At 39.6% G+C, this 144,179-nt stretch overlaps 1 protein-coding gene across 1 annotated transcript; it reads right to left on the bottom strand.

Annotated features, from left to right (window-relative positions):
* Positions 1-58,883: 58,883 nt before the first annotated feature.
* LOC126108703 (E3 ubiquitin-protein ligase SIAH1-like) lies at positions 58,884-134,279 on the bottom strand. The gene is made up of 3 exons (XM_049914020.1): positions 132,630-134,279; positions 121,496-121,816; positions 58,884-60,941 (listed from the first exon to the last, which is right to left on the bottom strand). Exons 1-3 carry the CDS (start codon positions 132,891-132,893, stop codon positions 60,681-60,683), a joined length of 846 nt encoding a protein of 281 aa, XP_049769977.1. The 5' UTR covers positions 132,894-134,279; the 3' UTR covers positions 58,884-60,680.
* Positions 134,280-144,179: the final 9,900 nt, after the last annotated feature.

Genomic DNA, 144,179 nt, shown 5'->3' with positions numbered 1-144,179 from the left:
ACTCTATGAAACTTATTAAAATTTTTCGTTTGTTTCACTAACACCAAGATCATATTCAAAAGTACAACTTGAAAAGTCAATATAAATGCAACGAAGACCCTCACAGCTACAATTGTAAATGCGTATATTGAGAACGCAGAAATCCCAACAACTTTTACACAGAACAGACAGGAAGTCTCAATATCACCTCAATGAGTGTGCTCAAAGACTTCTTGAGTAATAGAACCCAGTGCACTGTCCTCTACGGTGAGTGTTCATCAGAGAATCACGAGTTAGGGCTGCTACTGTTGTCTACGTACACAATGAACTGGCGGCCAGGTTGGGCAGCAGTCTGCAGTTGTTCCTGATGAAGCTGTGGTGTACGGTAATGTGTCGAAGTTGAAAGACTGTAGGAAGATACAAGACGACTTCGACAAAATTTCTAGCTGGTGTGATGAATAACGGCTAGCTCTAAAGGTAGAAAAATTCAAATGAATGTGGACGAGTAGGGAGCGCACAACTGTAATGGTCGGATACAGTGTTACTAGTGTCCTGCTTGACATAAACAAGTCGTTTAAATATCTAGTTGCAACATTGCAAAGCGATACGAACTGGAACAAATATGTGAGAACTGTGGTAGGGAAAGTGAATGGTCGACTTCGGTTTAGTGGGAGAATTTTAGAAAAGATATAGAACACTGGTGTGACCTATTCCTGAGCACTGCTAGAGTGTTTGGGATTCGTACCTGGTCGGATTGAAGGAAGACATTTAACCAATTCAGAGGTGAGCTGGTAAATTTGTTACCGGTATGTCTGAACAACACATCTGTGTTACGGAGTCCCTTTGGGAACTCAAATGGGAATGCCTAGGGAGAAGGCAACATTCTTTTCGAGAAACATTATTGAGAAAATTTAGAGAACCGGCATTTGAAGCTGACTATCAAATGATTCTACTGCCGCAAACATACACTGCATGTAAGGACCATGAAGATAACATTCAAGAAATTGGGGCCCGTAAGGAGGTGTATAGACAGTTCTTTTTCCCTCGCTCTATCTGCGAGTGGAACAGCAAAGGAAATGAATAGTAGTGGCACAGGGTATCCTCCGCCATGCACCCTACGGTGGCTTGTGGAGTATCTATGTAGATGCAGAGGTAGATTGGGTAAACAATTTGCACACATTCAATTAAATCTAATTAAAATTAACTCTGCCAAATATCACACTACAGTTATTTTTCCTTTTATTTTTCATAACTTGCTTCTCTCTTTGAGCCCAAGTCACAGATCATATTCAGAGCGTAACCTGTAGCAGTAAAATGTAAAACAAATTATATACAGTTGGGCACATTTAATGTTGAACATCAGGAAATTTTCAGCGCGACAAACTGGAAATAATAACAATAAAATAAATGAGGTGACCCTGATGAAACTAATTTCCATAAAACTGCACTATCCACTATTCATCTACAGGTGAGTACAAAAACTGAAATTCACAATACTGATGTTCCACAATAATATATATTTTAGAGTTCATTGCAAACCGCTTTTTGGCTTTCTAGGCCATTCTCAAACCGTGTAAGATCGAACAGACAATCCACACAACAACAACAAGATTTTGTTGCTATAAAAACAATTTTTTTTTTAGATATGTGACCTTTTATGACTATATATCTATACAACAGATCCAAGCATAATTACGTGAGCAAATAAACCTCAAGACAAAAGTATAATATAGAGACCAAAACAGTACATACATGACTACTGATACAGATTATTACGTTATATGGGCAAAATAACTGGTATGATGAACTGGCAAATGAAGAGAAAAAGGGGGGGGGGGGCAGCAGATGGGTGGCAGGAGTTAATGGAATGTGGGTGAAGAGCAGATATGCACACTGCCCATGAAAAGAAAGAGGTGTCGAAAAGACATTGTTGGATGTCAACATAACTTCATACAAATACACCATTCATGGGTATGTAAACTTTTTTTTGTCATTGTTTTCTCATTGGTTTGCCACAGCCTGCCGCTTCAGAGTCGGCCTTTTCATCTCAGAGTAGCATTTGCAACCTACATCCTCAATTATTTGCTGGGTGTTAATCTTTGTCTTTTTCTACAGTTTTTACCCTCCCTGATGTCTTAACAGATGTCCTACCATCCCATCCATTCTACTTGTCAGTGTTTTCCATTTATTTCTTTCCTTGCCGATTTTGCAGAGAACTACCTCATTCCTTATCTATCAGTCCACCTAATTTTAATTGTGCCCGACCGCACCTTAACGTGTCTTCCTAATGGTAAGTAGCAATCTATCTTTTCCCACATTGTTGATATCCCTACCTGGAGTTTCCGTTGTTTGATTTCACCTGATTTTCAACATTCCAAATGATTTGATTCTCTTGCGTTCCGATTTTCCAGCAGTCCGTGTTTTTCTAGCACACACTACTGTGCTCCAAATGTACAGTCACAAAAATTTCTTCCTCAAATTAAAGTCTACGTTTGATACTAGTACAATTCCCTTGGGCAGGAATGCCCTCCAACACAAATGGCTGCATTTGGAGTGGTGTCATGACTGGGAAACATAGACTGTTGATGAATGGAGTCACATTGTGTTAGTTAATTATATGTTCCATGGATCATCTGGAGGATTCTTTTACCAAGTTTTTTTACTAGCTACCAGTTTTTAAGTAGAAATTCATCAATAGAGTGGAGCAAGTTGTCCAGGAGAAATGATTTTAATTCAGATTTAAAACTTGCTTTGCTACCTGACATTTTATGTTACTGAGCAAATGATCAAAATTTTTTTTCTTTTTACATATTGAGCTGCTTCCTTAGCCACTGACAGCTAATGGACAATGACGTTCATTTTTCCCTCTAGTGTTTTAGGTATGGACATCACTGTTGTTCTCAACCTATAATAGATTATTTATCACGAATTTTGTTAGCAAATATATGTATTGTGACAGCAAAGTTAAAATGCCAGCTCCTTAAAAGAGGTACCTACACGGCATTCATGGCTGAATACCATGTAATATTCTTACTGCCCAATTTTTTTTTCAGTCTTCATCTATTCTGTCCAAAATACAGTGATGTGCATGGCAGAAGGTATGTCCCATTGTATCAGTTATTAGGATTTCTTCCTGTTCCGCTCATGTACACAGCGCAGAGAGAATGATTGTTTGAATGCCTCTGTGGGTGCAGTAATTATTCTAATCTTATCCGCACAATCCCTATGTGAGCAACATGTAGGGGGTTGCAGTATATCCCCAGAGTAATCATTTAAAGCCGGTTCTTGAAACTTTCTTAACAGACTTTCTCGGGATAGTTTATATCTGTCTTCAAGTCTGCCAGTCAGTTCAGTTCCTTCATATCTCTGTGACACACTACCACGGATTACACAAACCTGTGACCATTCATACTGCCCATTTCTGTATACATTCAGTATCCCCTGTTAGTCCTATCTTGTATGGGTCCCATACACTTGAGCAATACTCTAGAACCAGTCACATGCGTAATTTGTAAGCAATCTCCTTTGCAGACTGACTGCACTTCCCCTGTACTCTGCCAGTAAACCAAAGTCTACCACATGATTTACCCATGACTGAGCCTTTGTGATCATTCCATTTCATATCCCTACAAAGTGTTACACCCAGGTATTTGTATGAGTTGGCCGATTCCCATTCGATTCCAACTGAGACTCATTGATATTAAAGTCGTAGATTGCTTTATTTTTTTGTTTTGTGAATACACAATTTTACATTTCTGAACATTTAGAGCAAGTTACCTATCTCTGCACCACATTGAAATCTGATGAAGAGCTGATCGAATATTTATACAGCTTCTCTTAGATAGTATTTCGTTATAGAGAACTGCATGATCTGCAAAAAGCCTGATTTTACTATAAATATTGTGTGCAAGATCATTAATATACAACATGATGCACTTCCTTCGGGCACACCCTAACTTACTGCTACATCTGATGACTCTCCTTCCAAGGTAATATGCAGTGTCCTTCCTACCAAAATGTCCTCAACCCAGTCACAGATTTCACTTGATACCCCATGTGATTGTACTTTTGACAGTAAGGGCAGGTGCGGTACTAAGTCAAATCCTTTTGGGAAATCCAGAAACATTGCATCTCCATGGTTGCCTTGCTCCAAAGATTTCAATACGTGATGTGAGGAAAGTGAGAGTTGGGTTTCCCATGATCGATGTTTTCGAAATCCAAGCCGGTTGGCATTGAGGTGGTCATTCTGTTTAAGATACCTCATTATGTTTGAGTTCTGAATATGTTCTAAGATCCTCCAACAAGTTGATGTCAAGGATATTGGTTGGTAGTTTTGTGGATCATTTCTATTACCTTTCTTGTAGGTGCGTGTGACCTGTGCCTTTTTCCAAGAACTGGGCACAGTTTTTTTATTCGAGTGATCTAAGATAGGTTATGCTTAGATGAGGGGCTAACTCAGCTGCAAATTCAGTACAGAATGTGACAAGTATTCCATTGGGCCTGGAGTTATCACAGTAAATTATTCCGTAAGACACTGGGTGAAAATATGTGAAGAGGCCGATATTTTTGTTTCCAAGATCAGTGATTACACGATGAGCAACAGTAGTGGAACTTCACTGTTTGAGCAGCTCAGTAATATGCTTCTAATTCAGGTTTTCTTCAATATGTACACCCAAAAATTTGTAGCATTTTGCTGTATTCAGGAAGAATCACTATTCTGCATTACCACAGATGACCACCTTCAGTGCGTATGGCAGCAAACTGGGGAGCGGATTGCAACATTTTGAGGAGGAGGAATAATTTTTACATCTACTCTGAAACATTGTTCATAGTCTGTCCCACAGTTTTCGTTACTTGTTCTGGTTCTGCATTCAATCTCATTTCAACAGCTTACTCCTTAGTTTCACTGAGACAACCTGTTTGTTAAGTCTAATTATTTTTATTTTATTTTTTTCTAAAGTCTGTCACTGCAACAGTTAACACAATTAATTACTTTAGAGCATCATGAAGGAGGAAACTGTGGCTCTATCATAATATGAAGGACAGTCACAGCCAAGTGATAGAATTTCACCATGGAATATACCGGAATGTGCTGACGAGTGGATGTTTGGGATGTACTGTCTAGTGAGGACAGAATACTGATTGAGAGAAAATGGAAGAAATTAGGACTAATGGAGGAGCAGCGGAAACAATTTTAGCAATTAACTTAACATCAAAATTGGGGGACCACGAAGCAGAGCAAGTGAAGGAGTCGTGCTACCTCGGATGCAAAATAACGCATGCTAGTAGAAGTAATAATGATATAAGAAACTGATGAACACAGGTAGAGAGGGCATTCTTCATTAAAAAGAAGTCTAATATAATAAAATACTGACCTTAATTTGAAGAAAAAATTTCTATGAATATACACTGCAACACAACATTGTGTGGAAGTGAATTATGGACTGTGAAGGCAAACCAGAAAAAAAAGAAAGAGTTTAAGAAGAGGTGTTCTAGAAGAACACTGAAAATTGGTGGACCGATAATACAAGACCAGTAAACCACTGATTCTCCAAAGCATTGAACTCTCATGTTTAAAACAAACAGTTTCAAACTTCTACTTTCAGATGAGTTAACATTTCAAATACTTAATGTTAGGAATGTATGTGAGAAACAGTTAAGAAAAGGTTTGAAAATATGTTTCAAGATTGTTGGAAGTTGCTAAGTGCTCTCATAATCCAACACTGGGTAATTTGTGCTCCGTTTAGAGCAACTAGTTTTTCACACATGTCAATTTTTTTTTCTAAGCTATGTGTCATACTACAATTTTGCAGGAATGTGGATGCTGTCGGTAAAATGTGTTGCAAACAGAGTTAGCAGTAAGAAGTAATACGAAGGTCATTCAATAATTAAACAGACAAATTGGTTTGGAGAAAAAAAGCATTTATTTTCACAAAACAATACTTTTTCTACTTTTCAACATAATCCCCTTGAACATTTATGCACTTGTTCCAATGGGTTACAAGCCTTTTTTATTCCAAATGCAAAGAACTCTTTATCTTAATGTTTGAACCAATTTCCCACAAACTTTTCCACATCATCGTCATCCTGGAACCTCTTCCCAAGTAATGCCTCCTTCGGTGCACCAAACAAATGGAAATCACTATGTGCTAAATCAGGACTGTAAGGAGGATGGGGCAGTACTGCCCAACCCATTTTGTTCATGGCTTCGTGGGTTAGTTGAGCAATATGAGGATGTGTGTTGTCTGCTGGAGAATCACACCTCTCTTCTGACATAAATGATATCTATCACTCACAGCTGGCTCCACCTTGTTTAAAAGCGAATCCAAGTAGTATTGACTGTTCATAGTACATTGCTCTTTGAGATAATCACAAAAAACTGGACTTTCAGCATCCCAAAACACCGTCAACATGACTTTTCTTGACAGGTCAGTTGGTGTGCTTCCACTCAATGCTGAGTCTTTTTGATTTTCTGGCTCATAATAGTGAACCTAAGTTTCATCACAAGTTAAAATTTTGTTGAGGAAGTGTTCACATTTTCTTTCACAATGTTCCTTTAGCTCTGTGCACACACATCCTTGTTTTCTTGAGCAAATGTGTCAACTCCTTTGGGATCCATCTTGCACATGCTTTACAGTACTGCAGCTTGGTACAGATAATGTTATGAACTGTACCAGTACTAACTTGAACCTTATCAACAATCATTTCCACAGTCACACGGTGGCCAGCTGAATAATGTCATCAATTTGACTTTCAATTGAGGGAGTTAAAACTGCAACTATTCGGCCAGAATGGTGTTCTTCAGTCACTGAGTCACAACCATTATTGAACTGCTCAACCCACTTGTAAAAATTTGCACAATTCATACAACCTTCACCATAAACTTTAGACATTCTACAGTATATATTCACAGTTTTCTCGCCTTCAGAAAGTAAAAAACAAATAACAGAACGTTGTTCAACTAATGTGGACGTCTGAAGCGGACTCGCCATCTTTTGAGGTTATAAACAAAACAACGTTGATACATCAGTTGATCAGGGCTCATTCCAGTGATGTCAGCTTAAAGCTCCACAAGTACCAAACTTGTCCTACTAACAGTTTTTTCTTCGAGACCAATTTGCTTCTTTAATTATTGAATGACCCTCATATATTATAATTTCATGTCTGATGCAGTAGTTTTACTGCACAAACAGTGAAAATGTTGGAAACAATGAACTTAGTTCCTTTCACTACTCTCTCTCTGTGTGTATGTGTGTGTGTGTGTGTGTGTGTGTGTGTGTGTGTGTGTGGAGGGGGGGGGGGGGAGTGGATGGGATCAGCAAGGAAAAGGCTTCATAAAGCTTTGAAATTATGTGTAATAAACTTTGTTGGGAGTTGCTAAGTGCTCTCATTCTGAAATACTGGATGGATATAGCTTGGGTTATTTGTGCATCATGAGTCACGCTGCGTCTATCTTTAACACTTGCCTTACTGTGTTACACCTTTAGCATGAGGTTAACCCTCCTAATGATTAGATGATGGCAGCATTTAAAATTTTCAAATTTGGTCAATAACAATAAGAAATAACAATTTTTGTTGAGCATGGAATCTGCTGGACGGCCTACTCACATCTAGGAGTGTGGACCACAAACAATGAGCAGTGAAACAAGTTAGTCATTTAGTAATACAGATGAGATGGTTCACCGCAGAATCAATGATGAAAGTTATATGTAGGACAAAAAGAAGAACATATCCTGAAACATCAGAAGAATATCTTCCATGGTACTAGAAGAAGCTACAGGCAGTAAAAAGTGTAAGGGAAGACGAAGAGTGGAATATACTCAAATGACACTGGGTGTAAGAGCTACTCTTATGATGAAGAAAGTGGCACATGATAGGACATTGTGGTGGGCTGCATCAAACCAGTCAGAAGATGGAAACAAAATAGAAAAATAAATTAAAATAAAAAAAATTAAACCAAAGACAGATTAAAAGCTCTCATGAAAGTACCACATACAGAATATTGTGCAAAATTGAGTGCTAATATTTTTTCCATAATAATAATCTCTACTGACGCTAAAACACAAAAGTTGTTTACTTTGCATGCTTTCACTCTGTTATTTGGTATGGCATTACACACCAAAGGTAATGGATAACATTCTCTCATGAACTTCCTGACTGAACGCTACCAAACTGATACTCAAATATTTACATGCCTGTAGGATTGAGCAAGCAGTAAAGGAAACAAAAGAAAAGTTCAGAGTAGGCATTAAAATCCAGGGAGAAGAAATAAAAACTTTGAGGATCGCCGATGACTTTGTAATTCTGTCAGAGACAGCAAAGGACTTGGAAGAGCAGTTGAACGGAATGGACAGTGTCTTGAAAGGAGGGTATAAGATGAACATCAACAAAAACAAAACGAGGATAATGGAATGTAGTCGAATTAAGTCTGGTGATGCTGAGGGTATTAGATTAGGAAATGAGACACTTAATGTAGTAAAGGAGTTTTGCTATTTGGGGAGCAAAATAACTGATGATGGCCGAAGTAGAGAGGATATACAATGTAGACTGGCAATGGTAAGGAAAGCGTTTCTGAAGAAGAGAAATTTGTTAACATCGAGTATAGATTTAAGTGTCAGGAAGTCTTTTCTGAAAGTATTTGTATGGAGTGTAGCCATGTATGGAAGTGAAACGTGGACAATGAATAGTTTGGACAAGAAGAGAATAGAAGCTTTCGAAATGTGGTGCTACAGAAGAATGCTGAAGATTAGATGGGTAGATCATGTAACTAATGAGGAGGTATTGAATAGAATTGGGGAGAAGAGGAGTTTGTGGCACAACTTGACTAGAAGGGATCAGTTGGTAGGACATGTTCTGAGGCACCAAGGGATGACAAATTTAGCATTGGAGGGCAGCATGGAGGGTAAAAATCATAGAGGGAGACCAAGAGATGAATACACTATACAGATTCAGAAGGATGTAGGTTGCAGTAGGTACTGGGAGATGAAGAAGCTTGCACAGGATAGAGTAGTATGGAGAGCTGCATCAAACCAGTCTCAGGACTGAAGGCCACAACAACAACAACAACAACAACAGGATACGTTGATTACAGTTTCATCCTTATGAATGACTATTTTCACCACAGAAGAATATGCATTCCTATAGATGAAGGTCAGTGTGATTAAATTGGGTACTGGATGTCGGAACATAGCATTCCGAGAAGATGTGCACAAGAAGCAGCTTATTGCTATGTTTCAGACTTCGCGAATTGTTTGCCTAAGAGGCACAGGAGCATCATACCAAGAGACTGCAGAGACTACTGGCATAGTGCAATGATGGCAGAATGACTGGTGATGAGATGGACAACAGTATGATAAGAAGAGTAGGGATATGTCCTTCCAGAAGAACCACACCAGGAAGATCGCAGGCTTGCTCCACTGGCTCTGACGAATAAATGGATGACAACAGACGTTACAGGCAGAATGTCACGACCAACTGTCAGAAACAGATTACTGGAATATAGGCGGAGATATAGAGTCGCCACGTGTCACTTACTGCTGACGTTGTACCACACACAGCTGAGACTTGCACGGTGTACACCCACAGTCAACTGGGACACTGAGTGACATTCTGCGGTGCTCAGGCTGGTACCCACTGCCCCTCCCAGACACACACTGTGCAGACATTTAGAAAACATTGTCCCACTTGAAAAAGAGAGAAACTAGAAGCAGACAGATGGGGTGCTCAGAGTCCTTCCTGGTATTGTCAGGAATGGCATCAGGCTACCAAATGCCACAAACACTGCCAAAACCAATATTTTTCAATGCCAAACCTATATTTAAAAAAAAAAAAAAAAAAAGCTTCATTGATATTTCAGATGAATGACTTCTCACCTCTATATTTTGCTTACTACAGCTAGGTAGCTATCTTCGTCAGAATTCTACAACAGGGGATCACGATGGTTGTTTTCGACTGAGTGTACTGTTAACAAAGGCAAAATTATGTGTCTCATGCCTATTCAGCGACAATTCATTTTATCAGTTTGACTACCATGTTTTAACTCTACGGGCCCACAATCTGACAGATGATATAAATGCAATAAATTGGCATGCACTGACACACCTCAGATGTGGTGGTTATACAGCATGTGCATAGTATAAACATAACACACAGTACTAATCTCCAATTGTAAAAATTGTTAGAAGATGGCTGTCTGATCATCAGCCCTAAAATAACAGCAAGAAGCAGCATGTGCGTTGGCACAAGGATCGGTACTGCGCCATCTATTTTTCTTAACTACACAAATAATCTTCCCATGACGACAGAGTGGTTCAGAAACTGTTATGGTTGCTGATTACACAAGCATACTAATCAAGGGCTTAGACTCAGCCTTACCAGATACAGCTCAGATGATAGCTGAAGACACCTAAAGGCCTCACAGCTAACAGTTTAACCCTTACTCTAACAAAGACTCATACTATGTAATGTCAGAAAAACAGTAGTGACATATTGGCACCAAAAATAGATGTTAATGGTCACAAATTACATGAAACATACTGTGTGAAACTTCTTTGGCATCCAGTTGGATAAGTTAAAATGGGCTCAACACATGGATCATCTGATCAAGGAGCTCAGTTCAATATTAAGCCCTTAGAAGCATCTACCATTAGACATAAAGACAAGAGTGCTGGGTTATTTTGCATATTTTCACTCCCTGTTGCCTTACGGAATTATCTTCTGCAGCAGTGCACCAAACATAAATAGTGTGTTTTTTCAGTAGAAGCAAACAGAAAGAATATTGTGTAAGGTAGATAACTGTAAACCATTTTAAAAACCGTAGAAAGCTGCATGACTAGTACTAATAGTACTAACGTACTATAAATAGGAGTCAGTATTTACATTAGTGAAAAAATCAATTTTTGAAAATATAATGTAACTGGATAGATAAAAAATCTACTCATATAATGGTGGCAGGACGACACACACATAAGGTTATTTAAATTTACAAGCTTTTGGAGCAAGTGGTTCCGCCTCCTGTCAGAAGGATTCAATGGGAAGGAAGAGGGACGAAGGAAAAAGACTGTTGAGGGTTTGAAATGGGGAGATTTTGGAAAAGTCACTGAAAACCCTGGGGCAGAGGAGACATAATGGGATGAGAAAGAAAGACTGATTACTAGGGACTGTACCAGACGAGATTTGAAAACCCTAGAGATTACAGGTGGAAAGTAGGGCAATACTCTAGGCAGGATTACTGCCAAAACATCATGTATGAGCTAATAAGAGTGGAAAGCTATGTGCATAGCATGTGGCAGAGGCAGGGAAGGGAGGGGGCAAAGGAGTGATAGACAGGTCGAGACATAAAAGATGTAGAAAATTACAAGGGAATGAAGAAAGGAATCATTATAGTGAATAAATGCTCACACAGAAGAAATTAACGTAAATTAAGGTCAGTTGGGTGCCGAGAAATTTGGATGTATTGTAGAATTAGTTACAGCGTCTGTACCCAGTGTTCATATAGCAGCTAGTATATGATGTGCCATTTCACAAGTGGCTCTCCCTTTGAATATGTTTCCCCAGTCACACAGCCTGGCAAAACATATGCTATTCAGTAATGACCTATACTTTCACATTCATAAGACAGAATGCAAGAGGAAGAAGCGAGTAGAAGAGGAAGAGGAGGAGGAGGAATGTGATGCATTTACCCGAGATGGTGAATAAAACCCAGGAAAGTCATTGCAGATGTGGGTTACCTGGATGTGAGGGTTTTACATTTGTGTGGTCAAGGCAAAATGTACCTCTGTTTCACAGGAGAGATTTTTTTTTTAATTCCACAAAAATGGCAGAATCATGAAAACTAGTATTTTAGTTGTACTTTGTTCCAAAACAATGATTTGACCACTAGTATAACTTTCCATTCTCAAAATCTGCACTCAGTACTGAGGCGGTTAATGTCATTTCACAAGGATCTCTTTCATTGCAGGGAAGATAATAGTAAGGAAACAGCAAAGTTAACATTAAGCATGACTACACAGAAGTTATTACACTAACTTCTCACTACTCCGGCTCTCTGCAGTCCAGTCTCTCAGCAATCTGGCCACATCCTGTCTGCAGCCACTCAAGCAGAAATGAAGTATACAATAACTAATTATCATGTGCAACAATGTTGTTAGTTAATTGCAATGCTAAACAATGCTATACCCATTACAGTCCGGTATCACAGCTTCTAAAAGGAAACAGGTCGGGCTAAACTTCAAGCAGAAACTTAAAATTAGAGGTAAGTTGAACTAGCGTTCTTTGCAGAAAGTCATTGCTGCTGAGTTGGATGAGCAATTATTTATGACTGAACTTTAACAGATGAAGAGATAATTGGAAGCATACAGGAAAATTATGATGAAAGTAATGAAGAAGAGCACACAGGAAGAGACAAAATGAAGATATTTCACACTGCTAATGCCGAAGCTGCACACATCTTCCTGGAGTACATTATGCAACAATCAGGCATGCAATACCAATGTAAGGCTTGTAAATCCATTGTGTTTTAAAGCATACTGCCGTCACATTTCATCACTGCAACAACTAAAAATTTGGGACATGTTTCATAGTGAGGGATACTACTTTATGAGACAATGTTCAAAAAGTAACAGCAATTTGTTTTTCTTACAGAATCTTTATTTATTCATCAATATCAACTTTTTCCCTTCAAAGCAATCCTCCCCAAATGTAATCCACGTGTGCCAGCACTAGACTTCATTCAGCAATTCATGAGCAACATCTATGCAATGCCGCTTTGTCAAAATTCAACAATTCCAGAACAAACTTTGTTGCTGCAAGTTTCATGTCCAAAACATCCTAAAATAGTGCTCGATATGAGCCAAATGAAACGTCAACATCATCAGCAACCTCTCTAGTGGTGATTCAGCGATTTTTACCACAACCATTTTCTCTACTTCTTCCACATTTTCATCAATAATTGATGTTCTGGGGCATCCAGGAGAGTCATCATCTTCAATATCTTCTCGACTCTCTTTGTAATGTTTGCACCACTCGTAAACTGTTGTATTACTCATAGTAGATTTGCTAAAAGCCAGTCAACATTTTGAATGCAGTATTACACTTTATTCCATTTTCAAGCAAAATTTAATGCAAATACTTTAATTTATCTTTTTTGAAAGTAAAAATTTGCCGATCACTCAAAAACTTGTATAACCTTTTCAAGTGTCAACAACAAACTATATATTCAAAACAGCTGTAAACGCAGACATGTATCGGAATGTTTGTACCAAAACAATGAAAAAAAATTTGAAAACTGGACGTATAAAGCCTCTGAAATTAAAAAAATTCCAGTTACTTGTTGATCACACCGTGTATATTTGCTACGAAAATTAATGTATCTTTGGATTTAATAAAGTATAATCTCTATGTATTTACACTAAATTTACCACACACAATAATTGAGTTGGTCAGCACACTTCACTCCTTTACCAAACAGACAATTTCTAATTGCTTGGGATATTTCTAATCAACCGATTCCCAATTTTAGTCAGTTTTTACCATAATTTTCTTTTTTCCATATTTGATTCAGTGCTTCGTTAGTTAATCTAGCTTTCTACTCTTCACTTCACCTCCCTTACCCTTAAAACTATATTCCAAATACCTCCTTTGATTCCTACACAGCCTGGGGAAGGTACAGACTGAATAACGTTGGGAATAGGCTGCAACACACACTCACTCTCAACTCATATTTTTGTGTCCTTCACCTCTTAACTCTGCGGTATAGTTATACTACTCGTTTTAGAAAGTCCTTTATCCCCGTACCTTCACAATACGAGAAGTGCATTCCAGTCATCACTATCAACTAGTCTTTCAAAACTTCTGAATGCTACAATTGTGAATTTCCTTTTTCTTTAACTTTAACAGATTTCTCTCCCTCAGCAATGCGATTCTTGCTATTGCCACTTTGCATTTTATATTCACATCTGCATCTACATACATAGTCCGCAAGACACTGCATGGTGTGCAGTGCAGGTACTTTGACTACTACAGTCAAGTTGGAGTAAGAAGGTCCCTGGCAGTTGCAATGGGGTGGGTGTGGCAGCTGTGCACACCTAACTCACGCAGTTGTGTGATCCAAGTTTGTAAAAAAACCTACAGCAACACATCAGTGTTGTCACAGGTCTATAGACAGCTATTGCTTTCATCTGCAGGAGTTTGCCGCCTACAATTGAATGCTGGCAATAGTGCTGCCAGTCGTCAGGGATCTTCTTATGCCCACTCAATTATTTCCATTTTCCTTTCCAATTATTTTTGTAGTCCTTATGCAAAATGTACATTGGCGGCAGCAGAATTGTTCTGGAGGTAGCTTCAAATGCTGGTTCTCTAAATGTTCTCAACAATGCTCCTCTACACTTTAGCCATCCTCAATTTTTTGCCATGTAAATAACAAAACATTGCCTAACTTAATATGACTAATTTCATTACCATGTTTAATATTTGTTTATGCTCATCTTATAACCTCGTTTTAGGGCACTTTTTGTATCAACTGCTCTTCCATGTCATTTTACCTGACAGACTTACAATGTCATCAGCAAACTGCAAAGTTTTTATGAGAACCATTAATAAGTAATGCAACACATTTTTTCTGAAAGATTCGTTTTATTCAGGATTGCAATACAACATGTTATTCCCCACTCTTATGGCTACAAAGTCCTATTTTTAATAACCTTCGTTCAGTATTTTGCCCATCCTCAGCAACTGTAGTCATATATAAAGTAGTAATAAGCAACCAGTTGCATAAAAGAAATTTAATTTCTTTACCAGTTTCGGGAAATTAATGCTCTTCTTCAGAAGGTAATACACTATGTGATCAAAAGTATCCGGACACCTGGCTGAAAATGACTTATAAGTTCATGGCACCCTCCATCAGTAATGCTGGAATTCAGTATAGTGATGGCCCACCCTTAGCCTTGATGACAGCTTCCAATCTCACAGGCATACGTTCAATCAGGTGTTGGAAGGTTTCTTCCGGAATGGCAGCCCATTCTCCACGGAGTCCTGCACTGAGGAGAGGTATCAATGTCGGTAGGTGAGGCCTGGCACCAAGTCGGCATTCCAAAACATCCCAAAGGTATTCTATAGGATTCAGGTCAGGGCTCTGTGCAGGCCAGTCCATTACAGGGATGTTATTGCGTTTAACCACTCCGCCACAAGCCGTGCATTATGAACAGGTGCTCGATCATCTTAAAAGATACAATCGCCGTCCCGAATTGCTCTTCAATAGTGGGAAGCAAGAAGGTGCTTGAAACATCAATGTAGGCCTCTGCTGTGATAGTGCCACACAAAACACGACCACACTATAACACAACCGCCTCCGAATTTTACTGTTGGGACTACACACACTGGCAGATGACGTTCCCAGAGCATTTGCCGTACCCACACCCAGCTATCAGATCACCACGTTGTGTCCGTGATTTGTCACTCCACACAATGTTTTTCCACTGTTCAATCGTCCAATGTTTACGCTCTTTACACCGTGCGAGGCATCGTTTGGAATTTACGGGCATGATGTGTGGCTTACAAGTGGCTGTTCGATCATGAAATCCACGTTTTCTCACCTCCCGCCTAACTGTCATAGTACTTGCAGTGGGTCTTGATGCAGTTTGGAATTCCTGTGTGATGGTCTGGATAGACGTCTGGCTATTACACATTACGACCCTCTTCAAATGTCGGCGTTCTGTCAGTCAACAGATGAGGTCAGCCTGTATGCTGTGCTGTGTGTGTCCCTTCACAGTTCCACTTCACCATCACATTGGAAACAGTGGAAGTGGGAATGGTTACGAGTGTGGAAATCTCGTGTACAGATGTATGACAAGTGACATCCAATCACCTGACCACGTTCAAAGTCCTTGAGTTCCACGGAGCACCTCATTCTGCTCTCTCACGATGTCTAAAGACTACTGAGGTTGCTGATATGGAGTACCTGGCAGTAGGTGGCACCACAATCCACCTAATATGAAAAATGTACTTTTTTGGGGGTGGCCAGATACTTCTGATCACATAGTGTTCCTATTGCACTATTTGCAAGTGTCAACAATAATATACATACACCAAAATGCCATGGTCATGTGGTTCAAGGTGTCTGTACAAAATTAGTATAAAGAAGCGAAACATCAAGTGCAGGCATCATAACATAACAGGAGCTAACAGCAGAATAGCTCCTGTTCTGTCATGTCAACTGCACTTTATGTTTCACCTCTTTATACTAATTTTGTACAGACCATATGACCATGGCATTTTGCTTTATGCATCTTATTATTGGCACTCACAAATAATGTGATAGGTATGACCTTTTGAGGAAGGGCACTAAGTGCCCGAAACCAATAAATAAATTAAATTTCTCATATCCAACTGGTTCATTATTATTTCGTTATAATCTTCATTCAGTGCGATGGGCTTACATCATCTTACTGCGAGGGCACGATATGCCTGCATAGCACCACTCTACTAGTCGAAGTCAGATCCAATGTCTCTCTGCAGCAGCAATTTCCTCATCATCCACAGACTGCTTCCGGTGGAGTACATTCTTCATTAAGCCTCACAGATGGAAGTCACAAAGTGCAAAATCCGTGCTGTAGGAGGGATGACAAAGAAGAGTCCAATGAAGTTCTCAGAGATCCTTTCGGGTGTGCAGACTTGTATAGGGCCTTGTGTTGTCATGGACAAGGAGAAGTTAGTTTGTAACAATTTTATGAAAAGGAAAGTTGCTATTCACAATATAGTGGAGATGCTGAGTCGCAGATCGGCACAACAAAAAGGCTGTCACCAATAAAGCTTTTGTCCTCCTGTAACAATAGACAACGCACACACACGCGCGCCCATACACCAACACAAACACGACTGCAGTCTCAGGTAACTGAAGGAATGTGGCTTCAGTTGCCTGAGACTGTAGTCCTGTGTGTACGAGTTGCGTTTGCGTGTGCATGTGTATTTTTCAAAAACTGCTAAAAATGGGTATTTTTAGTCAAATTTTTCAAAAAGTGTTTTCTCCAAACTCTTCTAAACTATGGTCATTAGAAAGAGCATATTCTAAACTATCTAGAAAAGTGGATTTGGTTTTGCAATGCAAGCATATAAGGCCCTAAAAAGTATCATCATCAAAGAGGCGCACTGGAGGTTTGAACACATTTTTCTGGCACTCAAATTATACCTGAAACCTTTTATTATGCCTAATAAATGTTTATTAGTGCCTTGAATAATTGAAATAAAAAGATCTGGTAAATAGGCAATGAGACTGTCAGAAAAACTTGAAAACTATGAGAAGTAGCCCTTCTGCTTTTATCGTAAGTGTACATCTGCATAAAACTATTCTCATTTTTTTAAATGAGAATAGAAGGGGAGAGAGAGAGAGAGAGAGAGAGAGAGAGAGAGAGAGAGATCATAAAGAAATCAATGAATAATAGCTTCATATTTTTTGTACTTCTCAAAATTGTAAATATTTGTGGAAAATGAAGACCTAATTTTTGGATTCAACTGTATAAAACATTTTTAAAAAAGAATCGGTTTGCTTGAATCATGCATCAAGTGATGTAAATTTTCCAATCAATATTGCAGGGATTTTAATACCTAGGTGTTGTATGTAACCTGTGAATTTTTGTCTTAAAGTTATTAGGAAAACATGTGAAATTGGTTGGTTAAACATCTAAGAGTTTTAATTTTGTATTTAATCACACTTAAATGTAGCCTACTACCTTGGTAAATACGTAATCACTAGTTTCACAGAGAAAATTCACAAGATTCACTGTTTATGGAAAATATAATGGCAACAATTACTTTAACAATCAGATTGTTTCATTATTGTGAGCCTTGTTTGAACAATCAGTATTTCAGTGGTGTGTTTGCAGCATAGTGAGTGGGTTCTCTTGACTGAGTGTGGCTTGTTAAGTGATTCGTGAGAACATCTTAGTCTGTAATCTAATTTAAAAAAAAATGTTTTGATTGTGTCTTTTATAGCATATATCTCTTATTAGATTTTTTCATTGGTATTATACATTGTGTATAATTTCATTCAGTAGCAATTTGTCTGAAATTTAAGCAGATTACTATTTGCACTTAGAGGCCAAATACATTATTTAGTTACTGATTAGAGATGGATGCAGAAGGGAACAGCATACCTTCCTGCTCAATTGGGCAAGGAGATAGTGGAACAAAGTGTCGTGTCACTTTCTTTGCCAAAAAAGCTGCTTTAAAATGGTTTGCGGATTTTAGTGATGAGGAAAAAAGAGTTGTTAGTCCGACGTTCTGAAGCAAATCTGGACAATACCTCTCAAGTTTGCCTACACCATGAAGCCCTGTTATTGACACACTATGAGAGGTTACAAAAAAAAAAAATGCTTCAATCCCTTTTGGAAGGTGAATCATAATGTTAAGGCAGGAAGTCGCACTCTTGATACTAAAACAGCTAATAAGGCTTCTGATATGTTGAAGAAGCTGCTTGTTAATAACATAAAGCCAGGTCAGAAAATTTTGTCCGGCTTGCAGGACTACCTTAAATAAACACAGGGACGAAGCTTTATCAGCCTCATCATCACATTCTGAAGAAGAATTAAATAGTAGCTTATTGTCCATCGGTATTTCACCCCTGAAGAGAACAGTAAGCTACAGAGATAAGCCCCAATATGTGAAGAAGAAAATTCAAAAGGCTGAAAATGTGATTAAAGAACAGAATTGTAAATGCAATGGGAGTGAACCGACAAATTTAAGATGCTAGTGAAATTAAGGAATGTGGAAACTGTGCTGACTATGCACATTTGCTGACTGAACTGAAAGCCAAGATGCAGAATGCAATTCATAAAGAAGAGAGGCAAATTTTAACCTTGGCACCTGTAAGTTGGACAGTCAGACAAACAGCAGCTCAGTTCGGTGTGTCCGAAAGAATGGTGAAGAATGCTCGGAAGCTTAAGGTAGAGAAGGGCATTCTGGCAATTCCCGAAAATAGGCAAAGCAGGAAATTACCAGCAGAAGTTGCTAGTAGAGTGCGAATTTTTTTTGAAGATGATGAGTATAGTAGGGTGTGCCCTGGAAAAAAAAAGGATAGTATTTCAGTTAGACTTTTAGATAGAAAGACATTCATGCAGAAAAGATTGTTACTTTGCAATTTACGGGAAATGTATGTTATCTATAAGAATATAAATGGTCCAGAAATAGGGTTCTCAAAGTTTTGTGAACTTAGACCCAAATGGTATTTAACAGTAGGATCAGCTGGAATGCATGCAGTTTGCGTCTGTGCAATTCACCAAAATGTTAAGCTTATGCTTAGCAGAGCTGGTATATGTGAAAATTATAAGGAGATTCTCAGCAAGGCAGTTTGCAGTTTGAACTCTAAACAGTGCATGCTACATCGCTGTGAAAGGTGTTCTGGGCCCGAAGCTATAGCATCTGAAATTGCCAGCTTTTTCCTAGATCATGAGCCACAGGAAGTTATTGTGTTTAAGTAACGGATACATATCGAAGGGGGCCACACTGGACACGAAGCAAATGGTAGTGGATGAATTTATTGAAGATGTAAAAAATAAAATATGGAGTCTGTCATGCCATCATTACATTGTCAAGCATCAAAGCTTGCATCTTAAAGGCCTTAAATGTCATCTGAAAAGACGAAGAGTTTGTTGTTCTAATGGATTTTGCAGAAAATTATTCTTTTATCATTCAGGATGCTGTGCAAGACTTCCACTGGGACAACAGTCAAGCAAGAATTCATCCATTTGTTATCTATTTTCGTCAAAATGAGAAAGTAGAATCTTTGAGTTTTTGCATTATCAGTGATTGTTTGCACCATGACACTATGACAGTTCACGTTTTTATCAAGGAGCTCATCAAATATACAGGGTCATTACAAATGATTGAAGCGATTTCACAGCTCTACAATAACTTTATTATTTGAGATATTTTCACAATGCTTTGCACACACATACAAAAACTCAAAAAGTTTTTTTAGGCATTCACAAATGTTCGATATGTGCTCCTTTAGTGATTCGGCAGACATCAAGCCGATAATCAAGTTCCTCCCACACTCGGCGCAGCATGTCCCCATCAATAAGTTCGAAAGCATCGTTGATGCGAGCTCGCAGTTCTGGCACGTTTCTCGGTAGAGTAGGTTTAAACGCTGAATCTTTCACATAACCCCACAGAAAGAAATCGCATGGGGTTAAGTCGTGAGAGCGTGGAGGCCCTGACATGAATTGCTGATCATGATCTCCACCACGACCGATCCATCGGTTTTCCAATCTCCTGTTTAAGAAATGCCGAACATCATGATGGAAGTGCAGTGGAGCACCATCCTGTTGAAAGATGAAGTCGGCGCTGTCGGTCTCCAGTTGTGGCATGAGCCAATTTTCCGTGGGCTACGCGTAAAACTTGCCCGCACGCGTTTAACCGTATCTTCGCTCACTGCAGGCCGGCCCGTTGATTTCCCCTTACAGAGGCATCCAGAAGCTTTAAACTGCGCATACCATCGCCGAATGGAGTTAGCAGTTGGTGGATCTTTGTTGAACTTCGTCCTGAAGTTGTCGTTGCACAGTTATGACTGACTGATGTGAGTGCATTTCAAGCACGACATACGCTTTCTCGGCTCCTGTCGCCATTTTGTCTCACTGCGCTCTCGAGTGCTCTGTCGGCAGAAACCTAAGTGCGGCTTCAGCCGAACAAAACTTTATGAGTTTTTCTACGTATCTGTAGTGTGTCGTGACCGTATGTCAATGAATGGAGCTACAGTGAATTTATGAAATCGCTTCAATCATTTGTAATAGCCCTGTATAAAAGCACGGTTTGCACAGATATCCCACATTCATTATTTCAGTGATGGCTCCAGTGCTCAATATAAAAATTTCAAGAATTTCCTATATTTGTGCTATCATAAGAGTGATTTTGGAATGACAGCCGAATGGAATTTTTTTGTTGCTAGTCACGGGAAATCACCTTGTGATGGGATTGGAGGTACAACAAAGCGGTTAGCAGCAAGAGCAAGCTTGCAACGGCCACTTAATGGACATATTCTTACACCCCTAGATCTGTTTCACTTCTGCTCTGAAAACATTAATGGAATTAAATTTGTTTTCGTCAGTAAAGATGAAATTGAAAAAAATATTGTGTCACAAGAAGAGAGGTTTAAACTTGGGCAAACTGTAGCAGGCACTAGAGAAAATCACTTTTTACCTATTGGTGAAACAACAATTCAGGCCAGCAGAGTTTCAAATGATTGTTCATCTTTTCTAGCTAAAATGGGTCACAGTAATGAAGAAGGCATATTAATGTCTGCTCTCCAACCAGGACAATATGTTGCATGCATCTATGAAAACGTGTGGTGGATTGGGAATATCTGTGAGACCTCCACAGAGCAAAGGGATGCATTAATAAACTTTATGCACCCACATGGTCCAGCAAATTCATTTTATTGGCCACCAAGAAGTGACAAGTGCTGGGTTCCGGAACACCACATTATTGCAATTATTCCAGCTCCATCACTAAATTCGTCTGGCCGGCAATACACTATTCCTCTTGATATTCATCAGAAAATTAATATAGCACATCAAAAATTGAAATAGGTTAGAGGAAACAATCTAAGGAACCCAAGAGTGCCTTCTAATTTTACACAGGGCACTTAAATAATTTTACTATCAGGCTTGGGAACCTGTGTAAAGAAACACATATCAGGCTTGGGATCCTGTGGTAAAGAAACCCACCCTTGGCTGTTGTGACTAAGCTATCGGGCGTGGCCCCTATGGCAATGGGAATGCTGGTTTTCTCAGGTGAAATGAAACTAGCAGTGGTTAAGCCACCATGGACCATAGCAACTCATTTATACACTTCTTTTCCATCAGTAAGCTAGTGTTGTTCATCAAACAGGCAACTAATAGTTAGATGATTGTGCAAATAAATTTTAGGATTTACATTCATTCTTAATAATAATTGTGATTTTGTGTGTGTGTGTGTGTGTGTGTGTGTGTGTGTGTGTGTGTGTGTGTGAGAGAGAGAGAGAGAGAGAGAGAGAGAGAGAGAGAGAGAGAGAGAGAGAGGGGGGGGGGGGGGAGGCGACAATTAAGAAATAACATTGTTTCTATTTTTATTCTTTTGCTATTCGGACTTAAGCTAGGTCCTATTCATCAGGACTTCTTATTTCACTTATCCCAGACATTAATAAACATGTATAAGGCAAAATAAAAGATTTCAGGTATAACTTGAGTGCCAGAAAAATGTGTTCAAACTTCCAGTGCGCCTCTTTGATGATGCTACTTTTTAGGGCCTTATATGCTTGCATTGCAAAACCAAATCCACTTTTCTAGATAGTTTAGAGTATGCTCTTTCTAATGGCCATAGTTTAGAAGAATTTGGAGAAAACACTTTTTGAAAAATTTGACTAAAAATACCCATTCTTGGCACTTTTTGAAAAATTGTCAACTTCACCCTAGATTTGTGAAATAATGGAAAGCAATAGGAAAATGAAATTTTATATTCTAAGACCTTGCGTTGGTGTGTTATGGTGTGCAAAGTTTCATGTACATCCCACAATTACTTTTGGAGATATAAAAAACTAAAGTTCGCATTTTTTTTTTTAAACAGCTATTTTTTCGCCCAACTTTGCTTCAAATTATCTATATGAAAATTGCTCAGAAATCCTTTTCTTAATATTTTACTTTAAAGAGCTCTAAAAGTTGTATAAGATGGCCAAGTTTTGTTTCTTTCATGCAAATAGTTACAGAGAGATCTCATCTAAAAGTTGCTGAAAATTCAAGGACGCACTATAGAAAGCTGTGCTATGGTCTTAAACAAGTGACTGTATCTCCGAAAGTATTGAATTTCTGAAACTGAAACTTTACCAGTGTTCATTGAGAACATGTGTGAATGTTCATACAAAATTTCATCAAAATCCATGAGGGTCATGTGGGAGCCTCTAGACCACTTGGCATGGAATGACCCTGGAACGTTCAGGTAACAATGACGGAGGTGGACAGCGATCACGCAACCTTCTCTCTGAGGTACACCACAAAGACTCAATAGCGAGATCGTACGACCGTGGTGGGCACGGGAGAGGCGATAATTCATCTTTGCACTCACAGACCCAATACTGGACAATGAGAGCTGTGTCAAAAGGGGCCGTGACGTCTTGGAACACACCTCCACAATTGGAGAACAAGACTTTTGCAGCTGTCATCTTATTTTTTGTCACATTCCTCTTTAGTGACTGTGTCACGATCGCTTAAGCACGTGTTGTGATGTAGCGGATGATGTTTTTCTCCTTTCCCGCTATGCAGTATAAATCTTCAAAACTGTGTCTCTCGAAACACTAAATACTTCGGCCCCTTGGTTCTGGAAGCACCCATCATACGAGCACCGACAACTGATCCATGTTTGAATTCACTTAGCTCCAGCCTAATGCACTCACAACTACACAGAACTCTGTTCTCACCATGACACCTGCAACGTAATGAAGACACTGCACACGTGCTGTCGATAGTCAAATACAATTGCGCAACTGGCTCGATTCGCTTCAAGCGTACATTCCTCACAGTGTTTCCATATTTCTGCCCAATGCCTGTATCTTATTAAGATGAGTCATGGAGTCAGTATCGTCCCTCGTCTTCCTATGTTTCTCCAGAACTCAAACCGATGTCCCCCGAGGTCAATTTCAGTTTTTGCATTCTTCTGTAAATAATTCAGGTCAGTACTTGGTGGACTTATTAAACTGATGATTCTGTAATGTTCACAAGTGTCTACAACTGCCTTCTTTGGAATTTGAAGTACAGCAGATTTCCGTTAATGGGGCATCCAACTGTCTGGAATGTAAGCTGACAAACATTACAGAAAACAAAACCGAACAGTTAGAAAGCGAACTGCTCTGCACTGCTGCTCACAGTCTGGCTTCAGCTATCAGAGACTCTAGTCATCTCTCTCTCTCTCTCTCTCTCTCTCTCTCTCTCTCTCTCTCTCTGTGTGTGTGTGTGTGTGTGTGTGTGTGTGTGTGTGTTTCAACAAAGGTCTTGTTGGCCAAAGGCTCACTTTCCAACAGTCTTTTTATTGTGCCTACTGCAACTCAGCATCTTTGACATATGGTGAGTAGTAACTACATTCCATCCCGGATTTTCCATTGTTAAATACAATGGAAAGATTGAAGAAATAATCACAGATAATAAACTAGCGGATCAGATTTACAATGCCAATAAAACAGGCCTACAGTGGTACTGCTTATCAACATCTATTCCAGCTATAGGAGGTGAAAAGGCAGCTGAACAAATACTGACAGTTATGCTATGTGCAAATGTTTCTGGAAGCTTCCAAGTAACTCTTCTTGTTAACAAGATGCTATCCATCTATGCTGTCATACTGTCTTGGGCTCAAGTACAAAAAGGTATTTTACAACAGTGTGGGGGAGATCTTTGGACAACTGCAGATCTTACATTTGATTCATCACGGGGGTGGGGGGGTGGGGACAAAATACTGAATCAGTACCTGAAGTTTTGGATGCTGTAAGAAGTGTAACCAACAGCAACCCTTTGGAGAAGGTGCCCGAAGGGGAACTTGTGGAGTAGATTCAATTGGATGCAATGAACCTATTGAACTGGAGCTAACCAATGGGGACATTATCCGAAGTGTAATAAACCTCAATACACTCAGACGTGGAAATCAAAGAAAGGTGAATACTGGCTGGCCAGAAGCTGCAGAGTACCTACATAAATTCAACACTTGTGCTTTGTGTAATGCTAGTTACAATGCCCCTGAACTTATTTATATATCATTAGAAGTAACTTTTTACATTAGCGACAACGGTCTTGAGTGGGGGAATATTTGAGATTATTTTAAATCAAAGTAAAATACTGTATTAAACATGTATATAAACTAAATGTGTTGAATAAATATTTGGTACTGAATTAATTTTGAGCTTAAGTTATTAACCTAATGATTCTGCTAATCAACATTTTACTGCAAAACACCACGTTACAGTTGTGTTTGCTGTATGGCTTAGCCTATACCAGTAGTGAGGGGTACTGCCAATAGTCCAGTATTTTCAGTAATTTGGCAGTGGATCAGTCCCAAGCACGCTGGACTTTTACAGTATTATATTATTTTTGAAGTCTTGGAATATTACACTTGTGTTATACCTAACATATCAAGTAGAAATACATCCGTATATTGTAAAAACTACTATTCAGTCAAAGAATTTTAAACAGATTTATATGGGTAACCACTCACAAAATTTAACTGACCAAGTACGACACTTAATAACAGAACACTTACAATATTTATATTGAATTTAGTTGTTATCAGCTTTCTAGACTGTGCTAAAAGTTATGTTACTGCTGAAAATAATATTTGATGAATTAATCTGATATACCTCAGAGGATACTTTTAAAACAATAAAGCTTGCTTATATTTTAAAATAATTCATATGTATATTACAACAAGGAATAAAACATGCATGTCACCACCCATGCTCATGCAAATCTTGTCACAGTTAAATAGAATTGGGAAAGTACACTGATTCACAAAATGAAAATCAAATGGTTAAATATACTAAACTTTTCCTCAGATATACGTGACTGCATGACTACTAAGAGAAAGGAGGAAAAAAAACTGGAAGGCACCAGCCACTCAAACATTAAAGTCTGCTCCCCAATTAAGGGCAAACTGCTATTCCTCATACAATTTTAATGTCTTTGCTACACTCATCCAACTGTCTCTTAAAATGGAAATCAGGTCTCGTGCCACACTGTTCAGTGCCCTTTGTCAGCCTATAAACAATAATCAGTTCAAATGTGGCACACTTTTAAGCCAATTTGTAATGGAACGAATACGAGCAAACAAGTATCAACAAATGATAATTCTCTCTGGTATAAACAATAGGTGAATGGAGGCAAACTGCATTCAGCCATATTCAGTTAGTAAGCACTAGTGTTCGCTCGTGGCTCTCAATCTTTTAGTGAAGCATCAAACAAAGTTTGCATCCTCTCTGCTTTGGCACTGACATTACAGAAAGCTTTAGTCTGCTATTTTGAATACTACTGCTATTGACATTAGTTAGTGAGCGATGGAGTGCTGTGAAGAGAATATAGTGTTGCTAACGGAAGTACACTAACATCATTCTGGGATCCAAGAGACACCCAGCAAAAATGCTGAAGTAAAAGAAATATGAAACATAATTTACCTGTTACAGTAATTAAAATTAAAAATATACAAATGACCCAGTTGTTCTCATTGCTTACTTTTGTGGTAACTGTAAATTACATGGCTGATGTTATCATGATGTGTTCTCCTTCCACTGGCGCTACATACCAGGACGGGCGGCCTCCTCAATAATTTTCTATCATTCCCCTCTGGACTTCGCTGTCATGTTACATCCCTGTCATGTTACAGAGTTTTAATGACGAATGGTTCACCCGGGATCATGCTATCTGCCCTTTAACAAACTACCTAATACTAAGGAAAGCTGGAGCTGCAATTGAGTGCTAAAGTGAACTACCTGCATGCATTCATTGATTTCACATTCACTCACAAATTCAGATGCCTAAGTTGTTCTTTCCCTACATTTATTTGCTCTCTCCATCAAAACCAGTGGACTCACCATGCAATATAATGCTCTCTATACATTAGTTTTGCATCCTGGCTCTAGGTGACAAAAGTCATGCGATAGCAATATGCACGTATACAGATCGCAGAGAGATTGTGTACACAAGGTGCAAAAGAACAGTTCAGGGGCGGAGCTGTCATTTGTACTCAGGCGATTGATGTGAATAGGTTTCCAATACGATTATGGCTGCACGATGGGAACTAATATACTTTTGTTGCGGCCACATGTAGTAAGCGTTGCTTCACGCAGTGGAGAATGGCAAAACAGAGGCACGCCGGCGACCGAGGCGTTGCGAAGTAGGCGAGCACAGATAGCATGCTGACAGCAGCAGTCTACCAACCGGCAGACGCAAAGACGCGCACAGACCGAGTGCCGAGTGAAGCCTGGAGAGTGCCGAGTAAAGGAAAGTGAGGCCAGCACGCTAAGTTACGCTGCAATATACTGCGGGAGTAATAACAAAAAGCTACCACCGAGGGTAAAAAACATCCTCCTGCCGGATATAAATAGTGGAGCGCGGGCAGCAACAGACAGAAGCCATTAGGAAGCAGTTCAGATCTGAGGACGGACGTGGTCCGCGTCCGAATGCTCAATCTCCGTAGGTGACGATTCCGGAAGTCTGGTCCAGCTCGCAGGAGTCATCCGTTCGCGGCCAGATGTCTAATTCAGCTCTGGAGGTCGGCCCGAGTGCGGTCGGCACCACGGCTGACTGACTACAGCGAGAACGTTCGGCAGGACCGGCCGCAGTGCAGCCTCGGTGACAGGCGCCACCGGGGACTGACATACGGACTTCACGGCAACCCGGCCCCACGGCGTGTGGTCCGTCCGTGACAGGACCCCGCGGAAATCGCGACTGACGCTTCCCAGCCACCGGTGCAGCAGGTGTCGGCAGCTGACCTCGCGGCGACGAGTTCATCTCAACCACAGGGCATCATGGCTTCGGCGGAGCACTGGTGGCCTGAGGCTCCCGAGTGCAATCAGCGGTGCACATTGTCGGAGAATCTACACAGTGGCAGCCAGGCAGAAGCATCCGCAGGGCTGGGCAGCGACGACGAGGGAGAAATTGTAAAGAAAGTTCAATAAATAATTGTAAAACTCCACGCCATCTCGGTCTTTGGCGCATCCACTGTGTCTGCTAACAAGTGGTGCAGAAGCCATAACGAGTGGTGTCAGGCGCACCCACGCCACGACTACGACTAGCACCGTGCGGAGCAACCGAGAAACACCGAATAGGGTGAGTCCAGCAACTGCCTTCTCTCTATATTTTCTGTGTAGCTAGACACAAGGAATGTGAGAGTGTCATTTGAAAGGCCTAGCAGCCCTGTAGACTTATCGCAGTTTCGTGGGAATGATAGTCACGTTAACTTAGTACCATCTAAATGTGTAGTGTGTGGATTAACAGGTCACGTCACTCCTTGCGATAAATTTGTACCGAGCACTTGTGATGTGTGTGGCTTCTATGGTCATGTAACAGAGCAATATGGTAAGTCTAGATGGCTTGCCATTAGACGTGCTAAGAATTAACTTGCTTCTGGGTATTACAATTTAATTTTTGTGATGTGAGATATACCACACGGAAAATGCCAGACACACATGCAACTGGGACAAGTGACGCCGTAGTCGCATTGACAGAGCAAGTTAAGAAACTGATTGAAGAAAATAAGTTGCAAAAGCAGCACATGCAGAGGATGGAGCAACAATTGTTGCAAAATACTCAATCAGGCTTGGGAAGCGATAGTGTAGAAAGCAAGGGTACTGTCTTTTCCGGTGTGGCAGATTGTTCAGCAGCTAATTTGATACCTTCCTTATCGGGTAAAACACCGGAGGATGTGAATGTTTTCATTGGTGATGTATGTAGTATGGCTAGACTGTGTGGCTGGTTGGATGAAATGTGTTTGCAAATGGCGAGGTTACGGTTAGTAGGTGATGCAAAGACTTATGTGGCATACCACGAAGGGTTAAAGGATGCTACTACGTTCACAGAGTTGGCTGAGGGATTATTGCAAAGGTTTAGGAAGCAAAACAGTGTCAAATTTTTTAGAGAAAAATCGGGGAGGATGACACACACACACACACACACACACACACACACACACACACAAAAAAAAAAAAAAAAAAAAGGGGGGGGGGGGGCGGGTGAAACGGTAGAAGAATTTTCAGACAGAATTAGGAGAACAAATGCGCACACGTATGAGTTAACGCAAGATGCGAGTGCCAATGAAGTTATATTGAAAGAAGCAGAGAATAGAGCGTTAGATGCATTTTTGCGAGGGGTCTCGCTGGATTTTTCATGCCAGGTACGGATGGAAAATCCAAGTGACTTAGCAGCAACATTGCGCGTAGCTACACATTTTCAGGAAGTGGATAGCGCCACTAAAAGTCGCAATGACAAGAAAATTTTTTCGTCTTCCAAAGAGGGTTACAGTTGTGGGAAGCATGGTCATTTTAAGGGACAATGTCGGGAACCACAGTGTTTCAATTGTCAGAAAATAGGGCACAAGGCACAGCAGTGTAAAGCCAAGAAAAGGGTTAATGATACAGCAGTAAAAAACTGTTAAACGAAAAAGAGAGTGTTCCTGCCATCGGGAGGCATTCCCAGTAAAAAGAGGTACTCAGAGAGTGCACGAAGAGGCGGATTGTAGTTTGATGATTTGGATGAAAGATAAGTGGTGAAGAGTTTTAGTGGATACTGGAGTGCATGTATCAGTTGTCAGTATGGACCTCATGGGCAAGAAAGGATTGGAAGCTTCGAGATACAGATTGCGCACAGTAAGTGATAAAAAATTAGATGCACTAGGGACAGCACAGCTCAAGTTTAAGATAGGGAACGTGTGGTTCCGGGAGCAAATGGAGGTGTTGTCAACTGGGGGACTGGGATTTTCAGCGATACTTGGGTTGGACTTTCTGATTAAACATCACGCCAAAAGTGACCTTTCACAATGTACGCTGGAACTCTATGAGAACTTGTTCTCAATGGGTACAGCAGTTGCAAATGTTTCAGAGTCGCAAGGTGCACCGATAGCTAAGGTGATACCAACTGGAGTGCGTACAAGTGCATTGAAGGTGATTTCGTGTGACAAAAGTACGAACAGGTACAGGGAAGTTGATCTGGGTACCAGTGGATGTCGATGTGTCACAGCAGGGGTTATTCTTGGTAAAGCCACTACCGAGTAATTAGGTTTTAGACGAAAAGCATTGCTTTATTCGTAGGAGAGTCTCAGGGGTAACAGAAATAAACGGGCAGTTTATGGATCCGGTGAGTTTAGATAACTTCGGGCGGGATGATGTCAAGCTGCCAAAGGGATTAGTAATAGCCACAGTAGAGTCAATGACGAAGAGGACATCGATAGTTCGAGGCTAGACTATGATGTAAAGCAAATTGTCAGCACATCTGCACTTCGTGACAAGGTAAATCATTTGAGAGGAAATGATTGTTCGGGTATGGAAGTGTTATTACTAAAGTATAAAGCATTGTTTGAAGTACAGGGTACATTACCTGCTACACCGATAACACAGCATCGTATTCTAGTAGAGCAATTAATAGAGCAACAACTGGAAGATGGGATAATCCAGCACAGTAATAGTCCTTGGTCTAGTAGCGTGGTCCTAGTTCCAAAGAATACATCGGACGGGTCGAAAAAATTACGCTTTTGTTGCGATTACAGACATTTGAATGAACGGACAGTGGCGGACATATATCCGATTCCGAATATCACAAAAACGTTAGACAACCTAGGGCAGTGTAAATTTTTCTCCACTATGGATTTGCGAAGTGGTTATCACCAGATTGAAGTATGTCCGGAGGATAGGCCAAAAACAGCATTTACGATGCATTGTGGTCACTTCGAGTATAAAAGAACGCCGTTTGGACTAAAAAACGCTCCAGCAACATTTTAGAGGTTGTTGGATCAAGTCCTTCGCAGGTTGAAACCGAAAAATGCATGGTGTATCTGGATGACATTATAGATTTTTCAGGAGATATAGAGCAACATGTGGAACGGTTAGAGGAGGTGTTTAAAAGATTAGAGGCAGCACGGCTAACATTAAGTTTGGACAAATGCCATTCTGCGCAAGCACAGGTAAATTATCTTGGGCATGTTATCAGTCAGGACGGGGTCCGGACAGATCCTCTTCTCACTTCTGCAGTATGAGATTTTCCGGTTCCGCAAACGGTTAAACAACTGCAATCGTATATTGGTCTTGCGAGCTATTATCAAAAATTTGTACAGGGGTTTGCAGAAAAAGTGAGGCCACTTACCAAGTTGTTAAGAAAAGGCGTTACCTTCCAGTGGACGTCAGAGTGCGAGAAAGCATTTCAAGAGTTGAAACAGATACTGACATCAGATCCAGTTTTGAAGCTTCCAGACTTTTTGAAGGAGTTTATACTACAATGTGGCGCGTCTAATCACGCTCTTGGGGTTGTACTTGGGCAAGAAATTGATGGCAAATAACATCCAATTGCGTTCGCGTCTCATCAACTTAACAAGGCGGAACAAAATTACTCCACGACAGAGAAGGAATTGTTAGCGATAATATATGGGATTTCATACTTTCAATGTTATCTGTACGGTAGAAGGTTTAAGGTAGTGACGGATCATTCAGCTCTGAAATGGTTATTAAGTCTGAAAGACCCAGCTAGTAGGCTAGTGAGATTGGCGCTGAAACTCAGTGAGTTCGATTATGAGGTAATACACAAGCCAGGTGTGGAACATGCCAATACTGACACATTGAGCAGGAAAGTGGCAATATTACCAGTAACAGGTGTGATTGAAGATGAGTGGAAAAGAGCACGAGCCGTGGATAGTGATTGCCAATTGTTCAGAAAGCAACCGCAGTTCGTAGTACAGGACTGGTTACTTTGCAGGTCGATGAAATGCGGCCCACACGTTATCGTACCGGCAGACCTGAAGTTTTGCAATAAGCGCATGACCATTTTCTTTCAGGACATGGCGAGAGAAGAGTTACGGATAGGCGGATAGCGGAGAAGTTTTGGTGGAGGACACGGCGTCAAGATGTGGACGAGTACATCAGGAATTGTGTGCCATGCACACAGCGTGTGGACTTGAGCCATCAAAAGATTCAGCTTCAAAGATTCCCAGAGGCAGACAGACCTATCCAACAAATCAAAATTGATGTAATAGGCCCATGTAATAGGAGTGCAGCAGGGAATAAGTATGTGTAACAGTGATTGACCACTTTTCAAGCTATTTAGTCATGGTCGCATTACCAGATCAGAAAGCAAGTACGGTGGCACAAGCTTTAGTTAATAATTGGTTACTCAGGTATGGGATACTTCAGTCCTTAATCTCAGATCAAGGTACTAATTTCACGTCTGATCTGATGAAGCAACTGTGTACGTTACTGAAGGTAAAGAAATTACGGACTAGTCCATTCCATCCGCAAGCAAACTGACGAACGGAGAGAGTGCATCGCACGATCGCTAAGATGTTGAGTCACTATGTAAATAGTCAACACACCGACTAGGATGTATACTTGCAATTCGTAACCAGTGCATATAATAGTAAGGTACATACGTCAACAGGATTGTCGCAGTACGAAGTGGTGTATGGGCGGAAGATGCCATCACCTTTTGACATGCTTCGTCCAAGGCTGGGAGCGGAGGGCGAGCATGTAAGACAATTTGCAAAAACAATTAAGGAAGTATGGCAGAGAGTTAAACGAGCTAACACGAAAGCGTTGGAATGACAGGAGTGGATGGGAGGTACAATGAGGAAGTTGCCACAGTACAGAGTGGGCCAATGGGTGCTACTAGCTAATCCGTATGTTCCAAAAGAGGGAACCAAGAAATTCATAAACAAGTTCCAGGGACCGTACCAGGTAGTGGAAATGACATCACCTGTCAATTTAAAATTACAATTGGCTACCAAGACAATGGTGGTTCACGTTAGTAGAGTTAAGCCATTCCAGGGGTAGTAGATCCGTGCATATATACTTCTCCTTCTGGCAGAAAGCGAAAAGAAGTGCCAGAAGCAGACAGTACACCGGGTATTAAGTATAAGCTGCGTTCGAGGGATGTTTAGTTAGAAGTAATTATCATGTGTGTATTATTTTTGTGCACGGACTAGGGTTATTTTATTGGTATTAAGGGGTAGTGATGGGAGTTTTTTCCTTCTCTCTCTCCATTATGATGTGACACAGGATGGGGTACAAGTGGATAGTATGGGGCGTAGTCCTCTGGCAGCTGACACAAACTGACCAGGTACAGGATATGCTGTTGCGAAGTGGGATGTTGTTCGGGAAATAACAGGATGTGGTCCCCACGAGTCATGAGTGGACGCTTCAGCTGGCACTCGACATCCTGCAGGTCAGGAACGAGATGCGGCACCTACAGGAGGTGGTATCGAGTGTGGAAACGGTCGCATCTAAGAACGGAATATTACGGGACGTGCAAGAAGAGTACGAGGCTTTGGATAGGTCACGTAAGGAAATAAGGGAACAACTGCGCCAAGTCGTGAGCACGATTCCAGGGAGGAGAAAGAGAGTAAAGAGGGGTTGGTTGAATGCAGGTGTGAAGTTGCTGAAAACAATTTTTGGGACAGCGGATAGAGACGATATTGAGTGGTTGAATAAATCTTTAACAGTTATTTGCGACAGGGAGGAAAGCATAGAGAAGTTATTGGATATACACACAACAGAGATACGGGGATTAGGTACAGAGTTGTTGAATGTGACACGCATGGTGCACGGGATGGCTACAGGGTTACGAGCATATATATAACAAACACAGAAATTATTAAATACGGATCTTGAACAGGTACAAATGCGATTGGATATAGTGGAAAGCTAGCTGGAAGTGGTAAATTGCTGTGGAAACTGTTTAACAGCATTGATGATGCACGAGTGAGGAGGGATGAATTGCAAGAGGCAGTACATCACGCACTGCACGGGCAGGCGAGTGTGATGTGATGTCACCAGAAAAATTCTGACGGAATCTGAAATGGGTGGAGGGAGAGTTTCCAGAAGGGGTAGAGCACGTAGTGCTGATAATTGAAACGAGTATGTAACTTTTTTATCATATGTCCAGGATTAAGATAACAACAGATCTAGGTAAGATGTATATAGAGATTAGATTTCCAGTAACTAGTGTGGGGAGACAGTATCACTGTTACACAGTGCATCCTTATCCGGTCAGATGGGAGTGCATGGGGAAGGGCGTACAGTTCAGGACACAGGAGGTTTTATTCATTTCTAAGGAGGGCCATACTCATGCTACTATGTCGAGTTTAGAGTTGAGTAGATGTCTAATGGAGTCAGTTTCCATTTGTCCATCACGGGTTGTTTCCACGGGCAAGAGGTCATGTGAGATCCAGTTATTTAGGACAGAAGCAGAAGCTTCGGAGTGTCTGAGAATAATAGTGAAGCCTACGCCACATTTCCAGCAAGTTGGGAGGCATCGGTTGTATTCAGTATTCGCTACGGAGAGGATAGCAGCCGAGTGTTATGACAATGGGAATTGGACAGCAACCACGGAGATGGAATTATGGGACAGTAGTTTGCTAATCAACGGGACAAATTGTGAAATAGTAGGGGATCGTTTCAGCTTACCAGCAACAGTCACGGGAGTCGCCAAGGTTACAGATACTCATCTGACGTTGCACTGGCCAGAGGCGTCATTCAGCATCGCTCCGGGAGAAAATTTGACGTATATTAACAACACCTTGGATGCTACACTATTGCAAACGATAAACTAGTAGATTCAGAGAAAGATCAAATTTCAATGCAGAAATTATTAAGGCCTGTGGAGGAATACGATACCAAGCGGAAACGTAGCATAGTGACCATTGGTATTTCAACCAGTACTGTTACCGTGTTGATTGTATTTATCGGTGTGGTATATGTCTTATTAAAAGGGAGGATTCAGCATGTTAATGGAAGACCACTCCATGAGATTCCTGTAGAATGGATTACCAGTAGAGCACGAGTCGGGGCAACCTGGATGTATATAGGGAGAATATAGGATAGTACTAGAGTTAACATATAGGGTAAATTCGAGGACGAATTTAATTTTTAGGAGGAGGAAGTGTTGCGGCCACATGTAGTAAGCGTTGCTTCACACAGTGGAGAATGGCAAAACAGAGGCACGCCGGTGAACGAGGCGTTGCGAAGTAGGCAAGCACAGATAGCTCACTCACAGCAGCAGTCTACCAACCGGCTGATGCAAGGATGCACACAGACCGAGAGCTGTGGGAAGTGATGCCAGCACGCTAAGTTACGCTGCAATATACTGCGGGAGTAATAACAAAAAGCTACCACCGATGCTAAAAAAATGTCCTCCTTCCAGATATATATAGTGGAGCGAAGGCAGCAACATACAGAAGCCATTAGGAATCAGTTCAGATCTGAGGACGGACGTGGTCCGTTTCCGAATGTTCAATCTTTGTAGGTAACGATTCCTGAAGTCTGTTCTAGCTCGCAGGAGTCATCCGTTCGCGGCCAGATGTCAACTTCAGCTCTGGAGGTCAGTCCGAGTTCGGTCGGCACCACGGCTGACAAACTACGGCGAGAACTTCCAGCAGGAGCGGCCGCAGCGCGGTCTGGGTCACAGGCACTTCCGGGGACTGACGTCCGGACTTCACGGCAACCCGGCGCATCATCCGTCCGTGATAGGACCTTGTGGACAACAGGACTGACGGCTTCCAAGCATCGGTGCAGCAGGCGTCAGCAGCTGACCTCACGGCAACGAGTTCATCTCAACCACAGAGCATCCTGGCTTCAGCGGAGCACTGGTGGCCTGAGGCTCCCGAGTACGATCAGTGGCACGTTGGGTGCATTGGCGGAGAATCTACACAGCAGCAGCCGGGCGGAGGGATTCGCAGGGCTGTGCAGCAATGACAAGGGAGAAATTGTAACGAACGTTCAATAAATAATTGTAAAACTCCACACCGTCTCAGTCTTTGGCGCAGCCACTGTGTCTGCTGCTAACAAGTGGTGCAGAAGCCTTAACACTCTGAATGCAGAATGGTACATTGAGCTATATGCATGGGACATTCCACTTCAGAAATTGTTAGGGAATTCAATAATTCAAGATCTGCAGTGTCAAGAATACCAAATTTTTGGCATTACCTCTCACCACAGGTAACACAGTGGTTGACAGCCATCACTTAACCAACAGAAGAGTTAATTGCACGGAGTTCTCAGTAATAAAAGACAAGCAACACTGTATGAAATAACTGCAAAAATCAACACGGGACGTACGACGAACATATATGTTAGGACAGTATGGCGAAATTGTGTGTTAATGGACTAAGGCAGCAGACCAGTAATGGAAATCTGATCTGGGCTAGTAACAATATTGGTTGGACCCTATAAGACTAGAAAACCATGGTCCGGTGAGAGGAGTTCAGATTTCAGTTGGTAAGAGCTGGTGGTAGTGTGAGTGTGGTGCAGACCCCACAGTCGTGGACCTAAATTGTCAACAGGACTGTGCAAGCTGGTGGTGGCTGCATAATTTTGTGTCCTGTATTTACATGGAATGGACTGAGTCCTCTGGTCCAACTGAACTGATCACTGACTGGAAATGGTTATGTTCGGCTACTTGGAGATCATTTTCTGCCATTCATGGACTTCATGTTCCCAAACAACAATGGAATTTTTAGGGATGATAATGCGCCATGTCACCAGACCACAGTTGGTTTGCAGGACATTCTAGGTAATTCGAGTGAATTATTGACCACCCAGATTGTCCAACATAAATCGACTTTCATAACATCAGTGTATATGGTATTGTGTCCTCTGTGCCAATTATTTGTGCAAAAAAAAATTGCAATGTTCTCATGCTACACTTATTCCACTGTATTTTCTACCAACCCCTTCTGTGTTTATACTTGTTCACAGACACGAGTTAACGGTAGTTGACGCTGGCAAATTGTCTGCACATGCTCATTCACTTGTATTCACTCCCATTCACTCCACTGTAAACAAGAGTTTACAACAATCCGTTATGCGTAACATTCTAGAGGATTTTCATGACATGGGAGGAAGCTAAAAGTTAGAGATCAAATTAAATAGATGATGTTTGGTACAAGATAGCTGGTCTGCTTAACGTTGTGAAATTTATTTTCATGTTTGTGTGTTGTTCTCTCTTGAAAGTAATACATACTATCACCTAATTACGAGTTAACATATCCTCCAAGAAATAGTCAGAGCCTATCTGCAGTGCCTGCGGCTGTTGCACTGCACAAAGATATTGGTAATGACGTGAGCGATGAATGACAGGAACTGAGTACGACCAATTTTGAGTCAGTTGACAGTAACCAATTAGAAGCTCATTCATAATTTCCTATGGTTTGCAAATTAAGTTACCTGGTAATTTTGTTGTATTAGGTCAGAATTTGACCAGACTGTGGGAATTTTTTGGTAAAATTGAAATATAAGACATACAAACGAATGACAAACATATATTCTGGGCTATACTGCACACCTACCTATTATTGTAAGATTTGTTACTGGTAGATCTGAACAACATGCAAGTGTTATGAAGATGCTTCAGGTACTCCAATGGGAATCCCTGGAGGAAAGATGATGATGTTTTTGAGCAATAGGCTGCTATTGAGAAACTTTAGAGAACTGGCATTGAGAAGCTGACTGCCAAATGGTTCTACTGCCGCCAACATATATTTAGCATAAGGACCACTAAGGTAATATACGAGATGTTAGGGCTCATATGTAAGCATGTGGACTGACTGAGTGGAACAGGAAACAAAATGACATAGTGGTACACGGTACCCACCACCACACACCACACTATGGCTTGTCGAATATGCATGTAGGCGTAGATTATGACAGTTGTGTTTTCATGTTGAGACTAGATGGCTTCGCCTGCTCACAAGCAATTTGTCACATTCCAAACTAACAGAGGCCTCTGGCTACACTACAGGTGAGTTTTTCAGTACATCTAGCTTCCTTCCACTCATATGATGGTTCGTTGGTTTAGTGGTTCAGTGCCAGACTACAAAGGTCACGGGTTCAATCCCTAGTCAGTCTTAACCATCATTTCTTTCACCTTCGTCATTTCTTTCGCCTTCACCAATGTAAACAATTCCTAGATGCAATCTTAGTTCATACTATGTGTAAAAATTGTAGGTCCCCACATAACTGGCTAACAAGGAGAGGTCACCACTTTTTGGAACCATCTATATGGTATTGTAGGGTAAAGTCCCAGGTATGACACACTGCAACCATTCACTCTCTGGTGGGCCCTCATTTGTGAGTAATCGACAAAGAAAAAATTCCTAAATTTTGTGTGATGCTTTATGACTAGAGACTGGTTGCTAAGCACAATGGCTATGGTACAAGAGTCATATGCAGGAGGTTGTAGGTTCAAATTTCAAGTGCTTTGAACTTTTTTATTTTTAAATCTTTATCAAAATGAGTTTGATCTTTATTTGTATTCTGTTAGTTAGTTTAAATGTATTTTTTTAATATCTATTCCTTGGTTATCATTTTTCTTACTGTATTAACTTTTTTTAAATTGCTCTCATTTTTTCTTCTGATCATTTTTTTTTAAGTTGGTATCTCTGTGCCTGTGAATTTAATTATTTTTATTTATCTATCATGTTCTTTAAACATTTGAAAGTGCTTGTTTTCAGTTAAAAACAATATGGATGCAATTACCAGGACGAAAATGCAGGCTGATGAAATGGGAGAAATTAAATCAATGTTAATACTGAAATAATTAAAATGACATGCAAAAAATTCCAAGTGAAAAAAATATAGGAAGAAAAATCGAGAGCAACTGAGAAAGTTAATACAATGATTAAAATACTGTGAAAAAGGAACAGCAACTAAAAAAACACACTTATAGCAACTAACTGAATAAAAACAATGATCAAAGACGTATCGATAAAGATTTGCAGGGTGTGACGCCTGGGACTTTAATGTACTTCACTGTATAGATAGTTTCGAAAAATCGATCCCATTGCTGGGAACCTCCCCTTGTACATCAAGATCAGACAAGGCAAGGCATACTACTTCCAACAAAACTGTGTGAAGTAAAGCATTGTGGTAATCAATCCAACCTTTTGGGCTGATTACACTTTTACCTTTTCGTTTCAATCATCCCTTTGGGACTCTTATCATTCTCATACAAATTTGTAGGCTGTGGTTCACTTGCTCATCGAAAAATAACTTCTAACAATGCCCTTTTCCTCAAACTCTGAATTCATGAAAAAGTGTTATGTAATACAATTAAGAATCGTGACTGTTTAGTAAAATCTTAACTGTAACCCTCAACAGCTTTCAAAGGTGCAGTCAAACTTTATCGTGACAAAGGAGAGGGGGGCACACCAGCACATTGAGGTATAACGACACCTTACGATCAACATTTCTAGCTAATGAAGTAAAGATACCCACAGTTTTAACACAGGTGTTAAAAATTATGGAGATTGTTATTGTAAAATAAATTTCAGAATGCTTCTTCGCAACAACCTAAAGATGGAATGTGCCATGGATTAGCACCAACTTTACACTACAACTGGAAAAACTGTAGCCTTTTTTAAGTAATGTTTGTTCTGTGTATGCATTAAAAGGCCATCTGCGATATATTCTGTTAGTACCTAATGAAAGAAAGGAATGACATTTATTACCACACGTTCAGGACACAATCATTATTAGTAGTAAACTGTTAGCCTAGAACAAACAGTGGTTTGTACCAGCTGTGTATCTTCCTTCCATTTGTCATTCCTGAAGAATATCTCCAAAGTGGGCTCTAATGGGCAATATGTGAATGACTCTCACTGAAATATTAAATTACTACACACTATAGCAACTTGTGTGTCTGCTAATAGCTACTAAACACAAAAAAATTCACTTGCGGTTTCAAAAATCACAAGTACAAAAACAAAGAAAAGTTCAATTTCAATAAACACTCATATCATTAACACAGCTGATGAAAGTAAAGCAGAGAGGCAGGTATGTACGTGAGGAGTGGGAAAACACATAGTCACAGTCAGGACAAGAAAAAACAAACAGTAACTGTTCAGCACCAACAACAACAACTTCGAGGAATTGGATTTATAACACACAAATCTTCAAGACACTACAATCTACACTTTCTTTAGGGGAAAGAGAAATGTGGGTTAGTTCTGTGCAAGCAGTGCACCAAGAAGCAATGCAATCCTCATAAGCTGATGACTTCAAATGTTTTTCAGGACTTTTTAACCAAACTGAAATAACGTTTAAAACTTGTGACAGTCTACGAAGTCACTTTTCTGTAACATGTTATCTACTGATTTACTGAAGCAATTACGGCTCTTTTTCTGGGATGTTTTTTGTTTGTAAGTTTTTCTTGTCCAATGTTGGACCTTATCCAGCACACAAATTTTGCACTTTGGCTCCAAACCACCTAGCCCAGCCCCCTAATGCAACTCAGATCCTGGATACATTCTTATGAACTATTTAGACATCAAATGGCTAGAAAATAGGAGTCTTTCAGTACCACTCATGAAATGAAGACTTTTAGTAAAATTATGTTACCAGTACCAGACGTAGGCTTGACTGAACAATTACTAAACTTTTCTTACAACAAGAATACAAAACAATGGAGGCTGAAGATCTAACTGTCTTTCGAACTCTTAATATCACTCTGTGCACGGTATCAACATATTCCAAAAAGCTGCGTATGGAAATGTGATTTTTCAAGGGGTCATTTCTTGGGTTCTACTGATCAATGAGATAAGGGCCTAGTGACCATTCACATATCTATTGGAAGAAGAAGCATGCTGTAGCTATCCTACAGGACAGTGTCACAATCTACACATTACACATTCCCTCCAACCCAGGCAGACTGAGCAAATAGGATGGTTCTTTTGCATTACATGTGGTCTAAGGTGGGTCTTAGATGGCTTATAAAAAAACACCATTTGTCCATGGGCAGCTCCTGAGAAAACCCTAAAAACCATGATTTTTGGGTACCATATGTACCAATTGTGGGAATGGCAGATCCTTTAATTTCTATTTATGGTAGATCAAAATTTTTACTGTATTTTCTTACGATGATATTCTCACGGAACTTCAAAGCTTTTTTCAATACCATTATCTGTTTCAGAGACTGACAGATTTAAAATTACCATACTTATGCATGAAATATCCAGCATGAGATGTAAATATAGTTTCAACTGATGTAGAGAAAGGGGTTGAGGTCGCCAAACTATGCTTTTTTTTCCACCAATACCAATAAACTACAATGTGCTGTCTCTGTGTAATGAGCATTTCATGTCTATACATGTTATCTTGCAGTAGAAATTATCTGATTGTGTCACCTGGCGGTGCAAGCACTTTACAAAAAATTATTTTGTCAAAATTCTCCATAGTTTCAAATCAAACACCATATTTTTTGGTATACTGTAGTGCAGGCTAAAAAATCTTAAAGATTTTTATGTTAAGTAGAGTAAAGTGAACTTGCATTGGATGGGTGACTATTGTGTGTACTCATTTGTTGTTTATATATCTCAGAGAATGCAAACATGTGAAAGTATATAAACAAAGCATCAAAACTTTACTGACCTATATAATTTGTTTTATATAAGCAGCACGTCCAGCTGTAACACGGAAAAGTATGGAACCAGCTGAAAAATGCTCCTGCCAGAGCACAAAAAAGGCAAATATGTTCCTCTTTAAAAGATAGAAAAGTGGGGAACCAGCTGCCTGAATCTACATTCTGTTTTCCTCGCCAAAAATTTTGGTCTGTGAACATATTCACATTTTTTTGTGCTGAAAGAGAATAGCAGAGACCAGTGACACAAGAGGAAGGAGACACTAATGGTGGGAGAGAGAAAGTGACAGTGAAGCAGAAACAGAATTGGATGACAGAGGGAGCCAAAGAGAGAAGAGACAGTGGAAATGAAAAAGTGGCGAGTGGAGATCGTACATAGGCTTGGGGATCCAGACGTGACGAATATCCAATGGAAGTCACATTGAACCTGTTTCGATACAAGGTGAAAAAAAACTATGTATTTTGCTATAAAATGGCACCAAATCAATGTCTATAAGTTAAATGAATAAATCAAAATGAGTTATCAAAATTTAGAGCCATTATAAAATATACACATGCTAAACTATAAAGCAGTGGAATGAAAAAAATGTAGAAGTAAATTCATATGCCACGATTGACTGGGAGGTCCTCTCTGTTTCCAAGTTCTTTCAATCGGATACCACTTTGGTGACAATCACACGCTTAACCTCACCCGGTAATCCTCCTAAGAAGATGAAACATACATTCTAACGTAGAATCCAAATCACTGTTGCTCCAGGCGTATCTTCACATCTTCGAGAGGTGAAAGCTAGAGTAAAGGCAAATGAAAAATGTGTTTGGCCAGGATTATTGTCTCTAGGCTTGCACTTTACATCTAGACCACAAAATTTGACAGAAAAAAATGTAAAAATATTGGGATCTAACTAAATAATACTGTGAACTCATTACAATTTGCAGATTACCAGGCAACTTCAGACACCTAAATGTAAACATAAGGAAAATGAAATAAATGGTCACTGGTACTATAAATGAAGATTTATTATTGGAAAAATCACTGGGTTCAACAGCTATTAGCAAGTATAAATACTAAGGACTGTAAACTGCAAATAATGGGAAATATCAAAGAAATTAGGTCAAGATAAAGAAAGATGACTATCTCTCTATTAAATGGAATTTTCAGAATTAACCACATAAGAAATGATACTAAACAATAGAAAAATATATTTTTATGCAGATTTCAGAAGTTTGGACAAGGGAATGGCATCCAAATCCAAAATTCCTCATTGCAATTATGTATTTCTGGAGAAACCCATCAATGATCTAAGGATGGAAAAGACAAGAAAAAGTAGTCAGAGACAGGATAAAAGTTCAAAATTCAGTTGGTGACACATCTGGGCACATCAAAAGAATGTGAGAACAAAAGTTTCTGAAGAGTATAATGGGGTGCACAGCAAATGGAAGAAGACTAAATTAATGCTTAGATTCACACAATGTTACTTAATGAGGGAAAAGGATATTCCTGACTATGTAGGAACACAGAAGAGTGACGAAAAATAATGAGAGAGACTGTATAATCATATCTACCAGTGAAATATGCACAGATTTGACACCAGAAATCATAATTAGTATCAATTCTAGTTTTCAAATGTTCCTTTACAAAGGAAAACGCAGTAGTATTGGGCCAATTTAATCTCCGTACCACTGAAAAGTCGAGTGAAAGAGAGATTAGCATCAATGGTGTCTACAAAAAGGGTAGTACGAGTGCTCCACAAAACTACTATCCAATATCCTCGACATATACACAGTAGTTCTCTATTTCTGGAAAGGGTTTGCCTCAGTACCACTCCTGTGCTTATTATCAGACGTTTGATCGTACGGGCTATCAGACGGGTCAGTGGCACCATGTCCGGCACATCGAGTGCGTCACCGAATCCCCTCTGCTGCGGGGCATCGGACCGCACTCTGGCAGCCAGTTCCGCTATTCCGGCTGAGGGCAGGGCCTACTAGATACCGGTGCGATCGGCGCGGATGAAGTTCTAAATTTCTCTGCTCGTGTATTCTTGCCAATAATACCGGATCGAGGATTTCTCGGTACGGAGGATGCGGGATGTTATCTAGGACAGAGTGTCACCGACATACGAAGAAGTAACTTTGGGTGTATCTCAGGGAGTCGTGTTAGGTCACTTGCTGTTCGTGTCGTACATTAACCCTTTCAGACCCCACGTCCATTTCAATGGACACTACTTTTCGAGAGTAATATCTGGTATCTGAGAGCACAGATGGTTTTAGGATTGCTTGTACGTCCCAACGGAAGTCTTGCGGTTCAATCTGATGGGCGATCCTGCCATCTAGTGGTGAAGTCACAAAGTATTTGGACGTCGTTTGAGACGAGATGGCCGCACAGAGGAAGCGTGTAAAAGGTGGGTACATACGAGGGTCGGTCAAAAAGTAATGCCTCCCATTTTTTTTCTACTTAAAGAAATTAAGTTAAGTGAAAAATTTGAATTTGGCGCCATTCCTCAAACCTTCTTCTGCAATCCACTGCAGTAGTAACTTTCTGTGTCAACAGGTGGCAGCACAGCAGAAGTTTGTAAGATGGCCGACATCGATGTTCGTTTGAGACAGCGTTGTGTGATTGAATTCTTGAATGCAGAAGGTGAAACGCCCATACGCATTCATGAAAGACTGAAGAAGGTGTATGGTGTTGTGACAGTGGATGTCAGCACTGTTAGACGATGGGTTCGTCGTCGTAAGGAAGCTGAAGGGCAAACACCGTTGACTGACGAAAAGCGGAGCGGCAGGCCGGTGAGTGCAGTGACTCCACACAACATTCAGCAAGTTGATGATATCATTCGTGGTGACCATCGGGTGACTGCAGATGAAGTGTGTCGCATTATTTCTCTTAGTAAAGGCAGTGTGATCACGATTATTAAACAATTGGGGTACTCAAAAGTTTGTGCACGGTGGGTTCCAAGAATGTTAACCGATCAGAAGAAAGAGGCAAGGAAAACAATAGCCTCCCAACACTTGCAGCGCTTCCGTTTGGAGGGAGATGAGTTTCTGAAAAAAATTGTGACCGGGGACGAAACATGGGTGCATTTTTTTGAACCCGAATCAAAGAGGCAGTCAATGGAGTGGCGTCACATAAGCTCGCCGAGGAAGAAAAAATTCAAAACTGTGCGATCGGCAGGGAAAGTTATGGCAACAGTTTTCTGGGATACAGAGGGTGTGATTCTGGTTGATTTTTTTGGAGCAGGGATGCACAATAAATTCTGTTCAATACGTCACAACCCTCAACAAACTTAAAGCACGTCTTCAGCGAGTTCGCCCAACAAAATCAATGGCAGACGTTCTTCTTTTGCATGACAATGCAAGACACCACACCTCTGACGAGATTGTCAAAATTGGATGGGAAGTTTTGCCTCATCCCCCATACAGCCCTGACCTGGCACCATCAGACTTCCATCTGTTCGGGCCACTAAAAGAAGCTCATCGTGGGATTCATTTTGAAGATGAGGAGGCCGTCAAACATCCGTGCGTCAATGGCTTAGGAAGCAGAGCTGTGATTTTTACCGTGCTGGGATACATGCCCTTGTTCAAAGATGGACCAAAACTGTAGAGATGGGCGGAGATTACATTGAAAAATGACAAAATGATCCTCAATGTTGTGGTTTTCAACCTATGTAATTGCATTTAAATTTCCTGACAATTAAACGTAGAAAAAAAAATAGGAGGCATTACTTTTTGACTGACCCTCGTATTTCGACCAATTTTACATGTTTAAAGGTTAGAGTTCCCCTTGTTTTTAAGTTTTATTTGTTTTAGTAAGGTTTTGGATAGTTTCTATAGCAAAATTAGATACACGCTTTGGAAAATCACTGTATTATCGACGTTACAAAACTGATGTCCATTGAAATGGACATTTAGTCCCAATGGTTGTTTTTACTTGTGTGCTTGTAATGTATCTCTGCTATATGAAAATAACTTCTGTGATGCAACTGCGCCTTTTTTTGTAACGTAGGGGACGAAACTAATTTATTTTATGTTACCAAAGGTTCAGTAGATAAAATTCCAAGCATGTATGTACAATATTGCAGTAGTTGTACTTGATGTTATTGCTTCAGACTTGGTATTTGCGTCTCGTTTCAACACTGTTCGTAAAATTGCTTACATCTGACGTATTGATTTTCAGAATTTTATCATATTGAGAGGGATGCTTCCCAAATACTGGATTTGCTGATGTCAGGTGAGGTTTCTGACTCGGAGCTCTCAGAAAACGATGAAAGTGGCCCTGATGATGCAGAATCTATTCCACAATGCACTAGACCTGGTATGTAATAATAAAACTATCAATCTCACCTGACTACTATATATATTTTGATGTGGTTGTTGCTATACTGCATTGTCATTTTTAGGTGCCGATGTAGTCACGAACAACTGGAGGACGATAGTTGCAGCACAGAAGAAGATGACCAAAATCATACTTGTGCACAGGACTCAAATGTTGAAGACTATTATTCCATCTGAGTGGGTGTTTACTGAAAAAAGTGATATTAGATGGAGAAGAAAATCGCCTACACTCCAAAGCACACGTATAGGTGAAGACCAGTATTCAGTGCAGCCATCAGAGTGTGATATGACACCCACTGAATATTTTTCAGAGTACATTTATCATGCTTGCTTAGAAAATATGGTTGAAAAAACCAACATGTATGCATTGCAACATGGGAAAATATTTACATCGACAAATGTAACGGAAATAAAGGCTTTCCTAGGACTTCATATAATTATGGGATGCTTGAAATACCCCAGAGTTAGAATGTATTGGGATTCAGCATTGCATTTAGATCTCTTTGTGGAAAGTATGTCAAGACAGAGATCTTTCCAACTGAGATCAAATTTCCATGTAGTTGACAATTTGGCAAGGCCAGAAAATTGCAAAGACAAATTTTACAAAGTGAGACCCATTTACGATTGTATTAGACGTAGATGTTTGGAACTACAGATCGAGGAAGAATTGTGTGTTGACGAGCAAATGATTCCTTTCAAAGGTCATTTAGGAGTAAAGCAGTATTGTAAGGGAAAGCCTAAACCTTGGGGTATAAAACTGTTTTTATTATGTGGAAGAAGTGGCCTGTGCTATGACTTTCCGTTGTACCAAGGAGATACTCCAGAAATCTCAACCACTTTTGTAAAAAAGTTTGGTTTAGGGGCATCTATTGTTCTAAAACTTGTTGAGAGAATTAACAGGGAACATGCTTATTTATATTTTGATAATTTCTTCACAACATTCAACTTACTAGAAATATTAAAAATAAAAAATATATATATGCAGCAGGAACAGCAAAACTATGTCGCATGCCAAATGTACCTTTCACCAGTGATAAGGATTTGAAAAAGAAAGGGTGTGGTTTTTCTGAAGAAGTGGTGAGCATGAATGAAGCAGTGTTAATGTGTAAATGGCTTGACAACAGACCAGTAGTTCTGGCATCAAATTTTGTAGGATGTGGTAGTCAAGATGAAGTACAGCACTGGGAAAAATCGAGAAAGACATACATTTCTGTCTCACGGCCTGAAGTTGCACGTCGTTACAACCGTGCTATGGGTGGTGTTGACAAAATAAGTATGTTAATTAGCATGTAGAGGATTTTTATTAAATCTAGAAAATGGACATTGAGAATGTTCCACGCTGTAGATTTAGCGTGTGTGAACAGTTGGTTGGAATACAAAAGAAATACTGAATCACTGAGAGACAAAGAGACAATGGATTTGCTTCATTTTAAGATGAGAATAGGAGAGGCTCTTGTAAAAATGGGCACTAGTACCAAAGTGAAACGTGACAGACCCAGTAGTGATTTACAGGACATAAAAGCAAAAAGAGCAAGAACTGAGATTCGTCCGGCACCAGAGATTCGGAATGATCTTACTGGACATTTTCCTGAGTACCATGATAATACAAAGCTTCAAGGTGTAAAATGCCTAGTTGTAAGAATAAAACTCATGTATTTTGTGAAAAATGTAATGTTCATCTATGTTTTGTCAAAGGAAGCAATTGTTTCAAAATGTTCCACAATGCAGGATGTAACAACCGTTGATACTCTTTGCCCATTACAATTGACATTCTGTAAAATGTAAATAAAAATGTTTTCAGTGATTTTGTTGGATTTATTATGTTTCTAATACCCATTTTTACCTTTTACAATGAATAGATTTTTTTTTCATGGGTGAGAATAATTTGGGTCTGAAAGAGTTAATGACCTCGTGAACAATATTAATAGCGAATGCAGACTTTTCGCAGATGATGCAGTTACCTACAATGAAATACATTCTGAACAAAGGTGTACAAATATTCAGTCAGGCTGATAAGATTTCAAAATGGTGCAATGACTGGCTGCCTGCTTTACTGTTCAAAAATATAAGATCGTTCACTTCACAAAACTAAAAAACATAGTATCTTATGACTACAGTGTGAAAGACTCACAGTTGGAATCTGTAAACTCATACAAATACTTGGCTGTAGTGGGGACACGAAGCAGAACAGTCGTATAGGCTCAGTCACGGATAAAGAAGGTAGCATACTTTGGTTTAGTCACAGAATACAAGGAAAATGCAGTTAGTCTATGCAGGAGATTGCTTAGAAATCACTTGTGCAACCTGTTCTAGAATACTGCTCAAGTGCGTACAACCCACACCAAAGAGGACTAACAGGGATACTGAACGTGTAAAGAGAAGGACAGCACGAATGGTCACACGTTTGTCTGACCTGTGAGAGTGTGTCATCGAGATGTTGAAGGACTCGAACTGGCAGACTCTTGAAGATAAATGGAAACTATTTGGAGAAACTATACTAACAAAGTTTTAAAAACTGGCTTTAAACAATGACTAAGGATATACAACAGCCCTGTACCTACCGCTCACATAGGAATTGTGATGGTAAGGTTAATTATAGCACACACAGAGTACCCTCTCCCTTGCACTTCGCAATGGTTGAGAGAGAGAGAGAGAGAGAGAGAGAGAGAGAGAGAGAGAGAGAGAGATTATGGGGTTAAAGTCCTCCAACACTGTTTCTGTCTGTATGTTAAGGCTAATATCAGTAATATCAGAAGCTACCACAGATTTACTGATATGATTTTCAATGACTGACAGCAAGAAAGGTTTGAGGACACAGCAGGTAGGTAGAAGGCCAGCCTAATGCAGCAGCAGCCTGGCACGAGCTACCGCAACTGGGAGGCCAGTGTGAGCTACCAATGACATTCTAAACGACCTGCAGAGCAGGCTGTACATATTACATATTAAGTTGATAAGAATAAATACTTTGGTGTACAGTGTTTAAGGGATGTGAAGGGAAATCCAGGAAGTCGTCACACACAAAATGTAGCTCATTACGAGCCAGCACTGCAGTCTGGCAGACCAGGACGTGCAGTAGCTCCCAGCGCCCATCATTGCCACAACGTGTAACTCGAAACACCGATAGGATACAGAACAGATGACACTTGCACTGCCGAGAACTTTCCCACAGGGTTTAGCTTAAATAGATTAAATCGTATGAAAGTTATGATACTCAATTACCTAACATTTTCCTCTGATTTTTAATTACAATTGCACAGTGGCCCATAAACAAAATTATCACACCAGATAGGCGGTCTGGCCGTAGATCCTCAGTGTGATCTGTGCGGAGCCAGGTTCAGTTGCTAATATAATTTTAAGAAGATCCTTAAGACGGCATTTGGAATTAACTGACCACAGGCTCTACAACTACAATACATCTTTGTACACCCTAGTTTTTATCCCGGAGGCCATGGGTGCCTTCACCGTTGCTAGTTTCTCGACAGAGATGTGTATTCTCAATTACTATGCGCATCCTCTGCATTTGCCCGATAGTGAAAAATCTAGTACAATATAATTTGAAGATCGGAATAAATATGACAGCTGAGAGACAAATATACATACCGTAAGTACTAAAAAAAATGTTTTGCATTCTTCCAAGGAATTTCAGGCAAAATAAACCTTCCCCCAGTACTGAACCAACCAGTTTTGGCCCCTTTAAAGTTTTCCAAAGGCATGCCAAGGGCAATGGAAAGTACAGTTTGTTTAGTTCTATCTGCCAGCTCTCCACTTTATACGACTTTCCACTGCAAGTGTGGCACCGTGTGTGGGTTTCATTGTGTATCATATTTTCTGACAAGAGTTTCACATTCTGAATGTTCTCTTGCAAAGTGAAACTACAAAACAAGGATCAGGATTTTCTTTTTTCACAAATCTTTTCACCACAACAGAAACAGTTCAAACATGTAATATCTTCCCCACCATTCCAATTTTGTCACTTTGATTCTATGCACATTTATGGGCTCTTCGTCATGTCTAATGGAGGCTGTCTTCTCCTCCAGTGCCATTTGAACATTAAGAAGGTGAAAACAAGTCATACAATGAACTCCTCAACTCTAAATAGTAATTAGCGCTATTTATAGTACTTTAGATGGCATTAAATCCAACAATGTCATGTTAGAGCGGCTATTATGTGCACATTGAGATATCTTTTCTCTGTATTACTACCATTCTTTCAGCAAACGACAGCTGTTAAAACACTTTATTGACAAGTTTCAGGGTGTGTGTGTGTGTGTGTGTGTGTGTGTGTGTGTGTGTGTGTGTGTGTAAGGGTATAATGGGGGAGGGGCAATATGGAAAAATAGCGCACTGTAATGTCAATGAAAGTTAAAGTGCTTTTGGTTCTGTCCATAGACAGCAGCAAACATTTACATCTCCACAGTCCCACTTTTTGAGCTCCATAACAGAGGGTTACTTCAAATCTTTGGGAACTAGTTGTATCCAACTGCACCCATTCTTATATTATTCTCTCATAGAAAAGTCTCAATAAAATCTTGAAGTATTTCTGGTGAACTTCTAACACATAACACCTTTCTAATTTATTTATTTATTTTTAATGAAAGAAATGCTGCTTTGTGTCCTTAACACTGAAGTTCCTTACACCACAGTAAACTGCACCAAATCTCAGACACACTTCCAATGTCAACCTTTATTTCACTGCAATTTTTTTCTCTTTTGTTGGGTCTTAAGGACCACATCAGTGTTGCTAAAACTTCACAGCTGTTTAAGCGAGTTCCCATTACTCATCCTCAAATGATGTTCACGAACAAAATTTTTTTGAGTAATGAATGTGGAAAGCAAAAGCAAGAACTATATTTTCAAATATTTCTGTACTATGGAATATCCAGCAATACTGCACCAGTTTCCTTTTCACACTGCTGCAAACATTATATTACTAAACTCAGTAGCATTAAGAAATCAAGAGACAGTCTAAACAAGATGGCCAAACTAATTTGAAACACACAGGATATGTGGCAGAGGCTCTGTGATAATATGATACAAATACCAGCACACTCTTGTATGTGACTGTAGTGTCAATTCACAAGCTCCTTTATTATCAGTCCTTCCTTCTTTAAAGATAATACACCCAAAAGGCCTGTACCGTGCCACCTGCACCTTATCGAGACCCCCTTGTACAACATGTGATTCCCCCTTTGGAAGTGCATAACTGTGTGGAAACCACTGTTTTCGTGCGAGATGGAGCAACACCTCATATACCCCCCCTCCCTTCCCCCCCTGTGAAAGATCTGCTTAGTGCAACCTTCCGTGAACTTGACGAACCTGTTATCTCCAGAGGTTTTCCAGATCTGTGGCGTGCAAGGTCACCTGACATGAATCCGTGTTACTTTTAGTGCTGGGTATAAAGAACACGTTTGCCAGTGACACGTTCAGTCTCTAGGCGATCTGAAGGCCAGTATACAAGAAAATGTTGCTCGAATTCCACTGGAACTGCTGCGAGCAACTGTTGATAATTTTGTTTTATGGACGCAGCATCGTCAAAATCTCTGGCGCACATACTGAATAATCTGTGTAGGTGGTGGCTAACAACAAAATCAACACTTAAGTTTTTCTCCCTCATTTGACCTTTTCTGCCTACATTGTGTTCCTAACCCATTTCACATGTAAACATTTCTATATGTCTTTTTTGCATTCACAGCACCATATTTGCACTAGGTGGCAAAAAAAAAGCACCAGGACCACCCGACCGCAGTATCATCCTCACAGGAGGATGCGGATAGGAGGGGCGTGGGGTCAGCACACCGCTCTCCTGGTCGTTATGATGGTATTCTTGACCGAAGCCGCTACTATTCGGTCAAGTAGCTCCTCAATTGGCATCACAAGGCTGAGTGCACCCCGAAAAATGGCAACAGCGCATGGTGGCTGGACGGTCACCCATCTGAGTGCCGGCCACGCCCAACAGGGCTTAACTTCGGTGATCTCATGGGAACCGGTGTATCCACTGTGGCAAGGCCGTTGAGGTGGCCAAAACTGGAACAAAATTTTTTCCAGCGTAAATCAGTTCCCCATTAATGCATTAGAATATCTGCCATATGATAATTACTGTCCACAGTCGATCTCTGTGAGTAGCTGCTCTTTAATTATAACCAACCGGTACAGAAGTATGCTGTGCATACAAGTTCACTGCAATGGAGACAGAGGACATTTGTTTGACGATGGACATTTGTTTGACGATACCAATGGCACTTTCCATGACTATTTTATTTTAACCATTTTTAGTAAAAGAGGTTGTTTAACAAACAATAATACTATTGTAGTATTTGAACCCACTGTAAAATGTCTTACATTTTGCACAACTGTGTGTTTCCTGAGTGGGAGATGACTATGTGTTATAATGGTTGTCTAACTGAGGATAGTTGCTCTGACTCTCGTAACACAGTGTGTAAGTTGGAACATATTTCACACTGTGGTTAAATGTGAAATGTTAGCATTGTTGCTTTACAGAGCTAAGACTATCCCACAAAATAGTGTCCACGGATAGCAGACATAGTGTGACTAGTTCTTCAGCGCGTGTTGTATACGAGTGACAGGGCAATGACATGAAAATGGAGTGCAGGCGAACACTGGAAAGTAAATCTGTGGTCAGCTAAGTGTACTCAATTACTTGCCTTGCATGGAGCTTCTTTTTGTCAAACTTCTGTTCTCAAACCCATTTCCTCATTATACTATTTTGGTACTGCAAATACTTTCGGAAAGTATGCCCCAACACTTGAATTTAGATTTAATGCCAACATATTAATCTTTAAGAAACACAGTTTGCATTTTATATTCTCTGTATTTCTGCCATCAGTTATTTTGCTGCGTACATAGCAAAACCTGTCTTCTACTGCAGCTATGTTTTGCAGCAGGAGAGAGTGCATTGCTGTGTGGGAAGCGTCAGCTAACTCGCAGCAAGTAGATGAGGTAGTACTATTTGTTAACCAGATGCTAAACTACACCTTTGACCGCTGTTTAATCCCTCTTGGGTATAGCTACACCCCAAATTAGAAGAGCAGTCGCTGCAGAAAAAGAGAGAGATGCAAACAGAAGACTAACAACATATGGTATATAACCTCACTATTGTCGCTAGACACCTGAAGGTGAGAAAGCATTTCCTCAAGAGAATTACTCCCCTAACTATTGCACCAGAGACCAGACACTTAAATCTACAGCAGGAGGCGCAAGTCAATCTTTCTTACAAATTGAAAGAGGAATTTCCTTGGGGCCACACTGTGACATCCCCTCATCCTCGAGAACACTCAAGTCTTCTACTATCTGAAGTCTCCAAATGCAAAAATATCCAAAGAAATGACGACATGTAGATGACAACTTGTGCAAATGTGGGAAAATCCGAACACATCACCACCTACTACTCTACACACTCTTGGATGGAACAGTCAATTTACAAAACTTAGGACAAAGGACAATGCTGTAAAAGCTGCTGATCAGTGGAGAAGGAAGATTTAATGAACAATGGACATGTAAAATAAAGTAAGGATGTAGTTTCCGTGCCTCATTTCCTAGTCTGTTTCCCTCCACATCAACTTCACTGCATTATCCTCGGTTTGTTTATATGTGTCTTAAAACCTCTTTCAAGATAACCCATTATGTCTTGCATTCTTCTGCAGCCATACTGCTTTTGTCACTATTTTCTGCTGTTCAAAAATGAGACTGCCAGACATCCCATTCTCTGCTTTTGCAGCCTCCCACACTTCTCAATTTTTTTTTTTTTTAAATCAAATTCTGTCGAAGTTTTTCGTCACCAACTGCATTCAGCGCCTCTTCGTTAGTTACTTGATAACCACCCAGCCTTCAGTATTCTTCTGTAACTTCATACTTTAAAAGCTATCATCACCACCACCACCACCACCACCACCACCACCGTCATCATCACCACCATCACCATCAACAGGCTAGAGCATGATAATCGAACCTATTCCGACCTCCCCGGCTATGGTAAAAGATTGATGTCTATGTTTGCACTACATTTAACACACGATTTGATAAAGAATCTAAAACTGCTGAGTAAATACAGTATACATATATTAATGGACAAGTTTCCGATAAGAACATTCGTGCATATTACAAAAATATATCACGCATCAACTACATTACTTTTACCATTTACTGCCCACCAACTACTTCCCCATGAGGCTAGCCATAGCTGCAAGACAAAACTACTACAAAATATATGTTTCTCAATTTTTTTGGAATGTTTCCCCCACAAATGACAGTCTACATTTTTGGAATTGTCAATACGACTCACGTTTTTCGAGCAGTTAGTAGCAACTCTTTAATGCTGAGCCCTGAAATGCACATTAGCATCACATACAGAGGCTTCGGGGTACAGTTTATACAGAGTACAGCTCTTACGGGTCTCCCGAATGCTCTGATAATTTCACCTAACAGTGTCCTACCAAACTCCACCCAATTTTCATGTTCCGACACTTACATTGAAAGGGAATGAGCAGAGTGGCTGAAACTTAGCTACTGAACTCCTGTCTCTGTGAATCTCTGTTATACAGCATAGCTCAGTTAAAAGTAGCCCGGCTCCCTTTTGAATGAAAATGTAATATTTCACCTTCTGAAAGAAAGTAACCAGCTACAACAATGGACAGTTTTATGCAATAATCAACTGTTAGCATTCTTCTGTCAGCATTTCACGTTATTTCATCACCGAGGTTAGAAACTTCTCTTTGCAGTTTGCGAAATGACTTTCTCAACAGAAGAAAGAATTGAAATTGTAGAAGCACATGTGAAAACAGGTTCAATTAAGGAAACCTGTGAAACTTTCAGGATGAAGTATCAAGACAGAGGATTACCAGCAGAGAGAGCGATACAGAGCCTATATAAAACTGGCATGCTGCGGATCTGTGCAAAATGCAAAAAAACAAAGAATTCCTTCAGTTTCCGCATCAAAACTCACTGCAGGTTTTCATCAAAGAATTGTTGAGGGCCCAAAGAAGTTTATATGTAAGTTTGCCCAACAGGCACATGTAACAAGGAAGAGTTGCCAGCAGATATTGAAAAGTCTTAATCTGAAGTAACATCGTGTGAGACAGTTGTGCAGTAATTACAGGAGGATGGCAGTCAGAAATGTAAAAATTATTGCATGTGGCTTTTGAATAATGTTTGTTAGACCCCCTTTGACTATATCATGAGTGATGGAGCACCGTTTCATATCTCTGGTTGGACGACTTCACAGAACACGAGGTGGAGAACCTTTAACATTGTGTCAGCAACCACTCCACAATGAAAAATCGGTGTTTGGTGCAGTGTAACTCGAATTTGCACCACCGGACTGATATTTTCCAACACTACCCTTAACGATGTTGCATATGTGGAAATGTTTGATATATTTTGTGCCTGACTGATTGAATATGAAGGACATCACTGCTTCTTCCACCCAGATGGTGCAACATGCCATACGCCTAATGTATCCCTGGAACAAGTCCGTGATGTCTTCACTGAGGAACGAACTGTCGGCAAACACTTATGGCCATCATTTGAAGAGCACGGTCTATGAAACAAATTCACACACGATACATCAACTGAAAAACATCACCAGCTGTGACAGCCATAATCGATAACCGAACTTCATGACGGGTGTATGTGAATGTGCTTAGATGTGCTCAGCTGTGTACTGATGTTGCAAGGGTTTGCTTTCAGCACCATCTATAAATGAACTTTTTGTTGCATTTTTCATTGGAAATAAATGGTAAGTCCATTTCAGCTCTTTGTTTCCACAATTTCACTGCATTTCCTTTATACTTACGTGAGCTACTTTTATCAGCACTACCCTGTACTTTGACATACGGTTAATCGACGTTTAGTATTAATGATCTGACAGTGTTTTAGATAGTTTTTTTTTCCTGTTGTTGGCAATCCTATGCACCGCGAGAATAAGTTTGTACGTGTGTCGCTAGACAGCAGTAGTATACAGTTACATTGTTATCATCTAGTGGGGATTTCATGAATGTATACAGGAAATATGCCCTTGAAAAAGCCCCCGTTTCAGTATGATAAATTTATTTTTGTGAGTGAACTGTGCTCGAGTTATTTTCTTGCCAATAACTGCAGCATACAGTGAGTCTGAAAAAAGCAAATATTAATTCAGTTTGCAATTTATAAGGTAAAAATTTTGAAAATGAGCTCGAAAAAGAACTACTGAATCATCCAAATTTTAATGAAATAGTCACAGACTATTGTTTAGCGAGCAATGGGAGACGAGCTGATTTCATCAATAAACAAACGAATTATGGTAAGCAAACGTATATTAACAGGTGATAAGAAATAATTCATTTGTTGTAACTACCCATGTAGCTTACCAAATGAAGTGAAAATGGGTGGTAACATGTTTCTACACAGGTGTGTCATTTTCCAATACTTTAGCAAACAAACCATTCAAAAAATTGTTTGTTTTGAAGTATCTTTAATGTCGTTTGTCACTTATACTGCATATTTTTCTTAAAACAGAACTATAAATATGAAAACCGTGACACGTATAATACGCTAGTTCGCAAACAAATCAACATGGCAGCTGTTCGGTTTGCCTCTGCCACAAGTCACAGCCCAAGACCTGTGATGTCACGAAAACTTCAAGCTTTTATCTCGCATACTCATAAAAGATGCGAACTGAACATACACACAACAATAAACATCCCAGGCTTAGATTTGAGAACATGAAAAAAATTAAGCATGCAGTGAAGAAAACATACACTGCATTAAAGAGCTATCTCCAAAATGCATCTTTTAGTTAAATTTGTTGCGATAGAAATGTTGGAAATGTGACATCGACAAATAAATACGATACCTGAAGATTACATCGTGGAGTTTCTTTTTGGTGTGATTCAGTAATTGTGTATGGAGCACAGAGGAGATACAGTAAGCAAACTTTTGGCTAGCTTTTGTCCCCTCTCCTCAAAAATCTTGTTTGTGGTCACAGGCTGATCTGCAGCATAGCCCGAGGTGTAGGTTAGTTCAGATTGGCAAATTTTGCAGTTTCCCAGGTATGGAAACCACAAGCTGCAGCTGTATATAGCTATACTAGAGACAAATATACTTTCAGAAAATACTTCAGCACTTAGATTCGATTTTAACATATTTCGCTTTTCCAGAAATGATCTTCTTGCTATAGCAAATCTGTATTTTACATCCTCTCTACTCAGCCATCATGAGTTATTCTGCAGCCAAAACAGCAGTCACCTACTTTCAGCATCTCATTTCCTAATCTAATTCCATCAGTGTCACCCGATTTAATTCGACTACACTGAATTTACATCATTTTTAAAATTTCTGTTGTGTTCATCTTACATCTCTTTTCCACGTATTCATTCTGGCCAACTTACAAGTCCCCTACTGTTTCAGAATTGCAATACCATCAACAAACCTTCAAACAGTTTTTATTTCTAATACATTAACTAATTCCATTTCCAAATTTCTCCTTGTTTTTCTTCACAGCTTGCTCTATGTAAAGACTGAATACCATGGGGAATAAGTTGCTACCCCGACTCACTTTGTTGTCAACCACTCCCTCCATTTTATGTCCAACTACTGAAACTTAGTCTTACTTCTGTAGAAGCAGTGGATAACAGTCCACTGCTTTTTATCTCTAATAAATTCCAAATTTCAGTAAGTGTATTCCAGACAACACAGTCACACATTTTTTCTGAATCTAAAGAATCTGTGAATTTCTATTTTGCTCAAGTTACCGTTGGCAGAGCAGGATTTACACATATATCAGCTATGCCCAAGACCAGGGTGCATAGAGGAACAGTGTTGCCAAGAGATCTCAATCAGCATTTGTATTTTCCACAAATTTGCGCTCTCTCTCTCTCTCTCTCTCTCTCTCTCTCTCTCTCTCTCTCTCTCTCTCTCCCCCCCCCCCCCCCGCCCCCCCTCCCCCCCCTCTCTCACCTGAAAACTTGTACAGCATGTCAGCAGCACTATCATTAGCATAGCATTTGGTTGATTGTTCAGTAGTAAAACAAAGGAAGGAAGGATCAGGTTTAACATCCCATCAACATCAAGGTCATTAAGACGGAGCATGAGTTCTCATTGTTTCCAGCATGGGGGAAGCAAACTGGTCGTGCCCTTTCAAAAGGGACCATCTTGGCATTTGGCTGTACTGGTTTAGAGAAATAATGGAAAATCTAAAGCAAGTTGGCTGGACATAGATCTGAATATTAATTATCCCACACATGAGTAGAGTTCAGTTGTAGGTCAACTGTTAATGCCAACTAGTCATAAAGTGCCCGATTTGCATATTTCGCATTGCTTTATGTACTAGATGACATTTGTTTGACAGTCATACTGGAAACAAGTCTCAATGAAGGATTCCTAAATCTAACACTAACTTTCTAGGTTAATGTTTATATTTATGGTTTCATGTTAAAATACATTTACTTATTTTCTTTCTGCAGATATAGTGAATCGGTGGATTCGTTGGTTGTCATTCTAGGTTGAGAACAGCTTCTGCATTCCCCTCTGCATACACATTTTTCCTATCCAAACTGCAAACTGCCAAAGTTGAGCATACTCCTTTCAATTTCTCCAACATAGTTTTCCTTTTCTGAGCAGAAAAGTAACTAGCTGATAACATAACTTTTAATTTTTACATCCAAAATACATTTGCTTTAAGTAATTCCACTACTGATTACATTTTTGTAGTAGAGAATCTTAATTCTTTAGAGCAACAAAAAATAAAAATGTCGAAAGTCTAAAACCAATGAGTGACAGAGGGACGGGGTGCCCTGAAAAGTCTCCGGCCTAGGGGGTAACGCCTGGATATACTTTGCTAAAAATATGAATGAAAACTGCATGCTCTGGTGCTTTCTGAAAGACAGAACAAACCCACATGACCCAAGCACACAAAAAGGTGGGCACAAACATCTCCGTTTCAGACATTCCCTACTGTGCTGAACAATTACAAAGAGAATCCTCAACTTACCGTCCAGAAAAGGGGTCACCGGGATGGACGGTATCCTCCCACTTGCAGAATTTACACGTTCATCATGCCAGTAAGACTGCAGAGGCGGAATGTGTTCGGAGCTACTTCCAGTATCGCCTTACGTGCCGCACGAATCTCAGTCCGCCACATCTTCGGTAGAGCAATCTATTGGAGATGGATCGGGAGTTCTTGAGAGTTATCTAAGGCTGGATCACACGCCTACATTCTGCAACTGCACTGCTTTCTGGAAGTTAACCCTAGACGCAAAAATTCATGTTCCTAACATACTTCTGGAGGTAAGACACGTCTCACAATTTATAAAAATACATTCACTTGTGTCAGATTACTTCCACATAATATATTTCACACAATTTGATCTAATTTAACAGACCAGTATCTACAAATTGTGCCAATGCCCAGTTTACGTCCAACATTTGTGTGACAAGCTGCCAAATGTTTAAAGTAACTTATTCTAAGTAACTAATGTACAGTTAGCAAGATTACTTCATTTATTATTTGAACCAGCAGATGTTCACATGGTGCAAATGTCAGGGGCACGTCAACACAAACAAACAAATCTCAAATCAAGTGTCGAGAGCACTCGAATGAGATGTCAGATTAAACAATAAAGGAAGAACACAGCTTCTTGATCACAAATTATCAGTAAAAGAGAAAATCAAAGTCTTTCTAATCTGTATAATATTTTAAATAATTAAAAATGTTGATTTGAGAATAGTTGACACTGAAATGTCATATTAAGCAGGAAAGAAAGAACACAGCTACACGATTGCAAATCATCGATAAAAGGAACAACCAAAGTCTCTTTCTATTATGTATATTATTTTTAAATTAATAAAAAAATCTTGATTTGTGCAGTCGTATGAGAAAATTTACATTTAACATCTAGCCGGTGAGCATTCTTTGTGGGCACTTAAATGATGCTCAAAGTACCTAAAAGACCACTTTTTGCACCATGGAACTACAAAGCAATTACTGTGATTAAATGTTTCTAGAAATTAACTTCATGACACTAAAATGATGGTTATTACCATGAAACAAGAGTTTTAAATTTCACAGGAAGATTAAAGAAGCAAGTCGCTACACAAGAATGTCTGATCATTACAAAAATAAAATAAAGAAAATTATAGTTATTATTACGTAGGAGTGTCATTCATTGCATGATTTTAGGACACCACAAATATCCCAGTGAACAGAATCACACTGCACTTTAAACTAAGTAAGTGTTTCTATATGACGATGATGATAATATCTGCCTCCATAGCATTGAGTACAATTATTTAACTATAATTTTGTGCCTATCAAAAAATTTTGATTCAGTTAACACACTTAAATATTATAGTGTTACAGGAATAGGCTGACCCACAGCCACACAAATTTTAAACATCATCTACAATATTACAGGAACTGCAATGGTTATCACATATGTGTATTAATCAGATTGCCATTTACAACACAGACATCAGTTTCTCTTTGGAACTGTAAGAATTTCAGCAGTCACAAATAGTCAGATACTAAAAACATTAATCAATGTCTGGCCCACAATCACAGTTATTTGTAAATTACACCATTCCAGATTAACTCGCTGGCCCAAAAGATTTAACTCTTGCCGAGTGGGGAAAACGGGCAAATCACATTCTGGAATGCAAGAGATCTAGCCTCAAAGTAACAAAAGCGTATGCTATCTCGACACTGCTCCCGGAAAGACTTTTGAAAGAGTTTTCACATGGTGCTTACAAGTGTACTGTAAGCACAACAGGGCTAATATAAGACTCAAAATGACTCAATGGGAATCTGTTGAGAACCTGCCAGGTTGACGACACACTGCTAGGCTTCATTACGGAGACACACCATTCTATTATTTTTTTTTTTACGCAGTGAAGAAATTATACTGGGAACAGGTGCAATTGTAGGAGTTGTCACATAGTAATTTGTCACACAGAGGGGTGCTGCAGTACGAATACAGCTTCAGTCCCAGAGGAATCTTACGCATACACTAACACACGAGTGGGAGATGGGAACGGCAGTGTCTGCAGGATCGGCCTGTCACGGGCCCCGGTCTCAGTCTGTTGAGCCTCCCGAGTGGGGATGGCAGGAGTCACTCCCATCAGTCAGTCACCGGACAGCAGGCGGAGCAACTCTTGTGCGTCTGACACCGGACAGTCGTCTCCGGCACCATCCACAGGGCCGCAGGCATCCCGCCCCCCACCATCTGTGCCCTCTTCTGCCCCGGCCCGAGCACCACCCTTCCTGCCGCCGCCCCCACCTCGCTACACCATCGATATCGTCACGTTTATGCCCAGGTTGCCATTGTCGGCAAACAGCTGCGCGATGCAGGTGTCGAACACCAGGCAGTCCGAGTTGAGGATGGCAGAGGCGACCCCCTCGTGGATCGAGCGGGGCGTCGCCTCCCAAGTGAGTCGGCGGCGCTGCCCATTCAGCTCTAGCCGGTAGGCAAATCCCTCCGCCTGCTTGCGCGACCCGATCAGCTGCACGATGGCGAAGAACTGCTGGTGGCCGTCAAACTTCTCCTGCGTGCAGAAACATTTCAGTGTCAGTTGTCGTATTTAAAAATGAAATAATTAAAATGTCGACCAATACAGCTGAACGTCAATATCGGTCACGACGACAACTCGGCTATAATGTTGTAATTTCTGTAGTACTGCCATATTCCTCATAAGGAATATACTTCTCATCCTCATTTAATATGACAAATGTACCTTGTACATGACATTTTCAGACTCACTTAGCAACAAGATTTTACAAGAATCAATGAACTGTAGAAGGCAATCTGTTTTTGTTAATAAGCGACCTGGCATAGTCTTCTCCTCTACCCTCTCGCCAACAATAGGTGTAATATAGACTCCTCACATCATTGTTACACTAGTTCATTAACACTACAGTAGTGGTGACGATGACAGAACACACATCAACAGTACATGTGATGTCAGTTCCCATAACAATCTGCTATGAAGCAAATGTATTTTTGAGCAGCATGGCCAGTAAAAGAAATATTTACCTAATGGACAAAAAAATGAAAGTGATTCATGAAATCGAGAGTAGAACTCAAAACGATGACGTGTGTTGTCAAATTTGGCATCGTAAATTCCGCAGTCTAAACAATTTGGAAAACAAGTATGAAATTGTTACTGCGTTTGAACAAAATTGACCTAAAATTAAGCAGTTACAACAGGCTGAATAAAGCGATGTGGACAAAGCACTGCTTATGTGGTTTAAGCATCAGAGAAGCATTCACGTTCTCCTTACGGTGAAATCGAAGAATTTGCCAACAAATTTAGAAGATGAGGAATTTCTGTGCAGCAGTGGCTGGATTGACAGATTCAAGCAACATCACGGCATTATTTTCGGGAGTGAGCGATGAATCCCATAGAGTAAAAACTGAAATAATCCAACAATGGCTCACTACCAAGTGGTCTACCATCTGTGAAGGATATGCAGACTGTGACATCTTAATGTAGATGAGACTGCCATTTTCTGTTAATTGGCTCCAGACAAGATTATGAAATTCAAGGGCACAAATGTGTTGGCGGCACATTATCTACAGAATAAATAATAGTTCTGGTTTATGCTGACACAGATGGAAATGAGAAGAAAAAATTGCACACGATAGATAAATCAGAAAATCTTAGATGTTTTAAGCAAGCAAAAATCTGCTTATTCACTACAATGCTAATAAAAAGTCCAGGATGACCTCCGAACACTTTGAAGCTGAAAAAAGGCATTGGGATCGGAAGCTTAGGCTATTTGTTCTTGTTGATAACTGTCCAGCACATTCTGCACACACTGGCCTGGAAAAATTTAAGCTCATTTTTCTTCCTTCAAAAATGACAAACGTATTGCAACCCATGGACCAAGGAGTAATTATGAGTCTGAAATGCCACTATTTTTCACTCATATCACCAAAAATGATACAATGCCTTGAAAAAAGGCAGGATTATTCTATTACACTGATGGATGTTATCAGATGCATTACCAAAGCTTGGAGCCAGGGCACAGCCCAAACCACCAAGAGCTGTTTGTCATGCAGGAACCACTACTGAAGGAATAAATGCTGCTGAAACTGAAGACACATTTGTTGACACTGATTATCTGTTGCTGCCTACATTGCTTCCAGAAATCAACTGTAAGAAGTGCCTATCCCTATTGTGAGTGACACTTCAGAAGCCATCAGAATTGTGAACATGTTCTTTGAAGCTAGAGGAGGGGGCAATGAAATTGCAAATGAAATAATGAACACAGAATGTAATTTAGAAATGTGGGTATGGGGCAAATAGACAGCAGAGTAAAATGACTGATTACTTCACTCCTAAGTAAAGAAGTCTGGTGAGAACTTGACATACTGCTGTGTATATTGTGAATACAGTATATACAGCTGTAGGTAGAGTACTTCAGAATGAATACTGTATGTAAAACTAAACAATGTTAAATAAATTTGTACTTTGCCATTTGCCACCAAAATAGACTAAAAATACGAATCTCAATCACAATGACTATCATTTACATCATCATAATATTCAAGGATCTTTGAATGTTGTTATAGCCAGGTTCCACTGTTGTTCCCACTTTACAAAACTATTTGTAAGTCGTCATTTACAGCTGTAAGATATTTGACAAATCTCATTGTTTGTTAAAAAGTAGCTGCCTCAGCAGTGTGTTAATACAGAGAGCAATACCCCATTTTAATGTACCAACAAACACAGGCATATTTTTTATTAATAGTTTATCTTTTCAGGATTTTACTGCTGTCATGCAGTTTGCACTAAGTAGTTAACATTTGTTGAGTACATTGAGATTTTCACTCTCCTCAGTAATTAGATTACGTACTTGGGAAAGTTAATGATGTTGGGTAAAAACACTAAGTACGAGGTAGCATACTGTTTATGAAATGTAAACCTTCAAATTCTCTTGTAAAAACTAAAATTTATTACAAATTCAGCTCAACACTAAATTATTCAGTTGCTGTTGGCGAATATTTGAGACCAACAATAACAGACTAATAAATGACATTCCAGAAAATAAACCATTGTATCAAAGCTTAAACAACATTTATCATTTTTCAATGAGAAATTACAAATTAGGCAATGAACAGGCTAATAAACAATGAAAATTACTGTAATATGGCAATTTTAAATGTTAATCAACAAGAAAGAAAATTATATTTTAAACTGATTGTTATACTAATGCAGTCAATGCATTACAGGTTCAAATTGTGGTTTGGCACAAATTTTCATTTTTCACCATTGACTTATTTCAATGCCCCATTAAAGCAAAATTTGGAAATTTCTTGTGTCAGGTGTAAGTTAATATAAAATAAAAATCAACTTTGCTGATGATATGTGAAGTTCTTTATTATTTACTCAAGACAGCTAGCACTCAAATCATAAAACTGGACATCAGAAAATAATGAAGACTTCTGTGTGTAGATTCAGACAGATCAGTACACTTCACCCACTACACATTTCATTATTTATCAACCACACATTCTGCAAACTTCTTCAGAGTTCTGAGATAAGGTTGCAGCACCCACCCTTTGTTCACTGCAATTTATGAGATGAAATCAATTGTACATAATGTTTAGGCATTGCATTTTTACCTCTGTGAACTTTGTAAAATTTCGTGCACTGTTTCGCTTAATTTGATGCAGTGCAGTAAGTATGGTGGATACCACAAAGAAATTCAGTTCTTTATCGGGCAAAGACATCAGACTGTAAGATGTACAAAAATCAAATTTCTTTCACCAAATAGTTTCCGAAAAATCAGACGATAAGTATTTCATATTGGCTGGAACGCCATCTCTCAGCCCAGGCACCAGCAAAGCCATTCTGGTCCGAGCTGCCACAGTGGGCGGTCACATGCGCGTTAGGTGTGCTTGCTTGTGTCAATGAACGCTGTGCGTTTCTCTTTCTTTTTCTGACAAGGGCTGTGGCTGAAAGCTTATGTGTAAGTGTCTTAATTGTGTCTGTCTGCAACTTAATATGTCATCTTTATGGTAACGACTGATGTGTCTTACTTTGTATGTACAAGTCATTTACAGATAAGCACAGATCATTTACAGCTACTCAAATTATATGAACAGCAACAGTGGCCAAACATGGACAGATCCGTTACAACTGTTTAACATGACAGTGCATATTACTCAATACTAAACAAAAGAGTGTCACTAACAAAATAACAACACAATCAGGTAACATAAAATTAGATAATTTCATGCAAAAAAAAAGTCTAGGTAAATAAACCTTTTACCTGTTAACACTACGCTTAGCAAGATACATATTCGAAAAAGACTGAAGTTATCAAGATTTCAGTTTTCCACATGCTAGTGTGCCAGACATAATAATCTAATACTCTCATTTTGAGAATTAGGAATAGGGTGCCTGGCTATTTAATGTGGCAAGCATTCAAATTGAACCAGTCCAGTGATAAGGAACTGACACAGAGTGCAGCTTGCAATTCTGAAACACTAAAAAATGCAGTATTCTTTCCAGTACACCAACTATTTTGATGACTTCTGAAATTAATGCTGTTTCATTAAGAAACTTTAACAGAATCATCAATAGAGAGTGACAGTGATGAGTACACACCTAAGAACGAATGTCAGTTAAACTAACGAGATTAAAAAAATTAAATTGCTATCAAATTTTATTGAAAAAAAAAACATAAACATGATAAATGTTAAAGGGAATCAAAGTATGGAAAAGTCAAGTTTCAGAATTTAAATACTAAGGACAAACAATCCATCCACATGCTGTGGACACAGCAGCTAATACAATTAGAGCCAGAAAAATGGAAATGGCATTCCACTTAATAAACAAAACATACATTCCCTTAAAGAACACAAATAATATAAAATTCTCTATCTATATAATAAAAAAAGTCTTTATCTATTAATACAATATTATGGCATTACAACATGGCGACAAACTGGTGTCTTTCTGCCTCAAAATGTCATACTGTAAACACAGCCAGGCAGTTAAATAATTTGGAGAAGAAAGATGGAAAATCTTATAGATCCGAAGTATGAAAATGAGAATATATACAGGGTGACACAGAATAACATGAATGTTTGAAATCAGTAGTGGCAGCCATGGGTAGGTGGCAGAAGTGTGGGTTCGTGACCATTTAGCGAGTAAACAGTTCGTCATTTCAGGAATCATGGATCAGTGGAATTTAATTCGTATGCAAGCAGCAGTGGTTGGAATGTTCCAGGGGAGTGTTCGCAGAACGTTTCATCCTGATTTAAAATTTCAACCGTATCAGCTAAGATGGTGCAACATTTGAATGAAAACAATTACCGGTTAGGATTAGGATTAGGATTCTGCCAACAAATGATAGCAAAAATAGACGACAACGAATTTCTATACAAGTTGTGGATGTCAGATGAGGCACATTTTCATCTCTCATGTTATGTGAATAAACAGAACTACCGTTATTGGGCAAACACAAATCCTAATGATGTTCACAAGTGCCCTCTACACGCTAGTAAAGTGACAGTATGGTGTGGCGTTTCATCACATGGGATTATTGGACTGCATTTTCTTAAAAATGAATTGGGAAACGCAATAACTGTCAATGCCAATCATGATGTGGAGATGTTACGAACTTTGGTTACACTTTACAAAGTTCATGAAGCCCGGTTTCAACGGGATGACAATCAATGGTATATGTACGAGAAATGTTTGGCAACCGTGTGATCTCACAATTCGGTAACATTCCCTGGCCCCCTAGATTGCCAAATTTATCAGTTTGTGATTTTTTCTTGTGGGGCTACCTCGAGAGCAAAGTCTACACGACTCGACCAAGAACCATGGATGGGTTAAAACATAATTCAGGATGCAATTCAAGTATCCCAGCTGAGATGATACAGTGGTCAATGAGGAATCTCAGCAGCAGGATTCACAAATGTATTTATACAGGAGGACATCATCTAAAAGACTTAATTTTTAAAAAATGGTAAATGCCATCAATGTTTCGTAAATGGCAAAGCAGTAAGGTTTCAATCACTATGAATGCAATTTCTTTCCTTAATCACTCCTAGTTTTATTGGATCGTGTAAATGTTCCCATTTTTCTATGTCACCCTGTACATATCACATGATAAAGTGGAGAATTAAGTTTTATGGGCACTAAGAAAGAATGGATAAAGAGAGGCTGACAAAAAATATTCAATTTTTGAAGCTTCAGTTTCTCACTGCTTAATTCACGATGAAACAGTTCATGAATGGCTGGATGTCAGTGTTAAACAGGAACAATATTTGAGCAAGCAATTACGTTGCATCACCAGGCGTATTGACTGGCTGACTGCTTAGGGATGGCTCACAGAATCCCCCCCCAACTCGATATATCTCAGGTCAGTCTTCTATCGACACGTTGCTGTGTCTTCAGTTTGTGCCCAGGAATGTGTGCTGGCAGTATCTTTTACTGCCTGCCCATGAAGTCAGTTCACTGTGGGTACCTCCTTCCTCTTCTTCATAAGACCAAGTGTGAAATGGGAGTGACTGTGCTTTTTTTTATCAATAGGATTGCTTCACTCCTCTGGAGACCTGCTGTTAGAAGAGGGGCAAGGTCTTTCAAATACTCTGTGTAGAATCAAACTGGTAACCTGCCCAATCTAGTGGCCTTTTTTCACTGTCAAGCTATTTCAGTTGCCTTTTTATTCCTTCTTCACTTATTCTGATTAGGGTTTTTGTCATTCATGCGGCAATTTAAAAGAGGAAGTTATCAACATTTCAGATTTCTACATACTAGTGTGCCAGACATAATAATCTAATACTCTCATTTTGAGAATTAGGAATAGGGTGCCTGGCTATTTAATTTAGCAAGCATTCAAATTGAACCAGTTCATTGATAAGGAACTGACACAGAGTGCAGCTTGCTATTCTGGAACTGTAAAAAATGCTACATACTTTCAAGTGTATTAACTACTTAATGACTTACCTAACTTAACGATATTTTGCTAAAAATCTTGAACAGAATAATCAACAAAGAGAAGTGACGAGTACCCACCTCATGGCCAATATCAATTAAATTAACTAAATTAAATTGGTATCAAATCTGCCTTCATACACATTTCAAACTTTTATGACAAATTTTTTATTATTATTTTTATTTTATTAAAACTGCTCTGAATCTAGCTCACATGCAACCTATTATTATTCAACTGTGTATTGAAGAAAATAGTATGAAAATGAAGAGAAACCAACAGAAGAATGGTTGTTATTTAAGTTGAAACTTGGGAAACAGGTTAACTGGAACCTGACTTCTTAGTTTATGCTGATTACTTCGCAATGTTAGTAGAAAACTTACAGGATGCAACCAAACAGATACACATTCTCTAGGTGGCAGCAGAAAAATTGGATTCAAAGTTTTGTTGAAAAAAATCAAATTAAAGGGAATCAAATTAAAGGGAATCAAAATGCAGAAAAATCAAGTTTCAGAATTTAAATATTCAGGAGAAACCATCCAGCCACATGCTGTGGACACAAGAGCTGATACAAATAGAGGAAGAATAATGGAAATGACATTTCACTCAATACACATGGCACATACATTCAGTTAACGAACACGTTGTTGTTGTGGTCTTCAGTCCTGAGACTGGTTTGATGCAGCTCTCCATGCTACTCTATCCTGTGCAAGCTTCTTCATCTCCCAGTACCTACTGCAACCTACATCCTTCTGAATCTGCTTAGCGTATTCATCTCTTTGTCTCCCCCTACGATTTTTACCCTCCACGCTGCCCTCCAATACTAAATTGGTGATCCCTTGATGCCTCAGAACAAACTGGTAACACATACACATACAATAAAAAAGCCACATCTAATAATACAATACTAAGGCACTAAAAGTGGTGATTAAAACTTTGTTGTTAACCCTCAAAATGCCTTACCATAAACACAGCTCAGCGGTTGAATAATTTGGAAAAGGAGAGGAATTAAAAAATTATAATCGAAAGCATGAAAATGGGATTTAGAAATTGAGAAGCAAGGACGTGTATGCAAGAACTGGGAATATGAAAACACAGATGATTGCATTTGCTGTCCAACTAAGAAAGAATGGATAAAAAGAGACTGACAAAATATACTGAAATTGTGATTCTTCAGTTTCTCTCGGCTGAATTCATGATGAAACAGCTTGTGAATGGCTGGATGTAAGTGTCAAACAGGCACAATATTTCAGCATACAACTACACTGCATCATCAGTTGTCCTGACAAAAACAGGTGGTATAGCAAACAATACGGGCAAGACTAACTATGAAGGGAAAAAAAAGAAAAAAAAAGAAAAGAAAAAAGAAAAAAGAAACCTGGATGAAATGGTTCTCTTGCAAAAAATCTGAAGATTGAATTTAAAAGACACAGATCACTGAGGGCTAAAATTTTTCCTTTCATTAAACAGTGCCAAATTTAGCAACTTATTGAGGACCTCTAGAAAAATAATATGAGATATTTCTATAAAACTTTTAAATTTACCTTACAAAAATACTGAGCACCAAATCTGTGTTTCAAATATGAAAAAGAAAAGCTGCTGCTAAATAATCAGGAAGGCTGCATAATAAGGGCAGGATACTTTCAGAACATGATCATCAACAAAAGCAAAACGAGAATAATGGAATGTAGTCGAATGAAGTTGAGGGAATTAGATTAGGAAATGACACACTTAAAGCAGTAAAGGAGTTTTGCTATTTGGGGAGCAAAATAACTGATGATGGTCAAAGTAGAGAGGATATAAAATGTAGACTGGCAATGGCAAGGAAAGCGTTTCTGAAGAAAAGAAATTTGTTAAGATCGTGTATAGATTTAAGTGTCAGGAAGTCATTTCTGAAAGTATTTGTATGGAGTGTAGCCATGTATGGAAGTGAAACATGGACAATAAATACTTTGGACAAGAAGAGAATAGAAGCTACAGAAGAATGCTGAAGATTAGATGGGTAGATCACATAACTAATGAGGAGGTACTGAGTAGAATTGGGGAGGAGTTTGTGGCACAACTTGACTAGAAGAAGGGACCAGTTGGTAGGACATGTTCTGAGGCATCAAGGGATTACAAATTTAGCATTGGAGGGCAGCGTGGAGGGTAAAAATCGTAGAGGGAGACCAAGAGATGAATACACCAAGCAGATTCAGAAGGATGTAGGTTGCAGTAGGTACTGGGAGATGAAGAAGCTTGCACAGGATAGGGTATTATGGAGAGCTGCATCAAACCAGCCTCAGAACTGAAGACCACAATGACAACAAACTTTCAGAAGCTTCTAAACTATGAAAAACTTAAAGAGAAGTTCCCAATGCAAGTTCCACATAATAAATTTGAAGATCCACAACCATAAAATTTTCAGGACATCCAACAGATTATTAGTGATCTAGAAAACAACAAAGTTCCAGGGGAGGACAATTTTGTTGCAGAAATGTGAATGACTGAACTGTCGGACAACTATAAAAAGAAATCCAAAACATATGGAGGACTGAACAAATACCAGAAGTTTGGAAAATAGCACTTACTCATTCACTACACGCAAAAATGAAGGTTAGGGGTGGGGGCAACCATTTGGTGGAGAAAGTAAGTATGAAACTGGGAGCAGTATCAAATTTAAAAGATTATTATTATTATTATTATTATTATTATTATTATTATTATTTTATTATTATTCACTCTATCAACAATCTATCATACACACATCTAAGAAAATTTTGCATCACTCCGGTTCCCAGAATTCCTGAAGATATACGTTGACTGTGGATATTGTATCACAGACAGAGAGACTTTGACTGTTCAGAGATGTCACAAAACCCACCCAAAAAATGTAAACCATCACACATGAGCAGCACCTATTAGACAGAGGGGGTGAGACAGCACATCTGTTCCAGTCATTCCACCAGGAAGAAGGTACACATCTTGTGTTGCCTGTAGTTCAATTATGCCTAGATGGTCAATACCGCAGTTCGATCATGTCCGCATTGTTACTTTGTGCTAGGAAGGGATGTCAACAAGTGAAGTGTCCAGGCATCTCAGAGTGCACCAAAGCGATGTTGTTCAGACATGGAGGAGATACAGAGAGACAGGAACTGTCCATGACATGCCTCACTCAGGCCATCCAAGAGTTACTACTGCAGTGGGTGACTGCTACCTACCGATTGTGGCTCTGAGGAACCCTGACAGAAAGGTCACCATGTTGAATAATGCTTTTCGCGCAGCCACAGGACCTCATGTTATGACTCAAACTGTTCACAATAGGCTGTATGATGCGCAACTTCACTCCCGACGTCCATCTTTGCAACCACGACACCATGCAGCGCGGTACAGATGGGCCCAACAACATGCCAAATGGATTGCTCAGGATTGGTATCACCTTCACCAATGAGTATCCCATATATATGCCTTCAACCAGACAATTGTTGGAGACCTGTTTGGAGGCTGAACACCTTAGATACATAGTCCAGTGAGTGCAGCAAGGTGGAGGTTCCCTGCTGTTTTGGGCCGACATTATGTGGAGCCGACGTATGCTGCTGGTTGTCATGGAAGGCGACATAATGGCTGTACAATACGTGAATGCCATCCTCAGACCGATAGTGCAACTATATCGGCAGCATATTGGCGAGGCATTTGTCTTCGTGGACAACACTTCGCACCCTCATCATGCACATCTTGTGAATGACTTCCTTTAAGGTAACAACATCACTCGACTAGAGTGGCCAGCATGTTCTCCAGACATGAATCCTATCGACCAAGCCTAGGACAGATTGAAAAGGACTGTTTATGGATGGTGTGACCTACGAACCACTCTGAGGTATCTATGCCGAATCGCCATTGAGGAGTGGGGCAATCTGGACCAACCGTGGCTAGACGGACTTGCGGATAGTAAGCAACAAATAATACAGGCATGCATCAATGCAAGAGGATGTGCTACGGGGTATTAGAAGTACCAGTGTGTACAGCAATCTGGACCATCCCCTATGAAGGTCTTTCTGTATGGTGGCACAACGTGCATTGTGTGTTTTTCATGAGCAATAAAAAGAGTGGAAATGATGTTTATGTTGATCTGTATTCCAATTTTCTGTACAGGTTGCGGAACTCTCAGAACCGAGGTGAGGCAAAGCTTTTTTCGATGTGTGTGTTTTCTAGAGCAGAGGACTGAAAATTTTTATTAGATCCCTGACAAATGCTCATTGTAATGAGGTTTTTGTTTCCACACAATACCTGATCACAGTGAATATATCACTGAAGATATTAAAGCCACAATTAAGTTGAATATTTGGCAAGCACAAATCACTTACAGCTAACCTAATGATACAACATAGTAGCAACAGTGAAGAATCATGGGCATGTCAGCTATTAATGTGACAGTGTGTTTTCCTCAATATTAAACAAAAGAGTATTAGTAACAATATGACAACTCAAGTACACAACATAAAATTAGAAAATCCCACTCAGAATTAAACAACAGACCAAAATATACAGTTAAATAATACTTCTACCTGTTGACAGTTTCCCCACTTTATTTGATGGCATCAAATGCAGTGTTTGGGTAATGAATTGTTCCTTATAGATGTACAGCGTTAAACCATAAATATGTACACTCAGCTAGATACATATTGGAAAATAGCACAGTAAAATAGATTTCATCACACATATACTATTGTTCCAGACATAATAATCTAATTCCCTCATTTTGAGAATTAGGAATAGGGTGCCTGGCTATTTAATTTAGCAAGCATTCAAATTGAACCAGTCCAATGATAAAGACCTGACACAGAGTGCAGCTTGCAATTCTGGAACTGTAAAAACTGCAATACACTTTCCAGTACATCTACTACTTAATGGCTCACCTAACTTAATGCAATTAAAAAAAAACTTGATCCGAATAACAAGTAGAGAGTGAGTGACAGTTATGAGAACACACCACAGAGTCAATATCAGTTAAATTAACTAAATTAAAGTGCTATCAATTCTACCTTCATAAACATTTCATGGTCTGCTTCTATATGTCAAGTTTATTATTATTTTATTAAAATTGCTCTGAATCCAGTTCACTTGCAATATACTACAATTTGACTCAGGTAAGCTCTACACGATGTTCAAGAAGTTCCTGTATCTGTTGAAAAGAAATTAATCCACACACGAGATGCGTGAGGATTATTATTCAATTCCATGTTGAAGAAAGTAGTATGAAAAGAGAGAAAAATGAACAGAAGAATAGTGACTATGTGAGTAGAAACTCGGGAAACACAGACTAACTTGAACTTGACTTCTTAGTTTTTGCCGATTATTTTGCAAAATTTGCAGGAAACCTACAGGATGCAACAACAAAGATAAATAACGAAGATAAATAACAAAGATAAATAACACAGATAAATATGCTCAAAGTGGAAGCAGAAAAATTGGATTTCAAACTTTTTGGAAAAAATCATAAACAAAACAAACATTAAAGGGATTCAAAACACGGAAAAATCAATTTTTAGAATTTAAATATTCAGGACAAATGATTCAGCCAAATGCGTGGACACAGCAGCTAATACAGTGTCAGAAAAATGGAAATGGCTTTCCACTTAACAAGCAACATATGCAGTCACCTAAAGAACACATACAATAAAAAAGTCATTATCTGTTAATACAATATTATGGAAAAATGATGAGGTGATTAAAACTGGGTGTCTTTATGCCTCAAAATATATTACCATAAACGCAGCCAAGCAAGTGAAATAATTTGGAGAGGAAAGAGAGAAATTCAGAAAATTATAGCTCTAGGATATGAAAATGGGATCTGGAAACTGAGAAGCAAGGATGCAAAAACTGGGAACATAACATATAAAATGAGAAAGTGGACAATTACATTTTATGCCCTCCCACCACACTGACTTGCTCTCTCCCAGATCCATGCCAAGCATCTCTCCACTGCTGTCTTCCATCAACACACTGTCCTGTCTTCAGCTTGTGCCCCAGGATGTGTGCTTGCAGTATCTTTCACTGCCTGCCCCTGAAGTCAATTCACTGTGGGGTACCTCCTTACTCTTCTTAATAAGACCAAGTGTGAAACTTTTATCATTAGGGTAGCTTCACTCCTCTAGAGACCTGCTGTTGGAAGAGGAGCAAGGTCTTTCATATACTCTGTGTAAAATCAAACTGGTATCCCATTAAGTCCAGTGGCCTTTCCACTGTTGAGCTATTTCAGTTGATTTTCTATTCCTTTGTCACTTATTCTGATTTTCTATCTTGTCGTTCATGCGACGATTTAAAAGAGGAATTTACCAAGATTTGTTTTCCAAACACTAATGTGCCAGACATAATAATCTAATTCTCTCATTTTGAGAATTAGGAATAGGGTGCCTGGCTATTTAATTTAGCAAGCATTCAAATTGGACCAGTCCAATGATAAGGAACTGACACAGAGTGCAGCTTGCTAGCCTGGAACTGTAAAAAATGCTTTACACTTTCCAGTACATCTACAATTTCGATGACTTATCAAACTTAATGCTGTTTCATTAAAAAACTTAAAACAGAGTACTCAATAGGTAGTGACAGTGATGAGTACACACCTCAGAACGAATGTCAGTTAAATTAATTAATTTAAATTGCTATCAAATTTTATTAAAAAAAAAAAAAAAAAAAAAAAAAAAAAAAAAAAAAAAAAAAAAAAAAGACCAACGTTAAAGGGAATCAAAACGTGGAAAAATCAAGATTCAGAATATAAATACTAAGGACAAACAATCCAGCCACAAGCTGTGGACACAGCAACTAATACAAATAGAGCTAGAAAGATGGAAATGGCATTCCACTCAATAAACAAAACACACAGTCCCTAAAAGAACACATACAATAAAAAGAGTCTATCTATTAATATAATATTATGGCATTACAATATGGTGATTAAAGCTAGTGTCTCTATGCATCAAACTGTCATACTGTAAATGCAGCCAGGCATTTAAATAATTTGGAGAAGAAAGACAGAAAATCTTATACATCCGAAGTATGATAATGAGAATATATACAGGGTGACACAGAATAACATGAATGTTTCAAATGAGTAGTGACAGCACTGCAGGTTCGTGACATTTGGCGAGTAAACAGTCCGCCATTTCAGTAATCATGGATCAGTGCATCTGACAACAGCATGCGTTAGCCATAAAAATGTTTCATAAAAACAATGATAGTTTGGTAGCAGCGCAGAGGGAATTTTGACCTTTTTATAATTTACGATGTCTTTATGCCGTTCCATCGAAACACAATAAAATGATGAATTAATAACTTTGAACAGACTGGATCTGCCCTCAAGAAGAAACCAACAGGTCGACCAAGAAGTGTGCGTTCTCCAGCGAACACTGATGTTGGAAGCGAGTCTGACTTTCGGAGCCCACGGCATTCAATTCGTAAGCAAGCAGCAGTGGTTGCAATGTCATGGGAGAGTGTTTACAGGATTCTTCATCTTGATTTAAAATTTCATCCGTACAAACTACACATGGTGCAACAATTGAAAGACAATGATTATTGGATATGATTAGGTTTCTGTCAAAAACAATAACAAAAACAATGACAATGAATTTCCTAACAAGTTGTGGATGACAGATGAGGCCCATTTTCCTCTCACACGTTATGTGAATAAACAGAACTACCGTTACTGGGCAAACACAAATCCTAATGACGTTCACGAGCGACCTTTACACACTAGTAAAGTGACAGTATGGCGTAGTGTTTCATCATACGGGATTATTGGAACATATTTTTTTCGCAAATGAACAGGGAAACGCAATAACTGTCAATGTCATGGAGATGTTACGAACTTTCGATACACCTGCACTGAACGACATTCCAAATGTTCAAGAAGCCTGGTTTCAACAAGAGGGAGCGAAATCACATACTGTTGGCAATCAATGGCACATATGCAACAATTGTTTGGCAACCGTGTGATCTCACGATTTGGTAACATTCCCTGGCCCCCTAAGATGGTCAGATTTATTAATCCACGATTTTTTCCTTGTGCGGCTGCCTCAAGAGCAAAGTCTACAAGACTCGACCAAGAATCCTGGACGAGTTAAAACAGAGAATTTGGGATGCAATTCACAGTATTCCAGCTGAGATGTTGCAAAGGTAATGAGGAATCTCAGCAGCAGGATTCACAAATGTATTTATACAGGAGGACACCATCTAAAGGACTTAATTTTATAAAAATGGTAAATGCCATCAATGTTTCGTAAATGGCAAAGCAGTAAGGTTTCAATTATTATGAATGCAATTTCTTTCCTTAATCACTTCTAGTTTTATTGGATTGTGGAAATGTTCCTGTTATTTAATGTCACCCAGTACATATCATACGATAAAGTGGAGAATTATATTTTATGGGCACTAAGAAAGAATGGATAGAGAGAGGCTGACAAAAAATATTAATGTTAAACAGGAATAGTATTTCAGCCAGCAACTACGTTGCATCACCATGTGTGCTGACTGTTTAGGGGTGATTCAGTACTTTCATCTCCCCCCCCCCCCCCCCCCCCCCGAATCAATATCTCCACGTTCTGTCTTCTATTGACAGAATGCACTGTCTTCAGTTTGTGCCCAGGAATGTGTGCTGGCAGTATCTTTTACTGCCTGCGCCTGAAGTCCATTCACTGTGGGTACCTCTTTCCTCTTCTTAATAAGACCAAGTGTGAAACGGGAGTGACCTGTGCTTTTTTTTTATCCTCATCTAGAGATCTACAGCACACTGCTGTTGAAATAGGGGCAATGTCTTTTGTATACTCTGTGTATCATCAAACTAGTATCCCATCAAGTCTAGTGGACTTTTCACTGTTGAGCTATTTCAGTTGCCTTTCTATTCCTTTATCGCTTATTCTGATTTGGGTTTTTGTCATTCTTGTGATGATTTAAAAGAGGACGCTATCAAGATTTCAGTTTTCTACATGTTAGTGTGCCAGACATAATAATCTAATTCTCTTATTTCAAGAATTAGGAATAGGGTGCCTGGCTATTTAATTTAGCAAGCATTCAAATTGAACCAGTCCACTGATAAGGAACTGACACAGAGTGCAGCTTGCTATTCTGAAACTGTAAAAAAATGCTATACACTTTCCAGTGCATTTACTACTTAATGATATTTTATTAAAAAACTTAAACAGAATAATCAACAGAGAAACAGTAATGAGTACACGCCTCAGGGCCTATTTCAATTAAATTAACTAAATTATATTGCTAGCAAATCTACCTTCATAGACATTTCACAGTTTTATGACAATTTTTTTTATTATTATTTTCATTTTATTAAAACTGCTCTGAATCTAGTTCACATGCAACCTATTATTATTCAATTGTGTATTGAAGAAAATAGTATGAAAATGAAGAGAAACCAACAGAAGAATGGTTGTTATTTAAGTTGAAACTTGGGAAACAGGTTAACTGGAACTTGACTTCTTAGTTTATACTGATTACTTCGCAATGTTAGTAGAAAACTTACAGGATGCAACCAAACAGATAAACATTCTCTTGGCGGTAGTAGAAAAACTGGATTCCAAGTTTTGTTGGAAAAAAATCACAAACAAAACCAATGTTAAAGGGAATCAAAATATGGAAGAATCATGTTTCAGAATTTAAATATCCAGGAAAAACATTCCAGCCGCCTGCTGTGGACACAGCAGCCAATACAAATAGAGCAAGAATAATGGAAATGACAGTCACTTAGGGAACACATACTATAAAAAAGCCACATCTAATAATACAATACTAAGGCATTAAAATGTGGTGATTGACACTTTATGTCTTTACGCCTCAAAATGCCTTACCATAAACACAGCCCACCAGTTGAATATTTACAAGAAGAAGAATTCAAAAATTACAAATTGAAAGCATGAAAATGGTATTTGGAAATTGAGAAGCAAGGAAGTGTGTGCAAGAACTGGGAATATGAAAGCACAGAAGATTACATTTGCTGCCCAACTAAGAAAGAATGGATACAGAGAGACTGACAAAAAAATACTGAAAAAGTGATGCTTCAGTTTTTCTCAGCTGAATTCACAATGGAACAGTTGGTGAATGGCTGAACGTAAGTGTCACAATATTTCAGCATACAACTATGTTGCATCACCTGTTGCGCTGACAAAAACAGGTGGTATAGCAAACAATATGGGCAAGAGGAGAATTATGAAAAAAAAACGGGGATGAAATGGTACTCTTGTAGAAAACCTGAAGATTACGTTGAATTTAAAAGACGCAGATCACTGGCAGCTAAAAGTTAACCATTCAGTAAACAGAGTCAAAGTTTGCAACTTAATGAGGACCTCTAGAACAAAAATACTTAGCATCAAATCTGCTTTTTAAATATGAACAATAAAAGCTGCTGCTAAATAATCAGGAAGGCTGTATAATATAGGCAGGATACTTTCAGAAGCTTCTAAACTGTGAAAAACTGTAAGAGAAGTTCCCAATTCAAGTTCCACATAATAAATTTGAAGATCTCCAACCACAGAACTTTCAGGACATCCGACAGATTATTAGTGAGCTAGAAAACAACAAAGTTCCAGGGGAGGACAATGCTGTTGCAGAAATGTGAATGACTGAAGTCAGACAACTATAAAAAGGAATACAAAACATTTGGAGTACTAAACAAACACCAGAAGTTTGGAAAATAGCACTCACTCATTTTATTCACTATGCAAACAACTAAGGTGAGGAGGATGGACTGCAACCAGCTGGTGGTAAAAGTATAAAATTGGGAGCAATATCAAATTTATGACTTTTTTTACATTAATGAGTATTTACTCTATCAACAATGTATCATATTTTTTAGAGCAGAGGGCTGAAAATTTTTATTAGATCCCTGAGAATTGCTCATTGTAATGAGGTTTTTGTTTCCACACAATACCTCATCACAGTGAATATATTACTGAAGATATTAAAGCCACAATTAAGTTGAGTATTTGGCAAGCACAAATCACTTACAGCTAACCTAATGATACAATATAGTAGCAACAGTGAAGAATCATGGGCATGTCAGCTATTAATGTGACTGTTTTCCTCAATACTAAACAAAAGAGTATCAGTAACAATATGACAACAAGTACACAACATAAAATTAGAAAATCCCACTCAGAATTAAACAACAGACCAAAATATACAGTTAAATAATACTTCTACCTGTTGACAGTTTCCCCACTTTATTTGATAGCATCAAATGCAGTGTTTGGGTAATGAATTGTTCCTTATAGATGTACAGCATTAAACCATAAATATGTACACTTAGCTAGATACATATTGGAAAATAGCACAGTAAAATAGTTTTCATCACACATATACTATTGTTCCAGACATAATAATCTAATTCCCTCATTTTGAGAATTAGGAATAGGGTGCCTGGCTATTTAATTTAGCAAGCATTCAAATTGAACCAGTCCAATGATAAAGACCTGACACAGAGTGCAGCTTGCAATTCTGGAACTGTAAAAACTGCAATACACTTTCCAGTACATTACTACTTAATGACATACCTAACTTAATGATATTTTATTAAAAAACTTAAACAGAATAATCAACAGAACGACAGTGATGAGAACACACCTCAGGGCCAATTTCAATTAAATTAACTAAATTAAATTGGTATCAAATCAACCTTAATAAACATTTCATGGTCTGCTTCTATATGACAAGCTTTTTTTAAATTGTTATTTAATTAAAACTGCTCTGAATCTAGTTCACTTACAATGTACCACCATTTGATTCAGATAAGAATTCCTTTATACCTCTATATCCAAGAAGTTCTTGCATCTCAAAAAAAAAAGTAAATCCACACACAAGGGGCATGAAGATTATTATTCAACTGTGTGCTGAAGAAATTAGTATGAGAATGAATAAAACCAGCAGAAGAATGGTGGCTATGTAAGTTGAAACTTGGGAAACAGGCTAATCTGAACCTGGCTTCTTAGTTTTTGCTGATTACTTAGCAGTGCTAGTAGAAAATGTACAACATGCGACCAAACCAATAAACATTCTCTAGGTGGTAGTAAAAAAATTGGATTCCAAATTTTGTTGGAAAAAAAAATCATAAATAAAACCAATAACCAATGTTAAAGGGAATCAAAATATGGAATAATCAAGTATCACAATTTAAATATTCAGGAGAAACCATCCGGCCACATGCCATGGACACAGCAGCTGATACAAATAGAGCCAGAAAAATGGAAATGGATTTCACTTAATAAACAGCACATACATTCCCTTAAAGCATATACAATAAAAAAAGCTGTATGTACTACACAATATGAAGGCATTGAAATGTGATTAAAACTGGGTGCCTTATGCCTCAAAATGCCTTCCCATAAACACAGCCCAGCAGTTAAGTAATTTGGAAAAGAAGTTAATGAACTAAAAAATTATGAATCCAAAGCATGAAAATGGGATTAGGAAATTGTGACAAAAAGTATTCAAATTGTGATTCTTCAGCTTCTTTACACTTAATTTACGATGAAACAGTTCGTGAATGGCTGGGTGTCAGTCTCAAATGGGCACAATATTTTGGCAAGCAACTACATTTTCATCACCAAGTGTCTGACAAATTGATGGTTCAGGGATGCCATGGTACTTTTATCTCCCCCTCCTTCTGACGTGCCACTCTCTCCGAGGTCCACGCCGTATATATCCCTGCCACTGTCTTCCATCGACACGTTGCTCCATCCTCAGTTTGTGCCCAGGGATGTGTGGTGGCAGCATTGTTGTTCTCCCTGCCTCTGAAGTCAGTTCATTGTAAGGTCTATCTCCTCCTCCTCCTAATCAAACTGTGTATGAATTTCTACACCTTCTTTGATGAAATTCCAAAAACCCAAATTTTTTTATAAACAATGAAAGATAAGAAGGACCTATAAGTGTTGTGAATAACCCACAAAGTCACAGAAAACAAATGTGAATCACAGTGAAGGCACTAAAAGCCAAGGGTTTCCGGAGCAAAACACAATATGAGAGAGGACAGACATGGACAAAGGAAAGAAGAGAACAGACGTGCAGGGAGGCCAAAAAATAAAAAATTAGTTATCTATAAAGAAAAAGAATATGGTGTCATAAATTAGCTGTTTTATGTGGTTCCAAGTTGGCCAGACTTGAGTAAGAGTAGTAGTGGTAGTAGTAATAATAATAATAATAATAATAGCAGGGCAGCTTGTGAACACACACATCTTATTGACTAATTCATAACAACTGCACAGAATTTTATACACGTGCAACCTCCCCCCCCCCCAAACACTAAACTGGCTCAGATGCAAATAAGTATAGAAGAAATGTCCACCTTGGGACAATCTTCATCTTCACCTATGTCTATACTCTGCAAGCCACCTTACAGTGTGTGCCAGAGGAAGCAGGTCATACTTCATACACCAGTGTTATTTCCCCCTTTTCCTGTTCCAGTGGCATATGGTTTGTAAGAAGAAGAATTGCTGTTTATCCTCCGTGTGGGCTTGGATATATCTACATTTATTATGGCATTTACATGAGATATACACAGGAAGTAGTATATATTTATTCACTCTTCTATGAATTTACACCCTCCGAACTTTGACAGTAAACCACACAGTAACACCACTGGAGTTTGATGAAGAGCCCCATGATGCTTTAGTGCTTACTATAGTGCGCGTCATTTACGACGGTGGCCAAGTTAAGGTTCGTTCTGCGCATCTGACAAACAAAAGACAGTCAGCCAATGAACAGAGAACGACGCTGCCAGAGCTCGACTGCAGTGCACAGCACGGACGAGTATCTTCAGTTTTAGAAACATTCAGTCATAAATAAAGTAACTGAACAAAAGCAATGTCTTGATAGTAGACTTTGTTTTACAGAAAGTTTGGACAAAGCATTCTTTATACCAATTGCTTCATATTCTATTAATTAATTAAACCAAACAAGCAATAAGCCTCCCAATTCAGGTGATAGCAAGGAAAGGTGTTTGTATCTTCTCGTGAACCCCTTTTTCGCAACAAAGAACAGCATTAATTGTTTATTTCCTATTTTACTTTGACAAAACATGAATAATTCATAGTCATACCAACAGTGTTTGTCGATATCTTGCGTGATATTTTAAAGATGTCCAGGAGTTCTGTCCAAGAACAAGATGCGTTAGCGTAATGGTTAAGGTGTTTGGATGATGAGCAAAAGTTTCCGAGTTCAAACCTTGTTCACAGCTTAATATTTTGTTTATTTCAAAACAATATCTAAGTGTATATAATAGAGGGAAACATTCCACGTGGGAAAAATATATCTAAAAACAAAGATGATGAGACTTACCAAACAAAAGCACTGGCAGGTCGATAGAAACACAAACATACACACGAAATTCAAGCTTTCGCAACAAACGGTTGCTTCGTCAGGAAAGAGGGAAGGAGAGGGAAAGACGAAAGGATGTGGGCCTTTACAAATGTCTGCTTGCGTCTGTGTATATGCGGATGGATATGTGTGTGTGTGCACGAGTGTATACCTGTCCTTTTTTCCCCCTAACATAAGTCTTTCCGCTCCCAGGATTGGAATGACTCCTTACCCTAAGACCCACATCCTTTCGTCTTTCCCTCTCCTTCCCTCTTTCCTGACGAAGCAACCGTTTGTTGCGAAAGCTTGAATTTTGTGTGTATGTTTGTGTTTGTTTGTGTGTCTATCGACCTGCCAGCGCTTTTGTTTGGTAAGTATCATCATCTTTGTTTTTACAATATCTAAGTGTCTTATTTCAAGAATTTTATTCGTTTGAATGTAATTTTTTGAAATTTCTAGTGCTTTGTCTCTTCATTATAATCATAATAAGTTCTCGGTTTTTCTAATTTTGTTCTCCAATATTTCTTTTCATAGCAATTAAAAACAATGAAAAGTCACACGTACAATATTCATGTTATCTGTTTTGTTTGTATATCTTCTCTTCCACAGTCGCTGTTATACTATTCATATCCAGATATATTCTTTTGCGACCGTATTAAAAGTTTTATTGATTGGCTACTCCATGGCGTGTTGTGTGCACCATGACCAAATAGTGGATAGAATTGGAAGGAAAATCAGCACTGGGCATATTTTGTTGTTTTATTGTCAGCAAAATCTATTTTCGGTCACTTAGTGACCATCCTCAGTGCTGTAATATACAATTAAAATTGGTAGGCACTGGTATCAAGCTATAACCACAAGCTTAGAGCAATCACATAAACTGTTATAGCTTGATACCAGTGCCTACCAATTTTAATTGTATATTACAGCATTGAGGATGGTCACTAAGTGACCGAAAATCAATTTTGCTGACAATAAAACAACAAAATACGGCCAATGCTGATTTTCCTTCCAGTTCTATCCAGTATTTAAAGTATTATTTAGAGCAGAATTTTGGCTCGTACGTTGCCGAACTACTTGTTTTTCTGACGCAATTCTTTGCTTCACTGCTTTGGCAACATCATATTCAATGTTTTCGTCGAATGATCTATGTTTTGGCAAGTATTTGCTGTCGGATGTGACAAACACAAATTGTTTATGCACTGCGCCTCACTGACAATATATTTTAGTTTCTGTGTTTCATTACGTCCACAATTCAGTTTTGTGTAGAAGGCCAAATTTGTTTTAATCAGAACATTTTGGAAAAAAGCGAAATGACTCTGGTATAAATAAAAGTTTCCCAACTTATAAACACTGTTTATGTTATAAAGGGTGTTCATTTTAACTGGGGACATGCTTTTGTAAGTCCACAGTTTTGTTTAATGTATTTTGTCTACTTCCTTTTGATTGACTGAAGTGCTTTAAAATAAAGCCAAACGCGCCCGGTGTAAATAAAAATTTTATTACAGTCTCGCAAGACGGAATATTTCTCAATATTACACATGACACCTATCTGGTACTTAAATTAAATGAGATATTGTTATATGGTAAATTTTGTATGAAATTTAGGTATCTTGTCCACATTTCATTCTCAACATTGTGGCAACTAAAATCGACCATACGGAAAGTATATGCTATGGACTTTTACCTCTGCAAACTCTTCAAAATTTTGTGCAGTGGTTTACTACATTTAATGCTGCACAATGACTGTGTTGAACTTCGAAACAAAATTAAGTCATTTATGGGGGAAGGTATCAGTCAAGAAGACTCAAATTTTTGGGCCAAATAGTTTTTGTGAAATCGAATGATAAGAGAGTCAAAGCAGTCAGTACACCATGTGTCTGCACAGGGGAGCAGTGCAGTGATGACAAAATGCGGGGAGCACGTCTCTGTAGCAGTGAAAGGGTTAATGCGGCCGTGATGACTTTACTTCATAAACTGCGCGCTCCCCCCTAAACGTAAGTTTGCTTGGCGCGTGCAACTGGCAACGCAGCAATCTCCCGCGTCTGGGTGGGCATGTGTGAGCCGCCAAGATAAAAGAATTGAACTATAAATGAACATTTAACGAAACATGGTCCTCCTCTTTGTATCTTCTCTATTTCCTACACTAGTCCTACCTAGCATGCATCCCACAATGACGAGCAATATTCAAGTATCAGCCGAACCTTACACATCAACATTTATTTATAACACATCAGCGAAAGATGCCTAGCTTTAATTGGTAATGACACACCTAGAGTGCGACAGGCAGTTGGGTGATATGTTTCCTGATAAATTAATTATCCTATATTTGCACAAAGCATCTGGTCACTTTGAACAAAATCCTCGTAAAGGTTGAAGATCTGTAGACAAACTACTATACTCCACAATTTGCAGTGTATGATGCGACTGTTATATACAATAAAGGAAATATTACAAAGTGCCACAGGCTCTGTAAAATACCTATTAGTGCTAAGTCATTCATAAACAATGACAGGGAGAGGAATGCTGAAAGGTAACAGAGGAGTTTGAAGAGGCAAGCTACACATAGCACAAAAGTTGCTACGTTAAGCATAGGTGGTGAATTGTCTAGTGTGTCACAAAATCTCAATAAACAGTGCGACTTCCAGCTGTTGTCAAAATTTCGAATGTCATTTTCCACAAATGATCTTTCATGCCAGTAAGGAAAAATGTCAAGTGAACTATTACAGATATAGGTCTGTAATTTTTATTTTTTGTACAACATTACCCTTTACACAATCTGTCGAAAAATAAAAACCAGTACTGACAAAAGTCAGTGGAAATGATATTCTATTTTTCATGCTATATACAAATTATTATCTGAAGAATAATTACCAATGTGTAAGTTACTAAATACAATAAGATGTCAAAAAGTGACACGTCATACCGTGCTAAGACCAGTGCGCAACAAGAGTAGCGCATGTTTCCTAGACACAGTTCCATAGCAGTATGAATAACAGTGTACCATACGGTTGAAGTGAAATGGCATGGTAACTGAAAACTTACTCCAAAGAAGAATAATGTGAGACAGTACAAATCTTGTGGGTGAAATGTTGAATTAACCCAAAGGTTCACTGTGAAATTCTGAAGTATACGGATCAAATGCAATGTGGGTCCAGCCACAGTGAAATGGTGCCTACAATTTGACCAAGGCTACATACACATGGTTGATGCTCATTGGGAGGAAAAACTATTGACCTCAACCACAGACAATGTCCATACAACCGAGGAACTGTTTTGCTGCAATCACTGGTTTTCCACGAGGATGCTCACACAGCGATACTCAAATGGGTCTGTCGCCTTAGAGCAGATTATCATCAGGAAATTTAACTACTGGTAGCATGTTATGACCAACGGTTACACAGACATGTGATGACTCTGCTGAAAATTAGTGTCATTATCTGTGTCACTTTGAATTTTGGTGTAGCATTCAATAAAAGTTATTACTGATGTACAACTTACTTTTTGATGTCCTCTTGATAGGTTGTGGGACCCTTTAATGTGCCTTTGACTACAGTATCATAAGAGATGGGGGATATACAGTGAATCAGTTATATCCTTTAGGAAGGAACTGTCCTAGCCTTCAGTGATTTAGAGAAACCTTTAATAACCTAAATCTGGACAGGGATTCAAACCACCGTTCTTTGAAATCCAAGTCTAGTGGTCTGTGTAATTTAATAATATAGTGTTTAACAAGCAGAATGTAATGGATGTTGTAAATTACAGTTGCAATATATTTTGCTAGTGCGTTAAATTGCAATTTCTTCCATCAGATGTACTGCACAAAAATATTTGTTCAGTTCAAACTCCTGGCAAAATACTAACTCATTTTCAACAAATCATTATTCTATCGAGACCAAGACTTTTGCAAGTATAACCCTGAAATTAAATCTTCTCTCCCAGATATCCTTCCCACTTTCCCCTTTGTCATGGGTCACTCTACTCTCCTAACCTCTGTGACATCCTAACCAATCACATGTTCCCTAACATTAACCTTACCACAGGTTCCTCAGCACACAGTTGTCCCTGCTGTAAACTCGCAACCACCTATACCAATCACGCCACTGGTAAACCTTATGATATCTAATACAGAACTGTGAAAAAAAGAATTTAACCACATGTTAATGTTCACAACTTTTTAAAAACTCCCAAGTCAACAGAAAACATGGATACTGCCAAACCGACATTTAGGAGGATTTCAAATTGAACATCTGGCCATGTTATTTCAACTTTAGAAGGAAGTGATGAATGTGTAAGTTAAAGGGCAAATATAGGAACAGGCTATTGACTTACAATCATAGAAATGAAATTTATCCACTGGAACAGCAAAACATCACCGAAACAGAAGACCTTAGGAATAGATGCAGAAATCTTGAGTACCAAGAAGCATGATTTTGAAGAAAAATTTGATATACAATTTGAAGATTTGGATCTAATTCAACTATATTGGTCAAGCCAAATTACGTAGCTGCTAAAGGTAAGAGAACAAAGGAACACAGATGGTTTAATACACAGTGTGGGAAAGCTCTATAACTATAAACACAAACTTGGATTAAATGCTATTCTTGCAAAAATCTTAATACTACGTTCGAGTTAAAAGCAGAGATCACTGCCAACTAAAATTATAAGAATTATCAACACATCTCAAAATATCTGGGTAAATAATACATTAACCTTTAACAGTTTTCCATGCAGCATTAAACTGTAAGTATGTACAGCTAGTGAGATATGTATTGGAAAAAATTTATCAGGATATTAGTTTTCTATACATCAGTGTTACAGACATAATAATCTAACTCTCTCATTTTGAGAATTAGGAATAGGGTGCCTGAGTATTTAATTTAGCAAGCATCAAAATTGAATCAATCCTGTGATAAAGAAGTGGCACAGAGTGCAGCTTGCAATTCTGGAACTGTAAAAAATGACGTACTTTCCACTCCATCTACTATATTATGACTTATTTAATATGAAGTTACTTATTTAATGAATTTGAACAGACTAATCAATAAAGAGCACAATAGCTATGTGTGCACACCTCAGAGTCAATATTATTTAACTAAATTATCAAAGCCATCCCCATAAAGGTTTCATGGTCTGCTGCTGTGTGAAGTATTTTATTATTACTATTATTATTATTAAAACTTCTCTGAGTCTAGTTCACTTGCAACCTACTGTCATTTTATTCAGACAAGAATTCATTTATAGCTCCTACATCTGGGGGGGGGGGGAGGGGGGGGAGGCAGGCGACAGGACAATGGACTGTTTACATATTATCCAATTGTGAGTTGGCAAAAACAGTATAGAATGGAGAAAAAGAAAAAAAGAATAGCGGCTTAATAAGTTGAAACTTAAAAGAAAGAGAGAAATCTGAAATTGCCTGCTTAACTTTGGCTGATTATTTACAGTCTTAACTGAAAACCTATAAAATGCAACAAAGCATAAAACATTTTTAAGCTGTAGCAGGAAAACTGAATTACAAAATTTATATGACAAACAATAAACAAAACCTATGTTAAAGGTGTGCCAAAATCTATGGAATCAAAATATCGAAAAATAAATAAAGTTTCAGAATTAAATAATTGGGAGAAATGATCCAGCAAAATGATCTGAACATAGCAGCTAATATAAATAGATCCAGGAAAGACATGGCAATGGCATTCCACTTCATAAAGAACATGTAAACTCCCTTCAGAACACACAATTAAAAAATCCTGGTCTATTAATACTGTCCGAGTTGCCTCGTGTCCGCAGCTGTTCGAATAAACTACTGTGTGTGGACTATCAGCTGCTGATACAGCAAAAGAGACTTTTTACATCAGCTTATTCACTTTATCAACTGCACATAAACTGGGTTAACAATTAATACTAGAATGAGGCATTTTACATGAAAGAAGCATAAAACCAACAACCAGAACATCTGTTAGACAAATTAACTCCATAACTAATTAACAATAGAATGAAAAACTACTCTAAGAGTAAGTGCACAAGCAGCATAGAATGCAGCACCTCTGGTGGGCTGGCACAGAAGCACTTTGATAGCGTTACAAAATTACGCACGAAAACCGTGCAACTTGCACTGCACTGTAGTTAAGTTCTGCCTGCTACAATATAATAACGAGACACCACAATATGATTGTGTAAACTGGATGTCCTTACACATAATAGTACCTTGCCATAAACACTATGAAACAGTTAAATAAGAACAAACAGAGAAACTGAAAACTCTATAGACCCAAAGTATGAAAAAGGAAATTGGAAAATCCAGGATGTAATGTAACAATACTTCGAAAAGGATAGTCACTTCTCACCATATAGTAGAGATGCCGAGTTGCGGATGGGGGAGAGGGGGGGGGGGGGGTAAGAAGGAGGGGGGGAGGGGAGAGGGAGGGAGAGAGAGAGAGAGAGAGAGAGAGAGAGAGAGAGAGAGAGAGAGAGAGAGAGAGAGAGAGCTTTCGGCCAATAAGGCCTTTGTTGGAGATAAGAGTGTTACTATCAGACTTCCTTGTGGTACTCCTGACGATTCCCATGTCTCCGATCAACACTCCCCATTGAGGGCAGCACATTGGGTTCTATTAAACTCTTTGAGTCACTTACATATATGGGAACGTAATCTGTATGCTTGCATCTACAATAATCTGCAGTGTGGCACCGTGTCAAACACCTTCCAGAAATCTGCTTGTTGTCTTCTATTAATGGTTTGTAAGATATCTTGTGAGAAAGAAATCAAAAAACATAATTCCAGCTTATTACATCAGCATAAACAGCCATCGGTTAAGAATTTTCAACTGTCAGCAGATATTTTAACTCCACCCAATTTTAACTCAGTCAATGTGAAATGTCAGCTACCTTTATTGCATCAAAATATTCGAGGACTGAGAAATAAAATTAATGAATTAACTATCTGCATAGATGAATTAGAGTCTTCAAACCCAGCTGACATAATCTGCCTCTCTGAACATCATGTGACCACTGGTATAGAACTTTTAAGTGTTACAGGGTTTAGGTCAGCATCTCACTTTTGTAGTTCAGACATGGAGAAAGGAGGAGTTGCCACATTCATCAGGAACTGTCATAAATTTAAGAACATAGACATTCATAAATTTTGCCTAGAACAGCATATGGAAGCATGTGCAACAGAAGTAGAATTTCGCAAAAAATCCTTCATAATATTAAGTGTATATTGAGCACCTGTAGGTAACTTTAATCTGTTTGTAAACCACCTTGAAGCTGTACTGGCCCATTTAACAACAAAAAACAAAGAAATAGTGGTTGCTGGTGATTTCAATGTAGATTTCCTTAAAGACTCTCCCAATAAGAACTTATTTTGAGTTAGTAACACTATCATTCAACTTAATTCCCACAGTAAAGTTCCCCGCTAGGATAGCCACTTGCTCACAAACAGCCATTGATAATATCTTTATAGGAAAGTCCAATGAACAAAATTATATTACAAAACCGATAGTCAATGGCCTCTCAGACCATGAAATGCAGTTCCTTCTGTTAAATGTTAATACTGAACAGGATATAAAATCTGTTAAATCTGAGCTCAAGAGGGTAATCAGTAAGCCAAAAATTGATTATTTTAGGACACTCCTCAGAGACATTCACTGGACTGATGTTTACAGTGCTCATGGCATGAATGAAAAATATAACATTTTTGCTAATAAAGTGCTTACCTTATTCGAACACTGCTTTCCCCCAAAACTTACCAAGGTTAGAGCAAAGTCTACAAAGAAGCCATGGATTACTCGAGGAATAGTGGTATCTTGTAAAACAAAAAGAAAACTGTATCTGTCAATCCGAAACATTTCCAATGTTGATGCTATAGCACATTATAAGAAATACTGCAAAATATTAAAGACTGTAATACGGGTGTCAAAGCAAATATATTACAAGGAAAAGATAGTCATATCAGATAACAAAATAAAGACAATATGGGATATAGTGAAGGAGGAGACCAGTAGAACCAGACATGAAGAGGAACAAATAGCATTAAGAGAAAACGATACATTGGTGACAGATGTGTATAGTGTTGCAGAACTTTTTAACAAACATTTTATAACTGTTACTGAAAAGATGGGGTTGTCAGGTTCGGTAGATGCTGCTATCGATTACCTTAGACCAGACATTTCAAGTAACTTCCATAATATGAATTTGACCCTCACTACCCCAACAGAAATAATGTCCATCATAAAATCTTTAAAATCAAAAACATCTAGTGGATATGATGAAATATCAACAAAGTTAATTAAAGAATGTGATTCTGAGCTAAGTAACATATTAAGCTATCTGTGTAACCAGTCGTTTATCAGTGGAATATTTCCTGAATGGCTGAAATATGCTGAAGTTAAGCCACTGTTTAAGAAGGGAGATAAAGAAATAGCATCAAATTTCCGTCCAATTTCACTGTTGCCAGCATTATCAAAAATTTTCGAAAAAGTAATGTACAGTCGTCTTTATAACCATCTTATCTCATATATCATACTGTCAAAGTCACAGTTTGGATTTCTAAAAGGTTCTGATATTGAGAAGGCTATCTACACTTACAGTGAAAATGTGCTTAATTCATTAGACAAAAAATTGCAGGCAACTGGTATATTTTGTGATCTGTCAAAGGCATTTGACTGTGTAAATCACAATATCCTTTTAAGTAAACTAGAATATTATAGTGTAACAGGAAATGCTGCAAAATGGTTCAAATCTTATATCTCTGGCAGGAAACAAAGGGTGTTATTAGGAAAGAGACATGTATCAAGCCATCAGGCATCATCCAACTGGGAACTAATTACATGTGGGGTCCCACAAGGTTCCATTTTGGGGCCCTTACTTTTTCTTGTGTATATCAATGACCTTTCATCAGTAACATTACCTGATGCCAAGTTTGTTTTGTTTGCTGATGATACAAACATTGCAATAAATAACAAATCAAGTGTAGTCTTAGAAAGATCAGCCAATAAAATATTTGTGGACATTAATCACTGGTTCCTAGCCAATTCTTTGTCACTAAACTTTGAAAAAACACACTACATGCAGTTCAGAACTTGTAAGGGGTGTCCCAAGAGTATATGTCTAACATACGATGACAAGAAGATAGATGAAGTGGACAGTGTTAAATTCTTAGGATTACAGCTTGATAATAAATTCAACTGGGAGGAGCACACCACAGAACTCCTAAAGCACCACAGAACTCCTAAAGCGTCTTAACAAATCTCTGTTTGTAATGCGAATTTTGTCAGACATAGGGGATATAAAAATGAAAAAGCTGGCATACTATGCTTACTTTCATTCCGTAATGTCATATGGGATTATTTTTTGGGGTAATTCATCAAGCCAAGCTAAAGTTTTCCGGGCACAAAAACGCGCAGTAAGAATTATATGTGGTGTGAACTCAAGAACATCCTGCAGAAGCCTGTTTAGGGAACTAGGGATACTAACTACAGCTTCCCAATATATTTATTCCTTAATGAAATTTGTCATTAAAAATATATCACTTTTTCAAACCAACAGCTCAATTCATGGAATGAATACTAGAAATAAGAATAATCTTCACAAGGATTTAAGGTCACTTAGTCTTGTACAAAAAGGTGTGCATTATTCAGGAACACACATTTTCAATAACTTGCCAGCAGCCATAAAAAGCTTAACAACCAATGAAATTCAGTTTAAGAGAAGCCTAAAGGATTTATTGGTGGCCAACTCCTTCTACTCCATTGATGAATTTCTTAGTAAAACCAACTGATTTGTATATAAGTACAACATAACTTCTGCACAATTTCAGTGCAGCAACGTGTTCACTGAAAATTTGTGTGTGTGTGTGTGTGTGTGTGTGTGTGTGTGTGTGTGTGTGTGTGTGTAAGTATAATCTAACTTCTGCACCATTTCAGTGCAGTAATGTGTTCATTGTAAACAAGTATTACAGTAGTTGTATTACATGTTTATTACCTTATAAATAAACAAAAAACTTTTTTATTTTAAATTCAGTGCATTAGTATTTGTAAAATGACTCTTAGTGTTCATTAAAAAATGACGATCATTCCACTTGGGACCTGTGGAATGGTACATTAGCTTATTTGTTTTAGTTGTAAATATTTGTCATGTATTGTTGTTTTTCTGACATGTTCCACATCCTGGAGGACCTCCTCACTAAGGATCAATTGGAATGAAAGTAAATCTAATCTAATCTAAAAAAGAGTAAGCCAAGTGTCACAAGAGCGATGTTTTCTAAATCCGTGCCGATCTATGGACAGAAGCTTTTCTGTTTATTATATGCAATGCGAAATTGACCACTGGATGCCCCCAGGAGTGGATCTGTCACTATAACAGGGGACAGAGAATTTTGTGTTGTCAGCAGAGAAGCCGTTACAGGAGAATTAGTCAGTCGAGAGAGCTCAGTGATGTCAAACGTGCATTAGTCATTGGAAGCCATCTGAGTAACAAACCCATCAGAGACATTTCAACCCTTCTAAAGCTACCTGAGTTGACTGTAGGTGATATGACTGTGAAGTGGACATACAAATGAGCAACCGTAGCTAAACCGAGACCTCGCATATTGCTGAGGGTGCTTCTAAAAAATGCACGAGATCAATGAAATGTGCCACCAACAGTCAAGCTAGTGCAATGACTGTGCGTGGGAAATAAAAAAAAGGAGGCACAATGGTCAAGTAGCTTCATGAAATTCACACATTTCTGTAGTCTATGTTAAGTGGCACTCAAGGTGGTGTACAGACAGACACCACTGGATTGCAGATGACTGGAAATGAGTTATCTGGATCATGCCATTTGGCGAATGCCTGGAGAATGTTACCTGCCATCACGAGTAGTATCAACAGTGATGTACCAGAGGACTAGAGTTACAGTATGGGTGCATTTTTCAAGGCTAGGGCGAGGTCCCCTTATTGTGCTAACGAAGCACTAAATCCAGGAGGATATGAACACTTTTTACAGCACTGTGTATTGTACACATAATAGAAACAACTTGGAGTCGACAACTGTATTCGCGTGATGAAGCAGCATATCAAAACAGTATCTGTGAGGCAATGGTACAAGAACATTCCTGAAATGAAATGGCCTGCCAAAAGCCCCAATCTGAACCAAATGTAACACATCCAAAGTGAGTCAGAACATTGACTGCACTCCAGGATGCAGTGACCAACATCTATACCTTCTCCGTTTCCTGCTCTTGAAGAAAAATGGGCTGCCATTGCTCCACAGACATTCACACACCTCACTGAAAGTGTCCCCAGCAGAGTTCAAACTGTCATAATGGCGAACAGCGGACACACCACATATTAATGTTCATTTATATTATGTTTGGATACTTATGATCAGATATTGTACTAGTAAAACTGAAACGCTTCTCCTAGGCAGAGACCTAGATTGAAAATATTTGCTAAAGGAAGGAAAGAGACAGGAGCACATCTAACAGATGAGGAAGTTTTCACCATGGAAAGTGCAAAGATTGCATCCACTGTTCCTTTCCTACTAAACCCGAGTCCAAAACGTTGAACTCTTGTAAGAGCCATCTTTCTATTACATTCTCCCATATTTTCATAGTATGTGGCATTAGTTTTATCCTATAATTACTACCATCTTGAATGCCACTCTTCTCCTTAAGTAAGGGAATTATTGTGCTCTGCTCAGTCACTAAGAATTCTTTCTTCCAGAGGTGTCTGTTGCAGCAAGCCTCAGTGCATATCCAACCTTTCTTTACTACCACACATGTCAAATATTTAAGAGTAATAGTAAGCAGTTAAGCAGTGATGTGAAACAAAAATGTATAAAATCAGTAGTAAGAAATGTAAATGGAAAACTCTGCTTTGTTGACAAAGTTCTGAGAACTCTCTCTCTCTCTCTCTCTCTCTCTCTCTCTCTCTCTCTCTCTCTCTCTCTCTGTGTGTGTGTGTGTGTGTGTGTGTGTGGGGGGGGGGGGGGGGGGGGATGTTTCCTCTGTGAAGAGAACCATACAGAAGATGCTAACATGAAGTAAATATACACATTTGACAGTGATAACACCTCACGAAAATTTGTGATGCATGAATGGCACAGAGCTGGTCACAAGATAGACACTGATTAAACTACAGTGACACCTGAAGAACGGAATGTTTGTTTTCCGCAAAGTTACCACAAACCAGCTAAGCAATAAATGGCCGAACCCAAAGTAATGTAGCACAAAAGAAAACCATTCTATTGTATTTTATTCAGCTCAGGTCCCACAAATTGTATTATAACCAGTTTAAATTTGTTAGAAAGTCACTAACACCATGAGCACATTGCATAGTAAACATAGTAACTAGATGAAATGTAGTACGTGTAATCCAATCCATTTAACACGCTACAGCCACCCATCAGTATCCCAATACCATAGCTATAGATTCCTGATAATGCCACAAGTACATACATATTTGTCAAGTTTTCCACTTGGTAAATCGCTTTATATTCTTATTATTACAGACATAATTTCTTCAAGCCTGAACATTGTGGGGAAATTGTTTTCAGTTAAAGTTAGTACAGGAGATAAGATTTGAAGATGTAAATTCATTGCTATGCAAAAATACATGTGTCAAAACTAAAGCATAAGAACAAGAACCTAGTCAGTTTTGGGGACTGACTTTTCCCGATGTAAAGAAAGTAATTAGCTTATCTTAAATTTTCACATTTCAAAACTTACTAATTACAATACAGTCTGAAGACATCACCCATTTTTATGCCTTGTAATGTTTCTCTTTCAGATGTATCACTCTGGCTCATTACGTCGCCAAAATGTTGAACCCTGCACAGGAATTTCTGCACTGTCATGGCAGGCTGATAACACCAAGTCTCGTCACCTGTGATGGCTTTCCCAGAAAATAACTGTTCCATTTTTCAGTTCAGAAAAGTCGCAACAGGAATCAACACATTGTTCTTGTTGGGAATTCAACGTGTGCGGGACAAACTAGAACAGCAATTTTTTTTTTTTTATAGGAAATAGTACACATTTTATTTTTCTACATAGCCACCACTGATGTCCAAACACATGTTCATAGAACAGCTGCCAGCTCATTTAAACAGTTAGTTACAGTTGCTTACAAGCTGTCATCATTTTCCTGTCATCATTCACCAAAAAATTCTGTGGCAAAGAGCTGAAACTTACTGGCAGAGTAGTGGCTGGCAGACAGTAACTGACCTCGAATTGGCCTTACCTGACATTGTGGGGACACTATAAGCAATTGGTTCTTACTTAAAAGAAAAAAATACCCTCGTAAAACTGAACACACCAGCAGAGTTGCTCTCAGCTTGTTCAGTTGTATTTCTGTCAACTGAATTTTCCCTACATACAATACAAAGTAATGATAGGTTTCGTTACCAAAATGACAGCAGCCTGCCACACTATCATAGATATGTATGAGAGTACCTGTATCTCAATGCAGCTGGTAAGACACAAGGGACAATTCAGTTTCTCACACCTTCTCCAGACCTTACATATCCCTGTTTATTCTTACGAGATGCAGGGAAAGAGGGAGTGAAGTTCTGAAAACCACACAAAGGATAGATTTCGGGATGAAATTCGAGTGGCGTGCACACACATCGGATTAAGCTGAGGAATGTGGTACGAGAATCTGGCCCTAAACAATGGCTAAACTTGAGAATTAGCCTCGATAAAGGAAAGTTGGTAATGATAAAAAGGATCTGGAAGCCTCTCTTCCACATAATCTACAAATTAGTTCCCTTTTGTGAAAAATACACAATCTCTCTGAGGTTTGTTGGGAATTTTAATTAGCAAAAACTGCAATAACTTTGATTTGCAGCATATGTTATGTGGCGTACTGTACCACCCCACTCCTTCCCAATTCCTTAAGTGTCCATGCCCTTTTTTCATATAACATCCTGAAAGCCCAGTACCAAGATAGTCAGGTAAACGCACTATTTCTTTATTTCCTAAAACCATTTAACTAGATACCAACCTTACATTTATTATCAAAAGCTAGATCTTAAATTAAATTTTCCCTGAGACATTTAAGTCTCCAATTTATCTACGATAATGTTGGAAGCTGAAAAAGTGAATTAAAATTTGTGCTGTGGCCGGGACTCTAACCCGGGTCTTCTTGCTTACTAGGCAGACACGCTGACCATTACACCATCAGAGCATTATGGTCAACATAGCTGCACGAACTACCCATGTCAAATACCCTCCCCAACACAAACTCCAATTCACATCTCCCATTATTTGTCACTATTACCAGGGCTCTCCGACATTGGAATAGCACCCCAGATATGTTGACCATAATGCTGTTGTGGTGTAATGGTCAGCATATCTGCCTAGTAAGCAAGAAGACCCGGGTTCGAGCCCCGGCCGCAGGACAAATTTTAATTCACTTTTTCAGCTTCCAACGTTATCGTAAAAGCTAGATCGTATGGCGTACAGAATGAAATTTGTGACTGGATTGAGGATTTCCCGGTAAAGAGGTTGCAGCATGTTATGTCGCATGGGAACTCATCGACAGACGTAGAAATAACAGTGAGCTCTGGGGAAGTGTATTGGTCCCTCAATGTGTGTGTTGTATATTAATGACACTGTGAACACTATTAACCTTCTTGCCGTTACAGAGACACTCTCTGTAGTTTGCGCTGAGTGTGGCTTTTGTTTTGGCTGCACTGCTCACTAAATGCTGGTGCCTGTGTCGAGAGATGGCATTCCAGTCGATATGAAATACTTATCCAAATTTTTAGAGACTCTTAGGTGAAAAAATTTGATTTTTGTAATCTTGCAGACTGATATCTTCACTTTGAGAACTGAGTTTCTTTTTGTCATCCATCGTACTTCGTGCACTGCATCAAATTAAGTAAAACATTACACACAATTTCAAAGAGTTTGCTTAAGCAGAAACGCATTGCGTAAACTTTGCTTATGGTTGATTTGCAGGGGATGAAATGTAGATAAGCTATCAAATTTTCATTTAAAATTTAGAGCAGAATGATATCTCATTTCAGTCTCTAATTATTGAGTTTTATCCAATGGATGGTCACTTGTGATCTGCCCATTCACATTCTTGCGCATCACGAACCATGTGGTCAGAACAATCATATCTCCAACGATTCAGATGACTGTAATGAAATTTTCTGCAAATGATAGCACACAATGAGGAGTACATATCATACAACATATACTCTAATTGTTTTTTATTCACCAAGATATGGAAGTAACTTGTCTGCAGCAGTGAGAGGCTGGCAGCTCAGGATGCATATAGACATCCTTAGCACTGTAGGAAAATCCAAGCAGGGCACAGGTGCATCCACAGCACCTCAGAAACAGTGTAGCAGGATGTATATCCATGTCCACAGCAGCAATTATATCAAAACGTTAGAAACAGTCAAAATCTAAATGCAGTAGCCCATTACAAACAGTATTGTAAGGCACTTAAAAATGTTATTAGGAAGGCAAAAAGTAAGTGGTATGCAGATAGAATAGCTACGTCTCAGGATAAAATTAAAACCATATGGTCAGTTGTAAAGGAAGTGGCTGGTATGCAGAGACAGGTCGAGGATATAGAATCAGTACATAGTGGGAATGTTCGTGTTACTGATAAGTCACATATATGTACAGTATTTAATAATCACTTTCTGAATATAGCAGGTGAACTAAATAGAAACCTAGTCCCAACAGGGAATCATATAGCGCTCTTAGAAAAAAGTGTTCCGAGACTGTTACCTGAAATGCTCCTCCATGATACTGACAAAAGGGAGATTGAGTTAATAATTAAATCACTAAAGACCAAGAACTCTCATGGATATGATGGGGTATCTAGCAGAATACTGAAGTATTGTTCTGTGTATGTTAGCCCAGTACTTAGCCATATCTGTAACTTTTCCTTTAGGAGTGGTCGGTTTCCTGACCGATTAAAGTACTCTGTAGTGAAGCCACTTTATAAAAAGGGAGACAGGGATAATGTTGACAACTTTAGACCTATTTCCATGCCATCGGTGTTTGCTAAAGTTATCGAGAAGGTTGTATATACAAGGTTACTGGAGCAGTCAAATGTACAGTTTGGTTTTAGAAATGGATTAACAACTGAAAATGCTATATTCTCTTTTCTCTGTGAGGTTTTGGACAGATTAAATAAAAGGTTGCGAACGCTAGGCGTTTTCTTTGATTTAAAGAAGGATTTTGACTCTGTTGACCACAAAATATTACTGCAGAAGTTGGACCATTATGGAGTAAGGAGAGTAGCTTACAATTGGTTCGCCTCTTACTTTAAAAACAGAAAGCAGAAGGTAATTCTCCGCAATATTGAGAGTGGTAATGATGTTCACTCGCAATGGGGCACTGTTAAGTGGGGCGTTCCCCAAGGGTCAGTGCTGGGGCCACTGCTGTTTCTTATATAAATAAATGATACGCCTTCTAGTATTACAGGTCATTCAAAAATATTTCTGTTTGCTGATGACACCAGCTTGGTAGTGAAGGATCTTGTGTGTAATATTGAAACAGTATCAAATAATGTAGTTCATGAAATAAGTTCTGTGGCTTGTGGAAAGCAATTTGATGCTAAATCACAGTAAGACACAGTTTTTACAGTTTCTAACTCACAATTCAACAAGAACCGATATTTTGATCAGACAGAATGGGCATATTATAAGCGAGGCGGAGCAGTTCAAGTTCCTAGGCATTCGGATAGATAGTAAGCTGTTGTGGAAAGCCCATGTCCAGGATCTTGTTCAGAAACTAAATGCTGCTTTATTTACCATTAGAACAGTATCTGAAATAAGTGACAGTTCAACACAAAAAGTATTTACTTCGCATATTTTCACACGCTTATGTCATATGGTATTATTTTTTGGGGTAGTTCTTCTGATTCAAAAAGGGTATTTTTGGCTCAAAAACGGGCTGTTCGAGCTATATGTGGTGTAAGTTCGAGAACCTCTTGTTGACCCCTATTCAATAGTCTGGGAATTCTGACATTGCCCTATCAGTATATATTTTCTTTAATGTCATTTGTTGTTAGCAATATTAGCAGCCTATTCCCAAGAGTTAGCAGCTTTCACTCAATTAATACTAGGCAGAAATCAAATCTGTATGTGGAATGCACTTCCTTGACTCTTGTGCAGAAAGGAGTGCAGTATTCTGCTGCATCCATTTACAATAAGCTACCACAAGAACTCAAAAATCTTAGTAGTAGCCCAAAGTCTTTTAAGTCTAAACTGCAGAGTTTCCTCATGGCTCACTCCTCCTATTCTGTCGAGGAGCTCCTGGAAGAGCTAAAAAATTAAGCAAATTCCAGTGTTACATTGTTGATTTTCTTTATTTAAACTTACAACTTGTCGCCTGAATATGTTTTTTATATTTCATTTTATCTGTTTCTACTATCGTGTTATAATTTGATGTATCGACTCGTTCCATGACCATGGAGATTTCTCCTTAATTTGGTCCGACGGAAAAATAAATAAATTAAATTAAAAAAAAGGTTAATAGTAACCTCTGACTTTTCACAGATTATGCAGTTACGTATAACGAAGCACCATCTCAATAAACATCCACAAATATTCATTCAGAACTTGACAAAACTTCAAAGTGGTGCAAGGACTGGTAACACACTTTAAATGTTAGCATATGTAAAACTGTGCACTTCATTAAAAAAAAAAAAAAACGCATGAATGCCCAATAATCACTGCAAACGGATCTCGTATATGTGCAGAATTGTTTATGTACGATGCAATTGCAAGCCCTGCTACAAAGAAAGAGCAGCCAACTTCTCCACGAATGGACACAACAGGTTGCAAGGACTTTCCTGGAAGATTGAGAGGTCTGGCTTTCGGTATGTTTTGTTGCAATATGCAACAGTCAATAGAACATCCTGCTACCACAAACCTCCATTCTTGCAGGTATGGAAAGCAGGTGACTATTTTCGTAGTTACTCGTCTGCTATCACAAAACCATTTATGTCTACCTTATTGATGAAACTAAATGATTAATGGAAAATCCCATATAAAGATGTGAAACAAATACTAACAAAGAGATAGAGGGGCTGGCCAGTACTTACCTCAGCTCAGTACAGCCGATAGATACACAAAAAACAGAACCGAAAATTTACGTTCCCAGCTTTCGGAACAAATGTTCCTTCATCAGGGAGGAGAGAGGGGAAAGAAAGGGAAAGTGGATTCAGTTACTCACAACCCAGGTTATGAAGCAACAGGGAAAGGAAAACAGGGAGGGTAGCAAGGATGGAGGCATGGTTGTCAGAGGGAAGCCAAAGATATTCTACTGTAAGTACTGTGCCAGCTTCAAACCGAAGAGGATGCATACAGAAGTAAAGAGGTATACAGTATAAAGATAAACACAACTATGTAGGATGAAAAGATGCGTGAATGGCTAAAGAGGAAAGGGAAAGAGAAGAAGACTGAAGAGTAAATGGGAGTGAGGTGGTTTAACGTAGGTTCAGTCCAGGGGGATGGCGGGATGAAAGGATGTGTTGGGTGGGAGAAGCCAAATGGCAGATATGATGTAGCAGGTTCCTAGAATTATGCTGGAGGGCATGCTCCGCTACTGGGTATTGGACATCTCCTAGGCAGACAGGGACAAGGTCCCTTACAAGGCCTCACAACGGCTTCCATAGACTTACTCACTCCACCTGAGCCCCGTACTCCTACCTTCTACCTATTACCCAAAATCCACAAAGAGAACCATCCTGGCCGTCCCATTTTAGCAGGCTTCAAAGCCCCAACAGAACGTATCTCAGCTCTGGTAGACCAACACCTCCAACCTATCACCCGCACACTCCCATCCTACATCAAAGACACAAACCACTTCCTAGAACGCCTCAAATCCATTCCAACTCCTCTCCCACGTGAAACCTTTCTTGTCACCATAGATGCTACATCTCTTTACACAAACATCCCACATACCCAATGTCTCTCCGCCCTTGAGCACTACCTCTCCCAACGCCCACCCGAAGATCTTCCAAAAACCTCGTTCCTTATCACACTTACCAACTTCATCCTAACCCATAATTACTTCACTTTTGAAGGCCAGACCTACAAACAAATCAGGGGAACGGCCATGGGAACCAGGATGGCTCCATCCTATGCTAACCTCTTCATGGGCCGCATGGAGGAGGCTTTCCTGAAGACCCAACAGCTGCTTCCCCTGGCCTGGTATAGGTTTATAGATGACATCTTTGTGGTCTGGACTCATGGTGAAGAAACACTCCTTAATTTCCTCCATAACCTCAACTCCTTTTCGAGTCTGAATTTCACCTCGTCCTTCTCCAAAACCCAAGCCACCTTCTGGATGTTGACCATCTTATTGAAGCTCACATCCACACCTCTGTCCATATCAAACCGACAAACAAACAACAGTACCTTCACTTTGATAGCTGCCATCCATTCCACATCAGACGTTCCCTTCCCTACAGCCTAGGTATTCGTGGCAAACGTATCTGCTCCGGTGATGAATCCCTCAACAATTACACCAATAACCTGACCAGTGCTTTCCTCTCCCGCAAATATCCTGCAGACCTTGTCCACAAAAAGATCTCCCGAGCAATACATTCCTCCCCGTCCAACAACAATGTTCCTACCCCCAGACCACACAGAAGCATCCCCCTTGTCACCCAATATTATCCTGGCCTCGAATACATCAACAAATTACTCCACCAGGGATATGACTTTCTCAAGTCAATCCCTGAAATGAGATCATCCCTTGACAAAATTCTCCCCACACCACCCAGAGTTGCCTTTCGTCGCCCCCCTAACCTCCGTAACATCCTTGTTAAACCCTACAATATTCCCAGACTACCTTCTCTCCCCAGCGGTTCCTACCCCTGTAACCGACCCCGCTGCAAAATCTGCCCCATGCATCCCCCCCACAACCACCTACTCCAGCACCGCTACTGGTAAAACATACACAATTCAAGGCAGGGCCACGTGTGAAACTACACATCATTTATCAGCTGACATGCCTGCACTGCACAGCCTTTTACATTGGTATGACAACAACTAAACTGGCTGAGCGCATGAACGGACACAGACGAACTGTCCGCCTAGGAGATGTCCAATACTCAGTAGCGGAGCATGCCCTCCAGCATAATTCTAGGGACCTAGGAACCTGCTACACCGTATGTGTCATTTGGCTTGTCCCACCCAACACCAGTCCCTCTGAACTGCGGAGATGGGAACTTGCACTCCAACATCCTTTCATACCGCCATCCCCCTGGACTGAACCTACGTCAAACAACCTCACTCCCATTTACTCTTCAGTCTTCTCCTCTTTCCCTTTCCTCTTTAGCCATTCACACATCTTTTCATCCTACATAGTTGTGTTTATCTTTATATTGTATACCTCTTTACTTCTGCATGCATCCTCTTTGGTTTGAAGCTGGCACAGTACTTACAGTAGAATATCTTTGGCTTCCCTCTGACAACCATGCCTCCATCCTTGCTACCCTCCCTGTTTTCCTTTCCCTGTTGCTTCATAACCTGGGTTGTGAGTAACTGAATCCACTTTCCCTTCTTCCCTTCCTTTCCCCTCTCTCCTCCCTGATGAAGGAACATTTGTTCCGAAAGCTAGGAACGTAAATTTTCGGTTCTGTTTTTTGTGTATCTATCGGCTATACTGAGCTGAGCTAAGTACTGGCCAGCCCCTCTATCTCTTTGTTAGTATTTATTGATGAAACTGTAAAACAATGTGAGAGCCATAAACAAATGTTTCAGACATAGTATTTTCTACACATTTAATCTCATGTTGACACTGACAGTGGACTACATAAAGCTCTGCAGAGCAATTGGAGTGCACTTTTCGTTAATGATTTCCGTGCCACCTCTGAATTTGTTCATGCACGTCATCTATATAACCCACCACAATACACTACTCACAATAAGAACTGCAAAAATGTTTTTAAACAAATAATAAAGTAATATATACAGCACTTCATAGTATTACTACAGTAAGTGTAGTATGTTTATCTGTTTCACAATTTGTGTAATCCGAATTGTAACTTCTATATATGTTTGGATGGGCTATAGATGAAGACCTTAAAAACTCAAAGGCAAAACTTCAGGAATTAATTCCTCGTACAACAAGAAGAAAAAGGTGTAGTAAACACGGAGTCTAAAATGCGCGCCATTAGAACTGCGAGCACTTGTTAACTTTCCCTACTGGGAATGACAAGTCTTCTACTGAAGAAGTGCTCAGACCTTGTAAGGAATGTATTTTAGAGCCTACACTTATTCGGCATTTTTTCCTTCTTTTGGTCCATACTACCTCCTCCCAAAATATGGAACCAAAGGGATTGCAATTGGAGAGATGTGTTTTATAATATCGAAGATGAAAATGTGCTCATAGATCCTTAGGAATTTAGAGCCCATGTTTACTGGATTACCATTCTTATTGTAACATGAGGAATTCATTGCTGAGGGTGTGTCAGGGTGCACGGTAGCTACGCGCAGCACTGCCTACAGTGTTTGCTTCTAGATAACAGACAAGCGAGAATGAAAGGACAGATTGGCCAATATCTCAACAAGTATTGTTTTCCACATGTTGGTGGTGTTGTGATCTTCAGTCCTGAGACTGGTTTGATGCAGCTCTCCACGCTACTCTATCCTGTGCAAGCTTCTTCATCTCCCAGTACCTACTGCAACCTACATCCTTCTGAACCTGCTTAGTGTATTCATCTCTTGGTCTCCCTCTACGATTTTTACCCTCCAAGCTGCCCTCCAGTACCAAATTGGTGATCCCTCGATGCCTCGGAATGTGTCCTACCAACCGATCCCTTCTTCTAGTCAAGTTGTGCCACAAACTCCTCTTCTCCCCAATTCTATTCAATACCTCATCATTAGTTATGTGATCTACCCATCTAATCTTCAGCATTCTTCTGTAGCACCACATTTCAAAAGCTTCTATTCTCTTCTTGTCCAAACTGTTTATCGTCCATGTTTTACTTCCATACATGGCTACACTCCATACAAATACTTTCAGAAACAACTTCCTGACATTTAAATCTATACTCGATGTTAACAAATTTCTCTTCTTCAGAAACTGTTTTCTTGCCCTTGCCATTGCCATTCTACATTTTATATCGTCTGTACTTCGACCATCATCAGTTATTTTGCTCCCGAAATAGCAAAACTCCTTTACTGCTTTAAGAGTATCATTTCCTAATCTAATTCCCTCAGCGTCACCCGACTTAATTTGACTACATTCATTATCCTCGTTTTGCTTTTGTTGATATTCATCATATACTCTCCTTTCAAGACACTTTCCATTCCGTTCAGCTGCTCTTCCAAGTCCTTTGCTGTCTCCCACAGAATTACAATGTCATCGGCGAACCTCAAAGTTTTTATTTCAAATGGTTCAAATCGCTCTGAGCACTATGGGACTCAACTGCTGTGGTCATAAGTCCCCTAGAACTTAGAACTACTTGAACCTAACTAACCTAAGGACATCACACACATCCATGCCCGAGGCAGGATTCGAACCGCGACCGTAGCGGTCGTGCGGTTCCAGACTGTAGCGCCTTTAACCGCTCGGCCACTCCGGCCGGCTAAAGTTTTTATTTCTTCTCCATGGATTTTAATACCTACTCCGAACTTTTCATTTGTTTCCTTTACTGCTTGCTCATTATACAGATTGAATAGCATCAGGGAGATGCGACAACCCTGTCTCACTCCCTTCCCAACCACTGCTCCCCTTTCATGTCCCTCGACTGTTATAACTGCCATCTGCTTTCTGTACAAATTGTAAACAGCTTTCGCTCCAAGTATTTCACCCCTGCCACCTTCAGAATTTGAAAGAGAATATTCCAGTCAACATTGTTAAAAGCTTTCTCCAAGTCTACAAATGCTAGAAATGTAGGTTTGCTTTTCCTTAATCTTTCTTCTAAGGTAAGTCGTCCGCCCCCCCCCCCCCCCCCACGAACCATGGACCTTGCCGTTGGTGGGGAGGCTAGCGTGCCTCAACGATACAGATGGCCGTACCGTAGGTGCAACCACAACGGAGGGTTATGTGTTGAGAGACCAGACAACGTGTGGTTCCTGAAGAGGGGCAGCACCCTTTCCAGTAGTTGCAGGGGCAACAGTCTGGATGATTGACTGATCTGGCCTTGTAACACTAACCAAAACGGCCTTGCTGTGCACGTACTGCGAACGGTCTGAAAGCAAGGGGAAACTACAGCTGTAATTTTTCCCGAGGGCATGCAGCTTTACTGTATGGTTAAATGATGATGGCGTCCTCTTGGTTAAAATATTCCGGTGGTAAAACAGTCCCCCATGCGGATCTCCGGGCGGGGACTACTCGAGAGGACGTCGTTACCAGGAGAAAGAAAAATGGCGTTCTACAGATAGGAGCGTGGAATGTCAGATCCCTTTATCGGGCAGGTAGGTTAGAAAATTTAAAAATGGAAATGGATAGGTTAAAGTTAGATATAGTGGGAATTAGTGAAGTCAGTGGCAGGAGGAACAAGACTTTTGGTCAGGCGAACACAGGGTGATAAATACAAAATCAAATAGGGGTAATGCAGGAGTAGGTTTAATAATGAATATAAAGATGGGACTGCGGGTAAGCTACTACAAACAGCATAGTGAACGCATTATTGTGGCCAAGATAGACACGAAGCCCACACCTACTACAGTAGTACAAGTTTATATGCCAACTAGCTCCGCAGATGATGATGAAATTGATGAAATGTATGATGAGATAAAAGAAATGGATTCAGGTAGTGAAGGGAGATGAAAATTTAATAGTCATGGGTGACTGGAATTCGAGAGTAGGAAAAGGGAGAGAGGGAAACATAGTAGGTGAACATGGATTGGGGCTAAGAAATGGAAGAGGAAGCCACCTGGTAGAATTTTGCACAGAGCATAAATTAATCATAGCTAACACTTGGTTCAAGAATCAGGAAAGAAGGTTGTTTACATGGAAGCAGCCTGGAGAAACTAAAAGGTATCAGATAGATTATATAATGGTAAGACAGAGATTTAGGAGCCAGGTTTTAAATTGCAAGACATTTCCAGGGGCAGATATGGACTCTGACCACAATCTATTGGTTTGAAATGTAGATTAAAACTGAAGAAACTGCAAAAAGGTGGGAATTTAAGGAGATAGGACGTGGATAAACTGACTGAACCAGAGGTTGTACAGAGCTTCAAAGAGAGCATAAGGGAAAAATCGACAGGAATGGGGGAAAGAAATACAGTAGAAGAAGAATGGATAGCTCTGAGGGATGAAGTAGTGAAGGCAGCAGAGGATCAAGAAGGTAAAAAGATGAGAGCTAGTAGAAATCCTTGGGTAACAGAAGAAATATTGAATTTAATTGATGAAAGGAGAAAATATAAAAATGCAGTAAATGAAGCAGGCAAAAAAGAATACAAATGCCTCAAAAATGAGATCGACAGGGAAGTGCACAACTGCTAAGCAGGGATGGCTAGAGGACAAATTTAAGGATGTAGAGGCTTATCTCACTAGAGGTAAGATAGATGCTGCCTACAGGAAAATTAAAGAGACCTTTGGAGAAAAGAGAACCACTTGTATGAATATCAACAGCTCAGATGGAAACCCAGTTTTAAGCAAAGAAGGTAAAGCACAAAGGTGGAAGGAGTATATAGAGAGTCTATACAAGGGCGATGTACCGTACTTGAGGACAACATTATGGAAGTGGAAGAGGATGTAGATGAAGATGAAATGGGAGATACAATATTGTTACCCAAGGATTTCTACTAGCCCTCATCTTTTTACCTACTTGATCCTCTGCTGCCTTCACTATTTCATTCCTCAAAGCTTCCCATTCTTCTTCTACTGTATTTCTTTCCCCCTTTCTGTCAATTGTTCCCTTATGCTCTCTTTGAAGCTCTGTACAACCTCTAGTTTAGTCAGTTTATCCAGGTCCCATCTCCTTAAATTTCCACCTTTTTGCAGTTTCTTCAGTTTTAATCTACAGTTCATAACCAATAGATTGTGGTCACAGTTCACATCTGTCCTTGGAAATGTGTTACAATTTAAAACCTGGTTCCTAAATCTCTGTCTTACCATTATATAATCTATCTGATACCTTTTAGTATCTCAAGGCTTCTTCCATGTATACAATCTTCTTTCATGATTCTTGAACCCAGTGTCAGCTATGATTAAGTTATACTCTGTGCAAAATTATACCAGGCGGCTTCCTCTTCCATTTCCTAGCCCCAATCCATATTCACCTACTATGTTTCCTTCTCTTCCTTTTCCTACTGTCGCATTCCAGCCACCCATGACTATTAAATTTTCGTCTCCCTTCACTACCTGAATCATTTCTTTTATCTCATCATACATTTCATCAATTTCTTCATCATCTGCAGAGCTAGTTGGCATATTAACTTGTACTACTGTAGTAGGCGTGGGCTTCATGTCTATCTTGGCCAATATAATGCGTTCACTATGCTGTTTGTAGTAGCTTACCCGCAGTCCTATCTTTTTATTCATTATTAAACCTCCTCCTGCATTAACCCTATTTGATTTTTTATTTATAACCCTGTATTCACCTGACCAAAAGTCTTGTTCCTCCTGCCACCGAACTTCACTAATTCCCACTATATCGAACTTTAACCTATCTATTTCCGTTTTTAAATTTTCTAACCTACCTGCCCAATTAAGGGATCTGACATTCCACATTCTGATCTGTAGAACGCCAGTTTTCTTTCTCCTGATAACAACGTCCTCTTGAGTAGTCCCCGCCTGGAGATCCGAATGGGGGACTATTTTACCCAAGAGGATGCTATCATCAATTAATCATACAGTAAGCTGCATGACCTCGGGAAAAATTACAGCTGTAGTTTCCCCTTGCTCTCAGCCGTTCTCAGCACCACAACAGCAAGGCCGTTTTGGGTAGTGTTACAGGGCCAGATCAGTCAATCATCCAGACTGTTGCCCCTGCAACTACTGAGAAGGCTGCTGCCCCTCTTCAGGAACCACACCTTTGTCTGGCCTCTCAACAGATACCCCTCCATTGTGGTTGCACCTACGGTACGGCTATCTGTATTGCTGAGGCACGCAAGCCTCCCCACCAACGCAAGGTCCATCGGTCATGCGGTGGGGAAGGGAGTGGGATGGGGTCTCACATGTATCACAGGAATTTTTCTTCTAGTTTTGACGAATATTATAGAGGGAAACATTCCACGTGGGATAAATATATCTAAAAACAAAGATGATGTAACTTACCAAACGAAAGTGTTGGTATGTTGAAAGACACACAAATAAACACAAACACACACACAAACACACACACAAAATTCAAGTTTTTGCAACCCACAGTTGCTTCATCAGGAAAGAGTGAAGGAGAAGGAAAGACGAAAGGATGTGGGTTTTGAGGGTATACACTCGCACCTGTCCCTTTTTCCCCCTAAGGTAAGTCTTTCCGCTCCCGGGATTGGAATGACTCCTTATCCTCTCCCTTAAAACCCACATCCTTTCGTCTTTCCCTCTCCTTCCCTCTTTCCTGATGAAGCAACTGTGGGTTGCGAAAGCTTGAATCTTGTGTGTGTGTGTGTGTGTGTGTGTGTGTGTGTGTGTGTGTGTGTGTGTGTGTGTTTCTATCAACATGCCAACGCTTTCGTTTGGTAAGTTACATCATCTTTGTTTATAAAAAATCCTGTACTGTCAGATCTTGATAAGGTATCAAACTGGTGCAAACACTGATAACTTGTTTCAAATATTAGCAATGTAAAATTGTGTGCGCCACAAAACAAAAACAGTATGGTATTCTATAACAACAATACCATAAATCACAATCAAAATACATTAACTCAAACGAATACTTGGTAGCAACAACTTGTGGAGGTATAAAATGGAACTGTTAGAGTCATAGGTAACGCAGGTGTCAGACTTTGGTTCACTGGTAGCATACTGGGAAAATGCAGTCAGTCTCTAAAGGAGAACTGCTACAAAATACTAGTGCAACAGATCCTAGAATTTAGATTCATACCAAATAGGATATAAACGAGATATTTGATGTATATGAAGAAGGGCAGCACAAATAGTCACAGGTTTATGTGACCCCACAGACACAGAAAAATTGAACTTGCAACTTTCAAAGGTAGGCCCAATCTATCCTGAGACAGCCCACTTACAGTGTTTCAAGAACTACTATCAAGTGAAGAATCTTCAAACATCCAACAGCCTACTATGCACAAGGGTGGTTTGATAAGACTGGTAAATTTCCACGAAAGGATGAAACATTTTGGTTGAGCCTTTACAGTTAGGAAGCTTGATTATTTCAAGGATCATATAGAGAAGTTCAGCAATGTACATCACAGAGTTCATTGTTGACAGCCATCTGAATTGGTCAGTGTGCTAACTGTGATAGAAAATGGGAGATAATAGAGTTTTGCACTGTCATTAAATATTTTCATTTGTAGTGTTGGACTGCTGCACAAATTAAAACGGAACCGTATGAAGTTCAGGCAGACTCTGCACCAACATTGGAGTCCAGTTTTTACTCCTGAATAAATGAATTTAAACATGATCAGACAAGCACTGAAGACAAAGTGCACTCCAGCCTTCCAACTGAGGTCACCACAAAGGAAACCATTTGCGAACTCTATGACATGGTAATGCAAGACTACTGAATAAACGTTCTTGAGACTGGCAAGACTGCAGGCATCTCAAATGAGAATGCTTAACATCCTACACGGGGAATTGGTTACAAAGGTGATGTGTGCAAGGTTGGTGCGACAATTGCTCTCAGTCGAGCAAAAGCACATCCGGCACAACATTTTGACACAATGTCTGGCAATGTTTAATCTTGATCTGCAAGACACTTTGGTCCAATTTGTGACCACTGATGAAGCCTGGATCCATCATTGAACACCAGAGTCAAAATAGAAGTCAAAACAGTGGGCAAAGGTTGGTGAAAATGCATGAAAGAAGGCAAAGACTATTTTGTCAGCTGCTAAGGTGATGGCTACTGTTTTTTGGCATTACCAAGCAATAATCCTCGTAGATTACACAGAAAAAGGCAGAACCATAAGTGGACCTTATTATACTTCACAGCTGGATCATTTGTAACACTGCATTCGCTGAAGAAAGACCAAGGTCAGTACACAAAAAGTGCTCAGTCGCCAGGATAGGACATCGTCCTACACACCAGCAATAATTGCAAAAGTGCATGAACTGGGCTTTGAATTAGTTCCTCATCCACCCTATTCACCTCACTTAGCCCCAAGGGAGTTCTTTCTGTTCCCCAACTTAAAACAGGTTTGCTGGGAAGAAGGAAATGATAGCTGCAATCAATGAGTGTTTTGTAGGGTTTGACAGGATCTAATTTTGTTTTTCCAAAGAGATGCAAATGATAGTTAATTGAAACCCTCAGCTGCCGACAGGTGTTGTTGATATACCTTGATGGGTACAGCTGAAAATGTGTGGCCCGACCGGAACTCTAACCCGGGATCTCCCGCTTACATGGCAGACACTTTATCCATCTGAGCCACCGAGGACTCAAGATGAATAGCGCGACTGCAGGGACTTATTCCTTGCACGCTTCCCGTGAGACCCACATTCCCAACTGTTCACAATTCTACATATGTAATATACCTAATAGGTACACTGGAAGATCGCTGGACCCAGTGTATACCTGTCAAAGGGGGCTATGTCGAGAATTAAAGCGAGTTATTTATGAAACAAACATTTTTCCTTGCTTTTTTTTACCAGACTTACCAAATCACCCTTGTACATCACCCGTACCGATCGCAAAGATGTAATCAAACTAATTACAACATGTGCAGATGCGTTTATGTGCAAACACACTTCATCTGCAAATGGGAAGAAATACTAACATTTGCTGCAGGTGACGTGTGCCTTCCACTGCGCAGTTGAACGTGATCTGCGGAGAATAAATGTAGATGTAACCAAACACAACTATTATGTCATACTTCAAGCGGTCCGAGTGTGGGGTTCCCACAAACAGAGAGTTTCATTTTACTACATTGCTTAGGGTGGTCTAGGAAGCAAACCTGTAGACTCTGGCCCTGGAGGTCTTGCGTTCAATCTCTCAAAGGGGAGCAGACTACTACTAATTGCAGTCCCTCCAGGACGGCCTCAGGTCCACTCTAACTCCTACCAAACGAATACCAGGGACCTTTCTCAGGGGTATAAGCTGACCAGGGCAGAGGGCTTGCCACCCTCCCCTCCTAGTGCCCCAGCATAGAAAGGCTGCACTCCACAGGCCAATAGCCCCGTCACAGGCTAGTGCCACACACTTTTTTTTATGCGGTGCTTGTAAAATACTTGAACCTTCAAACAGTTCCCACAGTTCACAACAGGAACACACACACTGTGTCAGCCGTAGGGATTGCCTACTTGCAAATCGCTAATTTCACCTCAAATTGTACAGGTTGAGAGTGAATGTGTCACACCAAAATTTCAAAATATGTGAAAAAATATACATAGAGGTTCCATATGACAGCTATCAAAAAATAAAATATTTCAATTTTCTGTCGACTGGTTAAAATGTTACAGACTTACCTAATGGATGATATCTGTGACAATTTCTTATTGAAAGGGAAAATAAAGAAACTGTAATTAAAAAAGTAAAATTTATAGAGATATAATTATTTTTTTAAATTAAAACCTCGTTCACAATATTATCAGACATGATTACACACACACACACACACACACACACACACACACACACACACACACACACACACACACACCTTCTGAGCTGTCTTTTCATCTCTAATTTGGAAAAAATACCTAACTTTTTGCAAAATTCTGTTTTGCAAAAATGGACAGTCATAGGATGTTAATTGTCTTGAGAAATTATACTGTGGAAACTCACCTAACTGTCAGAAATAACACTAATGCCTTAACTTACACGAGGGTTGTTCAATAAGTAATGCAATACTTTTTTTTCTGAGAGCATGATGGCTATGTTGAGACTCTGATACACCACATTATTCCTAACTCCCTCGGCTACAAAATCTTATTTTTTAACATAATCTATGTTCAATGCAACGGTCTTACACCCCCTACTGCGAGGGCCTGTATGCTGACACGGTACCACACCACTGGTCAATGCTGAAGCCGATGTCTTGCTGTGTCAGTACCTCCCAACCACCCACATACTGCTTCCACACAGATGGCCCACCATCACTGCTCTTTACGGTCTCCTGTTAGGCAGCGAGGAGCCCAGCAGCCACACACCTTTCGAGTACCCCCAACTAGTGGGCGAGTGTGTCAGCACTACAGACAGATACGTCCAGTCTAGCAGCGAGGTTATCCACTGTGATCCATCTATCGCCTCAAATGGGAGTGTCCGCACTTTCCAACACTGCAGGAGTCACAGCGTGTGCAGCTGGCCGGTGCACAGGAGATCAGATAGATTTGTGTACCGTATTTACTCGAATCTAAGCCGCACCTGAAAAATTAGACTCTCAATTCAAGGGGAGAGAAAAGTTTTAGGAGGCATCTCCAAATAGAAACAAAGTTGGTCCATTGTAATATGAGACACAATTTACGTCGAATGAATGACGATACAGCTATAGTACCTCGGTTCGAGTCTTAAGCTTAGCAGTTAAGCTTTACCAGGTAACCGTTGCTATGCGTCAGGTACTCCATCCGTGTTTATACGGGTACCCTGCCTTTTTCACATGCTCGGTCTGGTTTGAATTGATTGCTTATTTTTCTTCAATTTGATAAGTGTCGTTGTCTTTGTTATAGGGGTTTACGTCACTCTAAGCTGAAAATGCATTACTGTATTGTGCCATGCACTGTTTGTCACTTTCTGATAAAGAGTGTTTACGCCGGCCTGTCGCCGCTTGCCGCACGGCTCGCTTTTCTGCACGGTACCGCTGCTTACAATAAATAAATAAAAAAAATAAAAAAGAGGAATCGCCTCGATAGCGAAAGAATGGCAAGAGACTGCTATTTGTTGTTACTTACACTTCTGCTTTATTTGATAATGATCAACAAGAACCAAATAATAGACTGCGTATGAAAGAAGATGTTCTGAACGAGAGTTTAGCGAAAATTTTTCTCCATTTGAAAATCTTTGCAGACGCCTCTTTAGTACATTACATTCTGCACAGAAATTAGAGTCATCTTAGGATTAAAAATCAAGTCAACTGCCGTGCTTCATTTCTGACTGTATTACTATTAGGCGTAAGAGTAATACGAATAAAAACATGACATTATATGTATATTCTTCCGCGTTTGCTGTTGTCTCTCTCTAGTTTCGTAGTTTATTAGGCAGACAGGATTTAAATGAGATAGTGGCAAACATGAAAGAATACATGGCAAAATGTTTATATTCGTATTATTCCTATGGTGAAGAGAATAATGCATGTGATTCACAATTCATAGGAGTTCCTATTAGGAACCATCTCTTCTCACAGGTAGGAAAGAATTCAGAACATAAGAGTTGGTCAAATTAACAAACATCCCAAACAGTCCTCCCAGTCCGATTTTCATAGTACATTGAAATTCTGCTACATTCGAAGATGAACAATGCGGAATTTGTATTTACTTCATTGGACAATGTACGAAAATGCAGTGGTCGAAACTTGGGGCAGGGAAGAAAGCTCGTCATCCACCTTTTTTCTTTAAATTTATTTACTGACGCAGAGGTTTTGGCGCCAGTATTTATCTTTGTGCCTGCAAAGCATGCCTGTGTAGCGCTACATATACTCGACGGCAGAAGTTAACTGTGGCGGCACATGTGATTTTAATGTTCAAGAGCAAAGACGACGCTGCATGGCTGTGTAAACCATGCTGTTGCCTCGATTTAAATTAAATGCTGTAGCATAGTTATGTGGACCCTTTCAGTTTTTTAATTATAAATATAACACTACACATTGATCTTGCCAAAAGCCGAGAAGCAATTCTTCTTAGGGTTGTAGGTCTCTGGGGCACTCTGGGATGCTCTCTGGGACACACTGTAATGCTCTCTGGGGCACTGTGGAATGCTCTCTTCTCTATATCATCTTTCTATTTATATTTAATATTAGCTTTTATTTTTTTCCATTTACAGTTGCGAAGCATCCTTATCTATCCCGTGAGATTTTTTTTTTAAAAAAGAGCTAAAACATTAATTATTTAAAAATAATTTTCCTATATATATGTGATTGTTCCCCCCCATGAACCATGGACCTTGCCGTTGGTGGGGAGGCTTGCGTGCCTCAGCGATACAGATGGCCGTACCATAGGTGCAACCACAACGGAGGGGTATCTGTTGAGAGGCCAGACAAACATGTGGTTCCTGAAGAGGGGCAGCAGCCTTTTCAGTAGTTGAAGGGGCAACAGTCTGGATGATTGTCTGATCTGGCCTTATAACATTAACCAAAACGGCCTTGCTGTGCTGGTACTGCGAACGGCTGAAAGCAACGGGAAACTACAGCCGTAATTTTTCCCGAGAACATGCAGCTTTACTGTATGATTAAATGACGATGACGTCCTCTTGGGTAAAATATTCCGGAGGTAAAATAGTCCCCCATTCGGATCTCCGGGCGGTGACTACTCAAGAGGACGTCGTTATCAGGAAAAAGAAAACTGGCGTTCTACGGATCGGAGCGTGGAATGTCAGATCCCTTAATCGGGTAGGTAGGTTAGAAAATTTAAAAAGGGAAATGGATAGGTTAAAGTTAGATATAGTGGGAATTAGTGAAGTTCGGTGGCAGGAGGAACAAGACTTTTGGTCAGGTGATTACAGGGTTATGAATACAAAATCAAATAGAGGTAATGCAGGAGTAGGTTTAATAATGAATAAAAAAATAGGAGTGCGGGTTAGCTACTACAAACAGCATAGTGAACGCATTATTGTGGCCAAGATAGACACAAAGCCCATGCCTACTACAGTAGTACAAGTTTATATGCCAACTAGCTCTGCAGATGATGAAGAAATTGATGAAATGTATGACGAGATAAAAGAAATGAATCAGGTAGTGAAGGGAGACGAAAATTTAATAGTCATGGGTGACTGGAATTCGTCAGTAGGAAAAGGGAGAGAAGCAAACATAGTAGGTGAATATGGATTGGGAGGAAGAAATGAAAGAGGAAGCCGCCTTGTAGAATTTTGCACAGAGCATAACTTAATCATAGCTAACACTTGGTTCAAGAATCATAAAAGAAGGTTGTATACCTGGAAGAATCCTGGAGATACTAAAAGGTATCAGATAGATTATATAATGGTAAGACAGAGATTTAGGAACCAGGTTTTAAATTGTAAGACATTTCCAGGGGCAGCTGTGGACTCTGACCACAATCTCTTGGTTATGAACTGCAGATTGAAACTGAAGAAACTGCAAAAATGTGGGAATTTAAGGAGATGGGACCTGGATAAACTGAAAGAACCAGAGGTTGTAGAGAGTTTCAGGGAGAGCATAAGGGAACAATTGACAGGAATGGGGGAAAGAAATACAGTAGAATAAGAATGGGTAGCTCTGAGGGATGAAGTAGTGAAAGCAGCAGACGATCAAGTACGTAAAAAGATGAGGGCTAATAGAAATCCTTGGGTAACAGCAGAAATATTGAATTTAATTGATGAAAGGAGAAAATATAAAAATGCAGTAATTGAAGAAGGCAAAAAGGAATACAAACGTCTCAAAAATGAGATCGACAGGAAGTGCAAAATGGCTAAGCAGGGATGGCTAGAGGACAAATGTAAGGATGTAGAGGGTTGTCTCACTAGGGGTAAGATAGATACTGCCTACAGGAAAATTAAAGAGACCTTTGGAGAGAAGAGAACCACTTGTATGAATATCAAGAGCTCAGATGGCAACCCAGTTCTAAGCAAAGAAGGGAAGGCAGAAAGGTGGAAGGAGTATATAAAGGGTTTATACAAGGGCGATGTACTTGAGGACAATATTATGGAAATGGAAGAGGATGTAGATGAAGATGAAATGGGAGATACGATACTGCGTGAAGAGTTTGACAGAGCACTGAAAGACCTGAGTCGAAACAAGGCCCCGGGAGTAGACAACATTCAATTAGAACTACTGACGGCCTTGGGAGAGCCAGTCCTGACAAAACTCTACCATCTGGTGAGCAAGATGTATGAGACAGGTGAAATACCCTCAGACTTCAAGAAGAATATAATAATTCCAATCCCAAAGAAAGCAGGTGTTGACAGATTTGAAAATTACTGAACTATCAGTTTAATAAGTCACAGCTGCAAAATACTAACGCAAATTCTTTACAGACGAATGGAAAAACTGGTAGAAGCGGACCTCGGGGAAGATCAGTTTGGATTCCGTAGAAATGTTGGAACACGTGAGGCAATACTAACCTTACGACTTATCTTAGAAGAAAGATTAAGAAAAGGCAAACCTACGTTTCTAGCATTTGTAGACTTAGAGAAAGCTTTTGACAATGTTGACTGGAATTCTCTCTTCCACATTCTAAAGGTGGCAAGGGTAAAATACAGGGAGCGAAAGGCTATTTACAATTTGTACAGAAACCAGATGGCAGTTATAAGAGTCGAAGGGCATGAAAGGGAAGCAGTGGTTGGGAAAGGAGTGAGACAGGGTTGTAGCCTATCCCCGATGTTATTCAATCTGTATATTGAGCAAGAAGTAAAGGAAACAACAGAAAAATTCGGAGTAGGTATTAAAATTCATGGAGAAGAAGTAAAAACTTTGAGGTTCGCCGATGACATTGTAATTCTGTCAGAGACAGCAAAGGACTTGGAAGAACAGTTGAATGAAACGGACAGTGTCTTGAAAGGAGGGTATAAGATGAACATCAACAAAAGTAAAACAAAGATAATGGAATGTAGTCGAATTAAGTCGGGTGATGCTGAGGGAATTAGATTAGGAAATGAGACACTTAAAGTAGTAAAGGAGTTTTGCTATTTAGGGAGTAAAATAACTGATGATGGTTGAAGTAGAGAGGATATAAAACGTAGACTGGCAATGGCAAGGAAATCGTTTCTGAAGAAGAGAAATTTGTTAACATCGAGTATAGATTTAAGTGTCAGGAAGTCGTTTCTGAAAGTATTTGTATGGAGTGTAGCCATGTATGGAAGTGAAACATGGACGATAACTAGTATGGACAAGAAGAGAATAGAAGCTTCCGAAATGTGGTGCTACAGAAGAATGCTGAAGATAAGGTGGGTAGATCACGTAACTAACGAGGAGGTATTGAATAGGATTGGGGAGAAGAGAAGTTTGTGGCACAACTTGACTAGAAGAAGGGATCGGTTGGTAGGACATGTTCTGAGGCATCAAGGGATCACAAATTTAGCATTGGAGGGCAGCGTGGAGGGTAAAAATCGTAGAGGGAGACCAAGAGATGAATACACTAAGATTCAGAAGGATGTAGGTTGCAGTAGGTACTGGGAGATGAAGCAGCTTGCACAGGATAGAGTAGCATGGAGAGCTGCATCAAACCAGTCTCAGGACTGAAGACCACAACAACAACAACAACAACATGTGATTGTTAATGTTCTGATGGGTGCGGGAGTTCCAACTCCTGGGGAGGTGGGTGGGTATTACAGCATGGCTATGTTGGCAGCACTGAGTGTTTCGTAAGGCGGGTGACCTTGAACGGGACTTAGCCGCTGCACGAGGCGCCTGACTGGATTGCACTATAGTTTTAACTAAGCGCGATCCGCTGGAAAGGGTCCACTTCTCAGAACTTCCAATTACTTTGCACTCGATTCTAAGCCGCAGGTGGTCTTTTGGATTACAAAAACCGGAAAAAAAAGTGCGGCTTAGATTCGAGTAAATATGGTAAACGTGCAATGACAGGCACCTTGTCCAATGACTCATTAAGCTTTTGTTCTCAGCCAGGTCTCTCAACATTCTGCAAGCACCAACGAATATCTACAATTCTCTGGATTCTGCGAAAAGAAACTTGATGACATCTCACTGCTTGGAACACACCTCCATTACAGACATAAAGGCTATATATAGTGCCACCACCTACCGAATTTCATGAAACTATAGGGCCTGTAATTGGAATATACCAGTATGTCCCACAATAAGTTCCATATTTTTTGAAGCAAAACTGGCTGAGAAAAAAATGTGTTCCATTACTTATTTGAGCAACCCTCAAATTTTTTCATAAAAATGAGAAATTTTTGGATTCTTTATGATTTATAAATCTTTTCTGAATATTCAAAAAATTGCATGGGATATTATTTCGTGATCATACTCATAATAGGTACAATCACACGGCAATATTTTTTCTGTGCAAAATGCAACAAATTTTTAAGTTAGACCTATCATGTAAAAAAAAAAAAAAATATTACACTATTTAAAAGGTTTGCTACCAGCGAGTGAAAGTAATACAAAATTGGTATTTGAATATTCAAAAAATTGCATGGGATATTATTTCGTGATCATACTCATAATAGGTACAATCACATGGCAATATTTTTTCTGTGCAAAATGCAACAAATTTTTAAGTTAGACCTATCATGTAAAAATTTACACTATTTAAAAGTTTGCTGCCAGCGAGTGAAAGTAATACAAAATTGGTATTTCTAAGTGAAAATAACTATGTTTTACAGTGCTACAAGTGTGTGGGAAAACAACTGTTGGTTTTCTTCAAGCTTTCTATAACAAAGAAAATGCATGTTAGTTTTGTGTGTCTTTCTATTTGCTATATATTTCACAAATTTTTACTCTCTCCTGAGTTTACTTCTTTTTGGCATTCCATGAACTGTAATTGTCTACTGTGGTTCAAACTTTGAAATACTAGGTGGAGAGTCTCTACACTTAACTAGACCGTCAGTTAATTGTCCATTTTCTTACTCTGAGTGAATAATTCAACTACCATACAGTAAGTTTGCTGAAAGGGACTCACACTAACAGTCAACACTGCACTGCATTTGTTTTTTCATCTGCACCTATTTGAACTTGTGTAGCCAGGCCTGATTTGCATGTGGACAAGGATGACCAACAAGAACAGCAATTTGGAAATAAGAACACTCGTTGATCAGCATTTTCTTAAGAGGAACAGGGACTTCTTAGACATATTATAGGTTGCAGTAATTATGCAAAACCTGCAACAAATGCAAAAACTAACAATGTTCTTGGAGAAAATCCCTGACCACTTGCAGCAACCACAAGAGGGAACATGGAAAATTAACATAGGTCTGCGACAACACCACGGATACGGATATTACCTGCCATTCAAATTACAAGTTTTTGTGACTTTTTATACAGTTTGTAACTCTGGCAAACCACAAATTTAATCAAGTATTTTTAGAACAATATTCTCAACAAACAAACAATATTAATTATAACCCTCCAACTGTAGGCAATTTTCCAATTTTTCCATACAAAACTGAGGTGCATTTTTATTTGGTAATTAGAATAGTGGTAAGGATAGAATTATAGCAATGTAACAAGAAAACCAAAAACTCATTTTAGAGTTGATTTTTAATTGACATGCAGGAAATGTGTCATTCAATGTTATAAAAGCAGAATAAACTTATTAATAAATTTTCTGAGTATTGTGTATCTTAAAGCAAGGTTCCACACACAAGCTGGGGAATGTGGTCACAAAGCTGCTGCCACATTTACGTACATGAGAGACTGGAAGAAGTGAGAAACAACACCTGCTGTTTCAAGCAGGAAAATGGTAACGTCAATGTTCCAGTGCAACAGAAAAAGATTTGATAAAATAGCAGCCTGTGTTCCAGAGCAACACAAAAATATTTGAAAGGAAATTTACATCTTCCGACTTGTGAATAGAGTATAAATTACTTCTGATGCGATAATCGCAGACCCCGCAAAATTATCTGGAAAGAGCTTAACGCCCACATCAGTGTTGCCCGTGGCTGGAGAGTTAATTCGGAACTGGTACATGTATTTCATTCATATGTGACAAATGTACCAGATGCCACCTGTTGGCAGTTGCAATGAGCTGCATGCAAATAATGTGGATTCTGCCAAACCACTATTTCATCCTGTGATATAGCATGTCAATTTTGCTAGTATGTTGGATGAATTACTCTTGTAGCTGATTCAATCAAGTACCTTCTGGTACATTTCGTGTTTGGTGGTATAGTGTAAAACAATGCTGCATTTTGTAAAGTATTTGTTCGTAAGTTATTTTTCCTTTAGCTACTGATCTGAGGACAGTGCCCACTGAACTGATACCAGCAATTTAAAAACATTAAAGCAATCAAGATTGACAATAAAAATACACTCCTGGAAATGGAAAAAAGAACACATTGACACCGGTGTGTCAGACCCACCATACTTGCTCCGGACACTGCGAGAGGCCTGTACAAGCAATGATCACACGCACGGCACAGCGGACACACCAGGAACCGCGGTGTTGGCCGTCGAATGGCGCTAGCTGCACAGCATTTGTGCACAGCCGCCGTCAGTGTCAGCCAGTTTGCCGTGGCATACGGAGCTCCATCGCAGTCTTTAACACTGGTAGCATGCCGCGACAGCGTGGACGTGAACCGTATGTGCAGTTGACGGACTTTGAGCGAGGGCGTATAGTGGACATGCGGGAGGCCGGGTGGACGTACCGCCGAATTGCTCAACACGTGGGGCGTGAGGTCTCCACAGTACATCGATGTTGTCGCCAGTGGTCGGCGGAAGGTGCACGTGCACGTCGACCTGGGACCGGAACGCAGCGACGCACGGATGCACGCCAAGACCGTAGGATCCTACGCAGTGCCGTAGGGGACTGCACTGCCACTTCCCAGCAAATTAGGGACACTGTTGCTCCTGGGGTATCGGCGAAGACCATTCGCAACCGTCTCCATGAAGCTGGGCTACGGTCCCGCACACCGTTAGGCCGTCTTCCGCTCACGCCCCAACATCGTGCAGCCCGCCTCCAGTGGTGTCGCGACAGGCGTGAATGGAGGGACGAATGGAGACGTGTCGTCTTCAGCGATGAGAGTCGCTTCTGCCTTGGTGCCAATGATGGTCGCATGCGTGTTTGGTGCCGTGCAGGTGAGCGCCACAATCAGGACTGCATACGACCGAGGCACACAGGGCCAACACCCGGCATCATGGTGTGGGGAGCGATCTCCTACACTGGCCGTACACCACTGGTGATCGTCGAGGGGACACTGAATAGTGCACGGTACATCCAAACCGTCATCGAACCCATCGTTCTACCATTCCTAGACCGGCAAGGGAACTTGCTGTTCCAACAGGACAATGCACGTCCGCATGTATCCCGTGCCACCCAACGTGCTCTAGAAGGTGTAAGTCAACTACCCTGGCCAGCAAGATCTCCGGATCTGTCCCCCATTGAGCATGTTTGGGACTGGATGAAGCGTCGTCTCACGCGGTCTGCACGTCCAGCACGAACGCTGGTCCAACTGAGGCGCCAGGTGGAAATGGCATGGCAAGCCGTTCCACAGGACTACATCCAGCATCTCTACGATCGTCTCCATGGGAGAATAGCAGCCTGCATTGCTGCGAAAGGTGGATATACACTGTACTAGTGCCGACATTGTGCATGCTCTGTTGCCTGTGTCTATGTGCCTGTGGTTCTGTCAGTGTGATCATGTGATGTATCTGACCCCAGGAATGTGTCAATAAAGTTTCCCCTTCCTGGGACAATGAATTCACGGTGTTCTTATTTCAATTTCCAGGAGTGTATATTAACACTCTTTCCGTCCAGTAAGTATCTCCTGACCCACTGTTCTGGGCGAATTTTCTGAAATCTAACCCTTTTCCTAGACTTCTCCGAAAGCTTGCCTAATTATAAGATTATTTTAGGAATATGTTCCACTGCCGCTTGGCGAACAGATTTTTTACCTATTTGAATACAACAAAAATACACTGTTTTACAACAAATAACACAAATATTCGATCTGACTCAGACAATCCAAGCATAAGGTAGCTGCGGTTGTGTGAGCATTACCTGCTTCTCGAGCACCAGCATGAAGTGGTGTCCGAAGCAAGACTGCATCATGACCCAGTCGACGGCCCCGGGCAGGCCGATATCTGTGGCGAGGAAGACGATGTCCTCACCCTGCAGCGTCGTGATCGACTTGTGTGACGTCACCAGATGTGGCATCACCGCGTCCAGTGCACCCTGCCACTTGCACGAGGCACCCGGGCAGGGACAGCCGTACGGGCGGAACTCGCACCCCTCCTCGTGGTCGCCCTTCTCAGAGTGCAGCAGCGCCGCCTGGCATCCTGTCGTCTGATAGCGGCACGGAAATGTCACCGTCGATGCCACCTGCGGGCACGGGCACTCCGTTTCTCTCAACTGCCGACACACGACGGCACTTGACGTCGAAGTACAAGTAAAATGTCACCCCGGCCACTACGGAATGCTTTCCACTACAGGTAATGTTCGTCGAACATCTTCGGATGGCAGGCAATTGAGACTTTGCCGAGTGTTTGGTAGATGAGAAAACGTGCTACTGAAACTATTTTCCTATGTACGAAAGCACTCTGCAACATCCTAGACACCTATCACCTGAAGACATTCCACGAACACAACAAACAGTAAAAATTATAGCTTAACAAAGAAAAATATGGTGTTTTACATATACCTCAAAATAGTAACATTTGTGGCAGCACAGCACAAAACTTGCATAAAATTGTCTAATTTGTGCCATGCACACTTATTCAGCTCATTTGGAAAACTGATGCATTACCAGACAGCAGTCATTTGTCCAACATATGAGAAACAAAGAAAGATAGACCACTGTAGCTACCGAGGCACCAGCTTTCTTAACGCGGTAAACCAGACTCTTTCTATAATTAGTTTAGAACAGCTAAAAGCATTTGCAGAAAATATCACTGGAGAATATCCAATTGGACTCTGTCCACACCATTCAGCTACTAACAATGCTTTTGCTCTTATGCAAATTCTTGAGAAATATCGAGAAAGTGACAGTCCAGTTAACGTTCACACTTTTCGAAGAACTTATGACAGTATTTATCAAGATAGCTTCTATAAAACCTTGAAGGATTTGCAAATCCCAAATAAACTCTCTGTAATATTTAGAGCATGCAATAGTGAATCGAGCAATATTATGGACTGAAGTAGCATACTTCCAATCTTTCTCCATAAGAACTAGATTAAAACAGGGAGGTGCATCATCAGGTGTACTGTTTACTCTCACTACAGAGGAAGTCCAAACAGAGGAAATTTGGAGAGCGTAATGGGCTACAAACGAAAACTGGCAGGATTCAGATATTTGTTTCACGCAGACGATACAGACTTAGAAAGCGAGGGAGATCTTTGTGAGATGCACAAAAGGGTCACTACAGTAGTAAGTAATGCAGGACTTCCTGTCAATAAACAGAACAAACGCAAGTAGACAGAACTAAATACGCACAACAGCACTTCACAGTTTATGATGACATGTTCAGGCTGCTGATCAGTTGTTCAAGTATCTGGGAAGATGGTACAGTTGTTATATTCAAATACCCTTTGGTGTAAATGAAAGAATTCCTATGGCTCATTATGTCTATATTCCTTCAGAGATAAAGTCTAAAGCCACAACACATTTGGCAAATATGAAATCTGCAATGCCACTACACACCCCACTGTCCTCTATGGTGCACAAAGTTGGACACTAAATAACAGGGTGATGCAGAACCTTTCAACATTTGAAAGAAATGTGACAAAGAGAACCTAGTGCCCAGTAACTGAAATACACTCCAAGACTAAAAAATGATGCACCACACAGAAATTACCTGAATTGGATGGAATTTGGTACAAGTGATGTAAACGTACACACAAACAAATGATTACAAGTTCAGGAAAACTGAGTGATTTATTCAAGAGAAAGAGCTTCGCAAATCAAGCCCAAATTCTGTCCAACTTGGGCATTAGATCATCAAAATCCCGATCTAGTTGGAGGGCCCTGTCATAATGGTTCAAATGTTCTCAATTGGGGAAAGATCTGGCAACCCTGCTAGGCAAGGTAGGGTTTGGCAAGTATAAAGACTAGAAGCAGAATCTTTCGCCGTGTGTGATAAGGCATTATCTTGCTTAAATGTAAGCCCAGAATAGCTTGGCGTGAAGGGGAATAAAACAGGGCGTAGAATACTGTTGATGTATTGCTATGCTGTAAGAGTGCTGCGGATGACAACCAAATGGGCCCTTCTATGAAATGAAATGGCACCCCGGACTATCAGTCTTGGTTGTTGGATAGTAAAGTGGGTGACAGACAGGCTGGTATATCAAGACAGGTTTTAACTGGTCATCAGGGCTCAATTCAAAGTGGGACTTATCACTGAAGACGATTCTGCTCCAGTCAATGGTATTACAGGCTTAAGACGTGTCTTGAGATTCCCCGGACAGTGGAGGGATACCAACCAGACTGTTGTACGCCATACGGCCTGACAACAGGATGTGATGGTCTGGGGTACCATTTCTTTCCACTGCAGCACCCCTTTGGTTTTCATCCATGACCCCATCACAACAATGTGGTGCATCAAAGATATTCTATGCCCTATTTTGTTGCCCTGCACTGAAAGCGATACTCAGCTTATATTTCTGCAAGATAATGTCCATCTGCACACATTGGGAGTTTCTAATGTGTTTCTTCATGCTTGCCAAACCCTACCTTTGCCAGCAAGGTTGCCAGATCTCTTCCAAATTGAGAATGTCTGGAGCATTATGGAGCCCTCCAACCACCTCGGGATTTTGACTAATGCACCAACTGGCCAAAATTTGGTAAGATGTCCTTCAGGAATACGTCTAACAACTATGAGTCAATACCAAGTCAAATAACTGCTTGCATAAGGACCAGACGTGTAACATTCCATTATTGACTTGCTCATTTTGTAAAGGTCTTTCTCTTGAATGAATCATCCAACTTTTCTGACACTGTAATCATTTGTTTGTACATTTACATCACCTCTACTGACTTCCGTTCCATTAGGATCATTCCTTAATGATGAGTCTCTTTTTGTCAAAGTGTACTTTGACAACAAGGAAGAAAAGCAAAATTTATACGATCACGAACCAACCCAATGTTTTACAATACCGAGAGATCGGACAAGTCTAATGGGCAAATCACGTCACCTGTATGCCAGAGGCCCAATTTACTAAACACGCTTTCATTCTTGACCCTACAACAAAAATAATACTGGGGAGGCCAAGAAATAGAATGGAAAGATGACAAAGAAAGGCACAGAGGCTTTGAATAGAGTCAATCGGGAGGAAACAGTAACGGACAGAGAGCAGTGGACACAGACTATTGACACAGCACATGTTCTATAGGGACAGTGAGCACTGAATAAGTAAGTAAATAAGTAAGTGATTTACAAGCTGACAGAACGCCACCTTCAAGCCAGATGACAAAGGAAAGTCAGGCTTCTGTGACTATTGTAAGATATTTACATTATGGTTCACTTGCGCATTCAAGAACCTCCACGTAACTGTGAGCCGTGTGATAAAGCAGTGTTTTGTGTCTGTCTTCTCCTACCCAGACAGAGTCACGTGCTACTCAAGTCATACACACAAGACATATCTGCCTTATTGACTCAAATCTATATGACAGAGGTTTAAGCCTTCAAAAAGTTTGTAGTTATTGTTGTGCCCTTCAGCCCTGAGACTGGTTTGATGAGGCTCTCCATACTACCCTATCCTGTACAAGCTGCTTCATCTCCCAGTACTTACTGCAACCTGCATCCTTCTGAATCTGCTTAGTGTATTCATCTCTTGGTCTCTCTCTACGATTTTTACACTCCACGCTGCCCTCCAATGTTAAATTTGAGATCCCTTGATGCCTCAGGGCATGTCCAACCAACCCGTTCCTTCTTCTTGTCAAGTTGTGCCACAAACTCCTCTTCTCTCCAATTCTATTCAATACCTCCTCATTAGTTTTGTGATCTACCCATCTAATCTTCAGCGTTCTTCTGTAGCACCACATTTCGAAAGCTTCTATTCTCTTCTTGTCCAAACTATTTATTGTCCATGTTTCACTTCCATACGTGGCCACACTCCATACAAATACTTTCAGAAACGACTTCCTAACACTTAAATCAATACTCGATGTTAACAAATTTCTCTTCTTCAGAAACACTTTCCTTGCCCTTGCCATTGCCAATCTATATTTTATATCCTCTCTACTTCGACCATCATCAGTTATTTTGCTCCCCAAATAGCAAAACTCCTTTACTACTTTAGGTGTCTAATTTCCTAATCTAATTCCCTCAGCATCACCCGACTTAATTCGACTACATTCCATTATCCTAGTTTTGCTTTTGTTGATGTTCATCTTATATCCTCCTTTCAAGACACTGTCCATTCCGTTCAACTGCTCTTCCAAGACCTTTGCTGTCTCTGACAGAATTACAATGTCATCGGCAAACCTCAAAGTTTTTATTTCTTCTCCATGGATTTTAATACCTACTCCGAATTTTTCTTTTGTTTCCTTTACTGCTTGCTCAATATACAGATTGAATAACATCGGGGAGAGGCTACAGCCCTGTCTCACTCCCTTCACAGCCACTGCTTCCCTTTCGTGCCTCTCGACTCTTATAACTGCCATCTGGTTTCTGTACAAATTGTTAATAGCCTTTCGCTCCCTATATTTTACCCCTGAGATCTTTAGAATTTGAAAGAGAGTATTCCAGTCAACATTGTAAAAAGCTTTCTCTAAGCCTACAAATGCTAGAAACGTAGGTTTGCGTTTCCTTAATCTTTCTTCTAAGATAAGTTGTAAGGTCAGTATTGCCTCACGTGTTCCAACATTTCTACGGAATCCAAAGTTATCATCCCCGAGGTTGGCTTCTACCAGTCTTTCCATTCGTCTGTAAAGAATTCGTGTTAGTATTTTGCAGCTGTGGCTTATTAAACTGATAGTTCGGTAATTTTCACATCTGTCAACACCTGCTTTCTTTGGGATTGGAATTATTATATTCTTCTAGATAGTAGAGGGTATCAGATAGATTATATAATGGCAAGACAGAGATTTAGGAACCAGATTTTAAATTTTAACACATTTCCAGGGGCAGATGTGGACCCTGACCACAATCTATTGGTTATGAACTGTAGATTAAAACTGAAGAAACTGCAAAAGGGTGGGAATATAAGGAGATGGGACCTAGATAAACAGACTAAACCAGAGGTTATACAGAGTTTCAGGGAGAGCATAAGGGAACAATTGACAGGAATGGGGGAAAGAAGTACAGTAGAAGAAGAATGGGTAGCTCTGAGGGGTGAAGTAGTGAAGGCAGCAGAGGATCAAGTAGGCAAAAAGACAAGGCTAGTAGAAATCATTGTGTAACAGAAGAAATATTGAATTAATTGATGAAAGTAGAAAATATAAAAATGCAGTAAATGAAGCAGGCAAAAAGGAATACAAATGTCTCAAAAATTAGATCGACAGAAAGTGCAAAATGGCTAAGCAGGGATGGCTAGAGGACAAATGTAAGGATCTCACAAGGGGTAAGATAGATACTGCCTACAGGAAAATTAAAGAGACCTTTGGAGAAAAGAGAATTACTTGTATGAATATCAAGAGCTCAGATGGAAATCCAGTTCTAAGCAAAGAAGGGAAAGCACAAAGGTGGAAGGAGTATATAGAGAGTCTATACAAGTGCGATGTACCGTACTTGAGGACATCATTATGGAAGTGGAAGATGATGTAGATGAAGATGAAATGGGTGATACAATACTGTTACCCAAGAATTTCTACTAGCCCTCGTCTTTTTACCTACTTGATCCTCTGCTGCCTTCACTATTTCATTCCTCAAAGCTTCCCATTCTTCTTCTACTGTATTTCTTTCCCCCCATTCCTGTCAATTGCTCCCTTATGCTCTCTTTGAAGCTCTGTACAACCTCTGGTTCAGTCAGTTTATTCAGGTCCCATCTCCTTACATTCCCACCTTTTTGCAGTTTCTTCAGTTTTAATCTACAGTTCATAACCAATAGATTGTGGTCACAGTCCACATCTGTCCCTGGAAATGTGTTACAATTCAAAACCTGGTTCCTAAATCTCTGTCTTACCATTATATAATCTATCTGATACCTTTTAGTATCTCCAGGCTTGTTCCATGTATACAACCTTCTTTCATGATTCTTGAACCCAGTGTTAGCTATGATTAAGTTATGCTCTGTGGAAAATTCTATCAGACGGCGTCCTCTTTCATTTCTTAGCCCCAATCCATGTTCACCTAGCATGTTTCCTTCCCTCCCTTTTCCTACTCTCAAATTCCAGCCACCCATGACTATTAAATTTTTGTCTTCCTTCACTACCTGAATAATTTCTTGTATCTCATCATACATTTCATCAATTTCTTCATCATCTGCAGAGCTAGCTGGCATATAAACTTGTACTACTGTAGTAGGCGTGGGCTTCGCGTCAATCTTGGACACAATATTGCGTTCACCTATGCTGTTTGTAGTAGCTTACCAGCACTCCTATTTTTTATTCATTATTAAACCTACTCCTGCATTACCCCTATTTGAGTTTGTATTTATAACCCTGTGTTCACCTGACCAAAAGTCTTGTTCCTCCTGCCACCGAACTTCACTAATTCCCACTTTATCTAACTTTAACCTATCCATTTCCCCTTTTAAATTTTCTAACCTACCTGCCCGATTAAGGAATCTGACATTCCACACTCCATCCGTAGAATGCCAGTTTTCTTTCTCCTGATAACAACGTCCTCTTGGGTAGTCCCCGCCCGGAGATCCAAATGGGAGGCTATTTTACCTCCGGAATATTTTACCCAAGAGGATGCCACCATCATTTAACCATACAGTAAAGCTGCATGCCCTCTGGAAAAATTACGGCTGTAGTTTCCACTTGCTTTCAGGCATTCGCAGTACCAGCACAGCAAGGCCGTTTTGGTTAGTGTTACAAGACCAGATCAGTCAATCATCCAGACCGTTGCCCCTGCAACTAATGAAAAGGGTGCTGCCCCTCTTCAGGAACCACACGTTTGTCTGGCCTCTCAACAGATAACCCTCCATTGTGGTTGCACCTACGGTACGGCCATCTTTATCGCTGAGGCACGCAAGCCTCCCCGACAACAGCAAGGTTCATGGTTTATGGTTCAAAAAGTTCAATGGAAATAATAAATTGTGGCTGTAGTGCGATCAAAATTATTTGACAGCTGGTATCTATCACTTGCTGCTACAGTGTAGCCACAATCGCTGCCAGCTACCGTGCACCACGCTAACAGGTGCCACACAAACAATGTGGGCCACTTCACTTCAAAAATGCTGTTAATGTGTAACGTGGAGAAATGTTGGTCAGATGTTCTGTAGGCAGCTCATTTAAATGACCAATGACTGAACTGCAGCAAACGACATGTTTCATAGTCCCAAATTTCATTAAATTTGAGTCCGAACTTAACCACAACCTCATGATGTGCAATGTATCTGAGAAAACGGTTTTCAACAATTTGTGGCAGAACAAAATTCACGATCACTTTGTTAATGGCTAACTTCTATGAGCAAACTCAAAACAGAAAAAAAATCTGCGCACTCACTTTTATGGTGACATTGTACCTTGTGTGTGTGTGTGTGTGTGTGTGTGTGTGTGTGTGTGTTTTCTTGTGCACTTTTTATGCTGAAACAATAATACTGAAATGAAATGTCGTGTGGCTAGGGCCTCACGTTAGGCAGGCTGGTCACCTGGTACAAGACTTTTCAGTTGACACCACTACGGCAACTTGTGTGTTGATGGGGATGAGATGATGATGATGATGATGATGACAGTAAAACACGTAGTCCCTGAGCGGAGAAAATCTCCGATCCAGCCGGGAATCGAACCTAATGACTTCATCCGAAATACGAATCTCAGTTGTGATGAAAAAAATGATCTGAATTACTACAGTCGAGATGGCACAGGAAGATCCCCGACAGCTCATAGTGCTGTTGTAAAGTTCAAACTGTGAAGCACTGACAGCTGCGAGTCAAAAAATACCCATCAGAGCTGTGATGACACTGAGACATTGCCATAGAGATGTTTACAAAATCGTGTTACGTTATTGGTTGAGTTGGGCCCAGAGTCATTGTACATAAACAAATCATAAAAAATGAAGCAGATATTTCTTTACAAACAATAACAAACATTCATTTGCAAAAGTAAAGTAGTGGTTATTCTGATCCAAAACAATCAGTATTGAAAGTGCAATTGATTGAGAATGGTTGCAAATATTAAGAATGTATTTTTTTCCTTATTTTCACCAAGCTGTTCTCATGATGCCACATCTGCAGTGTACCATATTTATTCTGGGAGTTAGTGGTGCACTTTAGATTAGATTTACTTTCATTCCAATAGATCTGTAGTGAGGAGGTCCTCCAGAATGTAGAACGTGCCAGGAAAACAATAATACGTGACAAATATTTAAAACTGAAACAAATAAGCTAATGTACTTCCGACGGGTCCCAAGTGGAATGATCGTCATTTTTTAATGAACACTATATGGAAGAATCATTTTACGAACACTCATTTACTAAAATCGCATTAATACACTGAACTTAAAATTAAAAAAATGTTTTATTTATAAAGTAATAAACATATAATAGAGCTACTACAATACTTATTTACAATGAACACATTCAGTTGGTTAAATAGAGAAATTCATCAAGGGAGTAGGAGGAGTTGGCCACCAATAAATCCTTTAGTCTTCTCTTAAACTGAATTGCATTGGTTGTTAAGCTTTTTATGGCTGCTGGCAAGTTATTGAAAATGTGTGTTCCTGTATAATGCATACCTTTTTGTACAAGAGTAAGTGACATTAAATCTTTGTGAAGATTATTCTTATGTCTAGTATTGATCCCATGAATTGAACTGTTGGTTTGAAAAAGTTATATATTTATAATGACAAATTTCATTAAGGAACAAATATATTGGGAAGTGGTAGTTAGTAACCCCAGTTACCTAAACAGGCTTCTGCAGGATGTTCTTGAGTTCTTATTACACACTTTTGTACCCAGAAAACTTTAGCTTGGCTTGATGAATTACCCTAAAAAATAATCCCATATGACATTATGGAATGAAAGTAAGCATACTATGCCAGCTTTATCATTTTCATATCCCCTATCGGAAATACGGAAACGTCCCATCCTGCCCGTCTGCTTTGACCCATGACGTCACAAATATGGCGGAAACGACCATAAACCACGATTCCAATATGGTGCATATAAAGTCGTTACGTACACATTATGAGGATGAAAATCATCGAAAAACAAACACACAAATATAAACAAATTTAGACACCCACCCCCATACAAAACCACACAAAAAGATGGAAAAAAAACAGTCATCACAAAACTTCCCAAATACCACTAAACACAATATCATCTGGAATCGGACACTTCCCTTGACCTACATAGCACAACAGCAGCTCCCAATCCCATCAATTAGGATCAAATACTTCCCTTGGCCTATATAGCTCAGAAACATCTCCCGATACCAATACCAACACACACAGCCACACATTGGGATCGAACACTTCCCTTGACCTGTGCACTGTTAATTTTAATCGTCATATCCATTTCTGAACAAAAACAACAACCAATTAATTTTACTAATATTACCACATGACGTACAGCGAACAACACTAAATTAACCTTCACACAAAATCGTTAACTCACTGAAACGAACTCCACTACAAACACAGCCGACACTCTAACAATTCTGGATAATGAGCAAAAGCAAACAGATTCCATTACACCACACAAACGAAAACCCTGAACATACCAACAGAGAGTCTGTCGACCCCCCTTATGTCTGACAATTCACATTGCAAACAGAGATTAGTTAAGGCGCTTCAGCAGTTCTGTGGTGACCTACTCCCAGTTGAATTTATTATCAAGCTGTAATCCCAAGAATTTAACCCTAGCTTGTCAGCGTGTGTTAGGCATATACTCATGGGACGCCCCTTACAAGTTCTGAAGTGTATGTAGTGTGTTTTTACACAGTTTTGTGACAAAGAATTGGCTAGGATCCAGTGATTAATGTCCACAAATATTTTTTTAGCCGATCTTTCTAAGACTACACTTGATTTGCTGTTTATTGCTATGTTTGTATCATCAGCAAACTAAACAAATTTCATTAAGTCTTCTTGAGGACTAATTTCAACCGTGTGGATTACAACAATGGAGATAATAGTAAAATAACAACTACTTCTTCTTATTGCTACCCTTGAAAACACATATGCTAGAAAGCCACCATTAAGTTAAGTGTACTTGGCAGATCCTGAACATACATACTTCATTCCCAAGTATTAATCCCAGTATGTTTTACACACCAGGACTATTCAAAAACTAATGCAAGTTTTACATGCAATTAGTTACAAACCTCATTAACTTATTATCTACAAGAAATAAAATTTTGTGTACTCTAGACCAAACCAAAGAAACAAAAAACCTAGAAGTACATTCTGTCAAATATGCTAAATGTGACATCTGAAATATAAATTGTTCAGTGAACATAAGAAATCTGATAGTCAGGCTAAGTGATCACTGCAAACAGCTGTGCTTTATCCATGCTAGTCATTAGAAGATTAGAAGACTGCTGTGAGTAACACAAATACATTCAAATCATCTGACAGCCCTACGAACAAGCTCTTGGGACATGTCCACTGGAATCTTCTGTGAACAGTTATCTTTTCCCACTCAGTTCCTGATGTAGTGAGAAAACAGAAAAGATTATGAGGTCACATTTTGGGGGAACTAAAAAACAGCTACCAGCAAATTCAAATCGGGGGGGGGGGGGGGGGGGAAGAAAAAGAAGAAGAGTCATTAGAATCTTGTTTGGATATAAACCTAGAAACACAAACCACTGTTTAAGACATCTAGTATTTCACCTTCATATCCTGCATCTATATTGTGGGGACACTCATGCGTTTTAAAATAAACTTAATAGGTATGGATAGCAGATTGCACGAATGCATGCATGCCCACATCCACACACGTAATGGTTTCGTGTAAGTTGCTTTTGCCCACAAGGGGACCAGTAAAAAATATGGTACACACATTCATAATAAGTGTTCTGGCTGAAGAGGACAAAAAATAAGTCAAATTGAAAAGAGTATAGTATAATAAATGTTTAAACCATATTTACCTTTTCCATTGCAAGATTGCGGATGTTGCCAAGTGGGCCACGGCATGTGGGGCAGCAAGTGAGTTTCGGGCGACACTGGGAACAAACCAGGTGACCCGACTGGCACTGCAGGATGGGAGGCAGTACATAGTCAAAGCAGACTGGGCACTCAAACAGGGAAGCTAAGTCTGCAGATAGTGTAGCTGCTGATGAACTCGCCCCGGCCCCCCCAGAGGATGAGGGCCCACCTCTACTACCTCCTCCAGACTTAAGTGCTAGGGACATTCTGTTGGCAGGTCTCTTGAAACGACTGTGCTGTGTTTTCGGCAGCGTAGTCAGCTGCTTTGGTCTTCCTCCTATGTGGTGGCTGCTTTGATCTTCCTCCAGTGCTGAATCCGTTTCGTCTTCGTCCAGTGCAGTGATTATGTGATCTTCCTCCAGTGCAACAAATTTATGATCTCCTATTGCTGAATGTCCTTCAGTCCTATTCTTCTGGTCTGAAGCTTCCTTGCTACTGACTGCAAGATGATTATCTCTGCAGATGATTTACTGCTCACACAATAATACTGCCCTAATTCACACACACACATACAAGCTATGAAACTTTCAATCAACAGGAAACTTTATCCTCCACAATATTATTCCCCCACTATTGTAATTGCGAATTCAAATTACCTGCTAATTAACAACTTTCTCTGCACTATTAAGCTTAGGCCTAACCAAGGTAACAAATAACGCACCTGATAATTTTCCCCGTTATGTTTCAAAGGAAGAAGGCATTTACTCGAAATACATAAATCAAGCTACCAAAGCGATAAACAGAACCGTAGACTTTCCCGGGATCATACTAATTGACAGATTACGATTTTTTTTACTGCACATGGATATTTCGATGTTTGTTTTTATTAGGCGGAATGGCTATCCCAACACTTAACGTAAAAAGGAAATTCGCAATTTTCTACGAAGCTATGTTTGCCTCTATATTTTTTTTATTATTTTTCAAATGGCTTTCTTTAATTTTTTTTGGAAGTGTCATACACTGTGTCTAAAATTACAAACCAAAGTACGTCACGCCTCTTGTTAGGCCAACTAGTTTGGACACGAGCTGTATTGATCACAGGGTTAGTCCAAGAACTGCGCCTAAAACAACGGCAGCGTATTTCATCGCGTAAACTTCAGCCACAACGTGGGCTGTAATGTGTTACTTTGTCCTGCGACAGCATCATCCGTATAAACAAAACCTATGCCAATGACGGTAATAAACACGCCTTTATATTCAATATCACTGCGCCTGATACACTATTTGTTATGGTGATTAAATGAAAAATATGGGTATAATCCTCCGAGGCAACAGTGAAGCGTGCGAAAAACTCATGTGAGAACGCCTTGGTTAATAAAATATATGTATGTCATTTTTACACAGGCTCTACGACTATTTTACCTAATAGTATTTCGCAACAGTGTGTTGCGTGTGGACACTCCGTGGATGTTGTCTCAGAATTCCTAATCCTAAATGTGTATTAAAAAGCACAACAAATACTATAATATGAGGGGGCGGCTGCCCAACGAAGCACAACGATCAAGAGTTTAATTACGTCAATCTTTTACTTCCTGCACCGAATACAGGCGTCCATTACGTGCGAATGCAGTCCAGAGACGTTCGATAAGAGATATTGCACACCACAGCCTAAAAAATGTTTCTTGTTGAAAATATAAGTGAATGAAGCTAGGTCTGGAAGACAGAACCAGTAGAGATCATTCAATAAATTATTGTCTTCAGTTAAACATGGATTTAATAAAAGGTATAGATGTACTCGGTCAGAACCTACACTATGTGAATATTATATTCAACATCGCTGATACGACCGATATGAAGTGCGCGACTTCCGCTAACACATGCTCATAAGCTCATTGCTCCTACATCACAGCCGTGAAAAGAAAGCAGAAGTGTCTTCAAGCCGGTTATTATGCAACATAATAAACAATGACGAAAGGAGAAAGTCAAGAGAAACCAAAACTTATAGTACAAAAGCGAGCCTATATCCAGAAAAAACACATTTAAGAGCTTGGCAATAACGAGGAATACGTCAAAAGTTGCAACATGCCACTTATTACTGTCAGTTGTTGCTCATGGAATTCCGTCATGTAGACGTACCGGGTGAAAATTAGCTGTATGATTTACTATATTGTATAAATACGAACGGTACTATTTTTCTGACATGTAATTTTAACCTCCCAGGCCCTTTTATATAAATAGCAATCTATGCTTAATAAAGTGACAGCCAAATTGTTACAACATAATTTTTGGGAAGAATGGTAAGCAGCAAATCATGTCAATGCAGCGCCCTTCAGAGTAAATAAAAATGGATTACACATTAATTTCAACCACGGACACTTCGTTAGTGATAAATTAAGTACAGCAGGTACAACTAAAGTCAGTAGTAAGTTCACTGATTACCTTCGACAGGTTCAATAACTTGTGATTAAAACAACAGCTTGACATTAAGATAGATGTAATTTGCTTACTGTAAATTGCCAGTCAGTAATCACATACCATATGCACATTTCTGGACTTATAGCACTAAGAAGATACTGACATCTGCTAAACCAATACTAAGCTTCTGAAGGTGACAATTTGCGAAAACTGGTAAAGCCTAGTAAAAATATGATTGAAATTTATTCAGAAAGAAACCGAACACCAGAAATTGTCTATTCATAAAATTCGTCTTTTGTCTTATGTTTTTATTTCTTTGTAAGTTCAGAGGGAAATTTTTGAAGGGATTAATAAAAATTTTCTGGTATATAAAATAGACTTGTACATTAAAAGACAAAGTGGAATGTGCTTTACAGTTATGTAAAGGCGTCATGAGCCCAAATTTTAGTTTTAACACCACATTGCTTCTACTAGGCATCACTGTTGGAAGTGATAGCCTACATCCTTGACTTTATATAGCTGGTACCAGTTCAACAAACATTGGGGGAATTGCTATGGTGTGGGAATTGACTGCAGTATTTTTGAATTGGTTTGATGCCCATTTGCCTCTAAGCCAACCTGGTTTGCAGCAGGCACTAGCAGAGCTCCCAGTGAAAGTTAACATTTCAATACTGGAAAGAAATTCGGTAGAATTTCACCATTTTCGTAATCTGTTAATGGAATATTCTAATAATGTCTGTCAGTGGAAAATACAGGGTGAATATAATATATGTAGGAAGATATATCACTGCACAATAATTGAGAGATAGTGGGCAATGGACAATGAACTGCTTAATGTTGAGGTATTGCAGCCTGGTTATTTACGTGTCCACTGTCCCATGTCTCTTCTGTTTCGTGAGCAATAATATAGCATCATAACCATACCAGTAAAGAAATGTTTCTATTGTAGCTCAAAAAATGTGAATATGTTCCTGTTTATTTAGAAGACTGATTGAAAATTGGGGTCTCAGTTGCCTTATTCTACCTTCCCCAGCATCTTTAAAAATTTTCACAATTTTTTTAAGCAAACATATTCACACTTGTTTTAACACACAACTCCCTTCTAACTCGTACAAGCTTCCCTAACTGTAACTCACACCTGCTAGTCCATCGCTCAAGTCACTCATACCAGCACCTGTCCACTCGCAGTTGCTCTTTCTCACTCACATTCATTCAGCCCAACTCATTGTCATTATCTCTCTGTCACTGTCTTCTGTGTCACAGCCACAATTTCCTCCATTCAGTCCTACTGCTACCATACCCTCTCGCTGTCACTGCTTCTCTCTTGCTCTCTCTCGCTGTTCATTCCTTCCTTCATACTGATGCTGTCCCTTCTCTGTCACTATCCCTCTCTTCCTCATTGTTATGGTCATATACTCTGTCTTTCACTATCACTTTCTCTCTATTCCCCCACCCCCGGCATTCTACATCTACATGTATATTCTGCAACCCACTGTGAGGTGCATGGCAGAGGATACATCCCATTGTACAAGTTATTAGGGTTTCATCCCATTCCATTCTCATGTGAAGCATGAGAAGAATGATTGTCTGAATGCCTCTGTGCAAGCAGTAATTATTCTAATCTTATCCTCACAGTCCATATGCGAGAGACACATGGGGACTTGTAGTACATTCCTAGAGTAATCATTTAAAGCCAGATCTTGAAACTTTTTTAACAGAGTTGCTCAGAATAGTTTACGTCCATCTTCAAGAGTCTTCAAGTTTAGCTCCTTCAGTATCTCTGTGACACTTTCTCATGGATTAAACAAACCTGTGACCATTTGTGCTGCCCTACTTTTTATATGTTCAATATCGGCTGTTAGTCCCACACACGTGAACAATATTTTAGAATCGGTCACACAAGTGATTTTAAGCAATCACCTTTGTAGACTAATTGTACAAACCGATGTCTACCATTTGCTTTACCCACAACTGAACCACTATGGTCATTCCATTTCATATCCCTACCAGGTATTACATCCAGGTGTTTGTATGAGTTGGCCAATTCCAGTAGTGACTCGTTGCTGTTATAGAATACAGCATTTTTTTATTTTTTTTATTTTGTGAAGTGCACAGTTACACATTTCTGAACATTTAGAGCAAGTTCCTAATCTCTCCACCACACTGAAGTCTTACCAAGATGTGACTGAATATTATGCAGCTTTTTTCCGATAGTACTTCATTATAGATAACTGCACCATCTGCAAAATGCCTGGTTTTACTATTAATATTGTCTGCAAGGTCATTAATTTACAACATGAACAGCAAGTGTCCCAGCGTACTTCCCTGGGGCACACCCGAAGTTACTTCTACATCTGACGATGAATCTCCATCCAATATAACATGTAACGTCCTCCCTACGAAAAAGTCCTCAGTCCAGTCACAAATTTCACTTGATACCTCATATGATTGTACTTTTGACAATAAGTGTAGGTGCAGTATGGAGTCAAATGCTTTTCAGAAATCAAGAAGTACTGCATCTATCTGGTTGCCTTGGTCCAAAGCTTTCAGTGTGTCATGTGAGAAAAGTGCGAGTTGGGTTTCATATGATCGACATTTTGAAATCCATGCTGATTGGCATTAAGGAGGTCATTCTGTTCTATGTACCTCATTATATTTGAGCTCAGGATATATTCTAAGATTCTACAAGAAGTTAGTGTCAGGGATATTGGATGGTAGTTTTGTGGATCACTTCTCCTTCACTCTTTTCCCAACACTATTCTGTCACTGACAGTTATGTTCCACTGCTACTGTGTCCCCCTCTTTCTCTCGAACTGTCATTGTCTCCTTTGCTCTTTCTATAACACTGCCATCGTCCACATCTTCCAGTATTTATTACTTTTCTGTCTCTTTACCACTGCCATTGTCCTCTTCTCATTCTGCATAAAAAAGTGCAAATACATTTGCTTGCGAAAATTTTTAAATGTACTGAGGTAGGTAGAATAAGGCAGCTAATATCCCACTTTTCAGTCAGTCTTTTAAATCAAAAGGAACACATTCACACTTTTTGTTCTCTGATAGAAGCATTTTTCTGCTGGTTTCCTTCTTTTGCCTACTGCAGCATGGCCTGTAACTCATATGAAAAGAAACGTATACACATGCATCCTGATTGAGATTAAAAATGCTTCCATAAGACAGATGAGGCTTCATTAGCATAAACATATGCCTATAATTGGAAGGACATGAATGATTAAATATTAAAATGGCCCACATGGTGATTCACATAAACCTTCTGGATGAGTCAGGGTCTATAATTATGAAAGTAACACCATTGCTGAAACTGCATTAGCAATTGACTATCATTCAACATCTATGCCTATACTCTGCAAACCGTTGTGAGGTGCATGGCAAAGGGTACGTCCCACTGTACCAATTGTTAGTATTTCTTCCTGTTCCATTCACATATGGAGGTGGGGAGAATGGTTCATTGAACGCCTCTGTGCATGCTCTAATTATTCTAATCTTGCCCTCATGATGCCTGCGTGAGCAATTCATTGGGGGGGTGGGTGTTGTAGTATATTCCTAGAGTAATCAATTAAAGCCAGTTCTTGAAACTTTGTTGACAGACTTTCTCAGGATAGATTATGTCTATCTTCAGGAGTGTTCCAGTTCAGTTCCTTCAGTATCTCTGTGATGTCCTCCCACAGATTAAACAAACCTGTGACCATTCGTGCCAACCTTCTCTGTATACACTCAATATCCCCTGTTAGTCCCTTCTGCTGTACCAGTAAGCTGTTTGTTACCCTAAATATTTTTAATGAGAGTGCTGCTCCTCTGAAAAAATCTGTCTCTTTGTCAGTTATATTAAACAGATAAATGTTTACCTCCTACCATCTTGACTCTTTAGGTTCCTGGACGACTTTTTTGGCATGTTTTCTTCCAAATGCCCCATTCTCTCATTCCCTTTCATTCTCTTGTCTTTTGTGCTCTTAATCTCAACCCTGTAATGAGTTTACATGTGCATTTAAATCCATATTCAGGAAACTGCTGTGAAGTGCATGGCAGAGGGTATTTCCCATTATACCATATTTTATGTTTCTTTCCATTTTATTCATGTTATGTGCTGTGAATCCTTGCAGCAGAGTGCAGTATTTCATGCCTAAAGTAGCCTACTTAGGAGATATGCATTCAATCTTCAATTATGGGGCATGGCTAGAATGACTGTGTAAATGCATCTGTACATGCTGCATTTATGCTAATGTCATCTTCATGGTTCCTCGAGAGCGGTCCTTAGAACTTTTTAAGTAGGTACTCTTCAATAATCTGCCAATTCAGAGCTTCCAGCATTTCCAGGACTCTCTTCCTGTGGGTCAGACAGACATGTGACCATTGAAACTCCCTTTCTTTGTACACATTCAATATTACTTCTTAGTCGCACGTGATATGAGTCCCATACTTGACCCTACATTCATCCCCAACTGGTTCACACCCACTCTGCAGAGGCTTAGAATGTTAGTTATGATTTACTATGATAATGGGTCAAGGCACCACTTATGGTCATCTTAAGGACAATTCAGTGTAGGCTATATGTTTACTACAGGAAAAAAGTTTACACATTTCTTTAAAAAAAATCATATATATCATTTCCTCACTTTTGGTCACTTCATATTATAATAAAACTGGGGCTTTAAATAATTGTAGAACCAATTTGCTAGGAAGTACTTTGTTCTTTATACAAGCACATAAGAAAACAAACATGCATAAAGTAAATAAGTGTGACAGTAAATGGGACAGAAAAACAATCAACAAAAAGTGTTGTAATGTTTGGCACAGAAACAATCTATGATTAATTTCCCTTTAGAATCCAGAAGAAAGTTTCATCCGCATTAAAATCTGTGTACGGTAATTTAACGTGTCGTCGTCAGTAGAGTTTTAGGTATTTCCTCATCAGTTCATTTTTTCCCCTTGTAACAGAAGCTCTGGCTCCATTAAGATTCAGCACCTTTTTGTGACAAAACTTTGTATCTCTTAAGAAAGCCATGATATCACACTTTTCCAGGCTGTTTGTTTGCAGTGCAGCCTTAGAACTTCAGAAATCTGTCTTTTTCAATAATGTTTTGCACATTTACATAGAGAATTGTCTTAGTAACTGTAAATCCCATGTTGGAACAACCTAGATCCAAGTCCATTTTTTTAAATTTTTTTTCTCCTAAGATTAACTGTGAGCCACAGCTTGTGGAGATAGCCTAGAAATTTTATCTCTTAATGTTGTTAGAGTATTATTCAACTTGCTTGCAGTTGCAACTTTCTTTCCTTCAACAATAGCCACTAGTGCTTTTTTAACTTTTCATGAAGAATACTGAAATTTCCTTGGCTGACCCTGAGCAAAAAACATGTTATATTTTTATAATTTGTGATGTATATTTTTCTCTTTTACAAGGATAGATAAATTAAGATTGATTAATTGAGTAATTTATTCATCCATAAAACAATACACATTGTAAGTATGCCAACAAATGTTTGAACAGTTTTTCTTATTAAAATAAACATGCTTCTTAGAGTATTTATAGCTCCTATGCTTAGTCCTACTTTTCTAATTATGTCATAAAATTGTTATATACTACAAAGTTCATGAACATTATGTTATTATCTATAGTTATTTTAATATTCATTTTCAGTGTAATAGCTATTATTTAGTAAATTTTGTTTTAGCCTTTGGGTAAAAGTGTAGGGATCATTTACATCCTTTATTTCTTTTGACAGTCTATTGTACAGTTTTATTTCATGGTATAATACACTAATTTGAGTTTTTGTAAATAGTGTCTGGATTTGGTTCCATGGTATATATTGTGCTATTTGTGATGTACAGATTAAGATTTTTTGTGATATACATTATGTTGTGATAGACATATTCACATGGAAACGAAATTTCTAGTGTGCCCTGTGACTACTATTCAAATAGCTCTTTTGACTATCTTGAAAATAGTCTGTATGTTCCCCAGCACTTATTCACCAAAACATTACCATTTCAAGTCTGGTAAGTGTTTTACTACCAATCTTTTAGAAATATATGAGATTTTAACTCTGTGCAGCCAGTTTTCCAAATGTGACTTAAACTAACTTTTTGCGATACCCCTTATTCCTAATAGTTCTAGTTTGTGTAATAAAATTCTGTAGTCAGCTGTGTCAATTTCTTTGCCCTTGATAGATAAAAAAATAAAAAATTTTAAAAAAAAATGCTTGCTGCATTCTTGCCCATGTCTAGTGACAGTGTACTTCTTGTGCACCTGAAACCATATTGTTCATTGTAGAGAAGATCGTATGTACTCACATAATTCATTAGTCTATTTTTCATTATGGTTTCTGTTGTTTTGGAAATGCAAAATAACAAAGAAATTAATCTATGGTTCTGTGCTTTCTTTCTGCATCACCATTTTTTATTATTAGTATTACTTTTGCTTGATTAAATTATATAAATGGATAGAGAAAAAATGTACTCACCAAGCTGTGGCAGAACACACATAAAAGACCATTGTGATTTGCAAGATTTTGGAGCCGGAGGCTCTTTCTTCAGTTAGAAGGGTTGAAGGGGGAGAAGACGGATGAAGAAAAAGGACCTGATAATTCATAATGTTTGTCTTCATTTAGTGCTATAAGATCTCATCCAATTTTAAATGTAATAACTTTTTTGCATCAACTGATGAACCCCCACCTTTCATGGAAATTCTACAATAGGAACATGCCAAGTCACATGATATTAATGCAAAATATACAATTTCATTTTCCTCGCGCCAATGTCAATGATACAAACAATGGTACTATCAAGTGTTTGTAATGCCAATTGTAGTTGTAATTACTCAGGCAAGATTACTGATTACGTCTATCTTGGTATAAACATTCTACAGATATCTTAAATAAGCTTCTTAAATAAAATTAGCCTACTTAGCAGACCAAATCTGTATTATAGATGTTTTATATATATTTTTAAAAGTGACCAGAACAGGAAACATTCTTGTCTCTACTTATGACAACAAGCGTGATATAACGGGGAACCAGAAGTGTGATGGTATGTTTTTTGGTTTACCATATTTAACTGTAATACTTACTCATACCTCACAACAAATTAAATTTCTTCTGGTGTTTTATTTAAATATGTAGAATATGAAAAACTGATTGTGTGTTACTTAAATAAAAACTCTATGAAACTAGGAAAGGGGGTAGATTTCGGGAAAGTCACCCAGAACTGTGGGTCAGGGCAGCCTTACCGTACGGGATGAGAAGGAAAGACTCAAATCACAACAGTCTTTTATGTGTTTATTCTGCTGCCACTTGGTAAGTAGATTTTTTCTCTATCCATTTAAATAATTTTATCAATAATTGATTGTTTTAGTTGTTTTGCTTTATTAAGGTATTCAGGAAAGCAGCCAGACCTGAGACACTCATTAATTATTACTATAAATGGGGTTTTACATTGTTTATACATCTCTTACGGGCACTGACTGAGATCTAACCTAAGCTTGTAGATTTTTTATTGTTTAATTGGTGTATTGACTGTGATACCTTTTTCTCTGTTGTTGGAAAGAGCACCACTGAGTGTGGTGACTGGTCCTGGTGGTGTAGAACATATGTGTCTGGAAATTCCTCTTGCAGTTTCTTAGCAATGTCCCTGAAGTATTCATTTACTGTGGTTGCTAGTTCCTTTAGCTTGCTGATTTGAACATCGTTGCCTTTAACCTGTGTTTCCAGATGTTTTTGTCCAACATTTTCTGTCTCCTGTTTGATAATGTTCCAGATTGTAGTAACACTGTTCACGTTACGTCGCACTTCACTTAGCGTAGACCGGGACTGTGTCCTAGGCATGCCCGATGTTCACTGACTGTGCTCTGCCTGTCCTGCCGGAGTTGTGGTTGTTGTTACGCCGGCAGAGGGCGCGTCCGAATTCTCGCGTGCCCTCTGGTGGACGGGACTCTACTTGCGGCAACTACTGTCCACGACGCGCCGTGCCAATGTGCGCCTCCCGCGATCTTTCTGGTGGCTACTACACTCCTCCTCCTTCGGGGGGTGAAGCCACTGTGATCCACTGCGTCGAAAGGTGGAGCGTCGGGCAGGAGCGATGACCTCCACATCCATGGGATGGCCGGAGTCGATGGAATCTGCCAACCCTCGAGCCGGAACCTTCGAATATGGCTGGAAATGACCCACACGAAGAGGCCCCCGTCGTCCCACAACCGGAGCCCGGGACAGAACGGGTGACAAGCCGTCGAACTCCGGATCCTGTTCCACCTCAGGAGGGGCAAGACCCAGTGGCGGGGACGAAGGGGAAGGGACGACCACAGGGGAACTAGCCCCCTGCGAAACCGGGCCGGCTAGGGGGGCCAGCTCTCGCTGGGGCAGCGCGCATGACGGCGATGCCGATGCTGGAGCCACTGGAGGCTGCCAAGGCTGAGAACCATCACAGTGCGGCAGAGTCACAGCGGGGAGAGGAGGTAACGTCCCCTGTGAAACCAATACAGGTGCCGGCAATGGGGAAGCCGGTGTCCGAGAGGGCGGAGGGTGGGTGCCCGATCGTGGACGTAGCTGATTTTGGTGACGACGTACCACCCGGTCCCCCACCTGCAAGGTATAGAGCCGGCGGCCATGTCGGTGCAGGACCACCGCCGGTATCCAACGTGGATTGCGACCAAACCCACGGGCCCAGACTGACATACCCAGTGGAAAGCCAGGTACTCCGTTTTGGGAAGACTGGCGAGGACCAGGCTGGAGGAGGTGCAGCAGAGTCCTAGGTTGACGCCCATGGAGGAGCTCTGCGGGGCTGCGGTCTCCCATTGGTGTGGTCCGGTATGCCGTCAAGAAAAACGTCAATGCTTCCTCTGCAGGAAATTCGTGCACATACTTTTTCATCTGCGTCTTAAAGGTGCGCACCATGCGCTCAGCTTCCCCATTCGATTGTGGATGGAAGGGGGGAGAGCAAACGTGCCGAATACCGAAGCGCCTACAAAAATCCTGGAAGGTCTGCGAAAGAAACTGCGGTCCATTGTCCGAGACCAGGGTGATTGGCAGACCTTCCACAGAAAAGATTTTTGCTAGTGCCTGGATTGCAACGTCTGAAGTGGTTGAGGAGCAGCGAACCACATATGGGAATCGGGAATAAGCATCAA

This window comes from Schistocerca cancellata, chromosome 11 (assembly GCF_023864275.1).
Source record: "Schistocerca cancellata isolate TAMUIC-IGC-003103 chromosome 11, iqSchCanc2.1, whole genome shotgun sequence".
NCBI lineage: Eukaryota > Metazoa > Arthropoda > Insecta > Orthoptera > Acrididae > Schistocerca > Schistocerca cancellata.
The sequence above is the reverse complement of the archived record's forward strand: the minus strand, read 5'-3'. Positions and strand labels throughout refer to the sequence as shown.

Coding starts and splice junctions, on each gene's coding strand:
- LOC126108703 (XM_049914020.1), bottom strand. CDS start 132,893: ATGTCCCTAGCACTTAAGTCTGGAGGAGGTAGTAGAGGTGGGCCCTCA. Junction 121,817..132,629: donor GCAATCTTGCAATGGAAAAG/GTAAATATGGTT, acceptor CCGTGCCCGCAG/GTGGCATCGACGGTGACATT. Junction 60,942..121,495: donor TGCTGGTGCTCGAGAAGCAG/GTAATGCTCACA, acceptor TTCTGCACGCAG/GAGAAGTTTGACGGCCACCA.